The sequence below is a fragment of the Rhinolophus ferrumequinum genome, chromosome 6 (genome assembly GCF_004115265.2).
Source record: "Rhinolophus ferrumequinum isolate MPI-CBG mRhiFer1 chromosome 6, mRhiFer1_v1.p, whole genome shotgun sequence".
Classification (NCBI taxonomy): Eukaryota; Metazoa; Chordata; class Mammalia; order Chiroptera; family Rhinolophidae; genus Rhinolophus; species Rhinolophus ferrumequinum.
Genome location: NC_046289.1, coordinates 71,405,427 through 71,532,741, shown reverse-complemented (window position 1 = coordinate 71,532,741; position 127,315 = coordinate 71,405,427). Strand labels below are relative to the sequence as shown.

Here is a 127,315-nt window from a genome sequence, read left to right as displayed (position 1 = left end):
CAGTAGATGAAGAGGGGAGACACGGAGTGGCTGGAGCAAGGAGAGCAACAGGAAGTATGGTGTGAAATGAGCTGAAGAGGCAGCCAGTGACCACAGCAAGCCATGCTTTCTTTCCAGGCCAAGGCTAGAAACTGTGCTTTATCCCAAGATGGATGTGTGTGTGTGTATGAACGACAGCTGGATTAAGGACTAACATACAAAATAAAACTTGCAAATTTTTAGGCAGAAATTACACATAAATATCTTTTAGACCTTGAGGTAGGGAACAGGATTCTTAAAAGACAAAAGTCATGAGTATAAGAGAAAATATGGATAAACTTGATTATATTAAAATTAAGAATTCTTGTTCATCAGACATATAAAGTTTAGAAAGAAGAAAACAGAATTCTCACTTTTTGCATGAGACTTGATTATGAAGAAAAATCCAGAAGAAACTATAGGATACTTTTTTCTTAATAGGAAAACTTAAAGTCCGACAGAAAATAACATGTAAGAATAAATTGCATCTTTATAAAAGAGTTTCAAACAAGTAGAAATAAAAAGTTTAGAAAAGATACCATTTATAATAACATCAAGGCATATTAAATACTTGGGATTAAATCTGACAAAATATCGGTGCCCAACAAATGTTTATTGGCTTGAATTGGATTGGTTAATCTATTCTGATTGGTTAATTATTCTGACATTTCAGTGGTAAGTCAAAGCCTGTTTCATCTGACTTAATTGTGGCACAAATAAATTAGACTGGTCTAAAAGGAATTAATTGGAGATAAGGAAACATACTAAAATGGAAAATGTATTTAAAATAGCTGATAGAGCTTTCTTTGTGTAGTAGACACTGAGCTAAGTGCTTTACATGCATAAGGTCATTTACCATAATGATAATAGCTAGAATTTATTTGATGCTTACTATATTATTTCTTACAACACGCCTACAGGGTAGGTATTATTATCCCCATTTCACATCTGTGGAAACTGATTTATAAAAATTTAAGTAACTTATTCAAGGTCACACGTGTATTAGTTTGTTAGGGCTGCCATTAGTAAGTACCACTGACTGGGTTGCTCAAACAGCAGAAATTACCTTCTCACTTACCTTTACCTGAGGACTAGGAATCGAAGATAATTGTCAGCAGGGTTGGTTTTTTCTAAGGTCTCTCTCCTTGGATTGTAGATGACTGTCTTCTTCCTGTATCTTCCCATGCATGGCTTTCCCTGTGTGTGTCTTAATCTCTTAATAAGGACACTAGTGGTATTATAGATTAGGTCCCACTTATATGACCTATTGTCCTTTAATTACTTCTTTAAAGGCCCTACCTCTAAATACAGGGGTCAAAACTTCAACATATACATTTTGTGGGGGATGAATGGGAGACACAATTCAGCGCATAACACAATTCCTAAGAGGCAGGGTCAGATACGAGTAACTCCAAATTGTATTCTTATCCACTAGGCTAATGTATTCTTCAATTTCATGACAGTAATTACCATCCCACGCACATTTCTTAAAATTTATTTTTTAGTTTTTGCTCAGTTTTTTTCTTCTCTTTAGTTAATTATTTTTTTAATGGTGGTCAGAGTGAGAATTACTGAAAATATATTTTGAAGATATGAGGTTTTTATAGTCAGATACAAAATAAACAAATATGGCAAAATATAGACAATTGTTAAATCTAGGTAATAGGCATATAGATATCCATTATATTCCTTTCTCTGCTTTTCTGTATGCTTAAAATTGTAATAACAAATTGAAAAATTTAAGGAAAAATGATAAATTGATAAATTAGTCAAAATAAGTATAACTAAAAAGAAGAGCTAACCGCAAATCAAGACTTCATATCCTAATAAGTGAACATTTTAGGTGGTATTACCGATTATAATGTGATATTCTTATGATTTATTTAAATTTCCATTTTATCTGCAATCCAGATCAACATATCATAATGACAGGAAAATGCATTAATCAAGCTAAAATACAAAGTACATAAATTCTGGGAAAGTCTACATATTTCAAAAAAGCAAATTCTATGAAAAGCAGGGATTTATGAAGCCAAGATTAAACAAATAGGCCTTTAAAATAGGAACTCTTCTTAATGACCAGTTGTTAGTCTTTGTATCACATTGGACTGAGCAACTAGCACCCATGTCCTGATAAGGATCATTTAGTTCACACATGAGATCATGCAACTTCAAGTAGCTGAAGCAATCTATAAATAGATAGGAGTTATTTTCTTTATTTGGGTTGCAAGAAGGTATAGAAATATTTTCTAGTAAAATTTCTGAAATCCTAGAATACATAAAATATAATGAGGAAAAAAAGCAGGAACAGGAGAAAAATGACAAAGAGACAGGAGGACGAAGAGAAAGGGAGAAAAGAAGAGGTAATACATTAATACAATATAGTATTTTGTCAACATAAAAAATGTCCAAATCTGTAGAGAATTTTGTGAGTTTATTTGAGCCAAACTGATGACAAATGCTGGAGACCAAGATCTCAAATGCTCTGGAAAATGGCAGCTTTGCAGCTTATTTTATACATTAGAATCAAAAGAGAAGACATAAAGAAGGTACATGAAATCCATTGGTGGTAGATTAAAGAGGCAGAATAAAGTATAGCAGAGAAATTTCTAGGATCGGATAATAGGCAAAATGGAGAAACGCATACTTCTTTTATATTAGTGGGTATAGGATAATTAATAATGAACATTTACAGCATATAGAGATGGTATGCAAGGAACAAGATAATAATGTGGGCTTCTGTTGTCTCATGCTCTGGTGGTCTTGTGCTCTGATGCCTGCAGCTGTGCCTTCGAGGGGTAGGGAAAGAAAAGTATTCTGACATTTCAAAGGTATGTTATCTTAGATGCATAAGAACAAAGGCCAGAGCTCACTTAAGGTAAAGACTCACCTTTGCTAAGGAAGATAAAGGCCTGGGATGTGACTACCTGCTATAACTTGCCCAGTTAGGAATCTGTGATCAGACCATCCTGTGTGGTTACTTTTGGTCACCTGAGCTTGTCAGGCCTGCCATGTGGCCTCCTGAGTTTGTCAGGTTTATTGCATAGGCCCTTTTTGGTTTATAATTATTGTAGAGTGGAAATGTGAGTTTACTTCTTAGCCTTGTCTTCATTATATTTGTATGTTTTTAAAACTTAAGCCATTAGAGAAAAATCTGATATTCAAAATTTGTGGTTGTAATTAAATATTAAAAAATTTTGAGTATTTATAATTTATAAAGCACATTAAAACAAGGTACTATTGCCGGAGAACGGGTTCTTGGTTACTCCGCAGGAAAGAATTCAAAGGCGCGCCGAATAAGCTGAGCAAAAGATGAATTTATTGAGAGAAAGAGGATGGGACTGCACTCTCAGAGTTGTGGGAGTGGGCAGGCTGGGAGAATAGCCACTGTGCCGAATAGGGTTGGGGCTTGGGAATTTATTATTTTAGAAAGGAGGGTGCAGAATATTCAAAATTTAGGGGTGGTGTTATAGGTGGTGTTATAGGTGTTCCTAGGTGGGTCTTTGCTGACCACTCCTTCCAGTTCAGAGGAGGGATTTTTTTCCTTATTTGGCCCTTGTCAGAACTGTCATGGTGACACAGCAGGTGGAGATTCTCCCTGCCTGCAATGCTAATAATATTATAATCAATTACAATTAACTAAAGTTCACCTTCAGGGGCAAGATGGTGTCCTGGGTCTGCTATGGGCCACCGAAAGAGTTCTGGTCAGTCTGGTAGCAGCAACTTTTCTTTAGAATGATCTCATCTCCTCCCTTCTTTGTTTTCCCTTACTTCCTCCTTCCCTTTCTCCCCCTGTTCTTTCAGACTGTGGTAACAATACCATTTCCATTGAATTACTAGCAATATTCATATTACTGTGACATCATGAATTTGTTCAATTTTTGGAAAGCAAAATAGTAGCCAAGTTTCAGGAGCTGCCCTCCTGTCTTCGCCCCTCCCCCCCCACCCCAGGAAGGGGTAAGAAGGAAGAGAAGATATAACAGCACAGGTTCTGATGGGATAAGGTGGGAAGGGTCCAGAGAAGTAGGAAGGAGTTAGCCAAAATGCTTGGCAAAAAAGGATTGTGATTAAAGCAAATGGATCTAAAATTGATCCCAGGTATCTCAAGGTCATGATCAGAGAACCTTGCTGACCTATAGGGTGCTGGAATGGCCATCTTGTACTAGTAGATCACTGCATAGGTCAGCAAGGTTCTCTGAGGGCAGGTGATCCTGCTTGGTTAGTGCTAAACATGGCCAAAAATGTCCTACTCAATGCTCCACGTTTTTAATACCCTTATAGGATTGTAGAGTCAGCGAATTTCAACATTTGTAACCCCATGGATCCTGGACCCAGATCCTTTCTTCATTCCCCTCTCCAGGAATTCATTCTAGAGCTTGGGCAGCTTTTCCTTTTTAACTCTTAAAACACATAGGGTCTGTGAATCTCTGCCTTTCTGTTTTTTTTGGTATTCCAAAGCTCTTTACTAAAATAGTTCTCCCAAAGTGATTTCAGAGAGCCCTCTACTCATCCTTCTGGGATTCCAAAATGATCCACTGGCACCTGTCATTGGAGGAGAAAATCTGCAAAGTAAATTTGGTAACGTTAAAGTAGGGAATTATGGGTAAGTGTAGGTCCATAACCACATGGAGTTTAGGAGCAAAAACTGATTTCCGTTTCTTTACTTGTATCCAGAAAGAATTGTATGACGTGTAGACAAATAGACTAGCATAAGTAAACTAAAAGCAGGTACTTACTTTTTCATCTCCTCTAATCATAAGAATGGGGAATAAGTAAGGAAGGAAGGAGAATATGAATTGAGCATGTACTGTGGACTAGTCATTATGCTATACTCTTTCATTCATATATATATATATATATATATATATATGATACAGAGGAGAAAAATTGAGTCTCAGAGAATTTAAGAAATGTATACCAGATTGTGTAGCCAGAAAGTGTTACCAGGAGTGATGTTTTTCCGTGGTTCTTGTCTTCTTGAAGGAAATAATTCAATCAAGAGACAGTGTATGCAACATAGGACAGCAGGAAGTTCATTAGTAAATTCAACTACACTCAGAGACGTGGAGTAGGCTGACCCAAGAGAGGGAAGCAAGCTGTCCTTACATTGCGTGAGGGTTTTTATTTCTATGAGTAGAATTCTCTCCCCCTCTCCCTTTCTAGTATCTTCCACCTTTTTGGCTGACATGTCCTGTCCTCCCTTCTTGTTCCCAAGGTTGTTTCCTAGGTTGTGGACCCTAGGGTGTGAGTGTGAACCCTGATGAGAAAGAGTTGACAGGAGCGAGCTTAAACAGTAACCGCTTGGCTCTGACTCCCCTGTTCAGCACCGTACCTGCAGGCTGACACTTTACATGCATCACAGGTGGGAACAGCACAGTTACCAATTGCAACGGTCATCCCCTGAACACTAACAAACACCCATCATAGATGGGAACAGAATAGTTCCCAGGAGAAGACAATTGTAATGGCAGCCCCCCTGCAAGCTGACAAGCACCCTACATGCTGCCTGGAAAAATATAAAACCCTAGCATGCCTTCTCATCAGGGCAGCCATCCCCCATAGGATTCTGCCCCGGCTAAACTCCTGCCAGTATCTCTCTCTTACCCCTCTGTCTCTCCAGCTGACCCCCCTCGGACTCTGCCCTGGCTAACCTCCATTTTGCCAGTATCCCTCTCTTACCCTGTCTCCGCAGCTCTCCTTCTCAGAGTGCCCTGGCAAAACTTCTGCCAGTTCTAAACAGAACTCTCTCTCTCCCTTTTTGACTTTCAATAAATCTTTTCTCTGGATACTCTTGTAGAGTCTCGTAAATGCTTTTACATTCTGCGAATGACCAGGGGTTAATTCTGCACCAAGATAAACCCGTCAATTTCCCGCGATTTATTTGAGACGCCCATTAAAAAGGGGGCAAAACTATAATGCATGGTTCTGGGAAGCAGGAGGTACATTCTGATAAGCAGGATGTGTCCCCTCCCTCTCTGGCATTTCTCCTTTTTCTAATGACATGTCTTCTTGGTTAAGGGACATGTGCTAGCCCACTATCTTCTCATAATTCTTTAGGAAAGCCTGCTAAGGGGGGTGGGGAGGGCTAAGCCGTAAAGTCTTGTTCTCAATATCCTGCTGAGCAGCTGTTTGTGCCCACCTTTGTTTTCAGTATCCTGCAGAGCAGGATATCTAACTCAAGTATGAGCAGCTGCAAGGGGCCTCCTAACTGGGGCTAGTTCCCCTCTTTCTGCTTATTTCTACCTTTCTACCTACCCTATCAAAAGCTTTTATACCTTTTAGACAAAGAAACAGTAAATCTGGAAAGAACTGACAAGTCAAAAGGGTTTGAGCTAGGGGTAGTAAATGGTGGTAGAAAAAGAAATTAAAAAGAAAAGGGTTAGTTTAACAAGGTTCGTTTATACAGCTAAGTTTTACTTCAAAGCCTGAGCCTTTAAACCACCCATCTTTTATCCACTAAGCCTGTTAACTTGACTATTAATTGCTCTGAAAGTGAGTTCTAACTTGAACAGATCTAGATTGTTTATAATGAAACCTTGCATAAACTACCATGCATTAATTAACCATGTTGAGGTTACAAAGGAGAGGAAATTATCCTACAGGAATGAAAATTGTTTGCCGTAGGCCCATCTAAATAAGAATGTGTATAAACAGCCTGAATTAGCTTGTTTGCTTGTGTTAAGTACATTAACTTAAAAGGAAGCTTGGTTTAAAAAGTTCAGCCTAAAACTGCAGGTAGCATCACTGGTTCATAAAGAGATAAGGTGAAGGAGAAGGTTGTGTCATATCAGCACCTTTTAAGGTAAAGAAGGAGGGGATCTGCCTTTAACTCATTAGCCAATCAGACTCTGAGGCCACTTCTTAAAACCACTTCCTGTCTCTGTACTTTCTCTCTCTCCGGTTGGTGGTGGGCTGGTGAGTGTGCACTTAATTTTGTTCCCTAATTGTTTTGAATTTCCTCTCCATTTGAGCCATGTATCCTGGTGGCAGGCCTTTATTTCAAGCCAGCATTGGAGTGTGTGTGTGAGCCGTAAGGTGATTATACTCGGCTGGTGGAGACGAAGAAGGCAGTGAAATGCTCTGCCTGGCTTGTTTCCACGTGCGCCTCTGCAGTACTGGGTCTGCCTTCCTTCCTTAGACCTGGTGACTTAGAAACAATAGACCCTGTTTCATGTACAGAGTGCATGTGTTCCTGGAAAATGTGTGGATTCATTTTGCTTGGAGGGAAAGCTACAGTTGTTATCCCAGTGCTGTTTGACTTCTGTTTCCCTGGGTGAGAGGGTAGGTCTTGGGAGGAGTTCAGACCAGTACATTGAACGCTTTTGTGTCTGCAGGGCCCTGGTCCTTACTGGGTTTGTGTGAGCTGCAGTGAATGTTGTCTTTGCCCTGGTCTTTGCTCAGCGCCTTCCAGTTTTCTTAGTAAGACTAAAGCAGCAAACTGAAGTCAGAGGATTTTTAGCCCTAAGAAGAGTTCCTAATTTTAATGTTGCCACTGTGGTGAGGGTGCCCTAAAAAGCTTAAGCTATACTAAAAAAGATCAGGGGACTTAGCTTAGTGCAAGCCTAAGTCAAATTTCAGCGCCACAGCTTACTATTGCAGTGACCTTCAGTGAGTCAGTGAGCCATTCTGAGGCTCAGCTTTTGAGGATCAAAACATATGAAGGCCAGGCTCTAGTTAGTGTATAATAAAGGCCACGGAACTTCTGGAAGTGAGCAATACATTTATTTAGTATACCTTTTTTCCTCAGAAAATGTTTTGCCTGACGGAATGTAGTAACAGCCAGTTACAGACCTCCGATAATCCTTCTAATTCTCCAGCTTTATTGTTAATTTTATTTCTTGAATAGGTAATACATTCACATGGTTCAAAGTCCAAAAGGGATCAAAGTATATACAATGAAGTCTCCTCAGCCAGCTGACTCCCCTTCCCCAAAACAGTGCTAACAGTTTCTTGTGTGTCCTTCCTGAGATACTTGCTGCTGCTATTAGCAAATATATGTATCGTACTCCCCTCCCTGCCCTAAGTAAATACAATGAGTAAATACAGAGCATCCACATTCTTTATAATGGTTACACAGCAATCTAATATATGTACATACCGCAATTTATTTAACCTTTTTTATTCGACTTCTAGGTCGTGTACAATTTTGTTATTTCCCCCACATGTGACATTTCAGATAGGTTTTGATATATTGTTTAAAAGGACTCTAAATATGCAGTGCTTCCAGTTATATTTATTTTGTGCACATAATGATGACTAGAAACAAGCAGCACCATAATCTCTTGACTAAGCAATAAAGGATTTTCTATAAAAAGCAACACCATGCTGATGGCTTTTATGTGAGTACATCTTTGCCCACTTCGGTTTAAGGCGTGTAACGTTGAGAAGGAATGACAACAGGAACCACAGAAACCACGTGGTCTTTGTGTTCACGGAGAGAAAGGGCATGCTCACAGTGTTTACTTAGCAAAATGTGTGCTGGATGTCTTCCTCAAATTATGATAATGAGTGAGTAAACTCATTTTAACATTAAGTTAGGAAAAACTGACTTTTTTGGGGGTGATGTAAACATGCAAAATAAAAAAAGGAAGCGTCTGGGAATTCCTACAAAGCTAATTTAAAAGTCTTAACAGGCTAATAAGATCATGTCTAATATTTAGTTTTCCAATTAGGAGGCTTTGATGACTGAGAAAAATTTCTTTCTGATGGAAGTATGCTTTTGTTGAGGAACTATATAGAATATACCGGAGTCTTCACTGTTAAGGAGGGAATTGAGGGGAAGGGGAAGTGAACTCTTAAAAGATGCAGCGGCTTAGATTTGGAGGGGCCCTTTTACATGAGTGACTTTCTGGCTTCAAGATTGTTCTGAAAAGTTGACTTTTTGGGGCAGAATATCTGCATTCCTACTCATTAACTGGTTGAGCTTAGACACTTACTAATAGAAACAACATATTAAACATTAAAGTATTTTATATTCATTTTACCTCATTTAATCTTCTCAATAGTACTAAGAGGTAGGTGGTATTTGTCCTCATTTTACAGAAAGGGAATCTAAGGCTTAGGGAAGTTACGTAACTTGCCTAAGGTCACAGCACATATGTGGGGAAACGGTGCAAATCCAGTTCTGTCCAACTTCAAAATCCATTATCTTAACCCCTAAGCTAAGTTGCCTCATTTAATTAGTCTCTATTCTATTTCCATATCTATAAAATGGAGATGGCATAGTGCTTGCAAAATGAGGTAAAATATGGAAAGTGCTTTATATATTCTAAGATAGGCAAAGTATTATGAAATAGAAAGAAATATGTTAATACAGTAAAAGATTTTATTTCCTCTTGCATCCCAGTTTCCAGTTATTCCTTCCTATTGTTTCCCTTAGGTTCTATATTTTCAGTTCATTTTTATTCGTTCCTCCAGCAATGGGACTGGGCTGGGTGAAATAGTGGTCTCTTAGGATGAACTGAATAGTTAGTCATATTTCTGATCTCACCACTTATATATGCTCTGAGTGGATTCCTCCTGCACTAAGAATTTAAAACAATTAGTATTCTTGGCTAAAATAGCTAAGAGTAAGTGGGGACCAAAACTTGGCAGTCTGTTCTGATAGTCTGCCCTATAGAGCTATCTCTAAAAGAGAACTATGGCAAGCACCAATATAGCATACTTCCCATACAAAGTTCCGTATTTTCCTTTGTTTCAGTTTGAAGATGGAATCCACTGAGGAAGGAAGGCCTGGGTCTTCAGCACCTGTATGTGAGCACAGAAGTGGCACTGTGAAAGCCTTTATAACATCTGCTGCAGACCCACTAAAAATCAAGTGGGCTTGTATTTGGACATTCTCAGTAGGAATGGTTAAAGGCTGATGGGATCATAAAGGTACGTACTTGAACTTTGATCAAGATATGTTGCCTTACAGTGTTCTCTGTCACCTGTATATGTGTCTTTCCCATCTAAAAAAAGTAGGAGGTTCTTTGAGTTACCATTGTATCCCACAATTGCTAGACACACAGTCGGAAGAGTAAAATTGAATGGTAATGTAATAAAACAGAAGACTCAGCTAATTTAGTATTACCAATAGTTTGTATCAGGCTTTCATGAAGCATCTGTTCATATATAGAAAATGAATCTGTTCACATATATAAAATGAAACTGGTGCTGTGAGCACCAGTCCTTTGAAGCACTTCTCACAGGGAACGAAATGAGTGGGTCATTGATTGTTTATGGGGTATTTACAAAATAACTTATACCCAGTAAATATGATATGGCCTTCACATGGTAGAATGACACTTGTGAAACATGTCTAGAACTCCACAGGGAACATCACATATTGGGAAAGGCATCATTTAACCCCAGGATTTACGTGGTAGGCTTTGTGCCATGTGCTAAACACACAAAGACCAGGTTCTTTGCAATCTGGGTTTTGTTTGTGACATGAGGCAAATAGAGAAGCTGCACCCTTAAATCTATAATTTATCTCCTGTAAGAAGTACTTGGATCATGGAGTTTTTGAGATAGACATTATTAGAACTATAGAAACCTCCGACTTCATGTTTTGCTTCCTGTTGATCTGAAAACATTCTACATAATTAAAGCATTCAAGAATAGGATAAGAAAGGAGTAAAATAACACTTTGATTGTATCTCTGAGGTACTTAAAACACCTCAGTATCTTTCCAACCTACTGAGCCAGCCAGTATGTTCTTGTTACATTCTAAAATAAACCGTCTTCTGTAGCTCTGCTTTTTATTTCATGTAAGTAGTAGTATGTTGAAGTGAAAATAGGGAGTTTTGACAACTGGACTTAAAGCCTAGCTCTTAATAGCTAGGTGACCTCAGGAAATTTAACTTCTCTGAACCTCAAATTTCCTTGTAAATATGGGGTTGTACATTTTGAGTAAAACGATTTCTATAGTTCTGTCAGCTTAGTTTAGTCAATACCTATCCTTCAAGGCACTACTGTCCAACAGAACTTTCTGCAATGGATATGTTCTATATTTGTAATGTCCAATATGGTAACCATTAGCCAAATTTGGATATTAAGCACTTAAAAAGTGACTGGTGTGACTGAGAAATTTTGTTTTTAATTTAATTTAAATTTAAGTGGCTGTGTGTGGTATTACCTATTGGACAGTACAATTTTTAAGAACTGAGATGTAAGTGACAACATTAGTTTCAGGCGCACAACATAATGATGCGGTAATTGTATAGATTGCAATATGATTACCACAGTAAGTCTGGTCAAGATCCATCACGGCACCTTGTTAACATTTTTCTTGTGATGAGAACTTTTAAGATCTACTTTCAGCAACTTTCAAATATATAATGCAGTATTATTTTAAGTGCAATTTTAATGCTCATTCAAGACCTACCTTTTTTCTTTCTTTTTTTAATCAATAGGACATTTTATTCAATTTAGTTCTGGAATGGAAATAATCGTCACATTTTATAATCATGTCTAATTTCAATTTCATATTATCTATTGTGTATAATCAAGCATAACTGCTAGCCTTGTTCCTTCCCCTAACTTTTTCTTTATGAAGCCATCCTTGATCAATGATTCTTTTAACATTACTTGCTTTCTCTACCACTTATTTAGTATTTACCATGGACATTAATTTTCATGAGTCTTGTCTTTTCTAGCTCGATTGTATTTGAGGTTATGAATTTTTAAATCTCCACATTGCTATATGAAAAGGAACCTGATAAAAATACAATTGTAATATTTTTAGTTAATAAGTTTTAAATGATCATTAACTGTAAGAGAAAATTTTTCTAGTTAGTAATTAGATGAAGAACAGGGAATAGTCTGAAGGGTTGCCTGCAGTGATGAATTCTGTGTCCAGTCGGAAAGTTCAGATGATACTCAAACTTGAAGAGGAAATTAAAGCTACTCATATTGCCAGCTTGTGGCTGACTTGGGCTCCAAGTGATGCAAATTCAATTTTGCTCTGTCAAGGGAAGGTTCTCTTTAGCTTATGGCAATAAAAAGTGTGCCAAAAGTAAAGGTTAAATATAATCGGTATTGGCTCAAATGAAATTGAAATGTGTTTTGAAAAAAACTCTTGGATTACCTTCTGATTTATCTAAATCTTAGCTGCTGCTTCTTCTTTTTTTTTAAGGATTTTGTGAATTCAATGACTAGTTACATGTGTTTGGCCATCACACCCACCTGTGGAGTTGAGAGGCTGACAGTAACCAGTGCCATTTATGCCTCATCTCCCTGCATTTGTTCCCATGGCTGCCAAGTTCTGGCTGCAGGCAGCACACGGCTCTTTCCTTTTGCGTACCTATTCTCATCGTGAGACTGTTGACCTTTATAAACTTTCAGAGGCTGGTTACACTTATTGCACAGATTTGCCCAAACTTTTAAATTTATACAAAAAGCTGAGCTTGTGTAGAAGTCCTGCCCTACTCTGATACTGAGTTTGAGCATTTGATGACATTCTGCATGTAGATGGATCAATTTATATTACTGAATGGAGATTCAAATAAAGAATGAGCAGTTTTCCTCGAGGTTAATTTTCTTTGGGGCTGTATGGGTGTGACTTGTGGTATAGGCTGGTTGGTGTGCATTCAAGTCTTGTCATAAACTTTGTTTTTCTAAAATTTGTTTTCCAGAGCTAATGCTAAGTAGTCAATAGATTCTGTAGTTCAGCTTCATTCCAAGATAGACGCTGGATTCATCTGATACCAGAGGTAAGTGAAAGAAAAACCTTTATTTTTACCTCATTTGATATCTAATCACTTAGCAAGTTTTGGGGCTCAGTGTTCATAGTGGCTGAGATTTGGTACTTGAAAAAGCCTTGGTTCTAACCTTAACAAGATTTTCCTGGTTTAGGGATGAGGAGCCGGTGGTGGTTTGCCCTTCACCAGTCATTTACAGTTTGCCATGATGAAATGCATGTTAAGTCCGTGTTTCAGCTGATCATCCTGATTAAACACATGCTCTGAGCAGACTAAAGCTAGGGCAAACACCTGGAATTCTGCTTCTTGGAATACTTAATTGGGATCTAGCCTGTGATCCCAAGTAATTCTTAAATCTTTCTGAATTTGATACTACAACACTTTTGTTATGCGTTAATCTTGTCATCAGAAGATCTCTTTGATATAGACAGAACTAGGGTCAAGAATTTTTAAAAATTTGAACAGTACAGAAACAGCACTGATAATTTGGATAATTCTATCTATTTTATTAGTCTATATATAAGGTTAAGAGAATCTCAGAGTCAAATCAGTTTTGTCAAGATCATATAATGCAACACTATACAGTCACTTACAAGTTGTGTTTACCTTTCTTTTTATTATTTTTAATTAAAATTTATTGGGGTGACAATGATTAGTAAAATTACATAGGTCTCAAGTGTACAATTCTATAATGCATCATCTATATATTACACTGTGTTCACCACCCAGAGTCAGTTCTCCTTCCACCACCATGTATTTGATCCCTTTTACCCTCATCTACCATCCCCCTTACCCTCTGGTAACCACTAAACTATTGTCTGTGTCTATGAGTTTTGTTTCTGGTTTGTTTGTCTTGTTCTTTTGTTGTTTTTGGTTTATATACCACATATCAGTGAATAAATTATTTTCTTTTAAATTAATTTTTTTTTTAAATTTTACTACTTCAGTTTTATTCTTTTTTTTTAAATTAAAGTTTATTGGGGTGACAATTGTTAGTAAAGTTAGATAAAGTTCAGGTATACAATTATGTAGTGCATCCTTTATAAATCCCATTGTGTGTTCATCACCCAGAGTCAGTTCTCCTTCCTTCACCATATATTTGATTCCCTTTACCCTCAACAGTGTTTTTCCAGGACCTATCAGTTGTTATCCTTCAATCTAGTTGTGGAGGGCATGCTCACTGGCCTATGTGGGAACTGAACCTACAACCCTGTTGTTCAGAGCTTGCGCTCTAACCAACTGAGCCGTCCTGCCGCCCCCTAAAGTTATTTTTAAGCAACCTAGATGGGACAGGCTTGTATTCTTTACCTGTGCCTGCATGTTTCAATAGAGAATGGGGTAAATCTGAGGGTAAAATACAGGAAATACAAATAATTCAAAGTAACATCAGCACTTGAAATAGTTTTTTAGCTTTTGGCTATGTCTTTTTCAGAAATGAAATTTCAGGAGACTGAAACTAGATGAATTTCTTTCTAGAAACTTCTTTCCCAACCTTGGAACTCTTGGCTGCTGTAAGTCCTGGATATACAATAGATGTTGACAACATTTTTCTTTTATGGTAAGGCTTATGATGAAATTGAGAAGCTTTGATTTACATATGAATCTTTGAAAATTCAGCTTTGTGACATTATGGCTAGCTGCTAAGGTGCTACAAATTTTATTTTTTAAAAAGTCAGAGATGTTGAGAGGTAGCATAGTGGTAATACATGGGTCAGACTGGAGTCAGGCTGGGTTCAAACCCATCCTCTGTCACTTAACCAGCTATGTATACTTGGCAAGTTTCTTAATATCTCAGTTTCTTAGTGTCTTTATATCTTAGGAGAAGACAATGCTAGTGCCTGACTCAATAGTGCTTGACTTTGAAGATTAAGTTAGGTAATACGTGTGGGGCTTAGAACATTGTTAAGCGTATGGTAAATGCTCAGTAGATGTTAGCTGTTTTATCAGTGTCCATGTGTATATTTATTTTAGACTTTTGCACTATCTGTTCATTTCTGATATCTGCATAATAGGGTGTTAGAAATTCTTTTATTGCTTATGTGCATCTTCCAGTTGGCCTGTTCCTAATTATCTTTACCCCAAAGCCTAATTTAATTCTTGAATTAGGCAACGCATGGTAATAAGGACTATAGTGTGTATCCCTGTATAATTCCAGTAACATTTTTTCTCATTATTCTTGGTTCGGGCACTAATTCTTTTTATAATCTAATTCCTCATTTTTGTCTGTATAGCTGGACCAGTTGATATTTAATGGTTGTTTTAGCTCTTGACTGACTCTACAATTTAGGTGTAATGATTCCTGTAAGAGTCACTTGATAGCTTTATTTTTTATTTTTAAGCTTTATTTTTTTGTTGTTTTTATTTTTTTATTTTGTCTTTTTTTATGTTTTTTGATAGCTGTATTTTTGATAAATATTTCTTAGAATATTGATTACAGTTTATTAAAATGGTTGGAGATAAACTTTGATGGCTGTTCCTCTCACTGCTTGGAGCCTTAGGTAGTGGGATTTTAGTCCATCATATATATAAACTGACTTGTCTTCACTCAGAGCACCATGGGGATGGATTGGCTGTCCATTAGTGCCTTCTGATTTTTGCGGAGTCAAACAATTACAAAACATAGTAATTCTAGGTTAATAAAATGTACCTGTGATTTACAAACAAAACAAAACTAAATTTAAAACATGAGTATATAGTTTATTGAGAACCCTTTGATAGCAATAGTATTTGAATAGCACTGATCTTGGGCTATGCATATTCAGGGCGATACTAAAAATATCTTTTTCTTTGCAGTATGAAGGTAGACGATTCTTCAAATTGAAGATGGAAGCTGACTTTTCTCACCAGAAAAGGTTTTTAGAATCAACTTGTGAAAATGTAAGAGGCAGCAAAGGAAAGAGTAAAATATTTTATCGTTCTTAGATTCCACATTGTAAACTCCGTGAAAGCAGGCCAACTTCTTTATCCTTAACGCCTGGCCCAGAATAGATAATCAAAAAATAAACTATCTGGGTACCAATGAATCTACTTATAATTCTTAATATGTGGTTATGATGCTTGATCCTTGAAGAGGAAATAAAGAATGGCTGTGAAAACATCCTATGTATGTGAGGAATAGATATATAAAAGCTTACTGATATTTAATAGGAAATCTTTTATTAACATTTTATAGCCTTATTGGATATTTACCATTGATTTAAATTACACATACCACTCAAGTATGATAAAAAACAAACAAACATTATTTCTGCTTTATATTTAATGTTGAAATATTCTCAGTTTTGGCTAAATTATACTACAGGGAATTTTTTGCCCAATATACTGTACCTACATTCATGAGTGTATATTTAATATGCAATAGGTATAAAATACACATCCAAATATTGGAAGTCTGTTATACTTCACTGTGTTTTGGAATGAGATTTAATATCATGCTTATACCAGAATCATACCAATGGTATGTAACTGTAATAACTTCTGTTAGAATACGAAACCTATTTAAATTAAGATTCTTTTATTAAAGTATCAAATTAGTTTTAGAGTACATGATGCTAACAGCCAAAGATTCAAAGATAATGGGAGGGAAAGTTACTATCTCTGAGACTCTTAGAGAAATGTGGTACATAAATACTCATAATATAGCTGAAAGGTACTTAGAATATCTATACAAGATCAAAATCAAACTTCCTGGCAAAAATATCATTTTTGAAAGGTGAAAGTAACGTGTAATGAAATGGTGTAAGTGATGTATAGGCACAAATTGTACTGTCAGTTTATACAGACTCCTTATAGATTAAAGATCTATAAATGTAAAGCAGAATTTTACACCTATAGCAAAGCAAAGAATGTGATGTTGGAGTAGACATAAGCTCAAAAAGGAAAGATTGATAAATTTGTATACAGTAAAATTCAAACTATTTGCATGCCCTGCAACTGGCAAAGGATTCCATATAAATGAAGGAAATGATCAAAGGATTTAAATGCGCAATTCACAGATGAGAACCCCTGAGTAATCATTCCCATGAAAAGATGTTTAATCTCACTAGTTCAAAGAATTACACATTAAACAACTTTGAGATACCATTTTACTGCCATTAGGTGGGCAAAACTCAAAACAGAAAAACTCACACTTCCATATGTCGCTGGGTCTGGAATGTGGGCTCCCTTTTCTGGTGGCAGTAAATTTAAGTTATACTTTGGAGAGTGGTTGTTTAAGATACTTATACACTAACCCAGTCTCTGGGTATTACGTTGTATAGGAATTGGCATGTGTACTCAAGGAGGCATGTACAGAAAGTTCACTGCAGTATTTTTAATTGTAAAAACCGGGAACCAATGTCCATTAGAAAGTGGATAAATTGTGGTATATTTGTAGTATTTGGCTATTAAAAGGAATTAATACAAAGTATGTATATTAACTTGACTACATCTCAAAAATGAGTTAAAATGACCAAGTGATAATGTGCTATGTGATGAGATTTGGTAGTTTTGGAACATACAAAACAAGACTGATGTTTACCGTGTTTACCTGAGAATAACACCTAGCCAGACAATCAGCTCCAATGCGTCTTTTGGAGCAAAAATTAATATAAGACCCGGTCTTATTTCACTATAACATAAGACCGGATATAATATAACATAATATAATATAGTACAGTATAATATGATATAATAATACCTGGTCTTATTTTACTGTAATATAAAACCCAGTCTTATATAAGACCGGATCTTATATTCATTTTTGTTCCAAAAGACGCATTAGAGCTGATTGTCCGGCTAGGTCTTACGTTCAGGGAAACACAGTATGCATATACTAAAAGTGTAAAAGCATGTATGAGAATAATAAACACCAAAATTTGGCTTGTTTACCTCTAGAGAGGTGGGAGGAAAATGAGGTTGAAGTATACACAGGGGAGGTTTCAATTATATCTAATGTGTTACTTCATTAAAAAAAATCAAATGTGAGAAAGGTTTGGGTTTATTAAAGCTGTGATGCTTTGCTATGCTTGATATTTAATAATAAAGGTTTGGGTTTATTAAAGCTGTGTGATGCTTGATAGTCTTGATGTTTAATAACAAAAACCAATATTTTAAAAAGATCTTTTTTGTGGGTGGCTGTCTTAGCCTTTCTTGATTGATTTTAGTGATTTAATCTCCAGGAGCACCCTAGAAACAAGCCAGTGAAGGGTTTGTCTACGCCATGAGAACAAGATACATGCCATGAAGAAAGAGGTTAGTTCCTGATGTTCCAAACTACTGGGATATTAAGACTTTGTAGCTCCCCCCACTATATATATAGAAAGAAAAATAGTAACTCTGACAGGCTTTTAGCCAAATGGGTTGGAAATTGGAAACTGATTTAGAGAGAAAATGGTGTGGGGAACACTAGATTTTGGGAATCAAGAGGATGACCTTAAGCAGGAAGGGATTATATTGCAGAACAAAGGTAACTTGGCTAGGATCACAAACTTAGGTACTTGTATTGGTGGAATTTGAATGCTTTGTGTTTTATAACTTTAAATGACATTGTACCCTTTTCGTTTTACATTTGGCATAGTCAAAACCAGAAAATGCACAAAAGGCTCAGATAGCCAAAACATGTTCGGGATTACATGGTTTATACATGAACCTAATTTTCTCTGAATCCAGTTTCTACCACTAGAATTAGGTCACAGCTCTAAATTCTCAGAAGATAGACGTTTTATGAAATGTATACAAAGCCCAAAATGACCCTTTCTAATTACTGTGAACAAGTTGCAAATAGACAAACTAGCAGAATGTTTTAACAGGTTTTTCTGAGAACGGTTTAGTATTAACAGATTCACAGCCCACCAAGGGTTTGCAGGGTTTGGTGTCCATTGTTTTGCTAATTCATTGGATTGTTACAAATTCATAGTGGAGTCACATCTGGAAAGGTGGTTACAAAAGACAGCATTAAATCATATCCCCAGGACTCCTCAAGCCTTCCTCGGTTTAATTTCTAGTATGAATTCTAATCGACTCATATATTGAGCCAAAAAAGCATGGTACAGAACACAAAAGGAAATGACATTTAACAGCATTAGGGTCAAACAAGTACAAACATTTAAACAACCACAAGTGGGTCCAGGAAAGCACACAGGCTGATCACCTCAAAATAGCTGTGGCGCCTGATCCCAAATGCTGTAATGAATGTTCACAGTGTAGAGTGAATCAAGAAAAGTTCCAGAGGATGTGTAAAAGCTGAAAAAGACAGCTATATCAAGATGAATAGAAAAATCAGAATCTATCTCAAGATGGAGGTGATAACTGTCCAATTATATGTAAGTATCACCATTTCTAGAAATTTTTCCTGAAACCACTTAAACTGTGCTATCCAGCTGACACTCTCCACCTATTGCCAGAACCAACACTTAGGGGACTAACCTCAAATGTTATCCCCATTAAAATTAGGGTGGTACTCTTGTGCTGGTAGAGGGCAGTAAAGGGTAGTCAGTTACAGGCTCTGCGAGGCTCCAAGTGGGAAACCTAAACCCACTTGGAGGTGTCGGATTTGTGCGCTCACTGCCCATGGGACGTGCAGTGGGTCCCAGCATCCTGAGCGGCTGGCAACCCGGAGCTCCCCACCCAGCAGGTGACTGCGCGTGCGCCCCGTGCGCCCTCTGACGTAGCGGCGACACGCGCCGCAAATCCTTTCGCCTGGTGGAGTTACAGAGGCAACGGCGTTTTCCCGCGCTTTTTCTCGGGCACCTCAGGTTAGGTACGTAATTAATATTACTGTTATTTTCTCTGTGGAGCGCAAAAAGCAGGCCAAGAATTTCTGAGTGAAGTTTCTGTGAGTCTAACTCTCAAAAACTTGGCCCTCAGCTCGCTAAATTGGCTTTCCCCCAATTCGTGGAAAATTTGGAATTATCTGCGCCTCTCGCACTGCCTGAGAAGGGTCTCAGCTTCCAAACTGTCCCCAGGTCTTCTGCTTCCTCTACTCCCATTATGCTGCTGAAGGTAAAAATTGACCGCATGACCAGCTGCAGGTGCCGTATATCTGTGGGGAGAATCACTCAGCGGTGACATTTGCGGTAAAGGTGTCAGAGCGTCCTTGTCAATCCCTACGATCAAGGCCACGTTCTTGACAGATTTTGTGTGTCGATAAACGTGAACATTTTTTCTTGGTGTTTAATTGGTGTGTCACTACTATATTTTACAATGTATGACTTATTTTGGTATATCCCTAAGATTGCTGTCCGGTTTGGATTAGTAAAATTCCGATGAGAGTGGACACCATATTGAAAAGTAACTTAAGAGTATTTAGTTTTAAAAATGTTTTAAATAGAAGCATAGCATTGAATACTATTTATATTAATAGGTGAATTGTTGATATGATGATTAAAAAATCTGCTTTTATATAGATTGTCAGGCTTCATAATGGTCAATTATTTGGATGAATTAGATTAGTTTTCATTTAATACTATCAGGTTACTACTCTTTCAATCAACACAGGTAAAGAATCTGAGAAATGAGCATATATGAAAAATTTTAAAATACTTTGCACTAAAGAATGGCTAAATTAATGTCTGGACTTGTATATATGCCAAGTGAGAGAAGTAATACTAAAATATTCTAGCAAACAATGAATGGGTAATTTGGGTTTTTTGTTTAGGCATTGAGGAATGGCAAAAAGCACTAATTTGATGTTTATTTTTTTGTACTTTGTAAATGTTACTAAACTTTTTGTCCCATGTACGTATTATTTTTGATTTTAGTGAGATTTGGAACCACCTATGTCTTTAACTATTTCCATAAAAAAATTTTCAATGCCTTTGTAGTGATTTGCATGAAGGAGCACAATTAATATTGATTATAACAAATATAAAACAATGAAATGTACATTATTTTACCATAAAATGAAAACATGCTTTATTTATTTAGTTATTTCATTTTCACTGCAATTTGACTTATTTGACCTTTTCATTTACTCCTTAGGATCCTTTTCAGCATCTAATAAAGACATCACTTTCTGTTATGTCTTTGTGTGAAGACATGCTGCTTTGTAATTATCGCAAGTGTCGAATGAAACTCTCTGGTTATGCATGGGTCACTGCCTGCTCTCACATTTTCTGTGATCAACATGGTAGTGGTGAGTTTAGTCGTTCACCAGCTATCTGCCCTGCCTGCAACAGTACCCTTTCTGGCAAGCTAGATATTGTCCGAACAGAACTCAATCCATCAGAGGAATATAAAGCCATGGTACTGGCAGGACTTCGACCAGAGATTGTGTTGGACATTAGCTCCCGAGCACTGGCCTTCTGGACATACCAGGTTAGTGCTTAGGCTAGTTTCTTTGGAGAGTGTGATTTAAGGTATATGTGAAAGTTTCTAGTAATGTTTTTCCTTCATCGTGTTTGCAATTGTTTTTTATGAATGTATGGAAAACTTTCTTTTTAGTAAATCATCTTCAAAAGTAGGTTTAGGGCAGCCGGTTAGCTCAGTTGGTTAGAGCCCGATGCTTGTAACAACAGGGTTGCCAGTTCAGTCCCCACATGTACCAGTGTGAGCAGTGCCCTCCACAACTAGATGGAAGCAACTACTTGACTTGGAGCTGATGGGTCCTGGAAAAACACACCTAAAATAAACTTAAAAAGTTTAAAAAAAAAAGTAAGTTTATTGTTGAAAATCCAAAAGAAAGAAAATTAAAAAACATCCATAATTTCCATCACTCAGAGATAACCATTGTTGATATATTTGTGTATTAGATTTTTTCTGTGCATAAATAATATATAAATAAAAATATATTTTTGTCTTTACAAAAAAAGATAATAGCACACGTACTGGTTTAGTGGCCAGTTAAAGTTGACAATATATTATGTCTATTATGACTATTTTATTAAATGTTTTTAAGTTAAGTATTCTATAATCATAATTTTAGTGGTTGCACTGTATCATGATTTATTTTCATTGTAAAAAATGCTGTGATGAGCATTTTTATCATCAAATCTACATCCTTAATTATTTACGAAGATTAAATTCCTGAAGGTGGATAAATACATTTCCATGTTTTTAAATTGCAGAATTTTAAATTGCCCTCTACTGAGAGAATATCAATTTGTATTCCCTTAAGAAGTATATGATGGATGTGATACAGAATTGCACACCTGAAATCTATGTAATTTTACTAACAATTGTCACCCCAATAAATTAAAAATAAATTAATAAAAAAAAAAAAAAAAAGAAGTATATGATGGTGCTTAGTTCTCCACACTTTCTACTGTCCAATTTGATGTGGGTAAAATAGAATCTCATGGCTCTTTAAATATGCATTTTTTGGATGGCTTTTAGATGGACACATTTTCTTGTATTTTTGCATGTATTTTTCTTTTATAAAGTGCCTTTCAGTTTGCTTATTTCAATTGCTGTAGTTTTTTTTTTTCCTACTGATTTGTAAGACTTCTCTCTTTATATATATTTAACTCAGATGTCGCAAGAAATTTTGTTTTTTTCACTTTTATTAGTCTTCATTGATTTTCTTTGGACATAACAGAAGTTGAAAATTTTAGTGTATTCTATGGAATAATATTAATGATTGCATTGTATCATATTTTTTCCTAGGTTATTTAAAATGATGCTGTATGAGCATTTTTATCATCAAATTCATACCTGTAACTCTTCTTAGAAAAACCTACCTTCTGTGGAGAACTTTAATCATATCCTGGAGTATATTATATCTTGCATGTGCATTTATAAGACTGCTTTTTAAAGGTTTTGTTATCTGTCAAGTAAATATTTTCATGGTATTTTTCTGGGTAAGGTGTCTCTCTTACATACTCCTGTATCATCTTATGCTTACCTTTATTGTGTTATTAATATTGTATCATAATTACCTCCATACGTGTTCACCTTCTCTAATTTGGAGAGTTCTTTAGGTCAAGTTTTGATTCTTGTATATCTCTGGATCCTCAGTGACCATCATAGTTACTGGTCTTAAGTCTCAGTAAATACTTATTGACTGAATGAATAGACACTGTATATTAAAGTAGATTCCTATTTGGGGGTTAGTATTGATTGAACATGTACATGTGATATTGTTTTCATTTCAGATATGGAGGAAATCAGTGAGTGAGTTAGTAAGGTAGCCAGAAATGAATTTTTCTTTACTTCATTTGTTTTTTGCTAATATTTTAGTTATTCAACATACATTTTTTGAGTGCCAGGAAACATTTATATTTCATGCACCTTCTTAGATGCTAGGTACACAGTAATGAAAAAAGCGTATGAGCTTCCAGGAGGCTACACTTTAGTGGTGTTAAAAGTTAAAAAAAATAACCCAGACATTTACTATCTATCTATCTATCTCTATCTTTTTTAATTTTATTGGGGAATATTGGGGTAAAGTGTGTTTCTCCAAGGCCCATCAGCTCCAAGTCGTTGTCCTTCAATTTGCCTGTGGAGGGCACAGCTCAGCTCCAAGTCCAGTCACCGGTTTCAATCTTTAGTTGCAGGGGGCACAGCCCACCATCCCATGCGGGAATTGAACTGGCAACCTTGTTGTTGAGAGCTCGCACTCTAACCGACTGAGCCATCCAGCTGCCCCAGATCTTATATTCTTATGTAATGTTCTCACAAAGTGACACCTTGTCATTTTTCCTGTATTTTAGTCATATGTCCCATCCACACTCAAGGGTAGAATATAAGTACCAGGAGGCAGGGATAATTGGGGGCTATCTTATAATCTATTTTCCACACTATGGGTTACTTGAAACACAGGATTATATTTCTTAAAAATTTTTGGACTACATGTCACTTGTTAAGGTTAGACAAACACTCATTTCTTTTGTTGGTGTAATGGTAGTAGTTTGAGATTTCTTTCTATGCATTTAGTGACAGTATATTATTTTCAATAATAATCCTATTGTACATCCTGATTACTTCTTAATCTGATTCTAAATGTTAATAACAATCCAGTATAGGCATATTTTTGGGTTTGTATAAAGTTTCATATTATATAACTTTATTGCATTAAAAGTCTTTATTTTGTTCTCTTGGGACAGGTACATCAGGAGCGTCTCTATCAAGAATACAAATTCAGCAAGGCTGAGGGCCATATGAAGCAGATGGAGAAGATATATACTCAGCAAATACAGAGCAAGGATGTAGAATTGACCTCTATGAAAGGGGAGGTCACTTCCATGAAGAAAGTGCTAGAAGAATACAAGAAAAAGTTCAGCGACATCTCTGAGAAACTTATGGAACGAAATCGTCAGTATCAAAAGCTTCAAGGCCTCTATGATAGCCTTAGGCTACGAAACATCACTATTGCTAACCAAGAAGGTACCCTTGAGCCATCCATGGTATCACAGTCTGGTATTTTTGGCTTCCCCGTAGGTAAGGAAGGACATGTAATATCCAACATCTATTCTTTAAATCCGTGATTTTTCACACTGTGTTCTATACAGTTCCACGTAGTCTGTGGAGACTCCAAAGGCCTAGAGTGGGATAGGCTCTAGGTTCTTCATTCATGTCTCAACCTGTACATCACTGCTTTTATCTATTTTATTTGATTATGTTTAAGTTACATCTTCAATTTGAACTGTAAATTTGGGGTATATCTCTCCAAAATAAAATTTTGCAAATTGCTCTTTTAAATGAAAAGCTATTTAGTTGTAATCATAATAATACCTGCCGTTTATTGATTCCTTACCAAGTGCTAGGCACTGTTATACTTATACATGTATTTATATTTTTATCCCTCTTTTACAGATGAGAAAACTGAGATACAAAAAGTTTAAATAAATTGGTCAAGGTCACAAAGCTATCTTCAGAGCCCAGACTCTTAACCATCTGTTATCCTCTAAGAAGGCTATATTTCACTTTTACACGGCAATACTGGTTGCACAGTTCTTAAGTTATTGTGGGTTGTTTGTTTGGTGGATGTTTTGGTTTAGTTGTTTGTCCATTCATCAGATATTTATCAAATGTGTTTCACATGCCAGGTTGGTAGGTATCATCCTAGGCAATGAAGATGTAAAGATTATGCAGATAGGATTCCTGCCCTCTGGAAGTACACAATCTAGAATGATACTAGCCCTTTTCTGCTTGTTTGGTGCCTTGGCAGATGCAGTGAATCAAGTGTTATTGTGTATGGGCATTTGTAGATGTTCTGATTTTTTCCATTGTCCCTATCCACATTTATTCTTATTTCTTTCATACCAGTCTTTTCCTGTTCCTCTTTTTGTGCACACTTACCTTTTTCCTTTTACCTCTTACTACCATTTCTGGCTTGAAGCAGATATAGCCACCATGTGTTCCCTTTAAAACTAGTACAAGCCCAGGAAGGGTTTCATGGAAGTTGTTAAATGCTTATTGAGTCAGATCTATTGTCTGATTTTTCTTAAGGCTATTCTAATTGATCTCATGTCATGAGTATGTGCCAGTTTTTATAGTTGTCATATATTTTTTTGGAGTGTTTATGGTAATCTTTAGAAAACTTAGTCTTAAAGAACCTGGGACAAAAGATTATATACCCCCTTACACGTATATATGATATTCCTTTGAAGTAGATTAACAAATAAATAAAATTATGATATTATACATTCTAGCTTTCCTAAAAGTGTATTTCATTGTGTCAAATTACTTTTGGTGATGAGGTCATGGCTATCACAGAAGAAGATACTTTTTACACTGTGGTCAGGGGGAGGGGGAGGGGACATCATAGTTCTTTTCTTTATCCAACATTAGGTTTATATTTTATCTGTCTTGTATGTATTGGGTTCTGTTAAAATATTTATTGAATATTGAATTACTTTTGTCTTTTTGGTTCTGAAGATCTGTAAGTAAATAGATGCTTAAGTTTTTTCCCTTATTTTTTTTCTAGGGAACAACTCCAAGTTTCCTTTGGACAGTACACCAGTTCGAAATCGAGGTGGTGCAGATGGAGATTTTCAGTTCAGACCATTTTTTGTGGGTTCTCCCACAGCACCCGAACCCAGCAATAGCTTTTTCAGTTTTGCCTCCCCAAGTCATGAATTAGAGCAACAGCAAGTCTCTAGCAGGGCCTTTAAAGTAAAAAGAATTTAGCTCACATTACAGAATGTTTCTGTTTACTTTAAGTGATGTCATTTAGTGAATAATCTTTATTCTAGATAGGAGTCACCGACCTCCTTGTGCTGTTGGTGACTTCCTTCCTGTGCTATTAAATCTTCAAAGTTGTCTTCACGTTTTCAATTTACGAGAAACTCAGTGGCAGTGAGGAGTGGCTTTAGAGTCTGGTTTCTTTTCCTGTTTCCATTACAGAAAGCATGAGCATGAGCATTTTATTAAACTCAATTTCATTGTGAACTGTTGAGTTTTCACCATTAGTAAAAAGGTTACAATATTATTGGGTGTTTTGTTGATCAACGGTTGTTTCTGTCTAGGCTATTTGAGCTATGTGTTTTTGCATCTGTATAAAAGCACCAAAGCACTTATGTTATATGTCTACATGTCACTTTGGGTTTTGGTATTTATGCATATATGTATACATATGTTCCTTTATGTTGATATTTTGCTGTATTTGCTGGTATATTTATGTGAAGATTTTGGTTCAGGAAATGGTGGGTTTGTCTATAGTTTGTCGTTTGGGTGTGTACATTTATTTCTATATATTTACGTACTTCCTCTTATAATTGTTTGGAGTGTTTATGCTCATGTCAGTGAATGACAGTACAATTTGATGCACATCTGATCATTCCCTATTTCTATTTAAAAATAATTCACATTGATAAAGTTATTTTGCAAAGTTGATTTTTTTTGCCATTTATTTTAAAATAAAATTGCTCTTTACTGTTTTGCCAGCTGTTGCCTTGGTTTACTTATTTAGGAATATACTTCTAATGCAGAAAACTTACAATATGTTATTGATCTTGAGAGATTGTATTAATTAAAATACTTTAAAATATTTATTCCTTGTTTTCCTTTATTAAGTAATGAGGCTTTTTGATTACTATCGCAGATAACTTATTTAAAGCATAGAGTCAAGAAAGAAATTTGAGGGATACTTTCAGTAACTTTATGTCCTATAGAGGCAAGACTTGAAATCGTACTCGTTGGGGAGACAGAACATCTGAGTTCTAATTATGGCTTTTTTTGTTGTGTGAGTTTAAAGTTTCTGCGTTTTTGTTTCTATATCTATATTGAGGGATTGAATTAAATTATCCAGTAAGCTTTTTGTAACTCTTAAATTTTATGATTTATTCTTACTGGTTTGGGAGGAATTACAATGGAATTATCCTAAATGCCAAATCCTGTTGCTTTTTTTAGGTAATAAAGTCATACTGAAATAATTTAAGGATATTTTATATTTAGTCATTGTAGAAAGGAGTGAATACCTTTGCTTTACATAATTGAATATCAAGCAAGTAATGTTTTCTTTAGGAGTATAGAATATAAAATCGCTTCAAAAATATTTAATTTTATTAAGTTATAGTTGGCATACAACATTTTATTAGTTTCAAGTGTACAACATAGTGATTTGACATTTATATATCTTACAATGTGCTCACCACACCGTCTAGTAACCATCTGTCACCATGAAAAGTTACCACGCTATTATTGACTATATTCCCTATTCACCTTTTCACAAATCCCTTCACCTCCATATCCTAAAGTTAAAATTGTGTCTGAGAAAGAGGATGAAAAATCTTGACTTAAAAATTTTAAAACATCCCTATTTCATAGCTAATCACAGATTTTATAGATTACAGTGCAAAATATTTGTTTTCCCTATGCAATTTTAAATTTTGTTGGAAAATGCTTTAGGGAAATACTTTTATGTACATTCATGATTTCTGCCTTGAACTTTGCTTCTTTAATTTCACAAAATCAGTTTGAAGGACAAGAAGCTATAATTAAAACTAAAAAGTATAGAGCAACTTTGAAGTCTCCCTTTCACCCCTGCTCCCCAGCCACTCACTTCTGCTTTCTGGAAGAAATTACTGTTGCCAGTGTCTTGTATCTCTTTCAGAGATAGTCTAATGTGGAAGCAAATAAATTTTTACTTAACAATTAAACTTATTTTTGAATAGCTAATACATAAACATAAAAAATTTAAAAGTGTACAAAATTCAAAAGAATTTTCTTTGCCCACTGATAACTCTCAGTCCCCATTTCCCTCACCAGAGACAGTCATTTTTTCTTACATATCCTGGGTATTGTCTATCAATAAGCATTGTTAGAGTACTATTATACTACTAGTGTATTAATGGTGGTTTTCATAATACCATCCCAAATGAAGATTAATTAGAATTGTGTTTTCAAAATAAAATTCCTCATAAAGAAAATCACTATAAAGTTTGGAAAATATTCAGACAAGTTATCTTACCATTGTACTACATTTCCTTCAAATGTTAAACTTGTAACAGGCATCCATAGTCAACCTTTTTTCCTTTCTTTTTTTGGGGGGGAGGAGGGGACCTCAATAATTTTTACTTAAGTGATATTTTTCAGTTCTAAAATTTCCATTTGGTTCTTTTTATACCTTCTATTTCTTTGCTGAGACTGTTTACATTTTCATTTGTTTCAAGCAGGTTCATAATTGTTCCTTTATGCTTTTTTTTTTTTTTTCCTGATAGCTGGTGTAAAATCCTTGTCGGGGAATTCCAAGATTGTGTAATCTCAGTGTTGGTGTTTGTTGATTATCTCTCCTCTTTCAAAATCTCAAAAGGCTAAGATTTTCCTGATTCTTGGTATGATAAGTGATTTTCTATTACATCCTGGACATTTGGAGTATTACCTTAATGAGACTGAACTTTGTTTATCTTATATCAGTAAGTCTCCACTGACCCCATGCTATTGGGGAAACGCAGGCTCCCCCTCTTTGGCACTGCCTCGGTAGTGTGGGGGTCTGGCTCCCTGCGGGCCTTGCTGACAGGGGGTGGGGACCTGAGACTTTGTGTGGAGTGCAGCAGGAATTATCCAAGAAGTCTGTCCTGATGGGCTGCCTTTCCCCTTCCTGCGCTCCTTGGGGATTCTTCATCTCTGCCTGTTAACTGTTCCTGGATTTCAGGTTTCTCCAGGACCCAGGATTATTGACAAATACTCGAAGGTCAAGTGCTACTGCACACACGGCAGGCAGAGCCCAGTTTTCTTTGTGGGCCTGAATTGCCTGCCAGAATGACTGGACGACGACACTCCATTTATATGCCTCTATGAAGTCATGGTTCCCCACTACGGAAGTGCACCTTAAATGAGCTGCAAACATGTCATCATAATGGGGTTCCAAAACTTGTTGTCACTTGTCTTCTGGAGAGGCCAATGAAGCCGTGAGTTGGTGTCATGCGGGGTATCCTGCCGACTACGCCAAGTGTCATGCGGGGTGTCAGGCAGGGTCTCTGGTCCCGTTCCCCGCACAAGAACGCAGGATATGGCTAGGCCAAAAAGGAACACCCACGGAGCCATAGGTAGGGAAGTCATACCACTATGGTCTCACTGGAGGCTGGGTTTACACGACGTGCGACCTGCTGTCCGCTTTGCTGCCAACCGACCGACTCTCCTCCACTCTCCTCCACTCTCCTTCAGTCTCCTCCTCTCTCCTCCTCTCTCCTCAACTTCCCTCCGTAGCCGCGGCAGTTATATTAGTGGCCAATGGCTCAATGGTTACAGCTGACGGCCAATCAGCCACAGCTGATGGCCATCTACTACCTGAGCCAGCACCTTTCCACATGAGGCCGAGAGCCTGGAAACTGCTCTCTGGGGCTCTGTCCCCACAGTTGGCAACACGAGGATGCTTGAAAGACACCAGCTCCGCCCGGGATGCCGGGTTTCTGTTGTTGATTGCTTCATAGTCCTCCCGCAGATACCGCTTTATAGCGATGTGCGTCATGGTGTACCCACCGCCTGGACTGGCTCTTTTTTCTTTTTTGGGGTAATAAATAAGTAGGAAATATAAAACAAAAAATATACATGCAATTAAGCTGAGAACATTTTATTTCCAGGATTTGGGAAAGAAACAAGTTTATGAAGTCAAAAGTGATTAGAGCAGACTGGTGTAGCCGTTATGGAAGGCAGTGTGGAGGTTCCTCAAAAAATTAGGAATAGAATTACCATATGACCCAGCAATCCCTCTCCTGGGTATCTACCCCAAAAAATCTGAAAACATCTACACATAAAGATACGTGTGCTCCAATGTTCATTGCAGCTTTGTTTACAGTGGCCAAGACATAGAAACAACCAAAATGTCCTTCGATAGATGAATGGATAAAGAAGTTGTGGTATATATACACAATGGAATATTATTCGGTGGTAAGAAAAGATGATATAGGAACATTTGTGACAACATGGATGGATCTTGAGATTATAATACTAAGTGAAACAAGTCAGACAGAAAAAGCAGAGAACCATATGATTTCACTGATATGTGGTATATAAACCAAAAACAACAAAAGAACAAGACAAACAAATGAGAAAAACTCATAGACACAGACAACAGTTTAGTGGTTACCAGAGGGTAAGGGGGTGAGGGGTGGGAGATGAGGGTAAGGGGGATCAAATATATGGTGATGGAAGGAGAAGTGACTCTAGGTGGTGAACACACAATGGGATTTATAGATGATGTAATACAGAATTGTACACCTGAAATCTAAGTAATTTTATTAACAATTGTCACCCCAATAAATTAAAAAAAAAAGAAAAAAGTGATTAGAAAACATCTTTGAGGTGTAGGCATTGGCTTCAATTGGTTTGGAGCGATGTCTTTCCTTTAATCCCGCTCCTTCTACTCAGGTGCAGGTAAGCCTCCAGCTACCTAGATGTCGCTGTGGCTCCATGATGAGGGTGGGTATGAGTCTCTGTGGTTATGAAGTTGGGGGCGGAGAAGCCGAGAGTGGCTGGGGAAATGATGGCTGAGGAAGAGGAGGAAGTCAAACAGATCTTGCAGAAATTGCAGGTGGGGCCATAGATTAAAATCTGTATGTGCTATTGTTATCGGGAGCCCCGTTTATGCAGTACCTGCGAATTCCTTGGCACGTACACGACGCTGCCTGTGTCCGTGTGGTTAATGTAACTTCCGTAGGTGCAGCCGCAGCCGGGCAGCGGAGGGGAGCAGCCGGTGTGTTTGGACCTCCTGCCGCTGACCCGACTGCAGTTAATTTCAGTCTTGTAGGAATAGTATTTGTTGCTTCTAACTTTATCCCTGCACATTCTTGTAAAGTTTTATTCCCTCGATTCACCCATAACAAATAGCAAAAAACGTGTATTGCACATCTATTACTGCATGTTTTGATCCCCACAAAGGCCGTTTCTTCGGTATTTTTCTGCTTTCAAATTGGCAACAGCCACGGTAATGGCTTGCACCGCCTGGATCCTGGTTACTCACTTTAGAACTTCACAGTTTGGTTTTGTTTTTGCACACTGCGCAATCCCAGTTTGGGGTCTGATGTAGAGGGGTCCAGACTCCACCCAGTCCACAGTTGACTGCAGTTTTGACGAGTCTGTTTTTCCTCGGTAGGTGGGAGCTAACTAGTTGCTTGGCTCTTTATTTTTTTTTAATGACCCAGATGTTTAATGTTTTCTTTTTTTAAACCCCAGAAACTTAGTTCTTTGTGTTCTAAGGCAGCCTGGAATTTAAACATTAGACCTGTGACAGGCTTGTAACTTGCTTAAAGGCTTCTAATGCAAAAGTTTAAACATTGGTGAGATTTTGTTGTTTTTTTTTTGAGCAGATTAAAATAAAACTTTTTAGAATGTGAACTTTATCCCGTTACCAGTTGACCTGGATTAACTTAATTTTATTCCCTAGTCTTGATCCTGGCTCCATATTAGAAATATTGGTAATGTGTATATGTTTGTATATGTATAGAAAAAAAATCTGAAAAATGTATACTAAACAGTGGTTATCCCTGAGGTTGTTGGGGCGATGAAGATTTTTTTACTTTGTATTTTCTACGTGTACCTACTTGAATTTTGACAACTTATATATGTTGATTTTGCCATGAGAAAAATGTTATTAAAAGTGTTCAATCCAGCAAAAAAAAACCCAAAATCACCACAAAACTAAACCATGCTTTGCATGTTTGCTTTAGCAACTACAAACAAACAATAAGACCCTCTCTAAAATACCTGATTTGCAGCCATGCTGATTGCAGGGCAAAAGGAAACAGGTTGTAATTTTGGCTGAGAACTGTCTTTTCCTGTGCTCATTTGTGGTAGATGCACTAAACATCTGGGTAGAGGATGCTTGGGGTATCTTGGGGTAAGTGGGGCAGGTGCAGGAATGGAACGGGAATGCAGTGGAGGAGAGGAAGAGGAGAGTGATGTTGCTATCTGTGGGAATGGTGGTAGGCTTTGATTTCATTCCTACAGCCATCTTAGGGTAGAAGGAATGCATGAAAGGATATTTCTCCAAGTGTGTTTTTACAGACCATTTTCATTACAGTCATCTAAGGTACTTGTTAAAATGCAGAATTTTTCAGTTTGGTTCAAACTACTGAAATCACAATCTGCAGGGTGGGTCTGGGAAATGACACACACAATAAAATTGTAAAAGCACGGCTGCAGAGGGTGCTAGTCCATTCTCTTTGTTCTTGGTAGGATTTTAAATTAAGGAGAGGACGTAAGTATTTGTTAGAGACAGGGATGATTCAGTAATTCATTCAGTCAGTTTACTTAATGAGAGCCTCTCATGTCCCAAGTCCTGTAGTAGCGCTTAGGTATAGCTGTAAACAAAACAGATCAAGTCCCTCCCATCACGGAGCTTACATGCCAGTGGCGGTGACAGATAATAGACAGTTAATGAATAGGCCACATAGTTTCAAGTGATAAGTGCTATGAAGAAAAAAAAGGGTGATTTAACAGTGGACAGAGGAGGAGGGGGTTACTTCAGTTCAGGCAGTCAGGGAAAGCCTCTCTGAGAAGTTGATATTTGAACTGAGATCTAAATGATGATGAGAAATGAGCCATGTAAAGATCTGGGGAAAGTTTCCAGGCAGAGAGAACCCCATGTGTAAAGACCCCAAGGCAGGATTGAGCTAGGGGATTTGCCCCTCCTAGCCCATGTGGCTTGAGTATTGTAGGAGGGAGAGTGGTAAGAAGTGAAATTTGTGGCAGGGTGAGTAGTGGGAGGTCAGATCACACAGTCTTCCAGGCCATGGTAAGGAGATACATAGATTTTGTTCTATCTACAGTGGGAAACTGAGGGTTTGTGATATGATGGACATTTTTGTAGGGTCACTCTCGCTATGAGGAGAATGGGAGAGAGTAGAAGCAAGATGATCAGGTAAGAAGTTCTTGTAATAATCCAGGCAAGTAATGAGGCTGATTTGGTGCAGGATAGTCATAGTGGGATGGATACAAGTAGATGGATTTAGGATGTGCTGTAGAAGAAGTTAAGACTTGATGGAATAGTATTATATATTTCTGCTGTTATTGGTTTTAGGAAAGAATAGACACCTTTGCCTGGTGTCACAGGAGGACTCAGATAGGAGCATTTAAAAGAGGAAAGATAACATTTACTTGGGAAGCATGCAAGAGAGCCAGAAGGTGACTTGACAAGAACAAAACAAAACAGAACAAAAAACCAAAAAACACAAGTATTTAACAGAACAAAATCCTGCAAAAATACCAAGGTTATCAAGCTTAAATTGGTCTATTTGTCATTGGAAAACGACGACTCTCACATGTTACCATATTCATAAATATTCAAAAGTCATGTACTTTCAGGTACCAGCCTAGGAAAGATCAGGGATAAGATTGTTTTTGTTAGGAAGTCCCGTTCTTAGGGTAAATTTCAAAGTTTTATACTTTGGGGACCAGTACCAGATAGGATTATTTTATTAACTTTCATTTTAATCTCAAATTGCAAAGTGATAAGTGAAATACTTAATCATCATTTGGGATTCCTGCTGGAGCTTGGAGAGAGAACTATTATCACAGTTCAGATTGTCCTCAGCTACCATCACGGTGCAGAGACTGGCATGCGACAACGTGAGAGTGGGCCTGGGACACTAGCCCTGTCTACCTGCCCCTCGTGTTATTCCTCGGCGAGATAGAGAATCAGTATTTCCAGGCAAAGAGCTGGTATAGCTAGCCAGTCTCAAGTTTTCTTGTCTGTCGTTCTCTCCACTTACTGGTACCATCCTTCCACTTCCTAGGAACTGGTGGGTCAACTCTATTCATTTCGAGACTGCTATTTCGAGACACACAGTGTTGAGGATGCTGGGAGGAAGCAACAAGATGTGCGAGAGGAGATGGAGAAGACCCTGCAGCAGATGGAGGAAGTCGTGGGTATGAGTCCCAAAAGAGCGCGCAACCCCCTGCCCTTCACCGAAATGTAACAGAGTTTTGCAATCTCTTGGTCCTTCAAACTCATTTTCCTAATGTTTGATTATAGCAAATGCCATGAAATGAAAGAGCATCCTTATTGCTTGAACTATTGCAGTGATCTTATTATCTGATCTTTCTGCCTCGAATTTGTTTTATTTCCAAATCAACTTATATAATGACCGTTGCCATCACCTTTCTAAATCATTACTTCATGCATTTAATCCTATCCTGTTGTCTGTCTCTTTGCTCAAGTGTCTTTAAAGATTCCTATTGTTGAGTGGTTGAAGTTTAAACCCCTTAAACTGGTATTCAAGTCTCCATTTTCTGACTCTTTTTTTTCCCTACCCTTATCTACCCTTATCTTTGACTACTTACTTCCAGAAGAAGTTTTTGTTTCATTCAGGTTTGGACCTTGCATTCTCCCATGAACATGCTACATGTATTTCTGCCTCTGTCTTTGTTTACATCGTTTTTCTACCTGGAGGGTCTTGTCTTTTTTCCTTTTCACTTGCTAAAGCCCATTTGTTGGTTATCTGCATATGCTCCTTTTCATTGTTTTAATTGTTGCTGTATATGCTTTGTCCTCTCCACTAGACTGTAAGCCCCTGAAAGGGCTAATGCTTTAGTGATAATGCTTTCTTTGTTACCCCCTTTCATAACAGTACTCTGTATATTGCAGGTTTTCAAGTAGAGGTTTGTTCGTAAAGATTGTCCTTAACTATTTCATTTCTAGAGCTGGCATGGGGTTATTCCTTAAGAGAAAGTGTCCAGGTCTTATCTGTAAGACGGCCTGGGTTTTTCCATTTTCTTTTATCTCTTTCCCCCTTCCTCCTAGGTTCTGTCCAGGGCAAGGCACAGGTCCTGCTGCTCACTGGGAAGGCACTGAATGTGACTCCTGACTATAGCCCTAAGGCTGAGGAGCTTCTGTCAAAGGCTGTGAAACTGGAGCCCACGCTGGTGGAGGCCTGGAACCAGCTGGGTGAGGTGTACTGGAAGAAAGGGGATATTGCAGCTGCCCACACCTGCTTCTCAGGAGCCCTCACCCATGTGAGCAGCCCACTGTCCCCTCAGAAAACACAGATGGGAAACATGGGATTCCTTTGGTTCTGTGAATTTCCCTAGGATATGAATACCAGAGTAGAACTGTATTGGAACTAGGAGAACAGAATCAGAAGGGAGGAAGGGTGGGGGAACAGGACTGGATGAGGAAAATGGACCGGGGACTGAGAAAGGAAGAAGATGATGGGATCAGGTTCAGAGGTAGAGGGGAAGTGAAGAAAAGTGAGCAGCCAAGTTGATCCTTGTAGATGTGGGTCGAAGATACAGATGGCATGCCGTAAGAATTAAGATGACAACTTAGATTTAGGAAGATGGAGATAGAATGGATGGGGAAAGGGGAAACAGAATCCGGAAGGTTGAGTATATGTCTTCTCCATTTGCAGTGCAAGAACAAAGTCTCCCTTCAAAACCTGTCAATGGTGCTTCGCCAGCTGCGCACTGACTCTGGAGAGGAACGTTCTCGCCATGTCATGGACAGTGTCCGACAGGCCAAATTGGCTGTGCAGATGGATATCCATGATGGTCGCTCCTGGTGTGAGTGCTCTCAAACGGTCTCCAACAGGTGTCTAGAGCAGGGGTTCTCAACCATGGCTGCACACCAGAGCCCATCTGTTGAGGCTGCCTCTAAGTGTGAAGCCAGGGAATTTGTTTTGAAGAAGTCCACAAGGTATTCTGATGAGCCACTATGCTAGGAACTCTTGGAACATTTCATCCAAGAGAGGAGGCTTGTGTTTCCACATAAGCGACGTGGGGCCTTTGTGCACTGTGCTCCTGTTTCTCCTTCAGGTCCGTGTTTGCCTCTTTATCCCAGTGGAATGTGGGGTACACTAGAGTATCATCACTGGTTTGTGTCAGGTGTGAGGCCTTTTAAGTAGACTTTTGAGGGTGACCAAAATAGGTCGTATCTTGAACTCGGGCTCTGAGACGGCCCACCACTGTTTCAGTTTTTTTCTCCTCCCTGGGACAGGATGGCTAGAGTGGGCTGGAGGTGGGTGTTTCCTTCCTTTAGGTCAGTTACACTCTGGTTAACTGGTTTCTCTAGAGGGCAGGCTTATTAAGTCTTGTGAAGAACAGAGTACTGTAGCATATTTCAAAATGGTTTCTTTTACCCCTCCCCCTGCTGGAGGTACGAGGGGGTTTTTTCCTCTGATATTTGCTGTGGGAACCTGATGGAGCTCCTGGAGGTAAACCTCAATATTGTGGGTGCCCCTTATGATTGGGACCGCTGCAGTTTTTCCAGATTTGTCCACGCTGAGCCTCCAGTAATTCATCAATTACAGTTCAGGTTTTCATTCCCCGGCACTGTTTCCTGTGGCACCTTGTGAGTTTCTGCTCGGGTGTGCCATAACTCCCTGTAGTTCCCCGTCTGTCTCTCCAGTTATGGGGGCCATGGTTTACCCTGTGTTGTACACTCTCTTACGGATCCAAGAAGAGCTGTGATTTTTTTCAGTCTGTTCAGCTTTTTACTTGTTAGGATGGAGTGGCGACTGTTAAGCTCCTTCCAAGTGGAGCTGTGAACCCCGTGTTTCTTTTTCAGATATTCTGGGGAATGCATACCTTTCTCTTTACTTCAATACTGGCCAGAACCCTAAGATCTCCCAGCAAGCCCTCAGTGCCTATGCCCAAGCAGTAAGTATTTATGGTCACCCAGGCCAGATGAAGAGAAGCAGCGACAGAAGTCAGTCTTGTGGCTCGTTAGCAAGCAGGATGGGCATTGTTTGCTGGCATCCAGTATGTGGTTTTGCACAGTCATGTCTACAGGATTGACTTATTTCTTCTTACAACGTCAGTATTAGTAACCGTTTGCAGTGTAGAGCCTCAGAGCTCCTCGAGCTGCCTAGATTTACAGGCGTGTATGACTAAAGCACAGAACCCATCCCAACATGTTCAGCTTTTATAAATGGGAAAAAAGTCTGTATTAAAATAATGGTTATTTGTGTGTGTATTTTAAGAAAAATGAAAATGCTAGTACTTAAGTATAAATTAAGTGCTTTCCCCAGATTAGCCATTAGGTAGTATGGCTCGGGATGTTCCACAGGCCCAAACAGAAGACAGCATGGAACCCATTCTGCATCACCTCCTAGGAATTATTTCACTGGAGTTCATGCTTTGCTTAGGCTTTCAGGCTGTTTTTATACTGGTAGCCACTTGCACGGGGGTTTCCTTCAGGCTTTGAGTGCCTGAAGCTCAAAGGTTCACACTGGCCTACTTGTTTTTTTTAAGATTTTATTGGGGAAGGGGAACAGGACTTCATTGGGGAAAAGTGTGCACTTCCAGGCCTTTTTTCCAAGTCAAGTTGTTGTCCTTTCAATCTTAGTTGTGGAGGGTGCCGTTCAGCTTCAAGTTGTTGTCCTTTGAGTCTTAGTTGTGGAGGACGCAGCTCAGCTCCAGGTCCAGTTGCCGTTTTCTAGTTGCAGGGGGCACAGCCCACCATCCCTTGCGGGAGTCGAACCGGCAACCTTGTGGCTGAGCATTCAAACCCACTGAGCCATCCGGGAGCTCAGTGGCAGCTCAGCTCAAGGTGCCCTGTTCAATCTTAGTTGCAGGGGGCGCTGCCCACCATCCCTTGCGGGACTCGAGGAATTGAACTGGCAACCTTGTGGTTGAGAGCCCACTGGCCCATGTGGGAATCGAACCGGCAGCCTTTGGAGTTAGGAGCATGGAACTCTAACCGCCTGAACCACCAGGCCGGCCCCACATTGGCCTACTTTTTATTTAGGCTTTATTTATATTCACCTTTCTGCATTTGCTTTCTTCTCTTCACACAGGAAGTTGGTTTTTAACTTACCATTACTTATTTTGCTCTGTGGCAGAATAAAGACTACAGCTTCCTTATATTCCTATTTGCAGTTTAGGGACTGTCCTTTTTTTTCAATTAGGGAACTTTTAGGCAGAGGAATTCTATTTTAATCTCTTAATTTAGTTAATGTTTAGAGAATAATATGGTACATTCCTTTAAAATTTTATATTTGGCTTCTGCTAAATAGCTGCTTTAATTCTTAATTTCTTCACCCAAACCTACATTTATAAATATATGGGAACGAATCATTTAAACAATTTTAACTCATGTTGTTGGTGTTTTGCAATGTGCCAGGCAGTGAATAGAGTTTAAAAAATAAAATGGACACAGCCATGAATGTCACAAAGTTTCTTCACAGCACATCTGTCTGCACTGTTATGCGGTTTCTGGCCTTCTAATTAAACTAGAGAATCATAATGTAACTTTCAGTTTGTGTTTTAAGGGGGGTTGGATATAGAAACATGATTCTCCCGGTGTCTGGAGCTGAGGAAATGCATTAATTCGACAGCTTGTCTTTCCTTGGTTTTCCTCATTTATACCATCATCTCACTATACATTTTTATTTTAATCAGAATTCTTTCACATATTTCTTCTATCTTTATACTATGGCATGGGTTAATTATAATCACGTTTTAAAGTTTCATGAACATGCAAAAACCTTGCGGTTTCAGGGACTGCATAATATACCGCATCAACAATGACTGTCTAATAGTGTTTGGGTATGGCTAACATTTTGACAAGGAAGCAACTTGAATTGTTTCAGGGAGAGGAGTGTCTAGGACATGTCAGGCATGGCCATCCTTAAGACTGAGACAGGACTCACTGATGATCTTTTTATCCCCTTTTAGGAGAAGGTTGACAGGACAGCTTCCAGCAATCCTGATCTTCATCTGAACAGGGCCACGGTAAGATCTGTGGGGGTGGGCGTCTGAAAGGCGAATAAATAACATATTTAGGTCTTAGCCTGAGGGGATAACTGAGTATGAATAAGACAAGGTTGGATACAAACTGCAAGAAAACAATCAAATTATGCCCTATGACACACTAGCTCAGTTGGACTTCAGTAGCTGGTGGAGTCACTGGAGGGAAAGGAGAAGAGGTTGAGGAAGTGGGAGAGTACATTAAGGATGGGGGGGGCAGTTTAGAAGACTTTTCTGACATGTTCATTATAAATACAAAAATAGAAGGACCCAATATATGCAACTTCACTATTTTAGAGTTTGGAAGTAACGTCTTTGAAATGACTCCATCATTGGGGTTGTGATCGCCCTGAACAGGAAAAAGGATGTTAAGGTGTTACTACTTCTTTAGGATGTTTGTTGTAGGACAGGAATACAACTGAGTAGAAAAACAATTTATTTCTTGAGAGTCCTAGTCCATTGTGCCATTACTTTCTCCCGGCATAGTTTTAAAGATACTTATATAAATATACTTAAATATACTTATAATTAGGAGGTTTTTGGTTACTTTTTGTGCAGTTACATAAATATGAAGAGAATTATGGGGAGGCCCTGGAGGGCTTCTCTCGAGCTGCAGCCCTGGACCCTGCCTGGCCAGAGCCCCAGCAACGAGAACAACAACTCCTGGAATTCCTGAATAGATTAACCAGCCTCCTTGAGAGCAAGGTAAAGATGTCTGAAGGCTGAATCCTATTTTTTTAGTCTGCTGCAGGTCAATAAAATAAGAATAGAATAGGCCTTGGTAGTAGTGACCCAGTAGAAGTGAATAGGTGGGAGGGAAGGACTAGACCCTCAAGGAGAGTGACTAGTTCCCAGCTTCTTACCTATGTATTTTCCCTTCCTTTGCAGGGAAAGGTGAAGACCAAAAAGTTGCAGAGCATGCTGGGAAGCTTGCGCCCTGCCCATCTAGGCCCTTGTGATGGGCGCTATCAGTCAGCCTCTGGGCAGAAGGTGACCCTGGAGCTCAAGCCGCTGAGTGTGCTGCAGCCTGGTGTGAACAGTGGTGCCGTGGTCTTGGGAAAGGTGGTGTTCAGCCTCACTACAGAGGAGAAAGTCCCCTTGTGAGTTCTTGCCTTTCCTCTGTTTCATTCTTTTGAGCTAATGCTTTCACTTCCTGGCCTTTCTCTCACAGTTGAGGACATCGTTAGGGGTCACAGATTAGTGAGATCTGCTTCCCTTCTGTGACTGTCCTAGTAGCAGGTTTTGTCTATGTGATGTTTGACGATCTCTCTGTAGATTCTGGTACCATCCAGCTTTTTCCCTATTTCAGTACACATTTATGGAGCATCTGCTATAGGTGTTGTAGGGAGTTAAAAAAACAAAACAAAAAAAGAAATGTAAAAGATTCAAGTGAAGTGTGCATGTAGTCTAGCAGAGGAGATGAGTTAAAAATATTCATTTAGAAATTTTTTATTTTTTATTTTTTTAAGGAGGGCACAGCTCACAGTGGCCCATGCGGGGATCAAACTGGCAACCTTGGTGTTATCAGCACCACCCTCTAACCAACTGAGCTAACCGACCACCCCTCATTTAGAAAATTTTTGACTCTTGAAAAATTAGGGTATAATCAGTGCATCACTCCTCACTCACTTCCAGGAAGTTCTTTTGTGTTCCTTCCAGTCACTTCCCGTTTTTGTCTCCGTATTGAGGATTAGTTTTCCTATTTTAACTCAGTAAATTTTTCATTCTTTAAGATTCAGTTTGATTGTCTCTTTAAGGAAACCTTCCCTGCTTTTCGATTTGAACATTTTTCCTCTGGGTTTCCATGCCCAGCCTTTGGCTTTACTGAATTCAGCACAAAGGAAATGTTATTCTGGCATCTATCACAGCTGGACTGTAAGTGACGGTGTAACTGCCTGACTCCTGCTAGACCATAAGCTCACTCATAGCTGAACTGGTATCTTATTGCTAAGCACAGTGCTTGATAATAATAGGTACTCGGTGAAAATTTGTGGAATTAAGTTGACAGAGAGTTTTATGAAGGTTCTGATTCTTAAATTGATAGGCCAGGAATAATGTTTTAGCTGCAACATTTTGCGCTAGTTCATTAATATTTGCTGAATGGTCTCAGTGTACATGTGTCCCAAGTTCTTGGCAAAGTGACAGGTTGATGAATCTTGTGTATGTTCTCTAAAGATATTACGTATCTAAGACAAACGAGGACTCAGATGTCCACGGTAGATGATGGTACCTATCATAGGGTTTCTAGTTAAGTAACGAAGGAAGCACTTGTTTTAATGGTATTTTAAAACCACTCTTCTGTTCTTCTTTCCTGCCCACTTTACTTCCCCCCGCCCCCTTCTTAATCTGGCAGTACCTTTGGCCTGGTAGATTCCGATGGACCTTGCTGTGCCGTGATGGTGTATAACATGGTGCAGAGTTGGGGAGTGCTCATTGGGGACTCTGTAGCCATCCCTGAGCCCAACCTTCGGCTTCACCAAATTCAGCACAAGGGAAAGGTGAGTGATGGCTAGGATTCTTTCTGAACACCTAGGCTCTGAAAGTGGGACCAAGTTTATCTCTTTTTAAAAATACAGAGGGTGCCAAAAAAATGTATACACATTTTAAGAAAGGAAAAGCCTATTAAAATTGTAATACTCAATATATACCGATAACAGAAGATGAATATAAGTCACATTTGACTTCTGCAGTTACAAGAGGTGCTCAAAGCGGTTAGCATCAGCGTCCAGACACTTCTGATTATGGCGAACTACTGCTTGAGCACCGTTGATCAAAGTGTCCACTTGTATACATTTTTTTGGCATACCTGGTAAGTAATGTATATATATGTGTGTGTCTGTGTGTGTGTATGTGTGTGTGTGTATATATATGATATCACACACACACATATATGCACATACTTACATATATATATATATATGTAATTTTTGCTAAAAAGGGAGACGACTGGTAAAGAAAAAGAATTAAAAAAATGGATAGAACAAAGACAAATACTGTATGATATCACTTATGTGTGGAATCTAAAAAAGCCTAACTTGTAGAAAACAGAGAGTAGAATGATGGGTACTGTGGGGTGGGGAAATTGAGAAGATGTTGTTTTGTTTAAGGGTACAAACTTGTAACCAGTAGATAAGTAAGTCCTGGGGATCTAATTCACAGCACCGTGATTATAGACAAAAATATGGCATTATAAACTTCAGAGTTGCTGAGAGACTAGATCTTAATTGTTCCCACCACAAAAGAGAAATGATAATTATGTGACGTGATAGAGGTGTTAGCTAACTCCAGGGTGGTAATCATACTTTTATGTAGAAATGTATTAGATCAGCATGTTGTATCCCTTAAACTTACACAATGTGATTTGTTATCTATCTCAATTAAAAAAAAAAAAAAAGAACTGCAGTATTGCCACTCAGATGTTAACAATTTGACATGTATACCTCCAGTCTTTTTTATTTTCATAAGTATATTATACACATCCATATGTATATTTTTAATCATGAGTAGAATACCATATGCAAATGTTTGTGTGACCATTTCCTGTGTTTTTACATATTCTACAACATTGTTTTGAGTTGACACATAGAGAAGGTGGTGATGATGATGATAGTAAAAATTTACTTAACTGACTGCTAGATACTGTGCTAAGAGCTTTACTGCCTGCACTGGCTCATTTAATCCTCATAAAAATTCTGAGAGTAGGTATTTAACCACTTTTTCACCATGTAGATCAGGGGTCGGCAAACTATAGCCCATTAACCATATCTAGCTTATACTGACTGTTTTTGTATGGCCTATAAGAGAAGAATAGTTTCAATGTTTTTAAATGGAAAAAATTGAATGAGAATAATAATTTGTGATAACATGAAAATTACAAGAAATTCAAATTTCAGTGTTTAGAAGTAAATTTTTGAAACAAAGTCACACTCATTTGTTTACTATTGTCTGTGGGTAGCTTTTGCACTATCGTGTCAGAGTTGAATAGTTCTGTGACAGAGACCATATGACCCACAATTCCTAAAATATTTATTATCTGGCTCTTTAAGGAAAAAAATTTGCTGACTCCAGATCTAGATTATTTCCATGTTATTCTTGTGACAAAAGCACTATAGCAAGTATTTTTATAGCTGCCCATATCTATGGTTATTTCCTTAAATGAATTTCTAAGATAGAATCCTGGCTCCAGAGGGTATGTGGACATCTAAGATTTTTGATACATATTGCCAAATTATTTTTTGGAAGGTTGGACCAGTTATTACCAAAAGTGGATGTGAGTAATTGTTTCCCTGTAGTTTTCCTCTCAACTGTAGAAATCTTTGAAAAATTATTTGCTGATTTTATATGAAAAATATAGCGTCAATATTGTTTGGCTTTGGTTTCTTGATTGTTGGTGAGGTTCAACATTTTATCTTATGTTTATTGACTTTTATAAATTGCCATTTTATTGGCCACTTGCCTATATTGCTGTTAGGATATTTTAAAAAATTGATTTATGAGAACTCTTTAATTTACCTCTTTACTTTGACTTAAAAGAGCCCCCTTCACACTTCCAGTGGGACAATATTTTTTGGATGAAAATCTTTTAACAACATGTTTTACAACTTAAAGTACCCTTGAACTGATAAAGAGAGCTGATACCTTTTCTGTTATCAGGAGAATGTCTAAACCACACTTTCTGTTCCTTCTTCCTGCTATAAAGGGAGAAGTATCTTTATAACTTTAGATCTGGCAGGTTAATTTAGGGCCTTACAAACACTTGGAGAAACTCTTGGAATAAGAGTTTCTCAGAATTTCCACCGGCTCTGGCTGGCTGCTGTGTGGTATCTAGTTAAAATTGTCAACAAACACTGGGAAGGACCAATTCTGTGAGAGCAGCCTTTTGTTAGGCAATGCCAGGAATCTGTCTTTTTTTGAATCAGAGAATTGTTTCATTCTTGTAGTGACACTGCTTGTACCCTACCTGCCCCAGATTTTTCTTCTGAAGATTGAAAACTTTGGGGAAATGATATCCCTTTTGTTAGCTCAGCTTTGTTGAATATGAGATGGAGGTTAGGGGTGTATATACTGAAGGGGGAGAAAGGAGGAGGAAGTCACAGGTAGTATAACCCCAAGCTGGAGTCTGTCCCATCTTAGGATCTATAATGAACCTGTGTGTGTTTGTCTTTTATAGGACTATTCCTTCTCCAGTGTCCGTGTGGAGACACCCCTCCTGCTAGTGGTGAATGGGAAGCCTCAGGGCTCCAACAGTCAGGCTGCTGCTACCGTGGCATCACGGCCACAATGTGAATGACCCACTTAACTTGCATGCTAAAGAGGGAGTGGAGGCGAGGAGATAAGCTCAAGGGCCTTCATCAGCTGGACCAGCTGGACTAGCCACATCCAATGACTCAACCGGAATGGGGGGATGTTTTAGACGAGGTCTTTCCCTTCCTCTGCCCTATAAGATGTTTTGTGTCCTTTCTTTGCTGTTATCATGTTCTATCTCTGTCTGGGGCCACACACTCCCCTAGTATATCTCTCCTGCCTCTCTCATTGCTCTTCTGTGTCTTAGGCAAAGAGCATGGAATTGGTAGAAGTGTTGCAATCTTGCCAGGGGACAGAGTTCCCAAGGTTCCTGTTCTTGCCTCCTTCCTGAGCCTCATGTGTATATATCATTTCAGTATTTATTGCCAAGGGAGGGGGCTTAATTTTTTAATGGCTTGGTTTTTGAGCAGTTTTTTTAATTTTTATTTTTAAAATTTAGGTTTATCCCCTTCTTTGGGGCTGGAACAGAATTAAATTTCTTTGGAAAAAAAATATTGTGTAGTTTGGTCTGCTTCATTATTTCCAGGCTTGGATTCTTGGTTTTGAGGATCATGTCAATCCATTAGGGTGATACCTCCCCCCAACCCCCCATCCCCGCCCTTTTGTCCCTTTATACAAAAAGTTTATTTCTCTCCTAGTTAAAAAAATTCTGGCAATAGGCAACCCAGGGCAGGAATGGCAGTTCTACAGAGTTGCTAGGAACCATCTTTCCTCCATTTCCTCATTCTGTCATCCCTAGGGATGGTCACCGTCATGATCCAAGATGACAGTGGTACTGTTCTAATAGTGTTACCAGGCTGAAAGACCAGAGAGAGCTACTAGCCAGTTTCTTTAGATTCTAGTTATATATATGTTTATTTATTTAATTTTTTTATTGCGGGATATTGGGGAACAGTGTGTTTTTCCAGGACCCATCAGCTCCATGTCAAGTCGTCATTTTCAGTCTAGTTGTGGAGGATGCAGCTCACTGACCCATGTGGGAATCGAACCTGCGACCTTGGTGTTATGAGCACCGCGCTCCAACCACTGATCCAACTGGCCGCCCACCGGAGGCTCAGCTTCAAGCTTAAGCCGTTGTTTCTCACTGGTTCATGTGGGAATCAAACCGGCATCCTTGGTGTTATGAACACCATGCTCCAACCACTGAGCCAACCTGCCGCCTGTCTAGTGATATATTTTATAACAGTTTCTCTTAATATCCTTGTGGGAAAATGTGAAGGAGGGTTAATAACCAACCGAATGATTATAAGCAGAGAGTACATTATTGGATACAGATTAGTTTGGAAGACTTCGAGTGATATGGCTCTGGTCTTTGTCCCTGGTCCACTCCTGTTCAGCTCTTGATCAGGGACTGAATATCATTGATGACTCGTTCAGTTAATAAAGAATAAAATGCGGAGGAATCCTCTGAGACTGGGTGGTAGAATAAGCATGTATCTCAAGAAGTTGTAAGGGCTGAATCTAAGATAAAATTTTTTTAATAACAATTTTATATAAATTTTAAATCCAGTTTCCTTAAAACAGCAGGAAAAACATTTATTTTTCTAATAAAATTTTGAAGACCATTCTTTTGGTCCAAAAAGGTCCAAACTTTATGAGGTATATCTTCAATGTTATGTATGAAAAAGCACTAGGAGCTTTAGTAGATAAGATAAAGTCAGTATGAGTAACCAGTATGATATAGTTGCAAAAATGTACTAAGGAGTTGGTAGCCAGAGACAGTTTTTAATACAGTGTGTCAGACCACAGGTGGAACCTTGTGTTCATTTCTGGTTGATTTTGAGGCCTGCAGTCTCGAAAAAGTGATCAAGAACTTGAGGGGGTTGTAAAATATCTTGAGAAGTGGTTGAAAGCAACCGGTGGTGGGAGGTAAGGTATGTCATCAGAGTCAATAGACAGATGAAATCCAATAACTGTTTCCCTTTTACTCAGTTCTTGAGATGAAAAGACATATTCTGTGTTGGGCCAGACAATATGAAAATGGCCAGTAGGTGGTAGAGAGAAGCAGAACTTAAAAGATTTTATGATGAAATATATGCATGAGTATGCAAAATATGTATGTACAGTTTAAAGAGTAATTAGAATACCTGTGAAAATGTCCACCAGGCTTAAAAACTGGTGTTTTAGAAGCCCTTATGCGCTTCTCTGTGGTTTCGTCTCATTTGTTTCCACAGCTGTGTAATACCGTTGTACGATTATGTCAGTTTATTCATCCTACTGTTAAAGGATATTTGGGTTTCATTTTTTTGTTCTATGAAGGCAATACATTATTAATATTCTGTACATGTCCTGATGTGTAAGTGTTAGTGCAAGAGTTCCTTTTATAGCAGTGGTTCTCAAAGAGCGGTCCCCAGACCAATAGCATCTGCACCACCTGGAACTTCTTAGAAATGCAAATTTCCAGGCCCCCATCCCTGAATTAGAAAGTCTCTGGGGAAAAATCCAGCAATCTATATTTAACAAACTCTCCCAGTGACTCTGTTGCACACTAATGTGTGAGAACCATTGTTTCAGAGTATTGGCACAAGTATGGAATTGCTGGGCTTGAGTATATCCATGCTTAAGCTTTTTGAGAAATACCAAGTGTTTCCAAAGTGGTGGTACCAATTTATGTATCTATTATCTGTGGATGAGTCTTTCCAATGCTCTTCATCCTTTTCCATGTTTGGTGTTGTCTTTTTAGCGTTGCAAATACAGGAGGTTAGAATTGATATCTCCTTGTGGCCTTAGTTTCCGTTTTTCTCACTATTAATTGGCTTGAGCATCATTTCATATATTTACAAACCACTAATATTTTCTCATGGTAAAAATATAAAAACGACTATTTCTGTCTTTGCCTACATCTGTTGGATTTCAAATTGATTTGTAGGACTTATGTATCTTCTGTACTAATCTTTTGTCATTGTATATGCTATAAACATCTAACAGTTTTCAGTTTGTCTTATCACTCTGTATTGGATTTTTTGTTGAACAGAGTTCTTAATTTCAGTGTTATTGAATTTATCAGTCTTTTATGGTTAGTGTTGTTTATGTCTTAAGAAGTCCTTCTCTATCCTGAAGTCATAAAGACATTTCCCTTCTATTGTTTTATGAAGTTTTATCATTTTGTTCTTTTCGTTATGACTTTTCTTTATGTGGTGGCGTAGGCATATAATTTTTTCTTAATGAATAATTAATTGGCCCAGCACCTTTTATTAAAGAATCCATTCTTTAACCACTGGTCTTTAAAGCCCTATCTGTCTTAAACCATCTTTCCACATATGTGTAGGACTGTTTCTGAGCTCTCTATTCTCATCTATTCTGTTTATTTCTCTGCCAGTACCAGGTTGTCGTATAGTTTTATAAAAGGTTAGTATCTGATCAGACAAATTCTTTCATGTTCTTATCAAGTGTCCCATTTACATTTTAGAATTTGTAAATTTTCATGAAAAACTCCTTTGGGATTTTGATGGGGATTGTGTTCTATTTATAGATCAATTTAGGAAGAGTAGACATCTTTGTAACTTTTAATCTTCTTATCCATGATTTTCTTCATTTATTTAGGATTTCTTTAATGTATTTTAATATAATTACATACTTTCACCCCCAAAGTCTTATGTATCTTTTATTAGATTTATTCTTAGATACTTGATAATTTTTGATGCTACTTAAATAGTATCATTTAAAAAATTACATTTGCTAACTGTGCTTGGGAATGTAAGTACAGTTGGCTGTTTATATATTTTTGTGTCTGTGACGTTTTCAGAACTCTCATTCTAATAATTTGTTGATTCCTTTAGTTTTCTCTGTACAGAATGATTGTTTTATGTCTTTTCAATCCTTTTACGTTTTGTTTTCTGTACTAGTTAGGACCTCTACTATGCTGAATACAAGTAGTGATGATAACAAGTATCCTTGTCTTATTCCTGTACTTATTTTCAGTATTTCAATATTAAATAAGATTATTTATGTTTCTTACATTTACCTGCTCTTACATTCCAAGCCTGTTTTGCGTTGTTGTTTTTTATTTTTTTTTTAAGGAGGGCGCAGCTCACAGTGGCCCATGCGGGGATCGAACTGGCAACCTTGGTGTTATTAGCAGCATGCTCTAACCAACTGAGCTAACTGGCCACCCCCCTGTTTTGAGTTTTTATCATGAAAAGTTTTAAATTTTATGTAATTTAAATTTTATCTAATGCTATTTCTGCATCACTTGAGATGGCAAATGATTTTTCTTTAATTTGATAATGTGAATTAGAGTACTCAACTTTTGATTAATAAACCAAATTTGGCATTATTGGTACAAACCTTACTTGGTTCAGGATATATGTATTTTTATACATTGCTAGATTCACTTGTATAATATTTAGGATTTTGTATCTTTGGGTCGCAAGTGATACTAGTTTATGAGTCTATCCTTTTTATTTCTTAATCTGTTCTAGTTTGGTTTTGGTATCAAAGTTATGCTAGCCTCATACAATGAGTAAAGAGTGTTTCTTTTTTGTGTTTGTTTGAAAAGTTTATATAAAATCGCTTTATCTTTTTCTTGGTAGAACTTGCCTATAAAGTCATCAGCACCTGTCATTTTCTTTATGGAAAGATTTACTACTGATTTAAATTCTTGAATGTTTATTGGATTGAATTATTTAAGCTTTTTCTTGATCCACTTTTTATATTTTGTATTTTTTTTTAGTAACTTATGCATTTCATTTAAGTTTTCAATTATTTGCAATATGTTCCTTATTTATTTTTGGTGGTATCAGTAATTTTGTTCCATTTTTTACTACTTATAATTGTTTATTTGTACCTTATCTCTCTTTTTTTTGAGCATTTTGCCTCTTAGAAGTCTTCAAAGAACTTGACTTTGTTTAATAACCCTTATCTTTGTATTTTTTTTCTATTTCATTAGCTTTTATTTTCATTTTCATAATATCCTTTTTTCTCCTTCCCAACTGTTATAAGGAGTGCTTATTCATGAGTTGGGATATATTACAGTTTTTATATCTGAGGCAACATGACACTTCATTGTTTTAATTTTGCATTCCTTTGTAATAATTCCTTTGATATAGCACTTTGTACAAGTAGGACAACACTCAGATATGCTGGAATTCCAGCTGTGTTAGAGTGGGAATTTGAACCCAGTCATCCCAACTCGAGAGCCTGTACTCTTATCCACGGAGCATCTTTTAATAAAATACTTGTTGAATTTTATGTGAAACATAAAAGAGGGCATCTAAGATTGAGGAAATTGTATTAAAGAAAAAAATGGGGCCATATGTTTAGGAAATGATATAGCACTTTGTACGTTCTATATTGCACATATTTTATTGTATTCTAATTACTTGATGATATATATGGTTTGAACTCTTTAAGGACTGATACTAATTCATACTTCTATTTCAATTCTAGACATTATTACGTACATCTGTGAGAATTAGACATTGCGTGACTCAATAACAAATGGCTGGCTGGATGTATGGTGGGTTAGGAAAATGGGATATATTGGACTAATATAGAGGGTGTTGACATCTTGTATGCAGAACAGTAATGATTTTGAAACTTTGTTCTATTGACTTGAAGAGCCTATAGAACAGGGCTTCTGTTCAGGTAATCGCTCCTCTTGTAGGTCAACTTGGTGTCTAGCCTTTCAGAGAAACAATGGAAATTGTGCTATTCTTTATTAGACTATGAGGCGTGGAAGTCAGAATTAGAGAACAGGATGGAATATGTCAGTCATTGTTCAATCAGGGGAGCAGGATCTTTATGACTTAGGGGATAAGGGATAGGGATTTATTGTACAAATTAGACCTTATGCAGTTGTCAAAGGCACTGGAGAAGTACAGGTCTAGGAGGAAGTTAGGAGTCACCAACCAGTCAATCTGAGAAGCCAAGCACGTCCAACCACTGAAATGGGCCTGTAGAGGGAAGGCTTGTGTGGAGGGCTGTGGGAGGCTCCACCAGCAAACACAGCCTCTGTGGGCTTGCTGCCAAGTGTCTGTGGTGGGTCTGCAACTACTGTTAGCCAGCCAGGTCATCAATAAAGAAGAACCGGACAGAGTGGAGGAGAGTAAGGACAAGCTGGAACTTGTTGGCACTTCTGTGTCACCATCTCTTGCCACAGTGACCTTCAGATTTATGGCTTTGATTCATTTCCACCTTCCAGGTCTTATGAAAATTCCTTTTGTGGCCAACTCTAAACCAGAACTGAATAGGGAAGAGGATTCTTGGAAATGTGGTTCCAGCTTAGCAGGCTGACAGCACAAACCCACCACGTAGAACTTCTAGGAGGATCCTCTGAAAGTAGAGTGGAAGTTGAGGGCTATAACTAGGTTCCCCAGGGGGAGGAAAAGAGGCCTAATTGCAGTGATTAGGGGAAGAACTGAAGAGAACAAAGCCCAGGGTGTTGAATCTGAGAGAGTAACCATGAACTTAGTGAACCCAGGTAGGTGCCAAAGCACGAACTTCCTGATCTGTGGGTATGACGAACATAGCCCTTGGGAAGAAGTCAGAATCTTACTGAGTCCTACTTCCTGTGTGGACACTTCTTCCTCATCCCACCTTTAAATGATGGTGGCCTTAGGAGTTCTACCCATGGCCTGCTGCTTTTCTTCCTCCAAGTGGTTGCCTTGGACCATTTCATTCATACCATGTGTTCAATTACCAAACTAAGTACCAATTTCCTAAATTTATATTTACAGGTCTTTTCCCTGAACACCAATGATAAATTCATACCAGCTTACTGGGCTCTATGTGCCATAGATAATTTAAATACAATATGTCTAAAATAGAACTCATATCTCTAGCAACCATCTCTGTTGTCTCCATATTAGCAGCTGATAATCACCAGGTATTCAGTTATCCAAGTGGGAAATTTGAGATGTCACCTCTGACAATTCCTTCTTCATTTTCAGTACCCAGTCTGTCATTGGATATATCTCGTAGGTATCTCTTCATTTATTTTTCTTTCCATTCATGTTATCTTAGATCAGTAGTTTAGCATAATTTGCCTGACTATTGCAATGGTATTTATTTTCTCTATAGCTGAAATCTTCCTTTCTCCATTTTTTTTTCACTTTTTATAATAATGATCATAATATTTGTATTGTCCAAGTTTGTATGTCAGTAAGTAGCAGAGCCAGGATTTGAAATTGTAACTTGTACTTCAAAAGGCTGTGGGCAAGTTTCTTACCTCTCTGAGATTCCAGGTCCCCATCTGTAAAATGGAGGTAATATTACTACCTACCTTATAGGATTGTTGTGAGGAGTCAATGAACGAATACGTATCTTACATGTGGTTTTGGACAAGCGGGGACAAGTAGGACAACACTCAGATATGCTGGAATTCCAGCTGTGTTAGAGTGGGAATTTGAACCCAGTCATCCCAACTCGAGAGCCTGTACTCTTATCCACGGAGCTAATGTGCTCTGTATTTCAGAAGTGGGAAATGCTGCCAAGAGTTTCACCTTTCCCAGACACAAATCTGATCATATTATTTCCTGGTTACCTGTATTACCTCATTTCTGACCCTGTAATCCTAATGCATGGCAACCCCAACATATTTTTAACATCTGGACATTTCTAGGCTCTTTCATACCTCAGGACTTTTGCATATATGATTCCTCTGCTTGAAATGTGTTGTCCTCACTCCTGCAGAGCTCCTAATTGTCCTTTGAGATTCAGCTCAAACGTTAGCTCTTTTGTAAAACCTTCCTGAGCATACTCGAGGTAGAGTTTGAAATCTGTCTCTCAGAGTACCTATAACATTGTGTTTTAGTGATTTGCCAGTTTCCTGTAGGCTATGAGTACCTTTTTGAAGGTATTCATCTTTGTGGCCTTTGATCCTACTTCTGTACCTGACACACATGCACAATAAATTTACATGGAACTAATGAATGAACTTTAAAAGAATGTGTATGCTGTTCCCATGGTAGTCTTCTATTGTAGTCCATGGTAATGACTGCCCTTAAGTGTCAGGATTCTGTTAGCTCTTTCTCTGTTTACTGACCTACCTACATCTATGATTTGTAGAATCAGAGTGTCAGTGTTGAAAGTGACCTGAGAGATAATTTCTTCCAACACTCCATCAATTTAATTTTATATATTTTATCTTTAGATGTGTGTGGCTGCAATTCCCATTTTGTCATAGATCCTCTCACCTTTCTTCCTGTTGGAACCTGTCTTTCTGTATCAGGCCAAGAAATCTCCTTTGATATCCAGGAAAGGAAGTTCTCTCTTCTATCAGCCTGTTGACTACTGGGAAACCACAGTCCCTGGTATTGGCAGGTTTTGTGGCCTTTTCTTTCTCATCTTAATCCTTTATACTGAAGTGTTAGCTTTTCTGTTCTCTTAAATGTTTGAACAAAAATGCTATTTTTTCCAAATGAAACTTGTTAAGATAAATATATATAAATATAACAAAAATCAGAATACATATAAATCAGAATCACATTTTCAATTTCCCTTATCACTTGGTTGGTTTTCAGCACAGTCTCAGCTCCTGGCAGATTTGTGTAGATCAGGCATTCATGGGAAAGTTCTCATACATTGTTGTGTATATATGTGTATATGTGGACAGGGGTGATGGATTGGGGAATAAGTGGAAGATATAGGAGTAAGAAAACTGCTCTGGCCTCTTCCCCAACATGCGAGGCAGCATTATACAGTGGGAAGGAGAACTGGTTTGTGGTTTTCTGCTCCCTAATTATAAGTTTCTTTTTCATTTAATTTCAGGAAGTTATATAGGCAGTAGTATAAAATTGAAAAATTACCAAAAAAGTAACAGAAAAGAAAGCTTCATTTCCACTCCTGACCCCCAGTCCCCTTCCTGTAGTATCCACTCCATTTTCGTATGTCTTCTTACAGAGATACACTGTGCGTATATAAGCCTAGTGGCATATCACTTAAAAATATACAAATAAGAGGCGGCTGTTGGCTCGGTTGGTTAGAGCACAGTGCTAGGGTACCAAGGTCGCCGGTTCGATTCCCACATGGGCCAGTGAGCTGTGCTCCCCCTCTAAATTGAAAACTAACAGCTTGACTTGGAGCTGATGGGTCCTGGAAAAACACACTGTTCCCCAATATTCCCCAATAAAATTTTTTTTTTTTTTACGTCTTCTACACATGCATTTAATGTTTTTACTTACTGAATTTCCTTATATATCACCAGAGTTGGGTAATTCATGATTTACTACCATGTCTGTGGTTTATTCTGGAATGTAAGCTCCACAACAGTAGGGATCTTTGTCAGGGTTGTTCACTGATGTACCTCAACACCTAGAACAGGGCCAGCACGTTATGAACCCTCAAATATTTGTTGAATCTATCTTTAATTGAACACAAATGGATAAATGTAATTTGACACATTTTTAGTGCATTTAATTTCTTTGCTCAGTTCTCCCCAGTTCTCTACCCTGTTTCTCCAACAATAAGACCTAGCCGGACCACAAGCTCCAAGCGTCCCCTGGAGCAAAAATCAACATAAGACCCCGTCCTATTTAAGATCCGGTCTTATATTATAGTAAAATAAGACCGGGTCTTACACCAATCTCTGCTCCAAAAGACGCACCAGAGCCTACGGTCCGGCCAGGTCCCATTTTCGGGGACACATGGTAGTCCCTCTCCCTCTCAGCCTCACCATACACACCAGGTAATCATATGTATCCATACATAGTGTTCCTATTTTATATACATATATATACACATAATTTACTTGCACACACACATGCATATAGACTTTTTAGAGTTTAAAAAATGATTGTTTTTAAAAATGCCACATTGTTGGAATAAACTTTCTTGTACATAACGCTTTAAGAAGGAACCTACCTGACTCATGGATTTAGCTCTTCATGCACAACAGGAGAAAAGAAAAAAGAGTACTAAGACTTCTAACAAATTAAAATGTTAATTTATGTACCATCTAGACTCAGATATTATGAGTTCTGTCGTCCATATGATCAATTAGCGTAATAGAACTTTAGAGGTTCGAGTCCATGTTTCCCAAAATATACATTAAAAATTTAAAGTCCTGATGTCTCAAGGAGACATACTCACGATTACTAAATCTGTGACTTAGGATTTCATTCTTATAAATGTTTTCATTCTCGTAGCATTATCTTCTAAATGGCTTCACTGTTTAGAATCGGCTTCCTTTGGCACCCATATCACCAAGCCTTATCTGTCCAGTGGTGAGCAGAAAAGCATGAGGATGTTATTTCTAACTTTTATTTCTTATTTTATTATTATTATTATTATTTTAATTTATTGGGGTGACAATTGTTAGTAAAATTACATAGATTTCAGGTGTACAATTCTGTATCACATCATTTATAAATTACATTGTGTGTTCACCACCCAGAGTCAGTTCTCCTTCCATCACCATATATTTGATCCCCCTTACCCTCATCTCCCACCCCCCAACCCCCTTACCCTCTGGTAACCACTAAATTACGTTCCCCAGATTAATTTTCAAAACCCTGTGGCCATCTTGTGGTTACTGATTGTTTTCTAATTCCCTCACCTTCCCCCTTACCCCCACCCCACCCCCCCACCCCGCCCATCTAGCAACCCTCAGTTTTTCCTCTTTGTCTCCAAAACTGTTTCTGATTAGTTCATTCACTTATTCTTTTCTTTAGATTCCGCATATAAGTGAGATCATATGGTACTTATCTTTCTCTGTCTGACTTATTTCACTTAACATAATGTTCTCTAGGTCCATCCATGTTGTTGCAAATGGTAAGATTTCTTTCTTCTTTATGGCTGCATAATACTCCATTGTATAAATGTACCACAGTTTCTTAATCCAGTCATCTACCGATGGGCTTTCGGTTGTTTCCATGTCTTAGCTATTGTGTATAGTGCTGCAATAAACATAGGAGGCATAAAGATTTTTGAATTGGAGTTTTGGATTTCTCCGGATAGATACCTAGGAGTGGAATTACTGGATCATAGGGTAGTTCCATTTTCAGATTTTTGAGATACCTCCATACTGTTTTCCATAGTGGCTGCTCCAATCTGCAATCCCACCAACAGTGCACAAGGGTTCCCTTTTCTCCACATCCACGCCAGCACTTGTTGTTTGTTGATTTATTGATGATAGCCATTTTGACTGGGGTGAGGTGGTATCTCATTGTGGTTTTTATTTGCATTTCTCTGATGGTTAGTGAGGTTGAGCATTTCTTCATATGTCTGTTTGCCATCTGTATGTCCTTTTTAGAAAAATGTCTCTTCAAGTCCTCTGCCCATTTTTTAATTGGGTCGTTTGTTTTTTTGGAGTTGAGTTGAGTGAGTTTTCTATAGATTTGTGATATTAATCCCTTAACAGATATATCATTGGCAAATATCTTTTCCCATTCAGTAGGATCCCTTCTTGTTTTATTGATGGTTTCCTTTGCTGTGAAAAAACTTTTTAGTTTGATATAATCCCACATGTTTATTTTTTCTCTTAGTTCCCTCGAGCGAGGGTATATATCAGTAAAAATCTTACTCCGGGTAATGTCTGAGAAGTTTCTTCCTATATTTTCTTCTAGGTATTTTATGGTTTCAGATCTTACATTTAAGTCTTTAAGCCATTTTGAATTTATTTTTGTATATGGTGTAAGGAGGTGGTCCAACTTCATTTTTTTGCATGTGTCTGTCCAGGTTTCCCAGCCCCATTTATTGAATAGACTGTCATTACTCCATCGTACATTCTTGCTTCCATTGTCGTATGTGGATTTATTTCTGGACTCTCTATTCTGTTCCATTGATCTATGTGTCTGTTTTTATGCCAGTACCATGCTGTTTTGATTACTGTAGCCTTGTAGTATAATTTGAAGTCAGGTATTGTTATACCTCCCACTTTGTTCTTATTTCTCAAGATTGCCTTGGCTATTCGGGGTCTTTTATGGTCCCATATACATTTTAGGATTGTATGTTCTATTTCTGTGAAAAAACGTCGTTGGTAGTTTGATAGGAATTGTGTTGAATATGTATATTGCCTTAGGCAGTATGGACATTTTAACTATATTAATTCTTCCTATCCATGAACATGATATGTGTTTCCATCTATTTATATCCCCAATAAAAATTTTTTTTAAATTACATATGTATGTAATATATATATATATGTGTATATATATATATATATATATATATATATATATACATATATATATATACACATACACACACACACACACAAATAGTACTGCCTGTGTTATATTTGGCAAATCTCTTGAACTTCAGCATTAATTTTAAATTCCTAGATAGAAATACTAATACATCCCTGACAAAACCCACAGGGATTTTGTAACAACCAATGAAGTAGTATGCGTGAACATGCTTTGAAAATCAGGTATTTTACAAGCACAGGATGGAGGGGAGGGGTCACGGAAATAGAATTGTTTTTCACAAAGGACAACGAATCAAATGTAATCTGATTTGAAATAGCAATTCTGAATTGATAGCAGGGCTGATGTGTCAGTAGCCTAACTATTGGGTGTGTTTCCCAGCCTGTAGGTCCCGTCTTTCTCATGGCATGTTCTTGGGGTTTTTCTACATCACTAATCAAGAGATAACACTTGCATCTTAATTGTAAGGTGTGTATACACTTGGGATAAGAAGTAGAACCTTGCCAGAGTGTGGGGCACCTCTGCCTTCTTCCCTCACCCTTCCCCTCTGCTCCCTTTTCATGTTCAGGGAGTTGGTACTGGAACTTGGCTGATGCAACAGTTTGAATCACTGTCTCTTGGTGCTGTGGGATCCATTCACTTTTAATTGGTAGTTGCTAGAATCATTTCTTCCTCCCTCACCCTGACTTCCTTTTCTAATTGTCTCTCAGGGGCCTCCAACGCTTGCTTTAATTAACCTAGGCAGAGCTTCTGCAGAGAGTCCCAAACTGGTGCCTGGGGACCCCAGGTTCTTTTGCTATGATTCTACTTCTTCAACTTTCTTTTCTAATCTGTTAAACAACTTTGTCTTTGGATTAGGCCTGGGGGATAGGGATCCTTTGGGCATTTCTTTCACAGAGGCAGCTCAAATGGTGTCAACTTTTTACAGACTACTTGCCAACTACTGTTTGGCCTGAAGCATTTTGTTCCTTCTAGCAGAGAGGGGAAAAGAAGATACCTGGTTGAGGTGTCCAAAATAGGCCTGGTGAATGATGGGAGAAGCATGTAGATGAAAAACCTTACCATTTGAGGAATGTGAGCCTTGATATTTTGGTCTACAGTCTGCTTCTTTATTAGCAAAACACCTTGTGGAAAACTTACTTGGGTTTTGTTTGTCACTGCCTAAAGGAAAGTAAATACTAGTTGTGCAGCTTTGGCCAATAATCAGTATTGGGTTACATTTAAAAAATGTATTTCTTAAATAGACTTCATTGTTTTTAGCAGTTTTAGGTTCACAGCAAAACTGAGAGGAAATTACAGAGTTCCCATGTATACCTTCTGCCCTCACACATGTACTTTTCCCCTACTACCAACATCCTACATCAGAGGGGTACATTTATTACAATCAATGAGCTTACATTGACACATCATTACTCAAAGTCCGTGGTTTACCATAGGGTTCACTCTTGATGCTGTACAGTCTGTGGTTTTTGACAGATGTGTAATGACTTGTATCCACCATTATACAGAAATTTCACTTCTCTAAAAATCCTCTTTGCTCCACCTATTCATCCTTCCTTTCTCCCCTAGCCCTTGGCAACCACCAATCTTTTTACTGTCTCCAGAGTTTTGCCTTTTCCAGAATGTCCAATAGTTGGAATCATACAGTATGTAATCTTTCCAGGTTGGCTTCTCGGGTTATATTTTTAAATGATATTTAAAAATAATTTTTTAGTATATGATTTTTAAAACTATGATAGAGAGTAAATATAACTCCCAGCATACAGAAGCACGTTTGTGTCACTTCTGTTTGGACAAATGGATACTGCTAAAGGATTTTGTCCTTGTACCAGCTCACCCATTGGAGAAGCAATTCAGTAGGCTTGACTTTGAGTGCCTGATTACCAACACTCTGGTCAGGCCATATAAACACTTGTTTGAAGATTGAGTTGTGACCCTTTTACTGAGTGATAGGGTAGTTATTAGCCTGCACATACACTTGCTTATAGGACTATGTCTTGGGCTAAGATCAAGAAAGATACAGAAATCACTGTACGGTTTTATCAGTGTTCATTGAGAACTACATTCTAGATAAAGCCACCACCATATGTGTGTGTGTGTGTGTGTGTGTGTGTGTGTGTGTGTGTATACATATATATGTGTGTGTATATATATATATACACACATATATATTTATTTTTATTTTTTTAACATTTTTTTATTAGTTTCAGGTGCACAAAACAATGTAATTGTTAGACATTTATCATTTATATCCCTCACACAGTGACAACCCCCTCCCCCTATCCTCTACCCCTCTGACATCACACACAGCCATTACATTTCCACTCTTTATTCCTAATGCTGTACTCCAGTTCTTGTAACCATATATATATGTATATATATATGTATATATATATACATATATATATACAAAATTGTAGTTGACATTCATTATTGTATATATATTTTATTACTACATAATATATGAGATTTATAAATATCATAAATGTCTCCCAAGAGATTGTGATCTCTTCTAGGTAGGAAATATGTCTTTCTAAAATGTGTCCCTAGCTCTATTATGGTGTCTATTTATAGTACATAATAAGTATTGAATGAGTAAACATTCTGTTGTTGATCACAATTCTTGGAACACATATTTTTCTATTCTTGCTTACCTTAGATTTAGAAGATCAGTTTTTCACGTATTTCACAGGTCTATTTTGATAGAGAATGCAAACAAAATGGCTGTATAAGGTCCCACTTATCTTTGCTCAGAGCAGGATGGCTGTAGAAGAGTTTATACCAGAATTCCATCAGATGAGTACAGAAGTAGATCCAAGGTACCGGAACTTTAGGCCATGGCCCCACTAGATGGGAGAGTGCAGGGCTTACCTGCTTTCCAGGAGATAAGGAATCCCAGAGGGTCTAAGCCTACCATTCTTTTTGCCCTGTCTAGCTTTGCTTCTCTGTATGTTCCTTTCCTGTCCCAGACATTTCCTCTTTGCCCTGCCAGGTGGTTGAACAATTGGGAGGGAGGACTGTACCCTTTCTTTTCTTCACTTGTCTGTTGCTGTAGCCCAATTCATAAGTGGCAAGCATGAAGGAGACCTCTTTCTAGACTCATTTCCTGAGTAAATTTACAAATTCTACTTTAGAATTGGATATAGCAGTATGAAAGTTTTAAGATGAATAAGGTGATACAGCTAGTCAATGGTAAGTCTGGGCTTAAATGTGGGTCTCCTGATACCAAGTGCTGTTGACAGTCCACCAGGCTGTTTTGTGGGGTTCTGTGTCAAAGTAAGAAGGTGAAAGAAATTATGTGTTCTTATTTAAATTCACGAAAAGATAATACAGGAAGGACTAAAATTATAATAGTTAAGATTAGTATGTACAGTGTCTAATTCTCCTTAGGTGTTTAGATTTAATTTTTAGAAGATTTGTATTAAATATAGTTAACATACAATATTATATTAATTTCAGGTGTACACCATAGTTATTCAACATTTATATACCTAAAGAAAGGATCACCATAAGTCCAGCAACCGTTTGACACCATACTATGGTATCACAATATTAATGACTATATTCCCCATGCTGTACATTACATCCCCGTAGCTACTTGTTTTATACCTGGAAATTTGGACCTCTTATTCCCCTTCACCTTCCTCCCACTTTAAAAAATTTTCAGTTACAGTTTATATTCAACATTATTTTATATTTATTTCAGGTGTACAGCATAGTGGTTAGACATTTATATAATTTGAGAAGTGACCCCCACCCCCTGCCCGACTAGTCTATTATCCACCTGGCACTATACATAGTTATTACCATATTGACTATATTCCTTATGCTATACTTTACATCTCCATGACTATTTTGTAACTACCAATTTCTACTTAATGCCTTCACCTTTTTCACCCTACCCCCCAACACCCGTCCCATCTATCACCCAAATAAATCTAGTAATTATCTGACACCATACATAGTTATTACAATATTATTGACTATATTCCTTATGCTGTACCCTACATCCCCATGACTACTTTGTAACAACCAATTTGTGCTTTTTAATCCTTTCCTCTTTTTCAACCATTCCCAACCCTCCTTCTGTCTGGCAACTGTGAAATGTTTTCTGTATCTATGAGTTTTTTTCCGTTTCATTTGTTTGTTAATTTTATTCTTTAGATTTCACATATAAGTGAAATCACACTGTATCTGTCTTTCGCTGTCTGACATACCTCACTCAGCACAGTACTCTCCAGGTTCATCCATGACGCTGCAGATGGCGAGAGTCCATTCCCTTCCTTGGCTGAGCAATATTCTATTGTATATACAGAGGGTGCCAAAAAAAATGTATACACATTTTAAGAAAGAAAAACTGTATTAAAATTGTTATACTCAATATATGCAATAACAAAAGATAAATACAAGTTACGTTTGACTTCTGCAATTACAAGAGGTGCTCAAAGTGGTTACCATCAGCGTCCAGACACTTCTGATGATGGTGAATTACTGCTTGAGCAACATAGACCGAAGTGTCCACTCGTATACATTTTTTGGCATCCCCAGTATGTACCACCTACTCTTTATCCATTTATCCATCGAAAGACATCCAGGCTGCCTCCACATCTTGGCTATTGTAAACAATGCTGTAATGAACATATGGATGCACACATCCCCTCGAAGTAACATTTTGAGTTTCTTTGGATAATTACCCAGAAGTGGGATTACTGGGTCCTTCTTTGTCACTTTTTATAACTTTTGTTTTAAAGTATTTTTTCTGGTATAAGTACTGCTACCCCAGCTTTTTGTTTGTTTGTTTGTTTCCATTTTCATGAAATATTTTTTTCCCATTCCTTTACTTTCAGTCTATGTCTGTCTTTTGATCTGAGTGAGTCTCTTGTAGGCAGCATATGTAAGGGTCTTATTTTCTTATCTATTTAGCCACCCTATCTTTTGATTGGAACATTTAATCAATTTACATTGAAAGTAGTTGTTGATCGATATGTAGTTATTGCCATTTTATTATTCATATTTTTATTATTTATTTTATCATGTTTAAAATAACCTAGTCCACCTAAAAGGGATATTTGGCTCATTTTTTTTGTAATTTAATACCATAATGTCTAATAAATTATACATGGTAGGCACTCCATTTAGGCAGCCAGTATTTATTGCACATCCAATATGAGCTAAGCATTTAACAAAAAATTAATAAATATTTATCGTGCGTAAAAATGAATAAATACTTTTCCTGATAATTGAAGCAAAACAATAGGAATTTTTCTAATTAACTGTACAATTAAAAACAAAGCTATGTCTAGATCACTGATATATAAGCATATTTTAAAGTCAGAAATCTATTCACTTATTTACTCATTTATTCAGCAAATATTTTATTTGAGTGCCTATTAGTGCCACGTATTGTTTTAGGCCTGAAGAATACAACAGTGAACAAAACAGATGAAGTCACTTTTTACATGTTGTATATACTGAAGTGGAGAAAACAATTTAAAAAATCAAATATGTAATATAATCTCAGGGTTCAGAGATGGAAGTGTGCTGATTTTGATAGGGTTGCCAAGAAAGGCTTCTCTGAAAAAGTCTTATTTGAGCCATGCAAATATGTGATGTAAGAATATTCCAGGCAGAGGGAAGAGCAAGTGAAAAATCCTGGTGGCAGAAGCATGCGTGGTATGTCCAGGGAGCAATAAAAAGTCCAGTGTGTTTGGAGCATGGAAAGGATGGAGAAGATTGACAAGAAATGAAAGTGGAGAGGTAGTAATGGGCCAGATCATGTAGGACCTCATAAACTGTCGTAAGAACCATAGATTTTATTCTAAGGTCCATGGTTAACCCTTTGCTGGGTTTTGACCAAAGGAATTATTTGATCTCGTTTACATTTTTTTTATTAATGTTTATTGACGTGACAATTGTTAGTAAAGTTATATAAGTTTCAGGTGTACAATTCTGTAATACATCATCTATATATCACATTGTGTGTTCATCATCCAGAGTCAGTTCTCCTTCCATCACCATATATTTGATCCCCTTTACCCTCATCTACCATCCCCCTCCCCCCAACCCTCTGGCAACCACTAAACTATTGTCTGTGTCTATAAGTTTTGTTTTTTTATTTGTTTGTCTTATTCTTTTGTTGTTTTCAGTTTTATATACCACATATCAGTGAAATTACATGGTTCTCGACTTTTTCTGTCTGACTTATTTCACTCAGCATAATAATTTTTTTTTTTTTTTGTCTTAAGTCCTTCTAACATTGCATATAACACTGGTTTGGTGGAGAGGAATTCCTTTAGCTTTTTCTTATCTGGAAAGCTCTTTATCTGTCCTTTGATTCTAAATGATAGCTTTGCTGGGCAGAGTAATCTTGGTTGTAAATCCTTGCTTTTCATCACTTTGAATATTTCCTGCCAATCCCTCCTGGCCTGCAAAGTTTCTGTTGAGAAATCAGCTGCTAGTTTTATGGGAGATCCCTTGTAGGTAACTGTTTTTCTCTAGTTGCTTTTAAGATTCTCTCTTTGTCTTTAACCTTTGGCATTTTAATTATGATGTGTCTTGGTGTGGGCCTGTTTTGGTTCATCTTGTTTGGGACTCTCTGTGCTTCCTGGACTTGTATATCTATTTCCTTTGCCAGGTTATGGAAGTTTTCAGTCATTATTTCTTCAAATAGGTTTTCAATTTCTTGCTCTCTTCTTTCTCCTTCTGGTACCCTTATGATGTGAATTTTGGGATGCTTCATGTTGTCCCAGAAGCCCCTTAAACTGTCCTTATTTTTTGGATTCTTTTTCCTTTCTGCTGTTTTGATTGGGTATTTTCTGCTACTTTATCTTCTAAATTGCTGATTCAGTCCTCTGCTTCATCTGATCTACTGTTGATTCCTTCTAATGTATTCTTCATTTCAGTTATTTTATTCTTTATTTCTGACTGGTCCTTTTTTATGTTTTCGATCTCCATTTTTGTGTTTCCTATCTCTTTGTTGAAGTTCTCCATGAGAAAGCATCAGTGTTTGGAACTCTGTGTCTGGTAGTTTGCTTGTCTCCATTTTGTTTAGTTCTTTTCCTAGAGTTTTGTCCTGTTCTTTTATTTGGGATGTGTTCCTTTGTCTCCCCATTTTGGCTGCTTCCTTGTGTTTGTTTCTATGTATTAGGTAGGGCTGCGATGCCTCCTGGTTTTAGTAGAGTGACCTTATATAGTAGGTATCCTGTGGAACCAAGTGGCGCAGTTTTCCTGGTCATCAGAGCTCGGTGCTCTACGTGTGTCTCTTGTGTGGGTTGTGTGTGCCCTCCTGTTGTAGCTGAGACTTGATTACTGTTTGTACATCAATGGGAGGGAGGGATTGACTTTCAGGTTGATTAGTTGTGAGACTGGCTGTGACTACAATGAAGGAGCTGTTGTGCAGGGGCTGACCCTACAGAGCAGGGTTTACTCTAGTGGGGCTCTGGTGCCTGTCAGTCTGCCCTTTGGGTGTGTCATCCTTGGAGGTGGCTCGGTGAGGCTCTGGCCCAGTCCAAAGCTGGCCACTGGGCATACCAGACCTAGGGCTTCCTAGGAGAGGACCCACTGCAGGCCAAGTTCAGCTGCAGTCTGTGTCCTGCCCAGGGCCACCTGGTATGAGTCACAAAGCAATCCAGAGATGTCCAGTGCCCTCCCTTGGAGGTGCCTTGAGAAGCCAATCTGCAAACCAAGGCTGGCCATCACTAGTGCCACACTTAGGGATGCTCAGCCAGAGGTATGGTCTATGCCGAAGCTAGATGTTTCTTGTCTGGGTTTTGTGAACCTTTGATTTTAGGAAAGTCTGCAGCATGGGCCAAGGTAGGCCATTTATATGGAAAAGCCACTAGAAGCAGCTTGGGTGTGCCTGAAAGTTGGGTAAGGCATGGTCTCAGGGAATCACTAAGGCAGAGCAGACGAAAGTTGTTGGCAAGTTTGATGGAGGCTTGGATGTGGCGTCTGCCAGGACCTGCTTGCAGGGAGAGGGAGGGCTCAACAAAGAAACAATGGCTTTCTTCAGCTCCTCCATCTGGGAGAAGACTCCCCTTCTGTTCTCATGCTGAAGCTAGACAATTCATTTCCTCCTCTTATCGCCTTTTGAGTTGCTACCCCAGTACTAGAGCCCAGAGAGAATGAGTCTGTATGCAGTCTTACTCTTACCCCTTTAAGAGGAGCACCTGGGAGTGCAACTGCCTTCTGTCTCACTCAGCCACAATCTTTGCTGATTATCATAGCCAGAAGTTATGGGGACTTCTCTTCACAACACTGAAACCCTTGGCTGGGGAGGGGCTGGGACCCCTTGCTCCTCAGGGAGACCTCTGCCGCCCAGATACCTCTTCGAATTTTTAATGGCCACATGTGGGTGTGGGACCAGCCCGATCCGCATCTCTGCCCCTCCTACTAGTCTCATGGTGGCTTCTTCTGTATGTCCATAGTTGTAGGGCTTTCGTTCAGCTAGACTTCAGGTGATTCTCAGTGATGGTTGTTCTGTGGTTTAGTTGAAATTGATGTGGTCCTGAGAGGAGATGAGGACAGCGTTTACCTATTCTGCCATCTTGACTGGAAATCTAGATTAAATTTTTTTTTTAAAGTAATTGAATTTTTAAAAAAATTTTTATTGGGGAATATTGGGGAAGAGTGTGTTTTTCCCAGGACCCATCAGCTCCAAGTAAAGTCGTTGTTTTCAATCTAGTTGTGGAGGGTGCAGCTCAATGGCCCATGTGGGAATTGAACTGGTTACTTTGGTGTTATGAGCACTGCGCTCTAACCAACTGAGCCAACTGGCTGCCCTAGATTTAATTTTTAAATGTGGTTTATCCAGATATATTTAATGTTTATACTTGCCTATTTTATTGAAAAATGTGTAATTGAAGATAAAACCATATTGATCCAGCCTTTAAATAAGCCACCTCTGTTGAATGTCTGGTTGCTCATATATACAAGGACATAACTTATGTGATCATTATCTTAATATTAATTATCTTCCAAGTCTCTAGTAAGAAATAAACAGCCAAAGTGAAACCTCAAAATGCTAAGAAATGTTATTCTAACAAATATGAGAAAAGAAACTTATTAATCCAAGGAGGGCATTGAGTTGGTGGTTGTAGTATGAAGTTATGTAGTATGTAGTTATGTAGGATAGAGATGGCTGCCTGGGGACAGTATGTTTAAAGAGCAGAGGAGGGAAAAGAATCAGCATGATTTTGACAAGTTGTATTGATATAGAATCAACCTCCTAGGAGTTCATAAAGTTTTAAAGCTATAAATATTTTCATCTTCAAGAACAATTCTGGGAGGAAGAACTGAATTAGAGTAACTTAATTCACCCAAGGTATTATAAAGAATTATTGACTGAACAAATTTGGCATCTCTTAAGGTAATGCTTAGAAAATGGTCCACCAAGAAAATGATGTTTTTCTGACATAGTGGAATAAACTTAGAGGAATTTGGAGGCATCTCTATAGATTTTGGTGAAAAAATAATTACTTTTTTTTATGTTCTAAGGAAACATTTTCATAATGTTAAAAATTTATAGCAAATTAGAAGGTAACATGGTGCAGTGTTCACTTTAAGGCATTAGTTACATATACATCTGTGTATGTATTATTTGACAACAATGTTTTGTATGAGCATAATGAAAATCTGATAGAATAATCAGCAAATTATCCATGATCAGATTTGAAAGATTGGAAGGAGAGGGGAGCAAATTATGTACTGAGAGCCTCCTACATGTCTTTTACTGTGCTGTCGTTCTTACATAAACTGTTTCATTTAATCCTTATGACATTGTTACAAGATAAAGTTATATACTCATTTTACAAAATAAGGCCCTAAGAATCTAAGTGTTAAATATCTTTCTCAAGTTCATGACAGAAGACCAGGTGAGGCTCTCCTGGTTTAAAGAGCAGCCTAAACAAAGGTGTGGAGATGACAGAGAATGGAGTAGTTAAGTGACTAGTCTGACTAGAGTTGAGCCTTCATACTGGGAAGCGATGGAAAACAATGTAGGTTTAATGAGGCCATATTATGCAGGGTGTTGAACGCCGGGCAGGAATTTAGATATGTTGACTCTGAGGAGTAGGGTGAAGGATTGGTGGGGATGAAAGTAGATGGGAAGTTCATAATCTTTATACACTTCTTCATTGTTTGACTTTGTTACAACTGCACATTTTTGCAGGTAAAAAAGAATGAGATAAAAGTATCAAACATTTTGAGATCTTACTATATGCTAAGTATTTTACCACTGTTTATTTGCAGTCATGCAAAGACCATAAGGAACACACCTGTAGTAGAATAAAGATGGGTTTATTGGCTTCTTGCAGTGAAGGAGAACATATGCCATGAGGAAAATGGGGCATCTCAGTAGGAAGATATCAGAAAGGATTTTATTGTATGATTTGGGCTTGTGTTAGTCGACTTTGGGGAGAATTTAAGGAAGTATAAGTTTTCTCTGGATGCTGTCAGAAAGTGGAGGAAAATTCGATGATTGAATCTTAATTTTTATCTAGAAGGCAGTTAGGCCAAAGCTTGGTAAAGAGGCAACAGTCACTCATATTAGCCTAAAGAGGGAGATGTTTGGTCATTTTTGTGCTTGGGACAGTGTTCTTGATTTTGCCTGTGCTCAGACATGATTATAGAGTGGTCCTGTTTTGTCTTCATCCATCATGCTCACAGAGTGGTCTTGTCTGATGTTGGCATTCTGTGAAATTGTTTACATTCAACAGGATTGCATCAGGGCTTGGCTGAGGGTGCCAGCCCCTCTCCTGGCAACACAAAGACCTAACTCAGTGCCAAGCCAGTTCCCAGCTGCCAGGGGCTGCTTTCCTCTCTGTCACTGTGCGTTGGGAATCCAGAAATGAAAAAGGTAATTACTGTTCTCAAGGAGCTCCCTTGGGGGAAGCACACATAAATAAATTAATTATACTACAATATGGAACATGTAATAATAGAAATGTTAAAAATAATTGAAGAAATTATTATTTAGCATGTATCCAAGTTTTATTTCAAACTTACAACAAGGAACTGTATCTCCAAAATTATTTGTTGAAAGAATACCTTCTGATCAAGAGTTTTTTCTCTCTTTCTTAATAGAGACAAAGTATGTTTAGATAAGATTGTTAGGCTAGATATAAGAAAGGGGTGACTGTTAAAGATTATAGAAAGGTCTCAGAGCTAATTAAAAGTCACTGCACCTTTAATATACATTAGACATGTGCAGTCTTTTTGTATATCAATTGTACCTAAATAAAGCTGCTTAAAAAAAGTCGCTGTACCTTTAACTGCAGGTATCCCTCATTTTTCAGAAGTTTGTGTTACTCCACTTTTATGAAAGACTTACTTTAGTACCTGTTTTTGCTAACTGAAAGAAATCTGAAAAAGACTTCCATTTTTAAATTAACGCTAATTACTTCTGCCCTGTACACCATAAAGGCTTACAAAAGGTTTCATAGGAACACTCTAGTTTTGGATAACGGGGAAAGGGATACCTGTATTTGGTTAAGGTCATTAGACTCATCATGTTTCCCTGAAAATAAGACCTAGCTGGACAATCAGCTCTAATGCGTCTTTTGGAGCAAAAATTAATATAAGACCTGGTCTTATTTTACTATAAGACCAGGTATATAGTAAAAATACAACACAATACAATACAATACAATATAATAATATAATATAATGTACTGGATCTTATGTTAATTTTTGCTCCAAAAGACGCATTAGAGCTGATTGTCTGGCTTGATCTTATTTTCGGTGAAACACGGTACCTTATAACTGATGATAAATCTTTCAGAAAAGTCTAACTTTCCTCATGCAGGAGTCCCATTTTATCATTCCAATAAGGACAGCCTTTAAAAAAATTTCAACTGCAGGTTGAAGTCCAGTAAATTAAGGCTTTAGTAGTCAGCATAGGTTTTAAGCTGGGTACTCTTAAATACCTCTAATTACTCAGAGTGAGGACGAAAAGGCCATTGAAAGAACTTATACATCTCCACCTTATTCTTTATTAGAACTTGGAAGTATGGCACATTTTTGGCTCATGAATTTTGACTAATTCTCATTCTGAACAGGACACTTCTCAGAGCCAGTTTCATGTCCTTATTACGAAGACTATAGATCAGGGGATTGAAGAGAGGAGTCATTGTTGAATATGCCAGTGTGAGGATCTTCTGCATCAAGGTTGGGATGCCATGTGTAGGGCTCACATACATTACCATGACTGTCCCGTAGAAAAGAGACACCACGGCTAAATGAGAACCACAGGTAGAAAAGGCCTTTTTCCGGCCAGCTGCAGAAGGGACACGAAAAACAGCTCTGAGCAACAGGGTATAGGATCGAAGAATATACATAATCGTGAAAAAGAGGACAAGGGAGCTCTGAGTATAGAAAATAAATTCAGTAATGGGGGCTGGAGCACAGGACAGAGCCATCAGTGGGTCCATGTCACACAGGAAGTGATCAATGATATTGGGTCCACAGAAGGGGAGTTGGGAGATAAAGAAAATGGGAATTGGATATCCAAGGAATCCAATGAGCCAGCAGAGAGATACCAGCATACCACAGAGGTTCCCAGTCATGACGGTGGGGTAGTGCAGTGGGCGACAGATGGCCAGGTACCGATCATAAGCCATTATTGCCAGGAAGAGACATTCAGTTGTGCCAAGGGAAAAGAAGAAATAGAACTGCAGGAAGCAGCCAGAAAATGAGATAGTCTTGGTTCTGGAGAGAATGTTGGCTAGCATGTTAGGGACAGTGGAGGAAACATACCAGATCTCGAGGAAGGCAAAGTTTCCCAGCAGAAAGTACATGGGAGTGTGTAGTCGTGGGTCCCATCTCACTGCACAGATAATGGCTCCATTCCCCAGCAAGGTCAACACATAAATCACCAAAAACAGTGAGAAGAGGAAAATCTGTATCTCCGAGCAACCAGGGAATCCAAGGAGAACAAACTCAGTCACAATGTGTGTTGCTGACCTGTTCATGGGTCTTAAATCTATGAAGAAGAAAGACATGAGTGTAAACCACGTTGCTTTGCTTCCTACATATCTCAAGGACTTTATTGAGAAGGGAATTTAAGCTCTACAGGAAATTAAGATATATTTTGAGACCAGATTGGAATAAATCCCACCGTATTTTGCTGATCGTGGTTCTAACTCTGAGTATTATTTTGCTAGAATCCAAAGCAGAAAGAATTTTCCACTCCGGTGGTACAACCAGACAAATTTCTTTCTTTTTTGCTTTGATTCTTAAGAAAACCTTTTCTGATTTTGGTTTGTTTTTCTAAAGTTGATTAAGGGTATACATGTACAAACTCACCCATTTTTTCTTATTCACTTTACATTGTTTAAAAAAACGAAAACATATTTTGAGGACAGTTGGTGTGAAGCTGGGTTAAAACTGTGGCAACTGAACAGAATTAGTTGAATTACACACATGGACATAAAACTTACTCCTTGACACTGGCTTTTCAGAATAGTCTAATCAACTGATTAATTGTCACAGGCATCACTACACTCAAGACTCAAAGCTGTTCTTAAATTTTCCTTTCAAGATTTTCTCTTAAAATATCACTCTAACCAGTTGAGTGACACCTAAAAAAGTATACAATAGATCCAGTACATAAAATATCTTTGCTCTAAAGAATAAGTGAGACTATTTTTTCATATCTCTATTTACAAGTGTTTATTTTCAGTGTTTATTTATAGTATGTGTTTTTTTACACATACTATACAAAAATGAACTATCTTAATTTTTATATTCAGATCTTACCTAGATCACATAAAGAAAATAGTGTTTTCAGTATAAAGGTTTAAATCATTTAGTAAGTATTTTGGGGTGATAAAAACAAATGGATCTGACAGCAAATGGGGTTTCATCTACAATTTTATGTTGTAGAATTAATTTTGTTCTCTGAAAGGGAAGAGAGGACATTTTCAAATAATTGTACAGGCAGGTACTTTTCAGTAGTATTTAAGAATTTATATTTAAGAATTGAACAAAAAATATGAATTCTTGTGTTTAACAAACAGGGTACTCTTGCAATTGATTAATATTAAAAAAATTGATTAGAAATCTTTAAAAATGGTAATTTCGATACTGAGTTTTCTTGTTAAATTCAGATTTCTTGGATTGTATATTGGAGGGCACCAGTCATAACTTTGTCAGTAATGGAAGATAAATTTAAGAGGCAAAGAACACAGAAGAAACCAAGATTTGGACTTCAATATCATTGGTTTCTTGTTGGTGGTTATTAAAGAAGCATAGAAAGGAGATTTGAGCATCCAGATTCTAAAGTCATCCAATTTTCCAATCAATGTTCAATTCAAAAGACATTTGTTTACGACTCAATAGATGGTTCCCAGACTTTCATTTATGAAGTATAAATAAATCACTTTTCCTGCTGTGGGTCAGGAACTAAATCCAGGCTTACAGATTTAAACTGGGAAGCAGATACATGGGGTCTGTGCTTCCTGTCCTTCTTTCTGAAAAAGTGCTTAATGTGAATAACGTTTCAGGACACTCTCCATTGTACACTGACAACTTCATACCTCATTTTATTTTTTCTATTATCATACTCTATATGATTTATTAGCAGCAACATTATTTTTCCTGTAGCCTTTGGTGAAAGAGTAGATAAGTAATGAGATGATCAAAGGGTGAGGAGCTTAATGGAAAAGCCAGAATAATCAATTTTCATTTTAAGCATTTCTAGAATAAATGGGCTCCATTATGTTCTGCATAACTCCACATTCAAAAGCCTCCAAAATTCCTTGCTGGGAATAGTTAGGGCATTAGAATGGAATACCCACCATTTTGTGCTAAAAACATACTATTTCTAATGTTTTTGGATTCATAAATCATCATATGAGCTACAATCCTTGGCAAGCAGCTCTGTCATGCACTCCTTTCCAAAACAACCAACCAACCAACCAACCAACCAAGCAAGCAACCAACCAACCAATCAACTCACCAGTCTATCCACCTCAAGAATAATATCTTGATTTAATAGCCTCCTTCCAAATGTCCCTCACTTGGTATACTGTCTTCTCAGGTAGTCAGAGAGGAGTATACCACTTGATTACTCCTGGAAAGTGAGATTGCTTCTCAGAAAGGTGGTCCCTAATAATCATAAAACCATAGAATTGGAAAAAAATAATACAGATGATCTAACTTCTCAATTTACAGGTAGGCTTTACAGAGGGTGCATGACTATTCACCCAACGAGCCTTAAGTGTCCTGTATTCACATATGAAACATCTACACTATACTACTACAGAGGAACAATGACTAATCAGATTTATCAAGTAAAAGACACTCTTTAGTATATCACAGCAGTGGTTATAATGTGGAGAATTAATCCTTTTCCTCATACATACAGTGACGAATTTCCTGGCTCAGCTTGGAGAGAGGGATGGGTGCGGTGGTACTGAACATAAAGGCATGTCCTCCTCATTGGCTCTGATGAGGAAAGTCGGTGAGGGCATCATACGTGCTTCAATGGACTTCCTTCATTACTGGAGGCTCGAGAGGCTTGTTTTCTAGGAGTTTGCTGAGACATTTAACATGTGAAGCAGTGTTTATATTTCCTCTCAGGGATTACTCTAAAACTCCGTGTGTCTCCCCAAGTGGTTTCAGTGGTGTCCTCAAGTTTCCCCTGGAGTGCATCCTCTTTCCAATCTTTGGGGCTCATCCAGTAGGTTAGCTCCTAGGGGTGGCTAGACTTAAGAAAATAGAGAGTTCAGGGGAAATATTGGGTAAATATTAAGAGGCTTTCTATTGCCCAGTTTGCATTCCATTAAGGAATACTCTCTGTAGGGATCAGTGCAATAAATGGAAGCTTTGCCCATGACTCTTAATTCTGGAACTGACACATGTTTTTGAACATTTCCTCTCTAGCTTAAATGAAACACTACAACACAGTGAAACAGGAAACTGTAATATATTCTGTTGGTCCCTTTAAAATTAAATCCATTGAATTTTCCTGGAGTTTTTCACTGTAATGACCATGTGGTTGGTACTAGGTTGGAACTGCCTTGTGTGATCTGATCATGATGTGGAGTGACATTAATTGATATGGGAGGAAATGGAAGGTGGCAGAAGCCATATAATTGACTAATTTGGTCAAATTATCATTTTCCTCTCTGATTTCACTTTCAAAGAGTGAGGAATTTGAAACCAGTGCAAATGTGAAAGGAAAATTTTTTTTATCGTTGGTCTTTTCCTTCTTAAAAAAATTGGGGTTTCTTTCTAGGGTCCTCTTAAACCACTTCTTTAAAATATGACTTCTAGGTTTCCTTAGGAGTGAGGTGACAGTGAGGATCCATGAGAAAATCTTCACTGGTGGTTACTGGGGCAGCTTGTAAGTGAACTTGATGTTTAGTGATACTCTGTGCCATTTCCCCATTGGCTTCCTTGTCAAATACAAGTTGACCGTATATGCGAGGGTTTATTTCTGGGCTTTCAATTCTGTTCCATTGATCTATGTTTCTATTTTTATGCCAGTACCATACTGTTTTGATTACCATAGTTTTATAGTATAGTCTGAAATCAGAAAGTCTGATGCCCCCAGTTTTGTTCTTCTTTTTCAGGATTGCTTTGACTATTTGGGGTCTTTTGTGGTTTCATACAAATTTTAGGGTTTTTGTTTTTTGCTATTTCTGTGAAAAATGCTGTTGGAATTTTGAGAGGAATTGCATGGAGTACCTTGAGGGTTTTGAGTAGTATGGAAATTTAGTTTTACAATATTAGTTCTTCCAATCCATGAGCATGGAATATCTTTCCATGTATTAGTGTCCTCTTTGATTTCTTTCATTAAAACCTTGCAGTTTTTAGTGTATAGATCTTTCACCTTCTTGATTACATTTATTCATAAGTATTGTATTATTTTTTTGATGCCATTGAGAATAGGATTGTTTTCTTTATTTCTTTTTCAGATATTTCATAGTTAGTGTACATAAATGCGACTGATTTCTGTATGTTGATGTGGTATCTTGCAAATTTACTGAATTTGATAGTTTTTTGGGTGTACCTTTAGGATTTCTTACTTATAAGTTCATGTCATCTGCATATAAAGACAATTTACCTGCTTTTGTAATTTGATGTCTTATTTCTTTTTCTTGACTGATTGCTCCGGCTAGGACTTCTAGTGCTACGTTGAATAGAAATGGTGAGTGTGGCCATTGTTGTCTCATTTCTGATCTTAGAGGAAAAGCTTTTGACCTTTTATGATTGTGTATGATATTAGCTATTGGATGATCATATATGGCCTTTATTATATTGAGGTAAATTCCTTTTATATCAAATTTAAGGGTTACACAACACATCAAGTAGTATAATATTATTTGAAGTTAGATTCTGATCAAATAAATATTGTAAACTCTCAGACAACCATTTAAATTAAAAAAAGAGAGATATAAATAATAAGGCAACAATGGAGTTAAAATAGATTCATAAAAAATAACCCAAAAAAGACAGAAAAAAAGAGAAAAAAGAAACTGAATAGATAGAAAAATAGAAGGCAGTTAGCAAAATGGTAGACTTTAATCCAACCATATCGGAAATTAGGTTAAATATAAATGGTCTAAAGAAACTAATTAAAAGGCTGAGACTGTAAATTGTGGGGGCAGCGGAAGCAAGACTCAGCAATATGCTGTCTGCAAGAAATCCACTTTAAATAAAAATAATAGACAGATTGAAATACTAGAAAAAATAAACTATACAAACATTAATCAAAAGCAAATTGGAATAGCAGTTTTCTATTAATATCAAAGTAGACTTTAGAGTGAGGAACGTTACCAGGAATGAAAAAGGACATTACATGATTCAAAAGGGTCATTTCTCCAGGAAGACATAAAAATTCCATTTGGTTCTTTTTTAAAGTTTCAATCTCTTTGGCAAAGTACTCCTTATTGTTCGTTAATTTTATTTCTGAGTTCATTAAACTGCCTATTTGAGTTTTCTTGTATATCGTTGCGTTTTTTTTTTCTTTCAGAATTGCGATCTTGAATTCTCTGTCATTTAAATCACGTATTTCCATGTTTTTAAGTTTATTTTCTGGAGATTTTTCATGTTCTTTCTGAGCTGCCTTAGTCCTTTTTTCTTTAAAGTATTTCATGGGTTATTTCTCTGCGTAGGCATTTATGGAAATGAAATCTACTTTATTAAAAGAGTGACACTTCTCTATTTAGCAAGTTGATAAAAAGAGGTCTTTCTTTTGTTTCCCAATAGGTGGCGCTGAAGTGTAGGTTTTCATTTTATCGTGCATTGCTCCAGCTTCCCAGATCTCTGTGGGGCAGTGGAAAATGCCCCGTGTTCCCTTGGGTGGTGGGCGTTTCCTCTGTGACCAAGGTGCCCGTGGTCTCAAGGTGCCATCCTGGTGGAGGAATGTGGTGGGCGATGGGGTTCTGAGCTTGTGAAATCCCCGTGCTGCCGGCTGCAATCAGACACTGCTGGCATTGCGGCACTGCCTGAGATGACCCAGGTGCCCCTGTTGGGGTCAGCTGCGGTGGGTGTGGGCAGGATGAGCTGGGAGAGGCAGACTTATTTGTGGCTTTGTTCTCCCAGTAGTGGGGACTGCAGACCTCAGTTGCCTCCTCTATACGTCCTCCCGTCCCTGGGATTAAGGGCAACATAGGTCTGCCCCTCAGAGAGGAACGCATGTGCCTCTCCATTTCTCAGGGCTGCAGGGAGTCTCCCCTGTAATCCTACACTCACTGGTTCAGCTTCTTCTGGGGCCTGCTGCTAGCTCTAGGAGGGTAAGGGAGGCGGCCAGGCTCCATGGCTTTGTTTGCTGCCTGGTCATGGCAGCTGCTAGACCATAGCTGTTGCACCTCTATGTTCCATCTCTGCCCCAGTGCCTGGGTTCAGCCACAGTCTGTGCTGCCCACTGTGGCAGGAATGCTTATTCTACCTTTCTGCTCCTCAGGGCTGCAGAGAGTGAACACTGCAACCTAATTCCTACCCCCTGGCGAGCCCGACAGTGAGCTCCGGGCTGCATTCATGGCACCAGTCTCTTGTTATGCATTCTATGGTTTTGGACAAATATATAATGACATATATCCATTATTATAACAACCATACAGAGTATTTTCACTGCCCTAAAAATCCTCTGTCCTCTGCCTATTCATTTCCCCCCTCCCCAAGAGTTAATTCCAACCCTCCCCCCCATAATGGGATTTATTACGGCAGGGGGAAAATGAGGGAAGAAAACTAGACTCTTAAGGGCTATCAATCCAAATGCCAGCACAGCAAACATGGAAGCAGCATAGCTTCCTCAGATCTAGGAACAACAGCAAGAGCAGGAGATGCCAACAACCCAGCTGGGGGCCTGCAGCTCCCTGCGGCCAACACCTACCATGTCCCTGCACGACCCTAGCCAATGCACAGTGACGTCAGGGAAACCAGTCTGGATGTCTGTGCCCCATCCAAAGGAGGGCACCAAGGAACCTGCGATTACAGAGCCTGGCTAAGTGAGCATTCCCGTGAGGGCAGGTGAACCTATGGGAGAGACATGGGTCTCCTTGAGGTATGAAGTGCGGCTATCCACATGAACTTGGTGTTTCCATCCTTAATCTTGCAATTTGAGCACTTTTAAAGTGCCTTGTCTCTCTGCCCCTAATATTCTCTTGAGGGGGGACATGGCAAACCCTGGGCCATAGAGTTTGACTCTTAAGAAACCCTGTGGAAGCACCCTTGCATTGGTGGTTTTGCACCTCTCCCCCTGCATTTATTTGTGGGGGTTGGGTGGGGGGGAATGGAAGCTCCCTAAACAGGAGTTCCTTGATGTGGGCAATGCCTCATTGGCTGGGCTACTTGTGACTTTTTTCATTCCTGGATTCTGGTGACTCACTCCACATAGACTCACTTTTGGTGTTGCCTTTCTTCACCAAGTATTACTTTTATGTGGAATCCCTTTCAAGATGGTCCACATTGGTTCCCTTCCATGAACTCTAGGCCAAATGTGGGTATTCTGTGTTTGCTCTATTATTAATAGGACTTCAGTTTGCCGTTGCTTTCTGCTCTGCTTTCAGAGCCAACTTCTACAGTTATGAATCAGGGAAAATGCAGGTGTCCTCCAAACTCCAGGGGACAGGGTCAAGCCCTCTGAGTGGTTCTCTTGATGTAATCCTCATTTTCCTTGTGGGGATTACATACTAACAACTCACTAAAGATATTATTACTCATGGCTTCAGTCAAACTTTCAGCTTCCCCTTGTATACTGTTGACGAGGTAATGAGCTATGGCTTGTGAAACTGGCTTTATAGTCTTTTAGTGTATCCAACATTGACGTGTGGGGTTTCTGCCAAAAATTCAGGACAACAGGCATTTTTATCTGTTATGTGTCTTTTTAATGAAGTGGTACACTGTAATCTAAACAAATAACCAATTTGATTGATATCTCTTAACAAATTTGAGTGGGCAGAGATTACACATTGGAAAAGTCAAAGCATTCCTGGAAGTAAATATTGAGATTTTTAAGAATTATTTTTACCATGCGTCTGGTGGCAATCTCTTCCCATGGAAATACACTTATGAAAGTAAAAGCCTATCAAAAACTGATCAAATACATGATGAATTTTGCTTTGCACAAAACGACCTTGACAGTTATGAATAATGCCAAGTCAGCTGGGGTAGAAGAAGAGGATTATTCTGACATTTGCAGAAAGAGAGTCATTCATTGGGTTTCACAAAACCTGTTCATGAGGTTTGGATAATTCTCATTACACAAAGGACCTGATGGAGGGCGGATTTCATGTCCCTGTTGCGTAGGCTGTAGATGAAGGGGTTTAAGACTGGTGTCACTACACAGTGTATCAGTGTGACGATCTTATGCATAGCAACTGAGCTTTCAGACGTTGGACTTACGTACATCACCATTATGGTTCCATAGAACAGAGACACCACAACTAAGTGGGATCCACAGGTGGAGAAGGCTTTTTGTCGCCCAGCTGAAGAAGGAATCTGTAGCACAGCTCTGAGTACCAGGAAATAGGACCCTAGGATGTACAACATGGTGAGAATGATGATAAGACAGCTCACAGAATGGAATACATGCTCCATGATGGGTGTAGGGGCACAGGACAATGCCATCAGTCGGTCCATATCACACAGAAAGTGATCAATGATATTGGGACCGCAAAAGGGTAGTTGAGAAATGAAGAAGATAGGAATTGAATGTGAAAAGAAACCAATCATCCAAGAAACAGACACTAGAATGACACAGAGCTGTCCAGTCATGATGCAGGGAGAGTGTAGTGGGCGGCAGATGGCCAGGTACCGATCGTAAGCCTTGACACAGAGGAAGAAGCACTCAGTTGTGCCCAGGGAAATGAAGAAGTAGAATTGAGTAAATAACCAGAGAAGGATATGGTCTTGGTTTTGGAAAGAAAATTGACCAGCATGTTGGGGACTGTGCAGGTCACATACCAGATCTCTAGGAAGGAGAAGTTGGCCAGGAACATGTACATGGGGGTATGGAGTTGGTTGTCCCACCTCACTGCACAAATGATGGCCATATTCCCAGTCAGAGTCAAGATGTATACCAATAAAATCATTGAAAACAGGATGATTTGCATTTCCCAGGGACCAGGAAAGTCCAACAAGACAGTGTTACAGTAGACATCTCTGACTTATTCATTGTTCCCAGATTGTGGAGAGAAAACAAATAGATAATGACAAGTAACTTTGCTGCTGAGGCATTTGAAACTTTTCTTAGGACCGCAAATTTGATTCATGCAGGCAAATGTATTGAATATTCTAAAACAAGCTTTGAATAAATCCTGCCCTATTCTGAATGAGTCCTTTTGTCCTGATTCTTTGTAAATGGACAGTTCCAGGCTCTTGAACTTTTTTGTCAGTGGACAAAGCTCAGTTAAATTTCATCTTCTTTTGATGTAAAGAAATCTTGAAATGGAGGCAAAAATGGTTTGTTTTATATCTATTTTTTTTTCAGTGAAATCTGTTCATAAATAGCAATTAGAGCTATTCAATTCAAAATGTGGGGACACGTACGAATATGCTATCACTTGAAAACAGATTTGAATCTGACACTTTTACAGATTTACGTGGTATGAACTTTGACACTGTTTCAGATTGCACCCCCACTTCAGCTATTTTCATTAGGAGAATTTAATTTCTATCATTTTTTCTCATGATACCAGAAGAAAATCAACAAGGATATTAAGACAGTAAATTCTTTAAACATCGTTCTACTTCCCATCTAAAGACATTTATATTGCACTACAGCTCATTTATAATTTGGTATTTAATCCTTTGTTTTTAGTAATAGAAGTCATTATTAGTCACTTCATGATGTTTAGTTTTGCATGGTGATTTGTCATGCTTCATATACATTTAAGACATATGTCATTAAAGATGAATATAACATATGCGATGTATTGGAGAAGAAAATTAAAATCACCAAGAGATTCTCTTCTAAAGCTCTCTTTACTGGTGCCTCAAATTTCCCTTAAAATTTACTATTTGGAAGATTTAACTTAAAACTGTTTAAAAAATAGCCCCAGAAAGCAGGGAACCAAAGACGTTACAAAAATAATTATTCACCATATTCCAAAATTTGCCCTTATTCCCTTTAGAACATCGTCACTAAGGAAGATGTCTTTTCTAAAGATTCAAATACAACTCAGAACATGATGATAGTTTTAACACTGGAATTTCCAGAAAAATTTTAACAAAATACTTTTAATTTTTTGACTCATAAGAGAATTTTCCTTAAAAATAATTTTGGTAAAAGTGGTGTAAATAGAATATTTATAATACATACTGAACATAATCAAATAGAAAAGAAAAACCCTTTCTATTCAGTGAGGTTATATTAAATAAGGTAAATGTATTTATAGTGCTGCAGCTGTTGTGGGCTCACAAAATTAGTAATACATAAAGTGAACTATAAACCTACTCATCTAGAAGCAAACATTACCTTTCTATTGAGTTGTTTATGTCAAAGCAGCTTGTAGTCTTGTGGAAAGGAAACCAAGAAGAGAAGGAAACTGAAAGATGAGGAGAAGTTCTTTTAATTTTTTTAAACTAGGATGATCATGAATAGCTAAACTAACTTGTATTGATCATTTTGGCAAGACATTATGAAAAATGATTCCCTGCTATGGGAATTCTGTGCTTGCCAAACGAGAGACCTCTCCTCAACAAGACAAGAAAGCAGTGATGCGGAGAGCAGCCACTTACCTCTGGAACACCAGCCACAACGACTTGAACTCAGATTCAGTCTTTGACTCAAAATCAAAATGCACAAGACCGAGGTCCCCGTATTTGAACTGTACACGACTCTATTTGACAGTAACAAACAAACAAAAAATCCTCACAGAAAAACTTAGTCAACTGTAAGGAAAACATGGTAAACGAATTTCACAGATAATTTCCAAAATAATTATATGACCCATTTCCTAATGTCTTGGCATAGAATTAACCCCTGGTCTTTTGCAAAATGTAAAAGGATTTACGAGACTCTACAAGAGTAAGCAAAGATTTATTGAAAGTCAAAGAGAGAGACAGTTCGGGCAAAGGGAAGTTTTGCCAGGACAGAGCCTGATAGGGTCAGCTGCCCGATGAGGAGTGCTGGGGTTTTATATTTTCCATGCAGGATGTAGGATGTCAGCTTGCAGGGGGGCTGTCGTTACAATTGTCTTCTCCTGGGAACTGTCCTGTTCCCATCTGTGATGGATGTCGGCTTGCAGGGGGTTGCTGTTGCAACTGGGAACCGTTCTGTTCTCACCTATGATTGATGTAAGGTGCTTGTCAGCTTGCAGGTGCAGTGCTAGCCAGGGGACTTAGAGCCAAGTGGTTAATGTTTAAGCTTGTTCCTGTTAGCCCACAAGTTCGCTCTTGTTAGCTCTTTGCCTGCACATCCTGCCAGCTCACAAGCCTGCTCCTGTTAACTCTACTTGTCTCATCACCTAATATATTCACCATTAAACCCTATGTGAATCTTTGTCCTCATACACACTGATTTGATTTTTCCATTATTATTATTATTTTACCTATATTTTCTTCCATGCAATTTATTGTTTCAGGTCTTATATTTAGATTTTTGAGTTAATTTTGTTACATGGTGAGAGGTAGCAGCCTAGTTTCATTTTTTTGCCTGTGGTTTTCCAATTTTCCCAGCACCATAGTTAAAATGGCTGTGTCACCCAAAGTAATATACAGGTTTGATGAAATCCACATCAAATTCCCAATGGCATTTTTTAAAGAAATAGAGCAAAAAATCATCATATTTGTATGGAATCACAAAAGAATCCTGAGAAAAAAGAACAAGGCCTGAAAGGTATTATATCCGTTCATTTCAATTTATACTACAAAGTGACAATAATCAAAATAGCATGGTTTTGGCAGAAAAACAGACACACAGACCAGTGGAATAGAGTTGAGAACCAAGAAATATACTGCCCCCCTTTTTTTAATGTCACCTCTCCTGAAGGTGCAGATGAGTAATGGAATGGACAAAGAGGGTACAGCTGAAAAAGGAGCCCCCTGACCCAAATCCTTATCTTCTCTGGTTTCAGTCCCAGTGGATAAAGCTAGGTCCATATTGTTTTATTCAAAATATCTATAAAAGTCATACTATTCCTGGTGCCTCCGCCACTTTCTGAGAAGGGGAGGCTTGTGGATGACTTTGGTACCACTTATTTTGGAGAGCGTGAGTTCCATAGTGATCTAAATACTCTGAGACAATTTTTTTTTTGTTCTTGAGCTGAAAGAAAAACCAATATTTTTGATACTCAATCACTTGAGCATATTGAATGAACAAAGGTATGGGGGAATAGGCTCACCTGTGGTGTATAATAATAGCAGTGCTCATCAAAGATATCACCAATGGACCATTAATTTTTACAGGGAGGTCACGAAGATTCTTTTACTGGCTTTAATGTGGAAGCCCTGTGTGAGAGCTTCATGCATGGCTTATGTTACTTCCCTTCCACCGTAAGATTGTACCCTCTCTTGAAAGGCTCCAGGTACACATGCATTTTGTTTCTTCCATCAGCTAGCATCAAACCAGGAAAGAGACATCACCATATAATTACTCAGTGAGGTCACGTATGTTTAAAACGTTTTACTGAGCAGTTATTATCAATGAGCTGAACTTGAACTGCTGAAGAACTGTGAAAAAGTAACTCTCTCTCTCTACTTAAATGTGAGCCAGAAAATGACTTTTTGAAACCATTCTCTATTGTTGGTATAAAAAACTAAGGTCAGAAGTGGCAAATTCTCCTTCTCTTTCAAAGATGTCTCAGTTAGAGTTAATTCTTAATCCCAGGACTTTCTTTAAGGCATCTTTCATGTCTCTGTTTCGGAGACTATAGATAAGGGGATTTAAGAGTGGAGTCACAACTGAGTATACCAAAGTGATGACCTTCTGCATTCCTGCTGGGTTCCCTGATGTTGGGCTCACATACATCACCATAAGGGTTCCATAGAATAGGGACACCACCATTAGGTGAGACCCACACGTGGAGAAAGCTTTAGTTCGACCAGCACCAGAGGGAATACGAAGCACAGCTTTGAGTACCAGAGTGTAAGATCCCAGGATGGAAAGGAAGGGCCCAAAGATGATCAATGAGTTGAAGGTGTAGCAGATAAGCTCAGTGGAAGGAGCAGGGGTACAGGCCAGTGCGAACAGTGGGCCTGGGTCACACACGAAGTGGTCAATGATGTTGGGTCCACAGAAGGGAAGTTGGGAGATAAGGACAATGGGGGCTGGATAGCAGAGAAATCCACTCACCCAGCAAACACTGACCAGGATCACACAGAACGTCCTAGTCATTATGGAGGGGTAATGTAGTGGGCGACAGATGGCCAGGAACCTATCATAAGCCATAACTGATAAGAAGAAACACTCCATTGTGCCCAGTGAAAAGAAGAAATAGAATTGGAGGAAGCAGCCAGTGAAGGAGATGGTCTTGGTTTCAGAGAGGATGTTGAGCAGCATGTTTGGAATAGTGGAGGAAACATACCAAATCTCTAGGAAGGCAAAGTTTCCCAAGAAGATGTACATGGGTGTGTGAAGCCGCCTGTCCCATTTCACTGCGCAGACAATAGCCCCGTTCCCCAGCAGGGTCAGGAGATAGACTACCAGGAGTAATGAGAAGAAGAAGGTCTGCATCTCCCTTGGACCAGGGAAACCTAGGAGGACAAACTCAGTCACAAAATGCATCGTTGTATTCTGGGATCCCAAAGCTGTCAGAGAAACACAAGCAATCAAGGAGTGAATAATAATGAACACTTGTAGGTTTTACTTACAAACTGCTTGACAATTGTACAAAGTATTTTTATAAAAATCATCTCCTTTTGTCTTCCTAATGTCCCTTTGAGCAGTAGGGAGGTGTGTTTTATCTTCTCTTTTAATGACAATGAAACTGAAGTTCAGGGAGATTTAAGGATTTACTTAAATGTGCAAAGCCAGTAACTCCTAGATACACACTGGTTCATTTGGAGATTGGTTTGGAACAAAGTTCATTTCATCTCAAATATTCCCATAACCCGGAGTCTCAGTGCTGTTTTGTTTTTCATGTTACCCCTTGGATATCCTACATATAAGTATAAACTTTGGATACATCCTTTTACTTTGAAATAAAATTGAGTATAAATCTAAAGCAAAAATAGCTATTAAATTGCCTCCTTGGTCAGAATTTCATACGTAGAAGTCTAATAAAAGGCAGGTAAGAAAGGAACTGTGGGAGGGATTCTTGAGCCTCCTTGCTTTTGCTGCTCTTAGGGAGATGCTGCAGAACTCACAGACATTTAACAGTTTAGTGGTTACCATAGGGTAAGGGCGGAGGAGAATCGTAGAAGAGGGAAAAGGGGATCAAATATTGGTAATATAATATTTTGTGTTAGCTATATTTTAATAAAAATCTTTTTTGTTAAATTTATTCGGATGTCATTTGTTAGTAAAATTATATAGATTTCAAGTGTACATTTCTATAATACATCATTTATATATTGCATTGCGTGTTCACCACCCAGAGTCAGTTCTCTTCCCATCAACACATACGAGTATATAAAAGTAAGTGCCTTCATTTTAGGCTGGGAATGAAGCCTAAACACCATAACTTGTCGGTTCATCATCTTGCTTTTACCTAAATTAAATAACGGATAGAGGGGTTACCTTAGGATATGCCAAGACCAGAAAGATCTTTCTCATATTGGCTGAATTAGGAGTTGAGACAAGACTATATAAACTTGGATATTTTCCTATCAACCTTCCTAAAATATTTGGTTCAGGCTTATTTCTAAAGTTTCCTTATGTCCTAAAATTTTTTTGTTTAAAGTTCAAGATATTTGACAGGGTGGGCTACCATCAATATTTTAAATATAGTAATATCTTTGGATACCTGGATATTCCTTATCAATGGGTTAGGTTCAAAAAGTCCTCTCTTCCTTTTGAAATTTTGGAAATTCAGAGGCACTACATTTTAATCAGCAAAGTGGTTATCAGTTTGTAATTCTTTGTCCCGCTCATAGTTAATTATTTCTGATAGAACAGCTTTTAGTCTGAATTAATTTTTTTAACCAAGAATTAGGAGTGGAATAATTATTTTTTTACATATCTCCCCAAGTGGAAAGTACTTGAAAGTACTTGACTTCTCAGATACTCTAGAGCTGTGAATGTCCATTGTGCACTCTGAGCTGTTTATTAATGCTATAATGTTCAAAATTTACCAAAATAAAATTTATTTCCAAAATAAAAATACTTTAAAAAATAATTAGGACATGAAAAATATAGAAACATAAAAAATAATTCCATTTCCCAGAGCAAAAATGTTTTAACTCTTTGGGGAATTAATTGCATTTCTTCTTAAAAATTAAAATGGGATTTTCAAAATATGCAGTTTTATAACCTGTTTTTTAACTTAATATATTTTTGTCAAGAATTTAGCTCTACCTCATCAATTCAATGGCTACACTGTTTTCTATAGATTTAATCAACTCCTAGTATAGATTTAGATTGTTATCAATGTACTGACCAAACCTGTAGCGAGGCCACATTTGAACCCGTGGCCCACTAATCCCACCTGGCCTCATATCCCTGTCACGTTTGAGTGTCCATTCTAAATATAAGCCTCCCTAGACATTGGCCTTCTTTTATATTTAATCACCATTCTGCTCAACTTCTTATTCTATCTTTCCCTTCATAAGAGCTCCCTCTCCCTTTTGTATTTGTTTCTGGGGGAATTCAACAACCTATTTAGCATTTGCTAAAGTCATTGCCAGAAATTTGAGAGTCACTCAAGGCAGTTTCTAATTCTATCACCTCGCATATGCAATCATTCACAAATCCTCTTGATTTTCCCTCCCAAACGTTTGTCATATCTGTCCTGGACACATAGAAGATCAATGTAAATTCTTTGTTGGCATGGTCCAGTAATGGAGTGAAGCAGCTACACATATAACCTACAAAGAAAAATGGGCCTTTTTAGGAAGGACTGAGAATGTTATTTTAGGGGGAAAGCACATGGATTGGTGAGGACAGAAGAGAACATCCACTCTGGCAATCTGTTTGGTTTGGCAATCTGGCATACCACAGTTGGATCAGGTTCACAACTGATTGACTCAATCCAGTAATATTTAAGTGAGTAGTCCTGTTATATCACTGTACTTAAAGGAAGATAAACGATAATGTCACAATGATTTGGGTTCAAATACTGTGTGCTTTTGGGTAAATTAACACATATTTTTCAGGGCTCTTGTGAAAACACTGTTGAATACATACACCTAGCACAGTTCCTGGAATATACTAGACCTGGAAAAATTCATAGCTGTTGTTGTTAATAATAATATTGCCAACAAATATGATTACAAAGTAACAAGGATAAAAATCTTGTAGCATAATAATTTAAAAACTTAAATGAAAAACAGTAAATTTAAGTGAACCTAAAACACTAGGTTAAAAAGTCACTCCGTTCTAACGTATCACGTAGTAAAGCTATGGGCAGCTCTCTTTGGTTGCTTAGATTTATCTTACTGACCTCCGCTTACATTCTGGCACTTAAAAACATACAGCTTGGTCTGATAGAAAGGAAGAAGACACTAAAACATAGCAGTGTCAACAATCAAGATACAGAAAGTAAATTATTAAAGAAAAAGTATTATATTACTTATGTGATAAGTGGGAATAAATTCTATTTAATTGGAGGCATTGTAGAAAATGAGCTACTGAACACAACAGTAAATAGTTTTCTAATACCATTTTATGTAATTTATCAAATTTATGCATAATGAGGCATTCCTGTGTGAATCAGTAGGCAAGACAGTTTCAAGGATTATTAGGCTGAGGGATATTTGAGTAGTGGGGCCCTGGAGTCAACAGTTCATATAACTTATTATTATATTACTGGAGACACTGGGTGAAACCAAATATTCAGAAACATAAAACCCACAAAAGTTTGCAAAAATATATTATTATTAAAATGATATTCCACCGGAGCTAGCATCCGTTTGTAGATGTCATAGAAAAAATGCAGTGATGCCTAGACAGGGAGACAAGTTACTTACCCTTCATAGTAGGGCTGAGTGTGTACAAAGCTGGGAATAAACACTGAGTCTGTATCTTCTCATTGATGGTTCTCTTTCCTTCATATGGAATCACAGCCCAGGGGCCTGACCCTGAGACACCTATGACACACAAAGTTAAACTGCTGAAACTCTCTTTCCTCCCTTCCTAAAGTGCTCAAAAGAAACGGTTATAGCACAGGGTATATCTGTTGGGCAATATGATAAGCAGTGAAAAGAAGCACAGCCCTGTAACGAGTCCTTGAGGCGTGAGCTCATTTGACATAGTGATGTTTTCATCAAGGGCTATATAAGAGACCTCAATCACCCCCAGGCTCCCAGATATTTCACTTATCTCACCCAGTAGAGAAAATTCAATGGGTGAGTTTTATATATTGGTTACTTTTCCTATAGAGTAGCTGAAAGAAATGGGGGTATGAACTTTATGAGGAGATTTCTAAAAAGGGGGTGCAGGTGAACGAAGGGGAGGGATGTATTGTTGAGACTCTCAAGGGTGCAATTAAAGTTTCATCTTAGAGATTATTGTGAAGTCTTCAGTCTCCTCTTGGGCTGGTTTATGACTCCCTCAGGACTCCTTGGTGTAACATCCTTTCCTTACCCATGGTTTTCATATAGTATAGGTTAGACTGGCCCCCAGAGCAATGGCAGGAATAATATCTTAAAGGCAACGGTGAGATGTCTGTGTGAATTTTCAGAGAATTTCTGTTGTCATGGAAAGGCTTTTTCACTGTGAAATATAGAGAATGTTTACAATGTATATTGTTTATGCTCTATAGGAGTGTATTTTCTTCTCACACTTGCCATCTGTCAATTTTTGCTTCAAGTCCTTAGCTACTGACAGGTAGACTATTTGTATTTTGCTTGTCCTGTTTTTTGTTTCTTTATTTCTTTTTATTTATTTTCTTCTGGATTATTCAAGTACTTTTATTATTTAATCTCCCTATATTACCCTTTTTGATGGATTTATATATATATATATTTATATATATTATAAATATATGTAAACATATTATACATATATATATATATAAACATAAAAATGATCATTTTAACCATTTTTAAGTATACAGTTCTGTGGCAGTAAGTACATTTACATTGTTGTGCAACCATCACCACCATTCACCTCCAGAAGTTTTCATCATTCCAAAGTGAAACCCTTTACCCATTAAAGAATAACTTTCCATTCCGCTCTCCCCTAGCCCCTGGCAACGACCATGCTACATTCCGTCTCTGTAAATTTACTACCATAGGTACCTCATATATGTAGAATCACACAAAATTTGTCCTTTTGTGATGGGCTTATTTTTACCAAGGTTCATCCATGTTGTAGTATGTGTCAGAATTTCCTTCCTTCTAAAGGCTGAATAATATTCCATTGTATATATTTATTGCATTTTCTTGATCCATTCATTTGTTGAAGGTCACTTGGGCTGTTTCCACCTTTTGGCTATTGTGTGTAACACTGCTATGTACAAATATATATTTGATTCTCTGCAGTTCTTTTGAGTATATACCTAGAAGTGAAATGCTGGATTATATGACAATTCCATATTTAATTTTTTTTGAGGAACCACCATACCATTTTTCACAGCGCCTGTACCATTTCACATTTCCAATAGGAGCAATGCACAGGTGCTCCTATTTTCCTCGTGGTCTCCACTTCTTACTTTCTTTTTCATTTGATTTTTGATCATAGCATTCTAATGGGTGTGGAATGGTATCTCCTTGTAGTTATGATTTGCATTTTCCTAATGATTAATGATGTTGAGCATCTTATCTTGTGCTTACAGGCCATTTGTAGATCTTTGGAGAGAAGTCCTTTGCCTAATTCAAGTCCTTTGCCCATTTAAAATTTTTTGTTGTTGAGTTATGAGTTCTATATATATTCTGGATATTAATCTCATTTCAGAATATGATTTGCAAATATTTTCTCCTGTTCCATGATAATCTCGTTATGCACAAAAGTTTTAAATTCTGATGTAGTCCAATTTATCTTTTTTTTTTTGCTTTGTTGCCTGTGCTTTTTGGGTCATATCCAAAAAATCATTGCCAAATCCAATGTCATGAAGCTTTTCCCCTATGTTTCTTAAGAGCTTTATACCTTTAGGTCCTATGTTTAGGTCTTTGATTCATTTTGAATTAATTTTTGAATATGGCATAAGATAAAGATCCAATTTCATTATTTTGCATGTGGACATCCAATTTTCCTAGCACTATCTGCAAAAAAGACTGTCCTTTCCCCATTGAAGGCTGTTGGCACCCTTGTGGAAAATCATTTGACCATATGTGTGAGAGTTTATTTTGGGATCTCTATTCTATTCCATTGGTCAACGTGTCTGTGTTTATGCCAGTAACACATTGTTTTGATTATTGTGGCTTTGTAGTAAGTTTTGAAATCAGAATGTGTGAGGCCTCTAACTTTGCTCTTCTTTTTCAAAATAGTTTTGGCTTTTTGGGGCCCCTTGAGATTGCATGTGAATTTTAGGATAGATTTTTCTATTTCTACAAAAAAACTTCATTGGGATTTGATAGAGATTCCATTGACTCTGTAAGTCACATTGGGTACTATTGACATCTTAACAATATTAAGTCCTGCAGTCCATGAACACGGGATGTCTTTCCATTTATTTGTGTCATCTTTAATTTTTTCAGCAATATTTTGGTGTTTTCAGTGTAAATGTCTTTCGCCTCCTTGGTTAAATTCATTCCTAAGTATTTATTCTTTTTGCTGCTATTATAAATTAAACTGTTTCCTTAATTTCCTTTTCAAATTGTTCACTGTTACTGTATAAAACGTAACTAATTTTTGTTTGTTGATTTTGTATCCTGTAACTTTGTTGAATTTGTTTACAAGTCCTAACACTTTTCTTTTTGTATGTGTGTTTTTTTACATATAGGTTCACACCTTCTGTGAACAGAGATACATTTACATCTTCCTTTCCAATTTGGATACCTTTTATTCCTTTTTCTTGCCTAATTGTTCTTCCTAAGACTTCAATACTGTGTTGAGTAGAAGTGGTAAAACTGAGCATCTTTGTCTTGCTCCTGACCTCAAGAAAAGCTTTCAGATTTTTGTTTGCCCTTTTAAACCATCGAATATGATGTTCACTGTGGGTTTTTCCTATGTGACCTTTATTATGTTAAAGTTGTTTCCTTCTATTCCTTGTTTGTTGAGTGTTTCTATCATGAAAGTGTGTTGAATTTTGTCAAATGCCTTTTATGCATCAATTGAGACGATTACATTATTTTTCTTTCATTCTGTCAATGTGATATATTACACTGATTGATTTTCATGTATTGAACCCTGCAGGAATAAATCCCCCTTTGTCATGGTGTACAATTCTTTTAACATGCTGTTGAATTTGGTTTGCTAGTATTTTTACCTCTGTATTCATAAGGGATATTGGTCTGTTGTTTTCTTTCTTTGTAGTGTCTTTGGCTTTGATATCAGAGTAATGGTGGACTCATAGAATGAGCTTGAAAGTATTCTCTCCTCTTCAGTTTTTTTGCATAGTTTGAATAACAACATTATTGTTAATTTTTCTTTAAATATTTGGTAGATTTTTTTTTTTTTTTTTTATTTTTTTAATTTATTGGGGTGACAATTGTTAGTAGAATTACATAGATTTCAGTTGTGCAATTCTGAATCACATCATCCATAAATCACACTGTGTGTTCACCACCCAGAGTCAGCTCCCCTTCCATCACCGTACATTTGATCCCCCTCACCCTCATCCCCCACCCCCCAACCCCCTTACGCTCTGGTAACCACCAAATTACGTTCCCCAGATTAATTTTCAAACCCCGTGGCCATCCTGTGGTCACGGACTGCCCTCCAATCCCCTCACCCTCCCCCCCACCCCCCACTCCCCCCGCCCATCTAGCAACCCTCAGTTTTTCCTCATTGTCTCCCAAACAGTTTCTGATTAGTTCATTCACTTATTCTTTTCTTTAGAATCCGCAAATAAGTGAGATCATATGGAACTTATCTTTCTCTGTCTGACTTATTTCACTTAACATAATGTTCTCTAGATCCATCCATGTTGTTGCAAATGGTAAGATTTCTTTCTTCCTTATGGCTGCATAATACTCCATTGTATAAATGTACCACAGTTTCTTAATCCAGTCATCTACCGATGGGCATTTTGGTTGTTTCCATGTCTTAGCTATTGTGTATAGTGCTGCAATAAACATAGGAGTGCATAGAGATTTTTGAATTGAAGTTCTGGATTTCTCCGGATAGATACCTAGGAGTGGAATTACTGGATCATAAGGTAGTTCCATTTTCAGAATTTTGAGATACCTCCATACTGTTTTCCATAGCGGCTGCACCAGTCTGCAATCCCACCAACAGTGCACAAGCGTTCCCTTTTCTCCACATCCGCGCCAGCACTTGTTGTTTGTTGATTTATTGATGATAGCCATTCTGACTGGGGTGAGGTGGTATCTCATTGTGGTTTTTATTTGCATTTCTCTGATGGTTAGTGAGGTTGAGCATTTCTTCATATGTCTGTTTGCCATCTGTATGTCCTTTTCAGAAAAATGTCTCTTCAAGTCCTCTGCCCATTTTTTAATTGGATCGTTTGTTTTTTTGGAGTTGGGTTGAGTAAGTTTTCCATAGATTTGTGATATTAATCCCTTATCAGATATATCACTGGCAAATATCTTTTCCCATTCAGTAGGATCCCTTCTTGTTTTATTGATGGTTTCCTTTGCTGTGAAAAAACTTTTTAGTTTGATATAATCCCACATGTTTATTCTTTCTCTTAGTTCCCTCGCGCGAGGGTGTATATCAGTAAAAATCTTACTCCGGGTAATGTCTGAGAAGTTTCTTCCTATATTTTCTTCTAGGTATTTTATGGTTTCAGACCTTACATTTAAGTCTTTAAGCCATTTTGAATTTATTTTTGTATATGGTGTAAGGAGGTGGTCCAACTTCATTTTTTTTGCATGTGTCTGTCCAGGTTTCCCAGCACCATTTATTGAATAGACTGTCATTACTCCATCGTACATTCTTGCTTCCATTGTCGTAGATTAAATGGCCATATAGGCGTGGATTTATTTCTGGACTCTCTATTCTGTTCCATTGATCTATGTGTCTGTTTTTATGCCAGTACCATGCTGTTTTGATTACTGTAGCCTTGTAGTATAATTTGAAGTCAGGTATTGTTATACCTCCCACTTTGTTCTTATTTCTCAAGATTGCCTTTGCTATTCGGGGTCTTTTATGGTCCCATATAAATTTTAGGATTATATGTTCTATTTCTGTGAAAAACGACGTTGGCAGTTTGATAGGAATTGCATTGAATATGTATATTGCCTTAGGCAGTATGGACATTTTAACTATATTAATTCTTCCTATCCATGAACATGATATGTGTTTCCATCTATTTATATCTTCCTTCATTCCTTTCATCAGTGTCTTATAATTTTCTGAGTATAGATCTTTTACTTCTTTGGTTAAATTTATTCCCAGGTATTTTATAGTCTTTGGAGCGATTGTAAATGGGATTGTTTTTTTAATTTCTCCTTCTGATGTTTTATTATTGGTATATACAAATGCAACTGATTTCTGAATATTAATTTTGTATCCTGCCACTTTACTAAATTCATCTATCAGCTCTAATAGCTTCTTGGTGGAGTCTTTAGGGTTCTCTATATATAGTATCATATCATCTGCATACAATGATAACTTTACTTCCTCCTTACCAATCTGGATGCCTTTTATTTCTTTTTCTTGTCTGATTGCTGTGGCAAGAACTTCCAGAACTATGTTGAATAGAAGCGGAGATAATGGGCATCCTTGCCTTGTTCCTGATCTTAGGGGGAATGGTTTTAGCTTTTCCCCATTGAGTATGATGTTAGCTGTGGGTTTGTCATATATGGCCTTTATTATGTTGAGATAAGATCCCTCTATTCCCACTTTCTTAAGGGTTTTTATCATAAATGGCTGTTGGATTTTATCAAATGCTTTTTCTGCATCTATTGATATGATCATGTGATTTTTATTTTTCATTTTGTTAATGTGGTGTATCACATTAATAGATTTGCGGATGTTGAACCACCCCTGCATACCAGGAATGAATCCCACTTGATCGTGGTGAATGATCTTTTTAATGTATTGCTGAATTCTGTTTGCTAATATTTTGTTGAGGATTTTTGCATCTATGTTCATTAAAGATATCGGCCTGTAGTTTCTTTTTTTGTGGTGTCTTTGTCTAATTTTGGGATCAGGGTGATAGTGGCTTCGTAAAAAGTGTTTGGGAGTCTTCCCTCCTTCTGGATTTTTTGGAAGAGCTTGAGGAGAATTGGTGATAATTCTTTTTTGAACGCTTTGTAAAATTCACCTGTAAAGCCATCTGGTCCAGGGCTTTTGTTTGTTGGGAGACTGTTGATTACTGATTCAATTTCCGTGGTGGTAATCAGTCTATTCAGGTTTTCTGTTTCTTCTTGAGTTAGCCTTGGAAGGTTGTACGCCTCTAGAAAATTGTCCATTTCTTCCAAATTGTCAAATTTGTTGGCATATAGTTGCTCATAGTAACTTCTTAAAACTCTTTGTATTTCTGCAGTGTCCGTTGTCACTTCTCCTCTTTCGTTTCTGATTTTATTAATTTGGGTCCTCTCTCTCTTTTTTTTAATGTGTCTGGCTAATGGTTTGTCGATTTTGTTTATCTTCTCTAAGAACCAACTCTTGGATTCATTGATCTTTTGTATTGTTTTTCTGGTTTCTATTTCATTTAATTCTGCTCTGATCTTTATTATCTCCTTCCTTGTGTTCCCTTTGGGCTTATTTTGCTGTTCTTTTTCCAGATCCCTTAAATGTGAAGATAAACTGTTGATTAGTGATGTTTCTTGTTTCTTTAGGTAGGCCTGCAAAGCTATGAATTTCCCTCTTAGGACTGCTTTCGCGGCATCCCAAAGATTTTGGGTCGTCGTGTTTTCATTTTCATTTATCTCGAAATATCTTTTGATTTCTTCCTTGATCTCCTGCTTGACCCATTCATTATTTAGTAATAAGTTATTCAGCCTCCATGAATTGGTGTGTCTTCCCGTTTTTTTCCTGTAGTTCATTTCTAATTTCATAGCATTGTGATCAGAGAAGACAATTGGTATGATTTCAATTTTCTTAAATTTATCAAGACTTGTTTTGTGGCCTAACATATGATCTATCTTGGAAAATGTTCCATGTGCGCTTGAGAAGAAGGTGTATTTTGCAGCATTGGGGTGAAATGTTCTGAAAATATCGATTAAATCCAAGTGGTCCAATGTATCATTTAAGGCTGTTGTTTCCATATTGATTTTCTGTCTGGAAGACCTGTCCCTTGTGGTCAGAGGTGTGTTGAAGTCCCCGACTATAATAGTGTTACTGTTGATCTCTGCCTTTATGTCAGTCAGTACCTGTTTTATATATTTAGGTGCTCCTATGTTGGGTGCATAGATGTTTACTAGGGTTATGTCCTCTTGTCGGATCGATCCCTTTATTATTATATAGTGCCCATCTTTATCTTTTAGTATGTTCTTCATTTTAAAGTCTATTTTGTCAGAAATAAGTATTGCAACTCCAGCTTTTTTCTCGTTTCCATTTGCATGAAATATCTTACTCCAACCCTTTACTTTCAGCCTGTGTGTGTCTTTTGTTCTGAGGTGAGTCTCTTGTATACAGCATATACAAGGGTCTTGCTGTCTTATCCAGTCAGCCACCCTATGTCTTTTGATTGGAGCATTTAATCCATTTACATTTAAAGTGATTATTGATAGGTACATAGATATTGCCATTTTTAAATTTGTAGTTAGGTTGTTTTGATCTTTCTTCTATTTACAGAAGACCTTTTAGTATTTCTTGCAATGCTGGCTTGGTGGTAATAAATTCCTTTAGCTTATTTTTTTCTGGAAAGCTCTTTATCTCTCCATCAACTTTAAATGATAGCCTTGCTGGATAAAGCAATCTAGGTTGTAGGCCTTTGTTTTCCATCACTTTAAGTATCTCCTGCCACTCCCTCCTGGCCTTCAATGTTTCTGTAGAAAAATCATTTGATAGTCTTATGGGAGTTCCCTTGTATGTAACCCTCCGTCTTTCTCTTGCTGCTTTTAGGATTCTCTCTTTGTCTTTAAGCTTTGCCATTTTAACTATAATGTGTCTTGGTGTGGACCTGTTTGGGTTAATCCTGGTTGGAACTCTCTGCACTTCCTGGACTTGTATGTTGGTTTCCTTCATCAGGTTGGGGAAGTTTTCAGACATTATTACTTCAAATATGTTCTCAATCCCTTGCTTGCTCTCTTCACCTTCTGGTATTCCTATGATGCGCATGTTGTTGCGCTTGATGTTATCCCAGAGGTCTCTTAGGCCATCTTCATTGTTTTTTATTCTTTTTTCTTTTTGTTGTTCCGTTTGGGTGATCTCTGCTACCTTGTCTTCTAAGTCGCTGATTCGATCCTCTGCTTCATCTAGCCTGCTGGTAATTCCTTCAAGTGAGTTCTTAATTTCGGTAATTGTGTTCTTTAGTTCCAACTGGTTTTTCGTTATGATTTCTACATCCTTCTTTATGTTTTCTCTAAGCTCGTTTGTTATGATTTCTACATCCTTCTTTATGTCTTCTCTAAGCTCCTTAAACATTCTTATCACCAGTGTTCTGAACTCTGTCTCTGAGAGGTTGGTTACGTCTGCTTCATTTGGTTCCAGTTGTGGAAGCTTCTTCTGTTCTTTTATTTGGGACGTGTATCTTTGTTTCCCCATTCTGGCTGACTGTGTTTATTTTGATATATTAGGTAGATCCCCTAGAGTTCTTAGTTCTTGCTCGGTTATCTTGTGTAGTATGTGTCCTTTATATTTGACTCGCACCACGTCGTCCTCCTCTGCGTGTGCTCCAAAGGTGAGTCTTGTGTTGTGTACACTGTCCCGTTCAAGAAGATCTTTAATTGCTTCCCGCTAATGAGCAGGTGGGGTCAACTCCTGGGCTGACCTGCCGTGAGACTTGGCTCTGCCCCCCGCAGGGCACTCTGCTGCGTGAGGGTTGACCACCCCAATGTGATTTGGCCTCTATGGGCTCCAGAGCCTGCCGAGAACCCCCTCTAGGTATGTGACCTGCAGGTCAACCCCGGCTGCACTCCGATTTGGTCTGGAGTTGGCCCCCAGATATGCCGAGTCCCGTGCCACCCAAGCTGGGCCCCGGCAGGGAAGTCCCAGAACAAGGCAAATCACCAAGCACAGCAGCAACGACAACAGCAAAGAAGAGAAAAAAAAAAAAAAAAAAAAAAAAAAAAAACAACAGCCGATAACCCCCGCTCGACACAGGCAAAGATATCAAAGATACAAGATAAAGCAAAACAAAACCAAGCAAAGCAAAACAAAGCAAAACAAAAAGCAGCGACCGTCTCGGCCTGAGCCCATCAAGCAATGACCAGGTTGTCCTCTGCTGTACCAAAGAGCCCCCTGCTTATTGCGCAGGCAGAGCCGGTCACCTGGTGCTCAGAGAGACTTTGGGACTGCAGACTTAAAAGCGTGGGCCTGAGGGGTCTGGATGATAGTCTCCACAAAGTCAGTGCAGCTTCTGCCCTTGTCCGCACGTATGCACACCGAGAGGAGCACCACCAGTCCTTTGTCCAGAGCTCGTGAGTCCTAGGGCACTCCTTCAGTGTGTGTGTATGGGTGCGGGCGGGAGATTTCTGATCTGCTGACCGTGCCTCACAAGCTGGGCCCCGGCAGGGCAGTTTCAGAACAAAGCAAATCACCAAGCACAACAACAACAACAACAACAAAGAAAAATATCAAATACGTTCACATGCAAAAACCACCTGATAACCCCACTCGACAGAGGCAAAGATATCAAAGATATAAAGACAAAGCAAAACAAGACAAAACAAAGCAATACAAAAAGCAGCGACAGTCTCGGCCTAAGCCCACCAAGCAATGTCCAGGTTGTTCTCTGCTGTACCAAGGAGCCCCCTGCTTATTGCGCAGGCAGAGCCGGTCACCTGGTGCCCAGAGAGACTTTGGGACTGCAGACTTAAAAGCGTGGGCCTGAGGGGTCTGGATGATAGTTTTTACAATATCAGTGCAGTTTCTGCCCTTGCCTGCACAAATGCACACTGAGAGTGGCACCACCAGATATGTGACCAAAACTCTTGAGTCTTAAGGCACCTCTTCAGTGTGTGTGTGTGAGTGCGGGCAGGAGATTTCTGATCTGCTGAAAGCCCAGAGCTGCGCCTGCCTCACTGCTGATCTCCGGGTGTGTCTCGGCCGCTGCACCCACCCCACCCTAGGCAAGCCAGGAAGGGTGGGGGCTGGAGATGGAGGGGTCTTCACTCTCCCAGCCCAGCCGTGCGTCGCCCTCTTCCCGCAGGCCAGAAAAGGTGGTGGCTGGGGGTGGAGGCGTCTCTTCTCTCCTAGCGCAGCCAAAATCACGCACACTGCCCAGTCTGCCTGGGTCAGGGCTGCCCGTCAGGCTTCCCAAAGCGTGAGCTTTTGATACCACTTCTCGGTTCAGGGGCCGGTTTAAGTCTCTGGAAGGGCGGGGTAAGATTGGAAGAGCGGGGCGGGGGAGGGGCCTAGGTATGGAGACTGCGCCCCCCGTCCGCCGCAGGGCGCGCCGCCTTCCCGGCTGGAGAAATCAGCCGCGGGACGCAGGGAAAGAGCCGCCTCCGGGTCTCTGCGCTCTCGGCTCCGCCTGGGCTCCTGTGCGCGCCCGGCACAGCGGGGCTGCACCGCGGTTTCCAGTCCCAGTCTCTGGAAGGGCGGGGTAGGATTGGGGGAGCAGGGCGGGGGGGAGGGGCCCAGGTATGGAGACTGCGCCCCCCGACCGCCGCAGGGCGCGCCGCCTTCCCGGCGGGAGAAATCAGCCGTGGGAGCAGGGAAAGGGCCTACCCCCGGTCTCTGCGCTCTCCGCTCCGCCTGGGATCCCGCGCCTGCCCGGCTCCATGGTTTTCGGTTTTCGCCCCCGCCAGCTGAGGCTCCGCTGGGGGCTGGGCTCTCCCGCCGCTGCCGGCCGGGCGCTCCCACGCCGCTTCTCCTCCTCCTCTCCTTGCTCCGTCCAGTTAGCTTACCCCTAAGAATTTCTTAGCTTCAAGCAATCCACGAATCTCTCCACTATATTGTGTGGTGAGCGAAAATTTCCTCGATGGGTTATAGTTCCCGTTTGCAACAAGATCCGGAGGAGAACTCAGAAAGTGCGCCCTGCTGCCGCCATTCCTTATTTGGTAGATTTTTATATCTCAGATATGAGTGAAGTCAGACGGTTCTTGATTTTTTTCTGTCTCACTTATTTCACTTAGCCTGATAATCTCAAGATCAACCCATGTTGCAAATGGCAATATTTCATCTTTTCTTAAGGCCAAGTAATATTCCATTGTATATATGTACCACACCTTCTTTATCCAGTCATCTATCGAAGGACACTTTGGTTGTTTCCATGTCTTGGCCACTGTGAATAACACTGCAATGAACATAGGGATACATATATTTTTATGGATAAATGTTGTCAGAATTTTTTGGTCAATACCCAGAAGAGGGATTGCTGGGTTATATGGTAATTCTGTTCTTAATTTTTTGGGGAATGTCCGTATGTTTTTCATAGTGGCTGCCCCAATTCCCACTATCCTTGTAGCACCAGTACAGAAGACAAAATTTACTTTTATTTTTTTAAAATAGAAAGATAGTAAAAAGTGGAAAAACTTTGCTCCATTCCTTAATAACCATGAAAAATATATTCAAGTCAAGTTTAAATACTTCTGATTTTATTAAAGGAAGTATAAAATATTGAATTCTACATTTTGAAACACTATTATTTTAAGAATCAGTCTTTCCACACTGCCAGCATGTTACATACTTTTATATAGATTAAATAATATATCTCTAAAAATTTTTGAGTTCTGAAAAATAAGTAGAAAAAAACACAACACTGAAAGTGCTGTTCTCAAATCTTTAAAAAAATTCTTTAATTGTGATTAAAATACACATAACAAAATTTACCATCCTAACCATTTTTAAATACACAGTTCAGTATTGTTACAGTATTAAGTATATTCATCGTTCTACAACTAGTTGCCAGAATTTATTCATCTTGCAAAATGGAAGCTCTACCCATTAATCATCTCCTAATTTCCCCCCTCCCACCAGCTCCTGGCAACCACCATAAAAAAAAGTAGAATTCACCAGTGAAACCATGTGGACCTGGGTTTCATTTTATTAGGAGATTTTTGATTATAGATTTAATCTCCTTACTGGTTTATGTCTATTCAAGTTTTCTGTTTCTTCATAATTCATCATAGTAGGTTGTGTATTTCCAGGAATTTGTCCATTTCATCTAGGTTCACCATTTTTTAAAAATGGACAATCGTGCATTGTACTCTCTTCTAGTTACTTTTATTTCTAAAAAAAAATCAGCTGTAAAGTCACCACTTTCTGATTTTAGTTGAGACTGCTCTCTTTTTTTCTTAGTCAATCTGACTAAAGGTTTGTCAATTTTGTCAACCTTTTAAAAAATCCAACACTTGGTATTATTTATTTTTAATTTATTTAATTTATTTATTGATTTTCTATTTTATTAATTTTATTTTTTTTAAATGTTTGGATTCTTTTTTGATAAATTTTTATTTTTCAATTACAGTTGACATAAAATATTATATTAGTTTCAAGTGTACAACATAGTGATTAAACATTTATATAACTTACAAAGTGATCACCCCAATAAATCTAGTACCCATCTGAAACCATACACAGTCATTTCAAAATTATTGACCATATTCCTTATGCTATACTTTACACTCCCGTGAATATTTTCTAACTACCAATTTGTACTTCTTAGTCCCTTTCCCTTTTTCACCCTCCCAACCTTCCTCCTGTCTTACAACCATCAAAATGTTCTTTGTATCTATCAATTTCTTTCTGTCTTGTTTGTTTATATTGTTCTTTAAATTCCACATTAAGTGAAATCATATGGCATTTGTCTTTCTCTGTCTGACTTGCTCCATTCATCACAATATCCTCTAGGTCCATTCGTGTTGTTGCAAATGGCAAGATTTCATTCCTTTTTATGGATGAGTAATATTCTATTGTATATACTCATATGTACCACCTCTTCTTTATCCATTGATCCATTGATAGACATCCAGGTTGCTTCCCTATCTTGGCTATTGTAATTAATGCTGCAATGAACATATGGATGCACATGTCCCTTTGAAGTAGTGTTTTGGGTTTGTTCGAATAAACATCCAGAAGTGGGATTACTGGGTCTTTTGTCTCTTGTTATAGTTTTTGTTTAAAAGTCTATTTCGTCTGGTATAAATATGGCTAACCCAGCTTTTTTTTCATTTCCATTCTCATGGATATCTTTTTCCATCTCTTTACTTTCAGTCTATGTGTGTCTTTCGATCTGAACTGAGTCTCTTGTAGGTAGCGTATGTACAGATCTTGTTTTCCTTAAGGCATTCAGCCACACTGTCTTTTGATTGGAACATTTATTTCATTTACAGTTAAAGTAATTGTTGATAGATATGTAGTTATTGCCATTTTATTATTCATATTTTTTAATCTCCTCCTCCTCTTCCTGCTCCTCCTCCTTTTCCTTCTTCTAGCAATCCCTTTAGCAATTCTTGTAGTACTGGTTTGGTGGTGATGAACTCCTTTAGCCCTATCTTTTCTGGGAGGCTCTTTCTCTGTCCTTCAATTCTAAATGATAGTTTTGCTGGGTAGAGTAATCTTGGTTGTAGGTCCTTGCTTTTCATCACTTTGAGTATTCATGCCAATCCCTTCTGGCCTGCAAAGTTTCTGCTGAAAAATCAGCTGACAGTCTTATGGGAGCTCCCTAATAGATAACTAACTGCTTTTCTCTTGCTGCTTTTAGGATTCTCTCTTTGTCTTTAACCTTTGTCATTTTAATTATGATGTGTCTTGGTGTGGGCCTCTTTGGGTTCATCTTGTTTGGGATTCTGTGCTTCCTGGACTTGTATGTCTATTTCCTTTGCCAGGGTAGGGAAGGTTTTCATCGTTATTTCCTCAGTTAGGTTTTCAATTTCTTGCTCTCGTTTTCTTCCGGTACCCCTAGGATGCAAATGTTGGTACACTTGATGTTGTCTCAGAGGCCCCTTAAACTCTCCTCATTGTTTTGGATTCTTTTCTTTTTTTTTTTGCTGTTCTAATTGGTGTTTCCTGCTGTTATCTTCTATAGTGCTGATTTGATCGTGTGCTTCATCTAATCAACTGTTGATTCCCTCTAACGTAGTCTTCATTTCAGTTATTATATTCTTTATTTCTTATTAGTTTTGTTTTATGTTTTTTCTTTGTTGAAGTTCTCACTGATACCCCTGAGCATCCTTATAACCAGTATTTTGAACTGTGCATCTGGTAGATAGCTTGTCTCTATTTTGTTTTGTTCTTTTTCTGGAGCATTGTTCTGTTTTTTATTTGGGATATGTTTCTTTTTCTCCCCATTTCGGCTGCCTTCCTGTGTTTGTTTCTATGTACTGGGTAGGGCTGTTATGTCTCCTAGTCTTAGTAGACTGTTCTTGTGTGGTAGGTGTCCTGGGAGGCTCGGTGGCATAGTCTCTCTGGTTACCTGAGTTCCAGGTGTGTCTTTTGTGTAGGTTGTGCTTGTCCTCCTGTTATAGTTGAGCTTTGGTTGTTCTTTGCATGTTAATGGGAGGGATGACCCTCAGGCTTATTTGTTGTGAGAACTGGCTGAGACTAAAGTGGAGGAGCTGTTGTGCAGTAGCTGAACATGCAGAGCAGGATTTGTTTAACAGGGCTCTGGTGCCTTCCCAGTGTGCCCTTTAGGTGTGTCATCTTTGGAAGTGGTTTGGTGATGCTCTGGCTTGGTCCAAAGCAGGCCAGTGGGTGTGCCCGCTCCAGGCCCTCCTGGGAGGGGTCCCACTCTAAGCCAAATTGAGCCACACAGCCTGTCCCCTGCTTAGGGCCACATGGCATTAACCAAAGAGCAGTTCACAGGTGACCACCACCTGTACTGGGCTTGGAGGTGCCTCGAGAGGCCAAGCTATGAACTGAGGTCTGCTGTCACTAGTGCTGTGCTTGGGGCTGCTTGGCAAGGGGTACAAGGCATGCTGAAGTCAGCTGCTACTTGTTTGGGTTATGTGAACCTTTGAGAGAGTTTAGGAAGCTCCATAGCATGAGCCAAGACAGGCCATTTGCATGGAAAAGCCACTGAAAGCAGCTTGTGTGTGCTTGAAAGTTGGGTGGAGCAGTGTCTCAGGGAATCACCAGCATGGGTCAAACAGTGTTAGCTAGGTTGATGGAGACTCCGATATGGCAACCTCCTGCATCTGCATGCTTGGAGAGGAGAGGAGCGACAAAGAAACAATGGATTCCACTAGCACTTCTGTTTGTGAGAAAGCTGCCCATCCAACCTTCTCCCTGCAGCCAGACAACTTAGTTCCTCCTCATATGTCCCTGGTACCCTTTGAGCTGCTGCTGCATCACTGGAGCTCAGAGTGAATGGTCCATCAGGGAGTAAGTCTGTGTATGGGCCCTTTAAGTGGAGCACCTGGGGCTGCAGCTGTCATCCACCTCACTCAGCCATCCCTTGGCTGGTTTTCACAGCCAGAAGTTATGGGGATTTCTCTTTCTGGCACTGAAACCCTGGATTGGGAAGCCTGGTGTGGGGCTGAAACCCATCGCTCCTCTGGTGGGGACCTCCTATGCTGAGACATCCCTCCAAATATTTAATGGTCACTTGTGGTGTGGGACCAGGCTGTTCCCAGACAGTTCCATGCCTCTGCCCCTCCTACCAGTCTCAAGGTGGCTTCTTCTGCATGTCTGTAGTTGCAGTTGTAGTCTGTAGAAGTCGATTCAGCTAGACTTCAGGTGATTCCCCTAGATTTCAGGTGATTCTTAATAATGGTTGTTCTGTAGTTTAGTTGTAATTTTGATTTGGTCATGGAGAAGGTAAGCACAGTATTTACCTCCAGCTGGGCATTGTCAAAAAGCGTAAGGATTTGAATTATAAACAAGTGCTCTCTGAACACAAATGACTTTGGGGCTTGCTACTTAGATGTCTATAAAAAAATTGGCTTATGATTTTCCTATTGTGTCTTCAGTTTGTCAATATTTCAAGTTTTATATTTTTTAATTTGATATTTTTATTTATTCTTAGCAGGATGCTAGATTGAAGTAACCCAGCTTTTTATTACTAAAGCTTATGTTTATTTAAAATGATATTCCAATTAGGACTTTAATGTAGATCATATTTTATAATCATACTTATTTTGGGAACTCATTAATAATCTCTAGGAGTGGTTAGTGAGATAGTGGGTCACAGAGAATTTCTAGAAGCACTTCTATTTTGTATCCTAAGGTGAACTTGCTAAAAGATAATGCCCTGTAATTAGCTATGCTTGAGTCTTTTTTCACATGACACATATGCTCACACACATGCTGCTTCTCATGATCTCCCATAGTATTTAGTCTTTCCTCACTTATTGCATTTGTGCTATTTAATAAAAAGAAAACCCTTGCAAGTTTACTGTACATTACTACCATGAGACTGTGAGTCTTATGCGGGAATAAAATGTGTCTTACATACTGTTGTATATCCTGGCTCAATGTCTGGTATTGTAGGTGCTCAGTAACAACACTAAAAATATGTAACTGAACAATGAAGGAGAGGATATCTAAATATAAATGTGATAAATTAGTGATAGATTGCAACAGTGTATTTGTGTAAGACCTAAGAGAAGGAAGCCATTTCTTATATTTTCTGTCAAGAATCAAAAAGTCTGAGTGAAATAATGTTCAGGTGTTCTTAGGATCGTGCTTCAACTTTTCTATAAATGAATAAGCTCCTAAGGAATCCTAGAATTGTGGGGGAGAAAATGATCTTCTAAAGCTAATTATTAGAAAATTCCTCTAGAAAGTTAGTCTTCATTTAACAACAATTGTATTTTTACTTATTTTTCAAAGAAATAATACAGGCACATGGCAAAGAATTTAATAAGTTCAAATGGAGCTATGAAGAAAATAAGTCTCCGTTACTCTTTTGTTCTTCAGACACCAAATTCTAACCCGAAGCAACCCCTGTTAGCAATTTCTGGATCTCCTTCAGGAGCTAGTCTACATGTTTACAGAAAGGGTAGCTATATTCTCCTACTCACCATGTTTTTTTTTCATTCAACAATATGTCTTGGATCTATTACAGAACATTACATATAGAGTTACTTTATGTTTTATAAATTTGAACACATAGTATTCCATTGTGTGACTGAATAATAGCTTATTTAATTAGTCTTCTATTAATGAGAACTGGCATTTTTTTCAACATTTTGCTATTACAACAACGCCACAATAAATATTCTTGTACTTTCAGCATTTCCTAATGTATGAGAATATCTATAGGCTAAATACGTTAGAAGTTAAGTTGCTTTATTTGTTACAGGGCATATGCCTTCTAAATTATTTATTTATTTTTTTTAACACGACTTTATTGGTGAACACTGTGTACTTCCAGCATTTTTTTCCAAGTCAAGTTGTTGTCCTTTCAATCTTAGTTGTGGAAGGTGCCATTCAGCTTCAAGTTGTTGTCCTTTCAGTCTTAGTTGTGGAGGGCGCAGCTCAGCTCCAGGTCCAGTTACCGTTGCTAGTTGCAGGGGGCACAGGCCAACATCCCTTGCAGGAGTCGAACCGGCAACGTTGTGGTTGAGAGGACGTGCTCCAACCAACTGAGCCATCCGGGAGCTCAGAGGCAGCTCAGCTCAAGGTGCCGTGTTCAATCTTAGTTGCTGGGGGCACTGCCCACCATCCCTTGCGGGACTCGAGGAATTGAACTGGCAACCTTGTGGTTGAGAGCCCACTGGCCCATGTGGGAATCGAACTGGCAGCCTTCGGAGTTAGGAGCATGGAGCTCTGACAGCCTGAGCCACTGGGCCGGCCCATGCCTTCTCACTTTTGATAGAAGTTGCCTAGTTGTCCTTTATAGTTAGTAGAACTTATACTCCCATACAATGTATTATCACACTGGTTGATCTTTGTCACTCTGATGGGTTAAGAATGAGATACCATTATAGGCTTATTCTGTATTTATCTATTTATAAATGAGTTATTATTCTTTCCATATGTTTAAGAATCTTTTCTATATGTTATTTATTTATATCCTCTTGCTTATGTTCCTATTGGGATGTTGTTGTGTTTTCATACTGTTTACAGAGCTTTATGTATTTTAAAGCAACAAACATTATTTAACTGGCAAATATTTGAAAAATCTTAAATTAAGACAGGCAAATAATTGAGAATTCCTAAAGATAGAAATATAGGATTAGTTACTAAAGAAAAGCAACGTGGGCTAGTGAAAATGGTGGTGGTGGTGGGTAGGAAATTTTTGCTTTTTACCATTAAAGTTATTATGTTTAGTAGATCACTCCTGATTCTTAATTCTTACTTTCTTCATCTGCAGAATCAGATAATTGAACTGGTAAAGACACTTCAATAGTAGGATGACCTATTAAAGGCCTGGGAGGAAGTTCAAGGAGAACTAGCCCAGGTTACTAATGTAAATCCCGAGAAAATAGTTTTACTGATCTACAATTGCTGAGTACATCCCATTAAAAAATATGGCCTAAATCTGTTCTCTGTGGTCCTGGTTTTACCTCTCATTTTATTGCAAGCACCCCTCTTCAACCGCCAACCTCGCTTACAAGGGTGGAATCCTCAGGAATCGAGCTGATTGCAATGAAATGAAAAACAGGACTACAGCCTCGGCTGCGTTTATACCAGTCCCTATATGCAATTGTCTCTGATGTGTGGGTCTTGCATGGTTATGAGATCATCTTCTGAAAGTGAGAATTTGTGGAATTTTGATATAGTAGAAAAGAATTTCTGCTTATGGCCACGACTAAGCAGATTGTATTAATCTAACCCTTAACTGAAAGTAACTATACAATTTGGACAAAATACATAAAACAGCCATTTGAAGGCACTGGACAGCAATACTTGAGGGGATACAATTTCAAGAAGGAAGGAACAAAGACATGAGTTAGTTCCACATTTACTTGGGTGTTTTCCCCTGAAGACATGACAATTCACTGGATAGGAAGAGTATGGGGATAAGGAGGCATGTGGGACAGAATGGAAGGTAGGAAGAATAAAGTCTCAGCAGAAAGCAGAAAGCGCTGAACTGAAGAGATAAAGGATCTGGTGTTTGTGGCTGCCAAACCAGCTGGGTTTTGAGAAAAAATCCTGGAGAGAGAAGGACCACAGCGAGGTGAGGCCCCAAATATGATGTAATTTCTTTTCAAAGCATTTTTGGACTTCTAAGCCATTCATGTGTAAAACAAACTTTCAAGAAATCTAGCAGAAAGCAGAAACTGAGATTCTAAAGACCTGAGCAGAGGTTTCAGGAGTCATGGGGTTCATGGAGTACCAAAATAGGAAGTCAAGGCCTGTTGAGATGGAAGGGTCCTGAAAAGAGTCCAGGCTTGCAGTGAGATGTCAGAAAGGCTCTTTCCTTAGCGTAAGGGTTACATCCCAGAAGTAAGAACAAAACTGGCATACACTATTTTTATAATACCCAAACATAGTCCTTAAATGAGATTAAAGTCATCTTCCTCTACTTTATCTATTGCCAGAAGAAAAATTAACTTGTGTTCAGTTACTGTACTCATTGTCTTCACAAATTTTAAAATACAATGTCCAGCATTCTATTAAAACATTGAGGCATGCTAAGAAACAGGGCAAATGATCAAGAACCAAGAGAAGAAATAAATGGACATAGGGTCATTTGAATTTCATATAACTTACATGTGTCACAGAATGTTATTCTTATATTGATTTTTAAATTAAAATTTAAAATTTAAAAATTCTTAGCTCACTGGCCATACAAAAACAGGGAGTAGGTCAGATTTGGCCCACTGGCCATAGTTTGCTGAGTTCTGCTGTATGCATTTAGTAATATAAAGACAGGAAAGCAAGGGCCATCCATTTGACCATGGAATATGGAAGCTCCTTAGTCTAGCAAGTGAACTTATCAGAAGGGAGGAGACCTCTAGGGGTCAGCAGCTGGAATCAGCCTGTTCTGCTGAGCTAGCACTCCTGTTGGGCCAGCTTTCAACTAAACTGCAAAAGTTTCCAAAGCCATCAGGATTTCTCTCTCTCTCTCTGTCTCTGTCTCTCTCTCTCTCTGTCTCTCTCTCTCTCTCTCATACACACCGTCCCTCCTCCACACAACACTTCAGTAATTTAACATTAGGCTTCTTTCAGTTTCTAGAAACAACCAAGTACTTTCCTCACTCACTCAGTGTCTTTGCTCTTGTTGCCTTTCACATTCAGTTTTTATCTGCAGTGTCCAGCACAGTCTGAGGAAGATAGTAGGAATTTTGTAAATAGTTGTTAAAGAAGTGATTGTTACAAACATAGAGAAATAGATAGATAGTAGATATTTACCAGTCACTTAATTTGAACTTCAAAAAAACTTTAAGATGAAAATGTAGGAAATAGTATGTATAAGAAGGTCCAAATGACCTGTGGTGATCAGAGTGTTGGCCCAGACTTGAGAATTGCATTCAAAGGAATTAATGGGAGATTGAATGCTGTGGGTGGTAGAACATGTCCACCGCAGATGGTTACCTCTCTGATTGCTTAAGGTAATTATGGTCCCATAGCTCTGGATGTTGAAGTAAGAGAGAGAGAAGGATGGAAATTCTAAGTGGAGCATCAGAACAAATTTGCTTAGTGGCTCTAATGGAGTTTTAAAATCTCTATAAGCTTTGTTTTCTTTATATAAAAGGAATAGGGTTATATGATTTTTAGTCACTTTTTATTATAAAATGCTTACTTCTATGGCAGGTACATCACAGGTACACACGATATCAAGACTCTATAAATCTAAAGGTGATATTTTAGTTACATTTATTTCTTAGATAAAAACATCAGTTGGATAGTTTGTCACCTATATAAGAAGCCAAAAGATCCAGGCCAACTTCCTCCCCATAATTTGCTAACTTTGAGAGTCTGACAAAGCTGCCCTAGAAAACAAGAAGGATGTGAAAAACGATTCTCTGTGTGCCATCACCATGTCACGCTGGACCTGACAGTGGGTGAAAAAAAAATACTTTTAACAAGTATTGTTATTCACCTTGCGTTACCTGGCTCCTCTGTACAGAGAGCCATAGTGGTGTTTACCTGGCAGTAGGCTAAGGTGGAGCTGTCCAAAGTGACAGTTCTGAATCAGCTGCAGAAGCTACTGTGGCAGAGTGAGAATCTGCATACAATGGCGTCAAAGCTGTGTTTACTATACAGGATGCTTGGACTGAGTTAATTAACAAAGCCAAACAAAACAAACTACATCCTCACCCCCATTATATCTAGGAAAGATTCGGATAGCCCCAATCTAGGTTAGCCTTGTTAGGAGCTATAATACTCGTATATAAGATGAGAGAAAGATATTTCTCCAATATTTTATTTTTTTCCTAAGGCTAGTCCAAGAAGGCACAATGGTGTTGGAAATATGATTGTCCTGCTCTCATAGCACCACATCTACTTTTTTTGGTCTGGACAGGAGATTTTTACACCTGTCCCATTTCTGCAAAGCCCTTGAAAATAAGAACCATTGTCCCATTTTTGAGAAGTGGTAGGCAGCTCAGGCAGAGTAGAAAAACAAAGGATCGGGAGTAAAGAGCCTAGGTTTTGAATTACAACTCATATTTGACAATTGTGGAAACTTTGTCAAGTCAATTATATAAATTATTTTCCAGTTCCTTCAACTGTAAAATGGGCACAGTAACACTTTTCACCAAAGAATTGAGGACTCTGAATGAGATAACCTGTGTGGAAGTACTTGTCGAGGCCTGGCACAGTAATGCTTAGGAATTGTGAGCCATATGGTATATGCCAAAGCAAAGTGAAAGGAAGCCTTATTTAGAGGGTGGTAGTTTTTCTAGTTCTTTCCTGTTTATTTTCTCCTTGAAGCATCACATCATCTGCTTTCATGGACAGAGGAGAATCTAAATCTGAAGTTTTTCTGTTGGTGTCTGGACTTCCTGGAAGGGGAGGTGGTCTCCTCAACAGTAACTGTAAAGGAATGAAGGAGTAGATAGATACAGGGTGACGATTTTTGTGTTTGCCAAAGGATGGAGGGATTATAAGCAGAGCCTCCAGAGAGTAAGCCCTGCTCCACGGAGTTCAACTTTTCACTGCTAGAAGGAGAACAGTGTTAGGAGACTGTTCTGTGTTAGTTCTTCCCCTCTTTGGGGCCTGCTTTCTTTGGAGACCCTGATGTCTACTGCCTTTGTTTTCCTGTAGAGTAGATAATAAATCTAATCAATCTCCAAGCTGATTTAGTGCAGCACCTACCAGAAGCCCAAGGGAAAGTCTATTAAAGTAACAAAGACACAGGCACAGGTACATTATGGCCTAACCAGTAAGGAAGGAAAATTTACCACCCCAAAAAGTGTCTCTCTGGCATGAGAATTATTTTAGTTTCAAGAAAGAAAAGACTCAGGAAGAACCTTTGATCTTCCCTTAAACTATCTAAAAGAATTTAAGACAGAAGTCCTGTTCTGGAAGAACTATCACCACAGATAACCATAGTATAACATGACCTAGGTGTGGTTCATATTATAGGGAGGAACCTACTGTGTTTCCCCGAAAATAAGATCTAGCCGGACAATTAGCTCTAATGCGTCTTTTGGAGCAAAAATCAATATAAGACCAGGTATTATATTATGTTATGTTATATTGTGTTATATTGTATTATATTATGTTATGTTATGTTATATTATGTTATATTATATTATATTATATTATATTATATTATATTATATTATATTATATTACCGGTCTTATAATACAATAAAACTGGGTCTTAGATTAATTTTTGCTCCAAAAGACGCATTAGAGCTGATTGTGTGGCCAGGTCTTATTTTCAGAGAAACACAGTAGCAGGCCCCCTTGGATCAAAGTCTTCTCTGTGACCCATTCTTTCTAGGTGGCCCAGCAAATATTTTTTTATTAAACAGTAACTCTTTTCAACTTCTTATGAATTGCCTTAGTTTCCTTTGAAGTCCCAGACTCCTACCTCCTCCGTCTTAGTCCAGAAACTTATAGACCTAATTTTGCCTACTGTCTCTGGAATTTTCATGCTTATGTGAATTCCCTGTGTGTAAGTATTAAAACCTGATTTTCTCCTGTTGTCCTGCCTTATGTCATTTTAATTATTCGACTAGCCATGAGAACCAAGGAGTGCAGTGCTGGCAAGGGAAGTCAGAGCCAAGCGGTTAATATTTAAGCTCCCTCCTGCCAGCTTACAAGCTCCCTCCTGTAAAATCCTTGCCTGTCCCATCTTGCCAGCTCACAAGCCCGCTCCTGTTAACTCTTTACTTGTCTGTTCACCTAAGTTTTTTTTCTTTTCCTCTGTCTGGGAAACCTGCTTTGTTTGCCTGGTCTTTGTTCCTCCAGGCCAGAAGTGCTGGGAAGAGAATGACCTCCTCAACCCCCAGAAGCTCTCTACATGGACAGATGGGAATTGGGATATCAATATTTCAACTCCCTTGCCCTTATAGCAGGATAACCTTGAGATGTCTACTTGACTACATTGGGATTTTCCAGAGGGATTAGTTCCAGTTACCCACAGTAGTAGCTGGCTTGACAATGCACCCTTTATTGGAAGACTTCCCTTCCTCATTTCATTTTTCTCTATCAATGTTCCCTTCGTGACCCAAATAAACAACTTGTACTAGTCTCAGGATTTACTTCCGGGGAAACCAACAAAGACAGCAGGACAGGTACATTACAGCCTAACTACCATTTGTAATACTTTAGATGAACAGATTTGTTTCAAGTTTCAAACATCCAGTTAAATTTTTTTTTCCAATTAAACTTCTAAATACTGATTTTGTCCGATGGGTGCTACAGTAACTGTAAAGGAATGAAGGAGTAGATACAGGGTGACGATTTTCGTGTTTGCCGAAGGATGGAGGGATTTTAAGCAGAGCCAAAGTAAGGAGGGATTAATTCACTTTGTTTGGAATGGTGAATTATAAAAGTTTGTGAAACAAAAATATCAACAACCATTTCACTCTTAAAAATGTCTATAAATATCTCATCTATATATATTCTCCACATTTTCCACCCCACCACGTTTAGGAGAAAATGCAAAACACTTTTGCTCTCCCCTTTCCATTGATGAGAATAGCTGGAAAAGATTAGACTGTGGGCAAGTTGTCTGTTTTTTTTTTTCTTAATGCTAATTATGGAACTAAACTAGCATAGCCACTCACGTTAGTGTTTATCAATAATCTCTGGGTAACACCTGAACATATTTTGTTTTATTTCCCTTATAAAAATAAGTAAACAAAAATTTTGAGTAGACTGATGAGTATTCAACAGTTTGGTTTCAGACTTTCTTACTCTGTTCTGTAACTCATTTATGGTCCGCAAAAGCCAGTTTTATTTTCAGATATCAAAGTTATTTTTAACGTAGAAATTTACCTTTTTATAGAATTCTGATGGGTTTAGATGTTCTTGAAGGAGTGATTTGACTTTCAGAAAACTACTTTAGCATATTGAGTTTGTCACTTTACTCTTGTATAAAAGCCTATTTGACATGAGAAACAGTCAGATTACTAACACTTATTAAGAGATTAAGAACTTTCCAATAGTTTAGTGGTTACCAGAGGGTACGGGGTGGAGGGTGGGAGATGAGGGTAAGGGGGATCAAATATATGGTGATGGAAGGAGAACTGACTCTGGGTGGTGAACACACAATGGGATTTATAGATGATGTAATACAGAATTGTACACCTGAAATCTATGTAATTTTACTAACAATTGTCACCCCAATCAACTAAAAAAAAAAGGAGATTAAGAACTTTCATTTTCAGTGCTTCAAGATCACTTTTAGAGTCAGCTCTTATTTTATTGTCTTTTTTCTTTTTCATTTTGAAACATTTCCATCTTAGAAAGTCATTTAAAACACAGTAAAAGAATTCCCATGTACTCTCCATTAAAGGTAAGTAACTTGTCCTAGTGACACAGGTTGTCTGGCTTTAGTCCAAGATCTTAATCATTGACCTTGCTATGTTGCCTCTATTTAAAGTTGCAGGTAATTTTAAGGAAAGTCAACATGTACGAACATAGACACAAAAATATATTCATTATAGAGCACTGATAAATATCACCAAGATTCTTTGCTTTATCAAATAAATCTCCACTATATGTATTTAAACTCTCCAACAGAACTACAGTTTATAAAACTTCTATTCACCAATAAATCATTTGTGCAAAGCATAAGTACTTGAGTAACGGCCTTTCCTGAAATCTGACAATTCTCTTCGTGTCTTCTTTCATGACATGTTTCTTCAGCTGGAACCTGTTTATATATATTTACTCCAAAGGCTGTTTTAAAGAACAGGAACATTCAAAAAAGTCTAGTTCAAGGTTTTTTTCTCCAAAGTGTTTCCATGAGCAGTAAATTGAAAGTACATTATTTATAGTTTTGGCATTCTCTAACACCAAGCAGACCTTAAAATTAATGCTGTTCATTTAACAGAGAACGGAAGAACTTCCAACTTCTGTGTGCCTCCGCCTACAGATATAAAAGACACATATATACCCAAGAAATTTTAAAACAAGAAAAGAGAGAATAGGCATTACAAGTTTGGATTCATTAGTGAACTAGTTTATTGACGTTTTATAGGTTAAACAATTATGCAGTCTTAGAAGAATTAAGGTATATAAGAAATGATTATTAAAAACGACCTTCAAAGTTTAAACATAACCTTTCAATAATAAAATTAGAAAATGCATCTTAGAGTTTTAAATTTCAAGTGATATTATTTCACACGTTACCTTCTCATCATAATATTCTCATAGAAAAAACCCCACAAAATAATAAACACACTGGCAGTATTTCTTCAGATCTAAAACACAATCAGTTGTAACACATAGCACTATTTTATACGTCCCTAAGAAAGACAAACCTTTCTGCCAATGAAACTATGACACATCACCAATTATAAGCTGCATGTAACTGTTAGAGATATTAAAAGGTGAAAATGTGCTTTTTAGTCTAATGAAATGTTATTCTAGAGAGTTCCCAGTAAGTATGCAGGAACCTATACGGTAGAGCTCCTTTACATCTGTGATGTATGATGGCCCAAGTCATCACAACTGTACCTTCCATTACTTCTCCTCTTCTACCTAACAAGCATGATTACATAGAAATCTAGGCATTTATTCCAAAAGGATGTTTGATTTAAACTTTTGTTAACTCTAACACTGATAAGGAGTGGTCATGTTTAAGCATTTTAAATCTTAATTTAAAAATATAAGCTGCAGAATATTAAAATGGCACCGTGGGTAGATAAAGCTGAACAAAACCATTTTACTGTGGCAAAAGGGAAAGCTAAGTAAAAGAGAAGTTGGGAACACAAATGGTGGTATTCTGTAGTTTTATCATTCCTAAGCTGTAAGAGGGAATCCCCAATGTAACTGAGATTTTGTGTTGTCTCCTTTTGTGGTTCAAAAAAAGCATAGTCCTCTTGTGATGTCATTATATGAGTACACACTGTATATACTCTAAAGAAAAATTTGAATTTAGTTCATTCCAAAATCATCTTTCATATCAACCACCTAGACTTAATAGAAGCAATATGGAAAAGATATACCCTGTGTGCTTTCTTTCAGAGCCACAAGGCTGTGATCAAGGCAACGAGGACTAGTAACTGTGCAAGATGAAGCATGTGTGAAGACTTTCCAGGTAAAGAAATAATAAATTCATCTGCTACATCTCTGATTCTTTCTCTTAATTGGTTATCAGCAATAAGCTTTCTTAGTAGAAAAGAAGTTTAAGAAGATAATATACCTTCTGAGGACACAGCTTGATTGACACTCTCTACTGTTGAGCATAACAGGCCCCCTTCTCTTAGAACCACAAAGATTGCTCTGCTATGTACATTTTCCACTACTGCTCAGTGGCAGAGATGTCTCAGATATAAAACCATTTTCTAGTACAGAATGTGCAGGAGACATTAGTTCATTCTGCATCCAAGCTGATTGCTGGTGAGCTTCCGAGTCAGGATTTTACAGCCCTTTTTCCTAGAATGTCTGTATTACTGGTTAGTTTGAGACTATCAACTATAGAATGATACCAGCTATTTTTCATATTCTCTTCTGGTATCAGATTCCCCATCATCATTGTCTGGTTTTAAATCCTGTTATTGTTGGTTTAACTAAATCTTCTCCCCTTCAACTTGGGACTGGAAATTGCCACGACAAAGTCATTTATGTCAAGGGAACCATAATAGAGGCCATAATGATGTCTGCATTATACACATTTCGCCCACAAACTTTTGAACTTTCAAGCCAACTATGCAACCACATCTTGAACTTCACCTTCTCCTTACATGGGGTCATTCTTCACCTTGAAAGGGGCCAATTTGCTTCACCAACTAGCATCATTATTTGCATAAGAAAACTAATCAACCCCTGTTAACCTAACCAGCATCCTTCATTTGAATAGAGGGCCTAAGTGGAAACAGTACTTGTAGCTTTTTGCCTTTATAAAACATGCCTTTATAAAACATGCCTTTCTTTGTTCTCTTTAGAGCACAATTTGAGTTGCTGCCTGAATCTGTGTCTGCAGGATTGCAGTCTCTCTTTTGCTCAAATAAATGCTTTTTATTCTTTATAATAGCTTGAAGCTTTTCTTAGGTTAACACTCTTTTGGACATAGTACTTGTCACAATTGAATTTTTTTCTTATCCTACATTCTCATCTTCATGAGGGACTGAAATGTGACTTACCCACAATATCTGATTCATTTTTTTGCCCTGTTCTTGAAATATTGAAGGTATTCATTAAACTTTTAAAAAATAAATGAACAATAAAGAATATAAATATAATAGTTCTGAAAAGGCAGCCTGCTTCATAGATTCCCCAAATAGCCCAGGAATTGTGAGGAATGGTCTTTTAAGTTCCAATTCTCAAAAACTTTAGAGATTCTAATCCTTCTTCTTTTTCGTCTTCCTCTTCCTCTTCTTCTTTTTCTTCTTCCTCCTCTTCTTTTTCTTCATCTTCTACTCCTCCTTCTTCTCCTCATTCTCATTCTCATTCTCCTTCTTCTTCAACTACTATAGAATTTTGTATTAAAGATACGAAAGACTACACAATGAAAAAAAGTCTTTTTCATTCTCTTGTATCCAAGACACCGTACCCTTTCTTCCCAACTGTAACCACTGTTAGGTTTCTTATCTATCCTTTGAAATATAGTCTATACTTTTTTAAACACACACACAAATTTATAATTTTATACATAAATGACAGCTTACATACTATACATGAATTATTCACTCAACAGTATAACTTGGAGATGGTTCCGTATCTATACATCTAAAGCTCCCTCATTTCAAAAATGCTACATTGTATTTATCGCATGGACATATAATTTATTTAAACAGGTCTCAATTAATCGTCATTTAAATGGTTTCTAATAATTTGCTATTACAAACAGTACTGCAATGGAAATTTTTATAGATAACATATGTGTAGACTAAGTATCTAGGAATGAGTGAAACTACTGGGTTAATAAATATGGGCATTTTAAATTTTCATAAGTTGTTTCCAATTTGTCCTAAGTAGAAGTTGTACCTGTTTACATCTTCATTAGTAGTGGATCTATATATTTCCCCTCCTCAGATGAAAGAGTATTTGATGGCTGCACATCTGCATGGCTAAACCCCCCAATAGTTTCTTATAATTTATTATTTACTTATCTCTTTATGACTGAAACAGCAGTTCTTTCAAAAAATAGATTTTTTTTGGTGCAATTATAATGTTTGACCAGAGCAAATCATTCAAAATTTCCATTCTCCAAAATTTCCAACCTTCTTCATTTACAAAGTGAGAGAGCTGGATAAAGTCTCTGAGTCCTTTCTTGCACTAAGAGCAATTCTCAGAGTGGTACTAGTTATTTACTTATTTTTTTTTTAACCTGAAAAAGTATGAAGATAGGTCAGTTGCCTAAAAATATTTTTTTGATGAAGGTTGTGATATTTATATTCCCAGAAACTTCTGCAGGGCATGTTTCATATCTTTGTTCCTTAGACTATAGATCACAGGATTAATGAATGGGGTTCCCACAGAATAAAACAGAGTCACAAGCTTCTGCATTCCAGCTTCATGCTCAGATGTTGGGCTCAGATACATGACCATCACGGAACCGTAGAAGAGTGAAACCACAGCCAGATGGGACCCACAGGTGGAGAAAGCCTTTTTTCGGCCCGCTGCTGAAGGGACCCTCAACACAGCTCTTAGGACCAGAGCATAGGACACCATGATGCAGAGGAAAGGAATAAATAAGAGCATAGAACTTATGATTGTCCAATACAACTCCATTATTGGGACTTTAGAACAGGTGAGGGCTAGCAGAGGACCTGGGTCACACAGGAAGTGGTCGATAATCCTAGATCCACAGAAAGACATCTGGGAAATGATGATGATAGGGACTGGGAACCAGAGGAAACCAAGTACCCAGCAGCTGATGACAAGATTGGTGCAGAGATGTCCAGTCATAAGAGTGGGGTAATGTAGAGGCCGGCAGATGGCAAGGTATCGGTCAAATGACATAACAGCCAAGAAAAAGCATTCTGTAGAACCCAAGGAGAAGAAGAAGTAGAACTGGAGAAAGCACCCAGAGAAGGAGATGACCTTGGTATCAGAGAGGAAGTTGGCCAACATGTTGGGGACAGTGGAGGTGACATAGCAGATCTCCAGGAAGGAGAAGTTGGCGAGCAGGATGTACATGGGGGTGTGGAGTCTCTGATCCCAGCGCACAGCACAGATGATGGAACCATTGCCCATGAGGGTCAAGAGGTAGACAACAGAGAAGAGCACAAAAAGGAGGACCTGCCCCTCCCTGGGGCCAGGGAAGCCCAGGAGGATGAAGCCAGTGATAGTGCTGGAGTTGGTGGCAATTTTCATGGGTCTGTGATCTGTGAAAAGGCCCATAATTACTGAATATCCCTGGAGTAGCACAGGGACTTCATTTGCTTTGTCCAAACAATAAACTGACATTTGTTGATTTGTTCATTATTAAATTAATATTTATTGAATGTTTACTATTTGCTAGGTATTTTTTTTAGCTGCTGGGGATATAGCAGTGAACAAAATAGATCCCTACCTCACTTGCTTACCCCAGGCAGGAGAATGCAATGTAAACTGACATTACATTGTATAATTCTCTTTTTCTTTTCTTTTAAACTAAATGTACTGGATTAGCTCTCTTCTTGGCAAACATCTTTTGAGAGTAGGCTTGGGTTATTGCTATGTCAAACAGCAGTGTCATAGAGGTGACTGGGATACACGTGATCCTTGCATTTAGAAGGGTTTTTATAATATATGAGGTGTGATAAAAAAGTAAAGGAATGCTTAAATTAAAAAGAATTTGTCCATCGGTAGATGACTGGATTAAGAAACTGTGGTACATTTATACAATGGAGTATTATGCAGCCATAAAGAAGAAAGAAATCTTACCATTTGCAACAACATGGATGGACCTAGAGAACATTATGTTAAGTGAAATAAGTCAGACAGAGAAAGATAAGTACCATATGATCTCACTTATATGCGGAATCTAAAGAAAAGAATAAGTGAATGAACTAATCAGAAACAGTTTTGGAGACAAAGAGGAAAAACTGAGGGTTGCTAGATGGGCGGAGGGGGTGGGGGTGGGGGTGGGGGGGTTGGAGGGCAGTCGGTGACCACAGGATGGCCACGGGGTTTGAAAATTAATCTGGGGAACGTAATTTAGTGGTTACCAGAGGGTAAGGGGGTTGGGGGGGTGGGAGATGAGGGTAAGGGGGATCAAATATATGGTGATGGAAGGAGAACTGACTCTGGGTGGTGAACACACAATGTAATTTATAGATGATGTGATACAGAAATGCACACCTGAAATCTATGTAATTTTACTAACAATTGTCACCCCAATAAATTTAAAAAAAAATTAAAATAAAATAAAATAAAATAAAATAAAGAAGTATGAAGAAGGGCAACTACAATAAACCATCTGCAAGGTGTTCTTTCTTGAGGTCCCAGCTGCTGAGTCTGGACCCACCAAAGAGATTCTCACCATGATAGTTAACGTTACATGTCAACTTGACTGGACTATAAGGTGCCCAAACTTTTGGTCAAACATTATTCTGGGTGTGCCTGAGATTAAAATTTGAACTGATAGACCGAGAGGAGCAGATTGCCCTCCCTAGTGTGTGTGGGCCCCATCTGGCCAGTTGAAGGCCTGAATGGAACAAAAAGGTTAACTACAAGGAAACTCCTCTTGTCTGACTGCCCTTGAGCTGGAACATCATTTTTTTCCTGCCTTCGGACTTGAACTGAAACATGAGCTTTTCCGGGGTCTTGAACATTCCGGCCTTCAGAATGGAACCTACACCATTTGTTCTCCTGGGTCTCTAGCTTGCCAACTGAAAATTTTGGGATTTGCCAGCCTCCCTAATCACATGAGACAATCCCTTATAATACAAATAAATAAATAAATAAATAAATAAATAAATAAATAAATAAATAAATAAATAAATAAAGAATTTGTTACTGTAAGAGACACATTGCCATTAATCCCCCTCAAAATACACCCCCTCGCTTTGAACACTCTTATCCTATCATCCTCGCCACTTTCTGAAGCAGTTCTGGAAGTCCTCTTTTGTGTCTTTACTTCATTTTCCATCATGACAACGCTGCATGTCACACATTTCTGGTATGGCAATTTCTGTCAAATAAAAACATTACAGTGTGTCCTCATCTACATTATTTACCGGATTTGTCACCGTGTAACTTCTGGCTCTTCCCCAAACTCAAAAATGACCATGAAAGGTAAACGTGTTGAATCAGTTTAGGACATGGAGGCAGCCACGACAGCACAACTAAAGACATTCACGAAAGAGGACTTCCAGAACTGCTTCAGAAAGTGGCAAGAACAATGGGATAAGTGTGTTAGAAGTGGGGGAAGTATTTTGTGGGGAATTAATGGTAATGTGTTTTTTATTGTCATAAATTTTTAAGAATTTAAACATTCACCATATTTTGTGATCACACCTTGTATATCTACATATGGATGAATGGGTAAGTGCATTTCCTAAGTTCTCCATGAGCAATCACCTAATGCAACTGCTTTTAGGCAGTTGTCTTGTTAGATCCTGTGATTCTGGAGCAGGAAAAATGTGGGACTTTCGATATTACTTAAAAATTATTTGACAGTTGATTCAAATTATTTGAATCAACCTAACCTGTTGATTCATTCTCTCTAATACCATTATGTGTCAATTTTATGAGTAAAACTATTAAGTTTGCTAGAAAAAAACTACCTGAAAAAATAGCACATAAGGCCACCTGGATAGATATCATGAAAGATAATGTTAACATCATAATCTGACCATATTAAAATAGTAACATCCCTAATTTTTAGTTTCTTAAATATAAAATGGGAGCTGCATTACATAACTTTTAATTCTTTTCTCTGAGATGTTTATTGTTATGCTAGGGATACTCACAGACAGATAACAGTTTAGTAGTTACCATAGGGTAAGGGGGGAGGGGAATCGTAGAAGAGGGAAAAGGGAATCAAATATTTGTAATATAATATTTTGTGTTAGCTATATTTTAATAAAAATCTTTTTTATTAAATTTATTCGGATGTCATTTGTTAGTAAAATTATACAGGTTTCAAGTGTACATTTCTATAACACATCATTTATGTATTGCATTGTGTGTTCCCCACCCAGAGTCAGTTCCTCTCCCATTACCACATACGAGTGTATAAAAATATGTGCTTTCATCTTTGGCTGGGAATGAAGCCTGAACCCATAACTTGTCAATTTATCATCTTGCTTTTACCTAAAGTAAATAACGAGGGGTTACCTTGGGATATGCCAAGACCAGAAAGATCTTTCTCATGTTGCCTGAATTAGGAGTTGAGACAACACTATAAAAACTTGGATATTATCCTATCAACCTTCCTAAAACTACTGGTCCAGGTTTATTTCCAAAGTTGCCTTATGTCCTAAAATTTTTTTGTTTAAAGTTCAAGATATTTGACCAGGTGGGCTACCATCAATATTTTAAATACAGTAATATCTTTGGATACTTGGATATTACCTATCAATGGGTTAGGTTCAAAAAAATCCTCTCTTCCATTTGAAATTTTGGAAATCCAGAAGCAATGCATTTTATGAAAGACAGCAAAGTGGTTATCAGTTTGTATTTCTTTTTCCCGCTCATAGTTAATTATTTCTGATAGAACAGCTTTTAGTCTGAATTAATTTTTTTAACCAAGAATTAGGAGTGGGACGTCATCAAAATGGCAGCGTGAGGTGAGTCTCTGTAAATGTCCCTGGGAATTTACAACAAATGGAAAACTATAACTCCACAAAGGACTCCCTGCATAGCAGACAGGCAAGACAAAGAAGCGCACTACTGAATTCACCTAAAGGTGGGTGAATCACGTGAGCAGGGGAGGAGGGAAGGGAGAAGAGCGGAGACGGAGTCGCAAGGGCGGGCGCAGGACGCAGACCTAGTTCAGTGCTCCGAGCTCGCTGCATCCCAGAACTACCGCCGCTGCGGGAGAGGGAAGAACTTGGACTGCTAGTGCTCCGTTTATGGCCCATAGGGCTGTGGGGACAGCATATAACAAGGCTGAACCCAACGCTCATGGCAGAGATCTCGGAGCAAAGACTGAGGGAAGAAGGCTGAAAACGGTGGTTTAAGCCCTCACTGCCCAGCAGAGAACGGAAGCCTTAGGCACTGAGACTAGCTGCTCCCTCTGTTCCCTCCCAGAGTTTGACCCACCCCCACCTGCCCGGTGCCAGAAGCGGAACAGTAGCAGTGTCAGATCAAAAGAACACAATATTCGCTGTTCTGAGAACTGTGGAGCGAAGACAAGGATTCGTAGCCCAACTAGTTCTGGCAAAGGGGAGGGAGCTGTGGAAGCAGGACGGGCTGTGGTGGTGATCACCGCCATTGCTCTGGGCTACCTCTCATAACTCACCCCATTCCTGTCCCCACCTATCTGGGCAGATCCCTGCAGGAGTCAACAGAACTGCTTAAACATACGGGCTCTGAATCTGGTGCAGGAAGAGCTTTGGAACTTTAAAAGCTCTCCTCATACCCACACGGACACTGCACCCTGTGACCCAGGCGAACTATTAACAGAGGAGAAGCCAATTTTCCAGGGAATCCCCCCATTGAGTGAGAAGCTGGAATAGTGCAGAGAAAACATAGTACAACCGTGTGAGAGAGAAAAAAAAAGGCTGTAGTCGGAGAAAAAATAAAACATTCTACCAACAAGTACTGGAAAAGAAAAGAAAGACCTCTTCCTATCAACCTGTTGCAGAAACCACTCCTGTAGATGTCTAGGAAGAGAAATAATAAATCAGTAATTGCCATGAATAACCAAGGCAACAAGACAGCTCAGAAAGAAAGTGAAAAGTCTCCAGAAAAGGAACTTAAAGATATGGAAATATGTAACTTACATGACAGAGAATTTAAGATTGCAGTTCTGAAAAATCTCAGCGAGATGCAAGAAAACACAGAAAGGCAGTTTAATGAACTCAGAAACACAATCAAAGAACAACATGAGCATTTTATGAAAGAGATTGAAATTTTAACAAGGAACTAAATAGAATTTTTGGAGATTAAAAACTCAATAGAAGAAATGAAGAATGGAATAGTCAGCTAAGGTAGTAGAGTTGACCAGATGGAGGAAAGAATCAGTGACATCGAAGATAGAAACCTGGAAATGACACGGATGGAAGAAGAAAGAGACTTGAGACTTAAAAGAAATGAAAGAACTCTACAAGAACTTTCTGACTCCATCAGAAAGAACAATATAAGAATAATGGGCATACCAGAAGGAGAAGAAAGAGAAGAGGGAACAGAGAATATATTCAAACAAATTGTTGATGAGAACTTCCCAAACTTGTGGACAGAACTGCATCCTTGAATCCAAGAAGCAAACAGAACCCTAATTACCTCAATCCCAACAGGCCTTCTCCAAGGCACATTGTATTGAAGCTGTCTAAAATCAACGAAAAAGAAAGAATCCTCAAGGCAGCCAGGGAAAAGAAGACGGTAACCTACAAAGGAAAGCCCATTAGATTATCAGCAGATTTTTCGGCGGAAACTCTATAAGCCAGGAGGGAATGGAACCCAATATTCAAACTATTGAAAGAGAGAAATTATGAGCCAACAATAATATATCCAGCAAAGATAGCCTTTAGATCTGAAGGAGGAATAAAGACCTTTCCAGACATACAGAAGCTGAGGGAATTTTCTAATACAGGATGTGCACTACAAGAAATACTAAAGGAGGCTATTCGACCACCGTCAACAGGGACAATTTGTGGCAACCAAAACATAAAAAGGAGGAGAGTAAAGGCCTGAACTGGAATATGGGAATGGAGAAAGAAAGCGTGCCGAAGAAAATGGAATACTCTAAATATCAAACTTTCTTTTACATAAACTTAAGGGTAACCACTCAAAAAAAAATCCAGAACTGAAATATATACTGTAATAAAAGAAGAAACAGAGGGAAACATCATAGAATACCACCACACAGAAGTAACAGACAACAACAAAAAGGCAAAGAAACAATGGAGACACAGCCTTATCAGAAAACTAAAGGTAGAATGACAGGAAATCCTCACATATCAATAATCACCCTAAATGTAAATGGACTGAACTCAACAATAAAAAGGCATAGAGTAGCAGATTGGATCAAAAAACTAAACCCAACCATATGCTGTCTCCAAGAGACACATCTCAGCTACAAGGACAAGCATAGACTCAAAGTGAAAGGGTGGAAATTGATACTCTAAGCAAACAGTATCCAGAGAAAATCAGGTGTAACCATACTGATATCAGATGAAACAGACTTCAGGGTGAAAAAGGTAACAAGAGACAAAGATGGACATTTCATAATGGTAATAGGGACTATACAACAAGAAGACATAACAGTCATCAATATTTATGCCCCCAATCAGGGTGCACCGAAATACACCAAGCAACTATTAACAGAACTAAAAGGAGAAATTGACCAAAGTGCAATTATACTAGGGGACTTAAATACATCATTGATAGCTATGGATAGTTCATCCAAACAAAAAATAAATAACGAAATAGCAGCCCTAAATGACACATTAGATGAAATGGACATAAGTGACATATATAGAGCACATCATCCTAAAACATCAGACTATACATTCTTTTCTAGTGTACATGGAACATTCTCAAGGATAGACCATATATTGGGACATAAAATCAGCCTCAGCAAATTTAAGAAGATTGAAATCATACCAAGCATATTCTCTGATCACAAGGCTTTGAAATTGGATATCAACTGCAAAAAGAAAGCAGGAAAAAAACACAAATACATGGAGATTAAACAACATAGTTCTAAAGAACGACCGGGTCAAAGAAGAAATTAGAGGAGAGATCAAAAGATACATAGAAACAAATGACAATGAAAATACACCCTAACAAAATTTTGGGGATGCAGCAAAAGCAGTTTTAAGAGGGAGATTTATATCATTACAGGCCTATCTCAAGAAACAAGAAAAATCTCAAATAAATAACCTCACGTTACACCTTAAAGAACTAGAAAAAGAAGAACCAATGAAACCCAAGGTCAGCAGAAGAAAGGAAATAACAAAAATCAGAGCAGAACTAAATGAAATAGAGAACAAAAAGACAATAGAAAAAATTAATGTGACAAAGAGCTGGTTCTTTGAAAAGATTAACAAAATTGACAAACCCTTGGCTAGACTCACTAAGATAAAAAGAGAAAAGACACTAATTAACAAAATCAGAAATGAAAAAGGGGAAGTTATCACGGACACCACAGAAATACAAATGATCATCCAAAAATACTATGAAGGACTATATGCCACCAAATTCAATAACCTAGAAGAAATGGACAAGTTCTTAGAAACATATAGCCTTCCTAGGCTGAACCACGAAGAACTGGAAAATCTAAACAGACCGATCACCAGTAACGAAATTGAATCAGTCACCCAAAACCTTCCCAAAAGCAAAAGTCCGGGACCAGATGGCTTCACTAGTGAATTCTCCCAAACCTTCAAAGGGGATCTAATACCAGTCTTTCTCAAACTCTTCTAAATAATTGAAGAAGAGACAGTACTCCCCAACACATTTTATGAGGCCAACATTACCCTGATACCAAAACCTGGTAAGGACAAAATAAAAGAAGAAAACTACAGACCAATATCTCTGATGAATACAGATGCAAAAATCCTAAACAAAATTCTAGCAAATCGTATACAAAATGCATTAAAAAGATTATTCATCATGACCCAGTGGGGTTCATCCCCGGAGCACAAGGATGGTTCAACATCTGCAAATCCATCAATGTGATACATCACATAAACAAAATAAAGGACAAATACCATATGATTATACCAATTGATGCAGAAAAAGCATTTGACAAGATACAACATCCATTTATGATTACAACACTTAAAAAAATAGATATAGAAGGAAAATACCTTAACATAATAAAGGCCATATATGACAAACCCTCAGCTAATCTCATAGTTAGTGGTGGAAAACTGAAGCCCTCTGCTGTACGTTCAGGAACACGACAGGGCTGTCCCCTATCACCTCTGCTTTTCAACATAGTGTTGGAAGTCCTTGCCAGAGCAATCAGGCAAGAGAAAGAAATAAAAGGCATCCAAATTGGGAATAAAGAAGTTAAATTGTCAGTCTTTGCAGATGACATGATGTTATATATAAAAAACCCTAAGGACTCCACCAAAAAGCTATTAGAAACAATCAACGAATACAGTAAAGTTGCTGACTACAAAATCAACGTACAAAAGTCCATTGCATTTCTATATACTAACAATGAAATCTCAGAAAAAGAAATACAAAAAACAGTTCCATTTGCAATTGCAGCAAAAAGAATAAGATACCTAGTATTAAACTTAACCAAGGATGTGAAAAACCTGTATGGTGAAAACTACAAGACATTTTTAAAAGAAATTGAAGAAGACACAAAGAAGTGGAAAGACATTCCGTGCTCATGGATTGGAAGAATCAACATAGTTAAAATGGCCATAGTACCCAGAGCAATATACAGATTTAATGCAATCCCCATCAAAATCCCAATGGCGTTTTTTAAAGAAGTAGAACAAAAAATAATCAGATTTGTGTGGAACCACAAAAGACCCCGAATAGCCAAAGCAGTCTTAAGAACAAAGAACAATACTGGAGGTATCCCACTCCCTGACTTTAGCTTGTACTACAGGGCTAAAACAATCAAAACAGCATGGTCTTGGCAGAAAAACAGACACATAGACCAATGGAATAGAATTGAGAACACGTAAATAAAACCACATAAATTTGGACAGATAATTTTTGACAAAGAAGCAAAAAACATACAATGGAGAAAAGACAGCCTCTTCAATGAATGGTGCTGGCAGAATTGGATAGCCACGTGCAAACGAATGAAACTGGACTGCTATCTGTCACCATGTACCAAAATTAATTCAAAATGGATCAAAGACTTAAGCATAAAACCTGAAATAATTATCTGCATAGAAGAAAACATAGGTTTCCTTACGGACCTTGGGTTCAAAGAGCATTTTATGAATTTGACTCTAAAGGCAAGGGAAGTAAAAGCTAAAATAAATGAATGGGACTATCTGAAACTGAAAAGCTTCTGCACAGCAAAAGAAACCATCGACAAAACAAAGAGGCAACCAACTGAATGGGAGAAGATTTTTGCAAACAGTGCCTCCGATAAAGGGCTAATATCCAAAGTATACAAGGAACTCATGAGACTCAACAACAAAAAAACAAACAACCCAATTGAAAAATGGGCAGACGACCTGAAGAAACATTTCTCCAAAGAGGACATACAAATGGCAAGTAGACATATGAAAAAATGCTCAACATCACTAATCATCAGAGAAATGCAAATAAAAACCACAATGAGATATCACCTCACCCCAGTCAGAATGGCTATCATCAACGAGACAAATAGTAACAAGTGTTGGAGAGGCTGTGGAGGAAAAGGAACCCTCATACACTGTTGGTGGGAATGCAGACTGGTGCAGCAGCTATGGAAGGCAGTGTGGAGGTTCCTCAAAAAATTACAAATACAATTACCATATGACCCAGCAATCCCTCTGCTGGGTATCTACCCCAAAAACCTGAAAACATTTATACATAAAGACACGTGTGCTCCAATGTTCATTGCAGCTTTATTTACGGTGGCCAAGACATGGAAACAACGCAAATGTCCTTCCATAGATGAATGGATAAAGAAGTTGTTGTATATATACACAATGGAATACTATTCGGCGGTAAGAAAAGATGATATAGGAACAGTTGTGACGACACTGATGGATCTTGAGAATATAATGCTAAGCAAAATAAGTCAGACAGAAAAAGCAGAGAACCATATGATTTCACTGATATGTGGTATATAAACCAAAAACAACAAAAGAACAAGACAAACAAATGAGAAACAAAATCTCATAGACACAGACAATAGTTTAGTGGTTACCAGAGGGTAAGGGGGAAATAGGGTGGGAGATGAGGCTAAGGGGGATCAAATATATGGTGATGGAAGGAGAACTGACTCTGGGTGGTGAACACACAATGGGATTTATAGATGATGTAATACAGAATTGTACACCTGAAATCTATGTAATTTTACTAACAATTGTCACCCCAATAAACTTTAAAAAACAAACAAACAAACAAGGAAAAAAAAGAATTAGGAATGGAACAACTATTTTTTTTTAACATCTCTCCCCAAGTGGAAAGTACTTGAAAGTACTTGACTTCTCAGATACTCTAGAGCTGTGAATGTCCATTGTGCACTCTGAGCTGTTTATTAATGCTATAATGTTCAAAATTTACCAAAATAAAATTTATTTCCAAAGTAAAAATACTTTAAAAAATAATTAAGACATGAAAAATATAGAAACATAAAAAAATCGTTCCATTTCCCAGAGCAAACACATTTTAACTCTTTGGGGAATTAATTGCATTTCTTTTTAAAAATTAAAATGGGATTTTCAAAATTAGCAGTTTTATAACCTGTTTTTTAACTTAATATATTTTTGTCAAGAATTTAGCTCTACCGCTAACAATTCAATGGCTGCACTGTTTTCTATAGATTTAATCAACTCCTAGTATAGATTTAGATTGTTATCAATGCACTGACCAAACCTGTAGCGAGGCCACATTTGAACCCGTGGCCCACTAATTCCCCCTTGGCCTCATATGCCTGTCACGTTTGAGTGTCCATTCTAAATATAAGCCTCCCTAGACATTGGCCTTCTTTTATATTTAATCACCATTCTGCTCAACTTCTTATTCTATCTTTCCCTTCATAGAGCTCCCTCTCCCTTTTGTATTTGTTTCTTGGGGAATTCAACAACCTATTTAGCATTTGCTAAAGTCATTGCCAGAAATTTGAGAGTCACTCAAGGCAGTTTCTAATTCTATCACCTCGCATATGCAATCATTCACAAATCCTCTTGATTTTCCCTCCCAAACGTTTGTCATATCTGTCCTGGACACATAGAGGATCAATGTAAATTCTTTGTTGGTTTTGTCCAGTAGTGGAGTGAAGCAGCTACACATATAACCTAGAAAGAAACATGGGCCTTTTTAGGAAGGACTGAGAATGTTATTTTAGGGGGAAAGCACATGGATTGGTGAGGACAGAAGAGAACATCCACTCTGGCAATCTGTTTGGTTTGGCAATCTGGCATCCCACAGTTGGATCAGGTTCACAACTGATTGACTCAATCCAGTAATATTTAAGTGAGTAGTCCTGTTATATCACTGTACTTAAAGGAAGATAAACGATAATGTCACAATGATTTGGGTTCAAATACTGCGTGCTTTTGGGTAAACTAACACATATTTTTTCAGGGCTCTAGTGAAAACACTGTTGAATACATATACCTAGCACAGTTCCTGGAATATACTAGGACCTGGAAAAATTCAAAGCTGTTGTTGTTAATAATAATACTGCCAACAAATATGATTACAAAGTAACAAGGATAAAAATTTTGTAGCATAATAATTTAAAAACTTAAATGAGAAACAATAAATTTAAGTGAACCTAAAACACTAGGTTAAAAAGTCACTCCGTTCTAACGTATCACGTAGTAAAGCTATGGGCAGCTCTTTTTGGTTGCTTAGATTTATCTTACTGACCTCCGCTTACATTCTGGCACTTAAAAACATACAGCTTGGTCTGATAGAAAGGAAGAAGACACTTAGTGTCTTTAAAACATAGCAGTGTCAACAATCAAGATACAGAAAGTTAATAAAAGTATTATATTACTTATGTGATAAGTGGGAATAAGTTCTATTTAATTGGAGGCATTGTAGAAAATGAACTACTGAGCATGACAGTAAATAGTTTTCTAATACCAAATTACGTAATTTATCAAATTTATGCATAATGAGGCATTCCTGTGTGAATCAGTAGGCAAGACAGTTTCAAGGATTATTAGGCTGAGGGAGATCTGAGTAGGGGGGCACTGGAGTCAACAGTTCATATAACATAACTTATTATTATATTACTGGAGACACTGGGTGAAACCAAATATTCAGAAATATAAAACCCACAAAAGTTTGCAGAAGTATATTATTATTAAAATGATATT

General features: G+C 38.1%; 6 protein-coding genes and 2 non-coding genes across 12 annotated transcripts; 4 read left to right on the top strand and 4 right to left on the bottom strand.

Moving 5' to 3' along the window:
• The first annotated feature begins 6,900 nt into the window (after positions 1-6,900).
• Positions 6,901-26,327, top strand: CCNB1IP1 (cyclin B1 interacting protein 1). Of its 5 annotated transcripts, XM_033109658.1 has the most exons (10): positions 6,901-6,933; positions 9,719-9,894; positions 12,636-12,713; positions 14,178-14,259; positions 15,495-15,578; positions 17,861-17,933; positions 19,312-19,440; positions 20,661-20,996; positions 23,723-24,056; positions 25,546-26,327. In XM_033109658.1, exons 8-10 carry the CDS (start codon positions 20,700-20,702, stop codon positions 25,746-25,748), a joined length of 834 nt encoding a protein of 277 aa, XP_032965549.1. In that variant the 5' UTR covers positions 6,901-6,933; positions 9,719-9,894; positions 12,636-12,713; positions 14,178-14,259; positions 15,495-15,578; positions 17,861-17,933; positions 19,312-19,440; positions 20,661-20,699; the 3' UTR covers positions 25,749-26,327. The 5 variants fall into 5 exon arrangements, with proteins under 5 accessions (XP_032965549.1, XP_032965546.1, XP_032965548.1 ...); XM_033109655.1 differs by having other exon boundaries at positions 15,502-15,578; positions 19,312-20,996; XM_033109657.1 differs by lacking the exon at positions 19,312-19,440.
• Positions 12,899-12,975, top strand: LOC117024331 (small nucleolar RNA SNORD126). Its single transcript, XR_004423409.1, has one exon. It is a non-coding gene; the product is annotated as a small nucleolar RNA SNORD126 (small nucleolar RNA).
• Positions 15,166-15,313, top strand: LOC117024329 (small nucleolar RNA SNORA79). Its single transcript, XR_004423408.1, has one exon. It is a non-coding gene; the product is annotated as a small nucleolar RNA SNORA79 (small nucleolar RNA).
• A 4,168-nt stretch (positions 26,328-30,495) lies between the features above and the next one.
• Positions 30,496-44,540, top strand: TTC5 (tetratricopeptide repeat domain 5). Its single transcript, XM_033106848.1, has 10 exons — positions 30,496-30,591; positions 33,794-33,926; positions 34,801-35,012; positions 35,408-35,558; positions 36,562-36,653; positions 38,673-38,729; positions 39,303-39,449; positions 39,633-39,844; positions 41,098-41,242; positions 43,915-44,540. The coding sequence occupies exons 1-10, from the start codon at positions 30,502-30,504 to the stop codon at positions 44,032-44,034; spliced, it is 1,359 nt and encodes a 452-aa protein (XP_032962739.1). The 5' UTR covers positions 30,496-30,501; the 3' UTR covers positions 44,035-44,540.
• A 23,571-nt stretch (positions 44,541-68,111) lies between these two features.
• LOC117023771 (olfactory receptor 11H4) lies at positions 68,112-69,164 on the bottom strand. The gene has a single exon (XM_033108930.1). The coding sequence runs from the start codon at positions 69,130-69,132 to the stop codon at positions 68,158-68,160; it is 975 nt and encodes a 324-aa protein (XP_032964821.1). The 5' UTR covers positions 69,133-69,164; the 3' UTR covers positions 68,112-68,157.
• A 7,652-nt stretch (positions 69,165-76,816) lies between these two features.
• LOC117023803 (olfactory receptor 11H7-like) lies at positions 76,817-77,756 on the bottom strand. Its single transcript, XM_033108987.1, is given in 3 exon segments — positions 76,817-77,472; positions 77,475-77,726; positions 77,729-77,756. Coding segments are annotated over 3 exon segments (936 nt in total).
• A 3,627-nt stretch (positions 77,757-81,383) lies between these two features.
• On the bottom strand, positions 81,384-88,207 carry LOC117023158 (olfactory receptor 11H6). Its single transcript, XM_033107636.1, has 2 exons — positions 88,181-88,207; positions 81,384-82,316 (listed from the first exon to the last, which is right to left on the bottom strand). The coding sequence occupies exons 1-2, from the start codon at positions 88,205-88,207 to the stop codon at positions 81,384-81,386; spliced, it is 960 nt and encodes a 319-aa protein (XP_032963527.1).
• Positions 88,208-114,650: 26,443 nt separating this feature from the next.
• LOC117023808 (olfactory receptor 11G2-like) lies at positions 114,651-115,577 on the bottom strand. The gene has a single exon (XM_033108988.1). The coding sequence runs from the start codon at positions 115,575-115,577 to the stop codon at positions 114,651-114,653; it is 927 nt and encodes a 308-aa protein (XP_032964879.1).
• Between the last annotated feature and the right edge of the window lie 11,738 nt (positions 115,578-127,315).

Coding starts and splice junctions, on each gene's coding strand:
- CCNB1IP1 (XM_033109657.1), top strand. Junction 20,997..23,722: donor TGGCCTTCTGGACATACCAG/GTTAGTGCTTAG, acceptor CTCTTGGGACAG/GTACATCAGGAGCGTCTCTA. Junction 24,057..25,545: donor TATTTTTGGCTTCCCCGTAG/GTAAGGAAGGAC, acceptor TTTTTTTTCTAG/GGAACAACTCCAAGTTTCCT.
- TTC5 (XM_033106848.1), top strand. CDS start 30,502: ATGAAGTTGGGGGCGGAGAAGCCGAGAGTGGCTGGGGAAATGATGGCT. Junction 35,013..35,407: donor TCTCAGGAGCCCTCACCCAT/GTGAGCAGCCCA, acceptor CTCCATTTGCAG/TGCAAGAACAAAGTCTCCCT. Junction 41,243..43,914: donor AAATTCAGCACAAGGGAAAG/GTGAGTGATGGC, acceptor TGTCTTTTATAG/GACTATTCCTTCTCCAGTGT.
- LOC117023771 (XM_033108930.1), bottom strand. CDS start 69,132: ATGTCTTTCTTCTTCATAGATTTAAGACCCATGAACAGGTCAGCAACA.
- LOC117023158 (XM_033107636.1), bottom strand. CDS start 88,207: ATGGAATCTCTATCAAATCCCAATGAA. Junction 82,317..88,180: donor CTCTATCAAATCCCAATGAA/GTTTTTTTGTAG, acceptor TTGGGATCCCAG/AATACAACGATGCATTTTGT.
- LOC117023808 (XM_033108988.1), bottom strand. CDS start 115,577: ATGAAAATTGCCACCAACTCCAGCACTATCACTGGCTTCATCCTCCTG.